The sequence below is a fragment of the Nelusetta ayraudi genome, unplaced genomic scaffold, assembly GCF_046127955.1.
Source record: "Nelusetta ayraudi isolate G7.1 ecotype Tasmania unplaced genomic scaffold, CSIRO-AGI_Nayr_v1 ptg000002l, whole genome shotgun sequence".
Taxonomy (NCBI): domain Eukaryota; kingdom Metazoa; phylum Chordata; class Actinopteri; order Tetraodontiformes; family Monacanthidae; genus Nelusetta; species Nelusetta ayraudi.
The window spans coordinates 10,973,248-11,105,000 of NW_027466052.1; the positions used below are offsets into that span (position 1 = coordinate 10,973,248).

At 47.4% G+C, this 131,753-nt stretch overlaps 3 protein-coding genes across 9 annotated transcripts; 2 read left to right on the top strand and 1 right to left on the bottom strand.

Moving 5' to 3' along the window:
* Positions 1–4,622: 4,622 nt before the first annotated feature.
* pax6b (paired box 6b) lies at positions 4,623–27,760 on the top strand. Of its 7 annotated transcripts, none has more exons than XM_076023814.1 (14): positions 4,623–4,813; positions 10,965–11,225; positions 14,409–14,462; positions 15,455–15,478; positions 18,031–18,161; positions 18,594–18,629; positions 18,715–18,930; positions 19,267–19,432; positions 23,543–23,701; positions 24,004–24,086; positions 24,209–24,359; positions 25,259–25,371; positions 25,615–25,756; positions 26,537–27,760. In XM_076023814.1, exons 2-14 carry the CDS (start codon positions 11,213–11,215, stop codon positions 26,620–26,622), a joined length of 1,374 nt encoding a protein of 457 aa, XP_075879929.1. In that variant the 5' UTR covers positions 4,623–4,813; positions 10,965–11,212; the 3' UTR covers positions 26,623–27,760. The 7 variants fall into 7 exon arrangements, with proteins under 7 accessions (XP_075879929.1, XP_075879981.1, XP_075879955.1 ...); XM_076023840.1 differs by lacking the exon at positions 4,623–4,813 and adding an exon at positions 14,061–14,135 and having other exon boundaries at positions 10,859–11,225; XM_076023857.1 differs by lacking the exons at positions 4,623–4,813; positions 15,455–15,478 and adding an exon at positions 14,061–14,135 and having other exon boundaries at positions 10,860–11,225.
* A 3,386-nt stretch (positions 27,761–31,146) lies between these two features.
* elp4 (elongator acetyltransferase complex subunit 4) lies at positions 31,147–85,227 on the bottom strand. Its single transcript, XM_076023878.1, has 10 exons — positions 84,896–85,227; positions 83,541–83,576; positions 79,521–79,642; positions 78,383–78,517; positions 76,732–76,868; positions 73,566–73,650; positions 70,797–70,985; positions 65,392–65,500; positions 62,714–62,820; positions 31,147–32,289 (listed from the first exon to the last, which is right to left on the bottom strand). Exons 1-10 carry the CDS (start codon positions 85,071–85,073, stop codon positions 32,161–32,163), a joined length of 1,227 nt encoding a protein of 408 aa, XP_075879993.1. The 5' UTR covers positions 85,074–85,227; the 3' UTR covers positions 31,147–32,160.
* On the top strand, positions 85,154–97,595 carry immp1l (inner mitochondrial membrane peptidase subunit 1). Its single transcript, XM_076023891.1, has 6 exons — positions 85,154–85,255; positions 91,237–91,347; positions 91,433–91,521; positions 91,755–91,881; positions 96,722–96,832; positions 97,442–97,595. Exons 1-6 carry the CDS (start codon positions 85,154–85,156, stop codon positions 97,526–97,528), a joined length of 627 nt encoding a protein of 208 aa, XP_075880006.1. The 3' UTR covers positions 97,529–97,595.
* The last annotated feature ends 34,158 nt before the right edge of the window (positions 97,596–131,753 follow it).

A 131,753-nucleotide genomic window follows, 5' to 3' on the forward strand; every position in this document is an offset into this window, starting at 1 on the left:
TATTACCTCTCCTCCTTCACCCGTTCTCATTTCTCCTGTGCAGCAGGTGCTGCGGGCTCCGTGACCCCGAACGAATAAAGGGACCACAGGCCAGGTGATGACATTAGTGAAATAATGTCTTGTTTTACGCGTGTCCCGTCTCCCCCTCTCCCCTCCCGCGGAGGGAAGGCACGGCACGGCGAAGGTCTTCACAAATGCCATCCCATCACCTGTCACTCGGCATCGAGTCGCGGCAAGGTGAGCCTCTTTACGCAGCAATACACTGTTACCGTCATCTCCAGACGGAAATTTACAGGCTGTAATTATGATTTTAATGAGCATTCATCAGCGCAAGAAAAGCGTTTTAGAGGGAACGGCAAGAGATTCTTCGCTGACTTGTTTTTTTTTAAGCAGATTTTTTTTTAAATAGATTTTTCTTTTTTTATTCATTTATTTTTTTCAATAAATCTGTTTAATTCCACAATTAAAATTCAAATCACACACTCCAGTCAGAGTGTAGAACACACGACTATAATTGCTGCTCACCGTGAATCGAATTTCTTTTTGGAAAAAAAAATAAACAAAACAAGAAAACATCCAAAAAAAACAGATTCTAATTCTATTCTTTTTCTCTACTGACCGTTTTTCATTCCCTCCTCTTGCAGCCCACAGCACCGTTTACCAAGGCTGGTTTTTAGCAACGCACCATTCCTACCCTGAGGATTAGGTATCATGACCATAACTACTATACCGTGTGTTGGCTGTATCGCATACCATGAATTACACAGAAGAGTGCACAACCCCGGCGCGCTCTATTCACAAAAAAAGAAAAGAAAATCAGTTGGGTCGCATGCAGCCATTGAGGGACACGGGGAACTCTCAGAGTGCAGGGCTTTGGAAAGAATCGCTTCACACCTGAACACCGAGGCATGAGAAATGAGTCAATGAGTGTTGGCATTCTTGCAAAGTCTCTGAGACATATATAACGATCATATTTATGGGGGCCTGGATGATATGGAAGCGCTATACAAACAAAGTGCGTGTGCAATCATCCGGCGTCTCCATCCACTCCCACTCCACTCACCGGCGCTTTAGTCTATACACTTAGTCTGTTTAACACTTTACGTGTTATTAAATTCTTCGAAAGTGACAAATCCGAACGTCTGGCGGCTCTGTTGACGACACGGATTGACGTTGTGTAGATAAAACCCCTTATTGGTGGGTGCACAATTCAGGCCAACACCCTTTAGACGATGCGTAATTTACCTCGCCGTGCGTAATTAACTACGCCGCGTCGCCGCCGGAGCGCCGCCTCGCCTCGCGCTTTATTTTGAACGGTGCAATACGTTTCCATTAAACGTTATTAAAGCGCAGGGAGTGACGAGCTCTCATTTGTCTTGTCAGGACATCTGACAACCTCGTTAGCTCCCATTTTCCCCTGTCAGCTCACAGCGCGACACGGACAGTGACTTCAGCCACTCCTGGCAAGCGAGTGATAAATGCGCCTACTCAGCCCCCATGCGCAAAACAGCGGCATTATTGTTGCCAACACGAAGCATCACAATCAATCACGGGCGAGTCTGCGTGGCAGGTGTCACTCTTCTTTCCCCTCCTCTTCCTCCCCCCCCCCCCTTTTTTTTTTTTTTTTTTTTTTATAAATCCAGCCCACTGTCAATCTTTAATCTAATTTAAAGGGTCATAGATTTGGGGCATAATATCCCCTCGTTTGGACCGTCTCTCCACTCCCAGCTCGCGCTAACTGACCACGTGCGCCGTGCACAGTCTGCGTTCGGCGCCGCGTGCACATTAAAGGTGTCGCAAATGGTGCGGTTAAAAATATTGCATGAGCAAATTGGGGATCTTGTTATTCTTTATTTAATAATAATAATAAAAAAAGGGGGGGTGGAGTATAGGGGCGGGGAGGAGAGAAAACAAGGAGGGGAGAAGGAGAACACTTAATGGCATGGGATCTTTCCGCTCGCTGCACTTTCAGATGCAATTGTAGATCGAAGTCAGACTTGTCACGTTGAGCCAAAGTGAATTCCTAACATCCAGGACGTGCCTGTCTACTCCGGACAAATTGCATCCAATCACCCCGGGGGAATTCGGCTAATGTCTCGATCCAGGGCCGGGGAGCATGGAGAGAAAACAAATCAAACTCTGCACACAGAGCGTGTAGGGCTTATTAAAACATTTCACACAGGGGAGAGAGAGAGCGAGAGGGAGAGAGAGAGAGGGATGAGGTGTGTGTGTGTGTGTGTGTGTGTGTGTGTGTGTGTGTGTGTGGGGGGGGGGGGGGGGGTGGAGGGGGGGGGGGTAATTATTTCATCTTCGACCACTATGTCTTGGAAAATGCAAGATGAGCAATGCAAACATCTCCACTCAGTAGTGGCTGCTGTCATATAGTATATATAGGCCCCGCTCAGTGTATTCACTCCATACACATTTGAATCCATTGACCAGCTTCGGTCTTCACACAGTGTTTCAGACCTCCGTGTTAAAAAATGTATATATGCAAAAACACATAATATGCAATTAAAATGATCATACATTTACTTGCGAAGTTCCAACCAAACGATCTGTTCCAAAGTGTGGGGGGGGAAATGAAAATCAAACTCACCTTCTCCTCCTCCTCCTCCTCCTCTCGCTTCTCCCATTGACATGTATCCTATAACTTGGCCGGATGAGACGGCGCCCTTTAAGCGCGGCATCAAGCCCTTCTCGCGCGGCACCACGCACTCTGCTCTCTCTGGTCGAGTCCCCTGGACATTTTTCTCTGTCTGCTACAGCGGCAGTAAACAATAAGCTCATGAGGCGCGCTGCAGTGGCAGCCTGATGTTCTGCATGGCTAGAGAGGGGAGGTCGATCATCGCACAATTTGTTTCAAATTTGATCAGCCATGATTGGCATTTCCCTGAAAAGCGTGGCCCACCCGCCCCTAAACCCCTCTACCCCTCCTCTCGCATGTGGGACACTGAAGAGTAACTTTTTTTTTTTTTTCCCCCGAAGTGGTGCCCACGCAGGCATGGAGTGGGCCTGCAAGTGGCAGTGACGTCACTTAGTTTTAGTGTTTTAAAAAAAGTATGCAGCGAGACGAGGGGGAATAAAACCAGACTCCATGCAAATCTGTTATTTATTGTCTTTGCGTTGCAAAATAGTTTCCATGTATCCATAAAAGATGAGAACAGTCAGCCTGTGGTTTACAGGGAGAAGGGTGGGAGGGTAGAGGTGGTGGTGGGGTGGGTGTGTGGGGGGGCAAGAGAGAGGGGTGGCGTCGTGCGGCAGCGTGGTGACGGCGGATGGGGGAAAAAAAACCGGCTTGACAGATTTGCGTTTACGCCTGATGTGCTTCTGGAGAGCGGGGGCCGTGCGGGAAGGGAAAGGCAGCACCTGGCCGCGGCCGCTGGATCCCATCTCGTTTTATTGACAGCCTGATAAGCGAGGGAGCAAAGCCGTGCGGTTTCCAGCGCGCGCGTCGAGCACCCTGCCGCGTTGCACAGTATCAAGGCCCCTTAATGGCCGTGCCTCGAAATAATGGGCCCCGAACGCAGCCGGCCCTGACCTGTCCGTATACCTGCGCTGCCCCGGTCTCTTCCTGGGAGACAGGCGGGCGGCGCGGTTGCCCATTTACTCACCGTCTTGTTCAAATTGACACAAACATCAGGTCGAGGTCGTGAAAAAAAAAAATAGGCACCCGAGGCTTTTAGTCGGGTTAAAAACAAAAAAGGGGGGTGAGGAGGAGGGGAGTCGGTTGGACGAGAGCGCCTTTACGAGTTGCGGATGAAAACTTTATAGGGCTGTAGAAATAAAATGCATTTTGTCCCCCCCCCCGCCCCCTTCCATTTAAAACAAATTGTTTCACCAGTCATATTTGAATCGCTAGGCAAGATGTGTAGATGTGTAATCTGATGCGCTCGGTGTGTCGGGGGCTCTGGGAGATGTTTCCCAGAGCTCCCTCAAACACCTCAGGGGAGCGACGCGAGAGGCGTTTTCTGTTGAGGGGGACTTGCCCGCACCTGTTCTGTGCACACACCTGTTACACACTGAGCATGCTCAGTATTTTTTTTTTTTTTTTTTTTTAAAGGAAAGACAACAACAACAAGTCGCTCGTGACATAATATCCTCATAAAGTCTTCGCATGAGAAATGCTGCCACGCTGGTTGAGTTATCCCCGTAATCCTCCCGAGCTCTGTTTGGTCGAGCGACGAAGCGTGTGCGAGTTTATCAACACACTCGGCTTTTAATTGCTGATGGTTAACGTGTATTATTGGACACTCAACACGCAAAATTTAAGAATTTTTCACCTGGTCATCAGTGGGAAAGATGTAATTATATTATTAAGGATGCACATAATAATAATAATAATAATAATAATAATAATAATAATAATAATAATAATGGAGAGTAAACTTTTTTTTTTTATTAGCTGTCACTCCCAACGCACGCCCCCCCCTTCCCCATAAGACGGTAAACAGGTCGGTGAGCCCCACGCGCAGGTTACCTCGTGCACTTCCCCATTGTGGGCGCCGCGTCCTGTCCAAGGTATGACGTGGAGCCGTCGCTCCAGCCAATCACTGCCAACTCGGCGCTGATGCTGAAGGGGAAAGTTGCTGGTAAAGAGCTGCACATTTTTTTTCCACCCACCACTCTCTCATTGACATTTCGACTCGGCGACGGATCCAAAGGTAGATAGATAGACAGATAGATAGACATTTTCTATTTGAAATCGAGGACCTATAAGTTTGTGTCGCCGTCGCCAGGAGCAAAGACCCGCGGAGGGAACAAGCCACTTTTTTTTTACGCACAGGATACCGCGACGCTGCCTTTTCATCCGGTGAGTTGCGGAGGGAATGTTCTGTATCGGTTCGGTTTGCTTTTCCATTTAGAACACTGACACTTTTAGTGCCTCACTCACTCCTCCGTCCTCTCATCAACCTCCTTTTCCACACATTATCGTTTAGTGCCTTTTTCACTTGTCCGTTTGGCCCGATTTCCCCCAGACTTTTAGAGAATAAACCTTGAGTTTGTCTTTAAGCTGATCATAAATCCGCTGCGCCAGACAGTTTAGGGACAGTTTCCAAGTCAAGTGCCTGCTACGGTTTGTGCGCAGAGCCGACAGGCGATGCAACACTCGCCCCACAGCGTGCGGAGCTCGTTTTTGTTGTCATCTATCACGGACGCTACAGCGTGTAATTAGCGATCTTTACCGAGGAATTAAGCGCGTGTCACTCTTTAAGAAGAGCCCATTATGGCGAGCGTTTCGCCGGGCAAATGAAAGGCTTGAACCTGGACTGTAGATTGAATGCGTTTGTGTTCTATTCAGCTTTGTGCTCCAACTGTTAGCGTCGGTGGGACTGGCGCTGTCCGTCAGCGGAAAGGCGCAGGTCGCGCTGCAAGCCCACGTGGGACTTGTGTGTGTGTGAGTGTGTGTGTGTGTTTGGGGGAGGGGGTGGGGGGGTTGGGGTTCTTTCTTATTTCTCTAATTTTTCTCTGACCAGATTGGATGAACATTTTCATGTGCTGTGGAATCAAAGCGATTTTCAAGCTTCAAATTCGACTTGATTTGTATGTCTGAGATGTTGTAAAAACATGAGATAACATAACATTTGAAGGAGATGACAGGACACACCGGGTTTTCACACTAATAATGGAATACAAGTAGAGCGTCTTCCCGTTTAAAAACAAAAAACATAGGCCTAAACATTTTTTTATTTAATAATCTACATATATCCTAGTTTAAACTCCCCATTTAATAGGGGCCTTCCTGTTTTATTTTTTATTTTTATTTTTTTTAACTAATATTATTTTATTTTATCCGATAAGAATAAAAAATATCCTGATTCAAACAGTAGACGTTGAAGCTCCTGTGTGTTTGGGTCCCGTGTCTCTTCTTGTCACGCTTGCCGAGCAGGGCTGTGACACCATTAGCCCCGCTGTTTATCCAGCCTTCAGCCTTTTGCCAGGAGAGGGCTTCTGTGTGCTGTTTACCTTCTGCGCGCTGCTCCACCAGCACTAGTCCTCTATCCTTTACCTATTCACATTCTCACCTGAAAAAAATGGCAATTGGTTTGAAAAATATGCAAATAATATGAATATAGTAGAGGAATGGGATTAATGTGCTATGAGCAGGTGTTTGTTTTTATTTAAGACAAGAAAAATATCCTTGCATTATTTTTTGAAAAGTCCAAAAGATGAAACAGAACTGCGGCTATTGTTGACATTTACCCCCCTCGAAAACCGTCTAATGGATTTCGTCAACATTATTAGAGTCTCTGTTGCGGAACGCACGTGTTTAAATAACAGCGGTTGAATGAAATATCCGCGCACAAGTCAGGCAGCCATGTGATTTCTTAATTATTGTTGATGGAAACAGAATTACGCATTATAAAAAGTGCAAATATGTTATGCAAATAGAGCGCGGATTTCCTCATGAATCTCTATTAGAGCGGGGGAAGATTATGAGACTGTGACTTTGATAAATGACAGGTCAGCTTGGAGAGAATGCAGCCTTTCACGTTCAGGTCGAAATCGTTGTCACAAAATTCCACTTAAATGTGAAAAAATTAAAAAAAATATTATTTTATCTTTCTAGTGCCAATATTGCGGCTAAATTATTATTATTATTAATATTATTATTATTATTATTATTATTATTATTATTATTTACGGATGAGTAAATATTATTATTGATAAAATAACTATAAATTAAGTGCTTAATTTATTGTCAGACTAAAAATAAAAAAAAATATTTTATTGCTTTTCCTGCATGTTTAGATGAAATTAGCAGTTTCTACGAAGCAAAGAATTGATGCATTGCAGTGTCTAAGATTTACTAAATTTCTTCTCTTCGATGAACAAAATGAGGTATTGCAGCTGACTTCCTTCATCCTCCTTTTCAAAATGTTAATCACGGTTATTAAGCTCAGGCATCAATATATTTCTGTGATCAAAACTGGAATATCGCCGTAATATTTTCACAAGTACACCCCCATATTATATATGAATAAAGTGTGAAAAACCCAAACCACTCCCAATTAAACAAATACAGAAGGAAAAGAACATTTCTTTTCCAACATTTTGTTGTCCAGCTGCTTGTGAGGGGTTAACTGTAGTCTCTCTCTAAATGTGGTGGCTTTGCCCTGCACCACATCTATTTTTCTCTCTACAACAATGACAATTCCTTAGTGCAGCGCCATCCCCTTGTGTTATTTTTTTTAACACTCATTTTCTCCCTTTCTTTGTATTTAAAAGTTTCTATATGGCTCCAAACACCACAGTGCCTGGGGGAAAATAGTGACCAGATTAGGCTTTCTTTTCAAGGCCTTTGGCATTAGGTGCTGCTAATCCGAATTGGGCTAATTGCTTTCCCAACATCAGCCTATCCTGTTTCTTTCGCTGACTTCCACAGTCATTGGGGGAACTTCCCTACATACCTGGAAAATATACATTCATTTTTATATTAATATAGATATATATTAGGAATAACATTTCTTACGTGCTGCTTCTTGTTGAGTCTTACTTGGAGTAAACGTGGAGAGAAAATAATTTTTAAAAGGAAAAAAGAAGCAGAAGGAATCTCCTGAAAATGGAGACAACGAATTAGCTCCTGGAGCGGATTTGCAGCTTAACCAAAGAAATCAATAACCTGGTGGTGGCATTGTTTCCAAAGAAAACTACTTGACACACTCATCGGGGAATCTGTCTTTCAGCGCAGGGCAGGTTAGTGGTGTGAATTTTTGACAGCTGCAGTCTGTGACAAGTGAGTCGCAATAACATTTGCACCACAAAGGCGCAGCCCAAGAAATAAGACTTTTTTTTCTTTTCTTTTTTTTTTTTTTTTTTTTTTACTAAACTGGGGGCGGTGACGAATGCTGTTTGGGAGGGTTTCCAGTCCAAATTCGTTGTATATCCAATTTTCTGGCTTCGAACACCAACGTCGCTTTTTGGTTCTTAAAGAACTGACCGCGTTCTAGACGGAGTAAAAGGCGCAACTCTGCAACGCCACGAATCCAAGTCGAGGGCCCTGACGTGCAACGGTTTCTCGATTTCCGGCTCCACTCCATGCGACCAACCGACACCACTTCAAGTTAATCAAGTGGAGGTGCTCTTGAGATAGAGGCATCAAGTGCGTGCGCTTCCTAAAAAAAAAAACAAAAAAAAACAATGTCCCTTCCCTCTGTGTCCACCAGGGTGAGACTCCCAATAGCTGCTTGCGCTTTACAGTCGAACCATCACCGTAAAGTGGAGGTGACTGGGAGAGGAGGAGGAGGTGGGGGAAAAAAATGTTTGGGGACCCCCACCCCACCTCACCCCCCCCCCCCCCTTCCCCACGCCCCCGTCTCTTCCTTAGCTAATATAAGCCGCGGCCATCCATTCAGGCTCGGCCTATAGGCTGAGCCACCAGTCTAAGTGAGTAGAAACAATGCAGCAAGGAGAAACAGATGAATGTGCTCGTTTAGTTTACGGCTTGTTTGATGAAGGAGTATTGGCCGAAGTGTTGTTCCTCGCCGCGGGACCCTCGGTGACAGTTTGAGCCGCTCCTCTCAGCTCATTATCTCGCCAGCCCGACCGAGGGCCCCCATTCAGGCCGGGCCCTGTGTCCTCCTCCCCCCTCCGCCTCGCTCACCCGACTCTCCCACCCACTCTCTCTCTCTCTCCCTCCTCTTCTCTCTCTCCTCTCCTCTCTCTCTCTCTCTCTCTCTCTCTCTCTCTCTCTCTCTCTCTCTCTCTCTCTCTGTGGCAGCGTCGTTTGTCTACTCATTGAAGCCACAGTCAGGAATGCGATGGTTGTTAGGGAGCCCTCTTTCACCTCCAAAGTGTTTTATTGATGAGCTCTGACTTCTCCTACTTTTTCACATGTCACCCAAAGTCAAGTGTAGGCCTCCATGACTTCATTTCACGGCCTCCCCCACTTGGGGAGGAGAGAGAGCGAGAGAGAGAGAAAATATTTTTCTCCCCTCCCCTCCCCCTGCCTGTTTTCCTCCCTCCTCTGTCTCCCACTCCTCGCTCATTTATGCGCCCCCTTTGCTTCCCCCTTCTTCTTCTTTTTTTTTTTTTGCTTTAGTTCGGGCTTCCACGGCCCATACAAGCCTCATTTCTCCTCCCTACGGGTTCTCCTCCTTTTTTTGGGACGGGGGGTGGGCTCCTCAGTGGCGAGGCTGGTGCCGCTGCCAAGGATCCGGGTGCGGGCTCAGACCGCGCAAACGGGCGCAGAGGGGTTGCTTTTGGGTGCGTTGAGGTGTGCGTTAATACGGCAGCCAGCCCATTCACTTCACCCGGCGCAGGTTTTTTTTTTTTTTTTTGCGGGGTGGGGGGCAGCGTGTGGCCATGGCTACACAGTGATTAGCGCCACTTTTATTTACGCGCGTGCTATTTGCTGTCAGGTCGCGCGGCAGTGACGTTGCTTGCGCGCCTCGCAAATGTGTCCATAAAAAGCAGCGGAGCTTGCCTTAAAGGCTCGCGCTCTTCTTTACGCATGGGGCGCTCGTGTTGACAAGAGGGAGTGGGGGGGGCAAGGAGGCCATTCATGGGAAGGTGATACCCCTCTCCCCCCCCCAAAAAAAGAATCAACAAAAGCACGTGGGAGACATTTTCCTAATTGTTTTTTTTTCTCGGCGGTGGGAGGGAAGGCGGAAGATCCGGCCCACTTTTTTTTTTTTTTTTTTTTTTTTGACTGAGTTGCGCTTCTTTTTGCGCAAAACCTGCAGTCAGTCGTTTGTTTTAAGCCAACATTCTATATTTACAGTTTTGTGGAAATGACAGCATTTATATTGTGAGTGCACGGGGGTCGTAAAGTGGGTGACGTGTTGCAGCAGCATCATCATCGTCATCATCATCAGAGGCATTTACGGCAATTTCACCGCGTCCACGGAGGAGGAGGAGGAGGGTTGACGCTTTATAAAAAGGCACCGCTCTGCTCTGCAGCTATAAATACATCTTTATACTTTATACATATATTTTGCTTTTCCAAAGGGGCCCAGCGCGCTGCTGCGTCTCCTCTCTGTCTCTGCCTCAACCCTCCACTCCACTCCACTCCTTGCAGCACTATAACGCTCAAAGCCTCAGGTTGTGGAGCCAAACGTGCCCGAGGTCTCACCCCCCCTCCCCCTCCCCTCTCCCTTCCCTCCCCGTACACGGACACAATCCAGCCCTTGGAAGAAAAGAAGCCTTTCCCCGTCCAATGGGCATTTCCGAGGCAGTTGCTTCGCAATAGGGCAACATTCAAGCAAAAGTGAGCGCCCGGCTATTTTGCATGCGTGGGCTGATTAGTGGGGTTGGGGGAGTCGAGACGAGGCGCGCGCTCGCGCACGCACGCTCACTCACTCAGACTCCAACTCTCTGGCTCTCTCTCTCTCTCTCTCTCTCTCTCTCTCTCTCTCTCTCTCCCCCCCCCCTGTCCCTCTCCCTCTCCCTCGCTGTGGCTGTCTGTGGCTCGGCCCCGTTTCCCGCTCTGGCTTGCGGTGCAGGGGGAAGTGTTTATATGAGGGGCGGGGGGGGGGGGGGGGGGGGGGGGGGTTGGTGAGGGAGTGGTGGTGGTGGTGTGTGTGTGTGTGTGGGGGGGGGGGGGGGATGATGACAGAGGTCGGGTCGCGCTAATGGGCCAGTGAAGAGCGGCGGAGGGAGGCGAGGCGAGGCGCAACCAGGAAACACATATATTATAATACACTTGTTCCATCACCAATCAGCAAAGGTGTGCTGGCTCTCTCTCTCTCTCTCTCTCTCTCTCTCTCTCTCTCTGCCCCCACCTCCCTCCATCCCTCCCTCCCTCCGCTTCTCTTCTCCCTCCCCTCCTCCCTCCCTCAACACACACCTCCCCTCCCCTCCCCTCCCTTCCCTCCCCCTCCTCTCGCTCTCTTTTTTCCTCTTCCCCACTCTCTCTCTCCCCGACTCTCTCATTCGCTCTCTCACACGCCAGCGCACATCCTCGCTAAACTCCCGTTCGTCCTGACATCTGAGTTCACTGTCAATCTCTGTCCACTTCGCAGGGATATCCCCCTCCTTCTCCGTCTCTACGCCGAAGACCTACTGGAAACTTAATTTTTTTTTTCTCCCCCTCCTTCCCGAACTTGCCGAGAGACAGACAGACACACACACAGAGCGAGAGAGCGAGCGAGAGAGAGAGGCTGATCCTGGTCGGCCTTGTGTGTTTTTTTTTCTTTTTTTGTGTTTCTTTTCTGTGGTGTGGACAACTGGCTGTGTCCTAGTTTGGTGAAGACTTTGACAACGACGCAGGATGCCACAAAAAGGTGAGTCCTGAACTAAAAGTTTGCATGAATTGAATTTTTTTTTTAAATTATTGTATTTTTTTTTTTATCACTGTTTATTTTTCTAAACCTGTTATATTAACAATATATATGATACGACCTTAGTAGCAGCGTCACTGTTTTTACCATTGTTGTTATGATTGCAACCGTGCGTATAGAGGTTGTAGGGTCAGACTCAGGGGTGAAGTTATGGCTTTATTTCCTCCTCTGGGCTGCGCACTGTGTCTCCTCGGTGGACTCAGTGGAAGTGCGAACAAGCCTCTGCGGCTCTTGTCGGTTTTATCTGCTCGCTTGTGTTGCAGTGTTTAGGCCCTCGGATAGCTTACCGCTTATTTATGACAGTAAAGAGTAAAAAGTCACGTTGGGCCAGGACAGTGATCATCGTGGAGAATGGGGCGCAATGACCCGTTGAGGAAAGGTGTCAGATTGATTCATGCAGGCGAGTCACCCAAGCGCCTTCTGGAGAAAAAAAAAAAGAAAAAAAGTTACATGGACACTGTGAGGTTGAAGTCCGTCTGAGCCCGTTTGTGTGATATAGATAACAATAATATTTATATATATATTTGAAAAAAAAATCTTTATTATTTTGTTTAAAAGTAGTCTCCCAGCACTAAATACACCGTGCATTCTAATATTCCGGTTGTTTGGTGTTTTAAAACTAGTGTAAAGAATTTCCTCGTAAATAATATTTAGATATTTTTTATTGGAAACAGCATGAAATATTGACATAACTAGTTGGAGCGTAAAATAATTTTTATTTTAAAAAATCCACAAAAGTGAAACAAATGAGCAAAAACCCTAATTAATTTAGTGTAATTTTGTATTTTTCTTTTGCTACTACAATTGTAAAATGTAAAAAACAATATTGCGCTTTGAAATTTAGTTTAGTTTTGTTTTGTTTTTAATCTCCAGATTCATCTGTCAACGGGATTATTTAAACAGGAAATAAAACCTGTCGTCGTCCTGCCTGCTAAAAACCTGCGCTGTAAAGTATATTTGACAATATGTTAAAGTTTAAAAACAACAACAACAAAAAAAACAACTAACCCTGGTGCATGCTGACCCGTACACACACAGTCCTGTACGATCTGTCAGGCAGCTTGCAACGGGACCATTGTGGGCCAGTCCAGGCCTGCGTGAATTACTCTTGCATGTGAATGTCGTGAGCGGCTAGAATAAGCATTTTGAATTAAGACATTGTTGTTACGGATTACTAAAGGAAAAGAAATGCAGATTAGATCGCAGTTAACCTCCGCAGCGACAACGTTTGAGCTCTCGACCTTAAATAAATGATTAACCACTTGGACCTTACATGACTGAAAGCCACTGACCGCCGAGTCTTTTTAGAGTCAGCTTGATTTCCGGGCTATTTTCAAATTATTGTCATTATTTATTTATTTGTTTATGAATCCAATTTAAGATCGCACCACATTATTACTCCTAACGTTTAAACACAGCATCGTTGTAGGTTGCAATCATTTAAACTAGATTTTATGTTGCGTTAAATTGGCGTACTGCAGCTATGTGTGTGTGTGTGTGATGGCATCCGAGTTTGATTAATGCGGCCTTTTTGTGGAGCCTGAAAAGAAATCCGAGCGCAACGCGCGGCCTGCACGTCTCCCAAACAAACCGTGGCTCTAAACACAGACTGTTAGACGGCGTTATTAGGCCATTTTGCTCTGCACACAACACAACCTTGCATGGAGGGAGAGAAAAAACTTCAGACATCTCCCTCGCTGGCCCCCTTTGTATTTCTCCCCCAGTCAATAGCTTCTTTACTGCATTTGTCTTTTCCAATTGAGCGCCCTACTGCGCTGTTGTGTCCCCCCAGTCCGCTTTACAAGCCGCACCAGCAGCACAAACTAACCACCACCAAATATTTAGCGCGAGAAAATTGCGCTCCTATTTTTGTGTGTGTGTAATGTTTTGCGTAAAAAAAGAGCGTAGCCAACAAAACCCACATTCACGCATGGCGACACGGGGTCACGGTCGTGTGTGTGTGTGTGTGTGTGTGTGTGTGTGTGTGTGTGTGTGTGTGTGTGTGTGTGTGTGTGTGTGTGTGTGAATGGTCCCGGAGGGGGTGGATGCGTGCCTCCGGCTCTTTGTATGAATCTGAACTTGTTGGTGTGTGTTTGCCAGGGAAGCTGTGCGTTTTCTTGTAGCGCAGGCCGAGTGTTGGAGATATACGGAGGCAGGGAAGAAGAAAAAAAAAGAGAGAGAGAGGGGTCGGAGTTGGGCTGGGTAAAGAGGAGGAGTGGGGGTGGGGGGGCATTGTGGGAGTCCAGCAGGCTTTGTACAACCTGCTTTGTACCACCTCTTGGTCTGAACTTTTTGCAGGGGCAGCGAGGCGAGACAGACACCGTGTGTCACTGTACACTTTCCACGACATAATCCATTGAAAGGGGGAGGGAAGGGATATAAAGTTTAAAAAACATCCCGCAGAGGAGACGAGGGCTGATTTTTTTTTTTTTCTTAGTGTGATTTTTTTTTTTTTTTTTTTTTCAGAGAAAAAGAAAGGAAAACACAGAGACGAATGAGTGCCGTGCAAAGGGCGCAGTGCCGATATCTGGCCAATAGGCGGTTAGTTTGAATGTATTTTGACAGGGCCTTAACAGAGATGTAGAAATAATGTCGCCGAGCGCGCCGTGCAGCTGCGATCGAGTCGCTTTGGCAGCAAAATATGGAGGTGAGCTGTGAACGTCAGGGGGCGGGGGGGCACCATGCAGCGAAGGTGCAGTGCCAGTGCAGGGCAGGTGTGAGTGCGTCGGTGTGTAGCTGCGGCTGTGCTAATGTGTGTTGTTTTGCTCTGTCCTATAGGGAGACATTAAGCTAGTGAGAACGGCAGATGATTGACTAAATTGTTAGAGAGTGGACAGTCAACTCTGTTTCCAGGCAAGTTTAATATTAAAATCCATACATACACTGAGGATGCAATTCAATGATGCAATCAGTAAATTGTTTGTATGCGCAAAGAAAAGAACGAAGATGAGATCAGAAACTTTTTCACATGTATTCATTCACTTACAAATAACTAACAAAAATAAAATGTCGCAATAAAGGAAAGAAATACCACTAATGGACATGTTTGTGCACACTGTCATGTTTCTGATTGGATGCTAACCATCAGTTTCTTTTTTTCCTCTCCTCCCCCTTGTGACGTTTTAGAATACCACAACCAAGCCACGTGGGAGTCTGGCGTAGCCTCAATGATGCAGAACAGTAAGTTGTGTATTTTCTTTTGTTTTTTCTCTTGTTTTTTTTGTTGTTTACTTTAATCCTGATTACAGCCTCGAGCTGCTCTAATGTCGGTTACACGCGGGAGAGGGACACCCACTGACACGACGCACTGGTTGTTACAGCGCAACATCCTGCAGGACACTTTTTTTTTTTACATTTGCATGACTTTGAGGTGCAGGAGGGGGGGGGGCTGCTCTCAGCCGTTTGATTTTTGATTGCTGTCATTTTAACATTATTATTTATTCCTTCCTCCCCCTCCCCCCTCATTTGTTTTTTGGTTTCCTTTGCAGCGATTGGGTAGGCAAGTTATTATTGAACAAGTTAATCACAAGTCGTCCTGGTCCAGAGAGAAAGAGAGAGAGAGGGAGGCAGAGAATAGAAAGGAGGGGAGGGAGGGAGGAGAGAGAGGGGGGGGGGGGGTCGGCAGAGAGATTTTTCTTTCTGCTTGAGTTGCTATTAAATAATTGCACAGCCGTCTGCATTAGCGTTAGAGCTGGCTGCCAGGCTGCATACGAGATGAGCTGCGTTAGAGAGGAGCCTTGCATGAAACATGAGGAATAGCAATAATGTCTTATGTAGATGAGTCCATATTCTTACACGGACAGACGGCAAGAAGTAGACGGAAAACGCTCGTATTCTAACCTGCGGGGGCCTCACTGTATGCGGGTGCAGGCTGATCTCGCAGCGGAAATAAATATTAACAAGCGTATTGTCGTGGGTGCCAATCAAAAATAACAACAATGAGAAGAAGGTACATGAAGTTTTACCTCCCCCACCCTCCCTTCAAGAATTAGGCCTCTGTGTTTAAATTGGCGTTGAATATTTGTGTTGCTGCTGCTGCTGCTGCTGCTACTGCTGCCGCTGCTGCGTGTGTGTGACTGTGTGTGTGTGAGACTGTGTGTGTGTGTGTGTGTGTGTATTAAAAAGCAAAAAAGGATAAACATGACACATTTTCTCTCTTGCTGCTGGACAAGAGGTGTATGACATCTGTGATGAAGGTGTGTGGAATAATTTCATTACATTCTTGTCCATATATATATATATATATATTTATACCTCGATGACGTGTCTGTGCTGTATATTCTGTGCCCCAAAAACACGACAGAATCCCAAGTGACCGTTGGATAGTTTGCTGTGTTGCCGTTCGATAGAAAAGACAACGGACGTGCTAGGATTTAGATGTGAAAAAAAATAAAAAAAATAAAAAAAATAAAATACTTTTGCACACTTGGTGGTTGCAGAGCGATGCGTTGGGTCCGTATTGGAACGCACTGTTACAACACTGCTGCTGCTGCTGCTCCGCTGCGGATTGACGATAATGGGATGCTCCCCTGGCTTTGGCGTGTGATGTCTGGTGTGAATTGCCGTGCAGATATCACTGGGCCCCGGCCCTTTGGGTTGTCTAAAGGTCGCGACGGCCTCGGTGGCTTTTGTGCTAATAACTCCTGGGTGTATATGGTGGGGAGCGTCCAAATTGACACCATATGTTTTCCTATTAGCCGACGAGCAATAGAATACAAGGCGCATAATCAGCGCCAGCGGGCGAGATCGACTCTGGGCACTTGAGGGAATTGGGCCATGATTAAGACTTAACCTTCTGAGAGTTTGATTTTTTTCTCTCTCTCTCTCTCCCTCCCTCGCTCTCTCGCGCGCTCTCTTTTAAATTTATATGTGATGTCCTTATCTGACGGCTTTATCGATCAGTGGGATTTATGTGATAGCTGTAAATCAGAGGCGACGGAGCGGCCCCTGCACGGAGAAGCCACAGTGCAGCGCCGCGTAATGCGCGCTAGGCCAATTTCAGCGCGTAAGAAGTCTATTAATTCCACTTAATCCTGGAATTAGCAAGGAGCAGAAGGGATGATAATGGGTTTACTATCAATCAGATCCTCCGCTGGAAGATTATTACACGTAGCGGCCAAAAGGGATACGGCGCTAAGCAGGTTTATTCCTCCCCTCCTTATCTCCACACAGGCCGTTTTGATCATTTAATAGAAAAATAATAATAATGCTGGGGGGGAAAAAAATGTGCGGCTTATAATCACACGGCCGCCTTGACGCGTTTCAGCGAGAAGACGCCCGCCGACTGCACACAACGGGGCTGCAGTGGCTGTGAGCATTTGTTGTCAAATACAAACAAGAGGAGGGGGAGAGAGAGAGAGAGGGAGAGAGAGAGAGAGAGGAGGATGAAAAAAAAAAACCGGCTTGTCACTTTTAATATGTTAAGAATCCAGGCGCGCCCTCGTTTGTGTGGCCGCGCGTAGCCCCTGGCCACCTTAAAACGAAGTCTCCCTCCGAGGGTAAACGAGTAGCGTCCAATTTTGTCTGAGTGATATCCAAATGCAGACAGAAAGGGTCGTTTTATCATGCTACTATTTGTCGTGACGATGCGATTTTCAAAAGCGGAGCGGCGTCATAAAGTGACATGCCTGCCACAAGTGCTCCAACTGATCTTTTCAATTAGCCTCCCATGCATGATCCGAGGCGACTTCCGCCTATTTCCAGAAATTAAGCTCAAACTTGACGTGCAGCTAGCTTTATTTTAAAGACAAATGTCAGGCAGGCTCATCATATTTTCCCCCTCTTCTATATTTGGAGCTTATTTATTGCTAAGGAGCCTCTGCTCCCGGAGTCAATGTAGCGGGCGGCAGCGCAGGGGAAGGCAGCGGAGGAGCAGCAGAGAGCAGCGCAGGCACTCCGGGGAGCCGCCTCTCCCATTTGGCTTCAGGTTTGCGGGCTTATTCTTTGCTTTTAGAGGAGGGACCGTGCAACAATTAATATACAATTTCCCCTATAATAAAGACACTTTTAATTTTATTTGGTATTTTTATTTTTTAATTTTTTTTTCGACAAAAGCTGCGGTGTCATTTTTGAGCTAATTTCCCAACGAGCAGCCCGTCTCGCTGCCTTGTCTTCTGGAACTAGTTTGGGATTTTCCGACAAGAATCGGTGCTTTAGTTTTGAGTGGCAGCAGTTTGTACCGGTTTTACCAGGTGGTTGTTGCGGGACAGCGATCGATGTTGTTTTAATTTGTGGACGGTTTACGCGTTGTGGTGCTGATGTTGCGCAGCTGTTCCCGCACGGGCGGATGCGTTCCGCGGGCGCGCTTTGTTTTACAGGCAAACTTTGGAGGCTTGGCTTTAGACGATGGTTTTGCTTCCGTCGGGGCTTTGCGGCGACTCATGAGTCATTTTATTTGCAAAGAGAAACAGATGTTTTTGCTTTATTGTATGTGATGCTATCTCTGTCTGTGTAGTGCATGCGTTGCCGCGCTTTGTTTTTTTTTTTTTTTTAACTCAGATGTCGATGAAGCTATTGTTTTTATTGGATTCGGCAAACGCGTGACAGTCTATTTTTCTAATATTTTATTCTATGACGCGTCAACTTAATTCTGAAATCTCATGTTTTTCCATCTTTTTTTTTCTTTTTTTTTAAACTCCCAAGCGTTCCACCTAACCATGCACTGCAATCCATTCTCCTGAATTCATGTTGTTGTCACTGGGCTTTTTAAACGCAGCGCGATGACTCTCGCGCTTTTGTCTCCATGTAGGTCACAGTGGCGTAAACCAGCTAGGCGGTGTGTTTGTTAACGGCAGACCGCTGCCGGACTCCACCAGGCAGAAAATAGTTGAACTTGCTCACAGTGGCGCTCGACCCTGCGACATCTCCAGGATACTGCAGGTGACCACCGCACTCCTCTCAAGACAGAAAACAGACGTTGTTTTCCACTGCTTTCAAAAAGTCTGTCCTCAATAAAAAATGTATTTTATGCAACACGTTAAAGAAATACTGGTATAGATATATATTCAGAATATATATTTAAAATAAAATAAAAGGCCAAGTTTCCTGTAAAACGAACTTTGTATTTTACCATATAGTAAGGTAAATATATGGCTTTTTTTTTTTTTTTTATAAATACAAGTTACACATCTTAATTTACTGGAAATGTAAGGGGCCGATAAAATAATAATAATAATAATAATAATAATAATAATAATAATAATAATAATAATAATAATAATAATAAAAAAAATCTGCTTGCTCTGATAAAGCATAGATCTATTGTAAGACATGCCTAATATACCTTTCAAGGCATATTTTTTGTGTTCATAGACCCATGATGAAGTCCAAGTGGTGGACAGTGAAAAGGTGATAATTATTTGACGCTATCTTAGACATTCCCTTACTAGTCGTAAATAATGTATGTGAATTGTGTCTTTTGTTTTCCATCCAGGTATCCAACGGCTGCGTGAGCAAGATCCTCGGCAGATACTATGAGACGGGCTCCATAAGACCGAGAGCAATTGGAGGCAGCAAACCCAGGGTCGCCACGCCGGAGGTGGTCGCCAAAATCGCGCAGTACAAGCGGGAGTGTCCGTCGATCTTTGCGTGGGAGATCCGTGACAGACTTCTTTCGGAGGGGATCTGCACCAACGACAACATACCCAGTGTAAGTGTATTGACTGCAAGTTGCGTGCATGATTTGATTTGCCACATGGAAGGACTTTTTTTTCTTCTTCTCTCTCCTCGCGCACTGGAGGAAAAGGAGATGGGCAGCCAACCATTCAGTCTTATTAAATACACTCAAAGTGTTAGGGTGGGGGTGAGGGGGGAGGAGGGTGGCACTGCGCGCGCAGAGCGCCGCACGTGCGATCACCCAAACACGCGGCGCCAGCAGACGCGCGTCGCAGCCTCGATTATTATTATGAGGCGGCGCCCGAAAAGTCAGTCTGACGCGCGTTTATTTCTTATTCTCATCATCATTATTGTGTAATTTGTCATTCAGGTGTCATCGATAAACAGAGTCCTTCGCAACCTGGCGAGTGAAAAGCAACAGATGGGCGCAGATGGCATGTATGACAAGCTGAGAATGCTCAACGGTCAGACAGGAACTTGGGGGACCCGGCCCGGCTGGTACCCCGGAACATCGGTGCCAGGGCAGCCCAACCAAGGTGAGCCTCATTATCACACGGCGGTGACAATAGAGATGCCTGGAAACACGTGAGAGAGTGAGTGAGAGAGAGAAGAGAGAGAGAGAGCGAGAGAGAGAAGTCGCCTTTTCGCGCATAAAGCCACTCTACAGTTTACTGTTGTGTTTGCATCAAGGTATTGTGACGCGATGCTTTGATGGCCCCTGAACAAGACCACCAATTAAGACTATAGTCGATTTAGAGGAAGCCAAACGGCTTGCCGGGCCGAGCCGAGCCGAGCCGAGCCGAGCTGAGCTTAGCTGAGCTCCTCGGCCTGAATGCCTCCACTGTCCCAGACGTGGATGTTGCGTGACAGCGGCTCGTCCTTTCAGCAGAGGTGTCCGTCCAACAGCCCCTCCTTCGCCCGGCTGGGCGTGCGGGTATATTAGTACAAAGGAATGTTTTCCTTCACACGCAATGATCGGCGATGGGAACGCTCCGCGCTACGTGTAATTGCTCATTAGGGAGGGCTTTGTCTGTCACTGTGGCGGCATGCAGGAGTGTGGAGATGCTGAGGTTGAAGTGGAAAATAAAATGAAATACAATTCAATTAAATAAAAATTCCACAAACCGAGCACCTTCAACAATTTATTTACACGGAAAATTAAAAACAAAAATCAAAAATACTTGGACACAGGTGACGCAGTGGTGAGCGCATCGCCTCACACAGACAAGTTCGTGGGTTCGATTCCTGGAGCCTGGAGCCTCACATGTTCTCCCTGTGTCTTCTCCTCCTCACGCAGTCCCGCAGGTGTGTGTGTGTGTGTGTGTGGGTGTGTGCGCGCGTGTGGCCCTGCGATGAACCAGGGTGCGCCCAGACCCCCGCAATCCCCTCCCGAGTGCGGGAGGAAGAAGCACGTATAGAAAATGTATGGGTGAAAATCAGTGCAGCCGAGCACGCGCTAAAGCGCGACCGATTCATACGCGTCAGAACGGCGGAAAGAAAAAGGAAGTGGTGGAATTCAGTCGTAGCAAATAATGATTTGCATATGTTTGATGACCACTTGGACACGTGGGGCCGTTATTAACGAGCAGCAAAGCGGAAACAATTATATTAGCAGCCAGAATGGATCATTCATTATCGAAGTCATTAAGTTTCAATTTTAGGCGGTTTTAATTTTTCGTCGTTGGTTAATTCTGTGATTGAATAGGCCTATTATATAACTACTTAAAACATAATAATAATAATAATAATAATAATAATAATAATAATAATAATAATAATAATAATAATAATAAGATAGCATCAAATAAAAAATAGCTACAATGTTTATAATGGATTGCTATTTCCTTTTCATTTAAAATAAATTTATGCATTCAGGGAAACAAGTTGTCTCAAGGGATAAAAAATATGTTGCCATCTGACAGCCGAGTAAGCACAAATAATGGCTTCATCGAGAGTGACAGCGCCTCAAAGAAGACAACTCAATCCGCACAGGAACGAATAATTTAAAAAAAAGTCCTCACCGATTTTGTCTTTCATCCCCTTCTCATTCTCGCTCGCTGGCTATATGGCCCTAAATCCCGTCTATAGGATTTAGTCTCTCACTTTCTCTTTCACTTCTAAGCGGTTTCTCAAGAGTGTTTTGATCCGGTCTCAGCGGCTGAAAAGTGCCGCAATTGGGTTCGGTATCTCTTTTTTTCCCCGCTGCTTTTCCGCCTCACTGGCTGAGACATCGCGATACTAAAGAATGAGTTTATTTCCCAGCGCTTTTAGAAAGAAAACAAATCCCATCCGAGCGTCAGTGGGTCTGGCAGACGGATAATAGCTGCGCATTCACTCCTTTTTTTATGGATTATCCGGAGCGGAGAAACAAATAGCGTGGATACAAACTATTGGCCTGTGGAAGAATACTTTTGCCTGTTTTATTTTTCATTATTGCGGCGCGGGGAGGAAAACAGGCCGCATAGACCCCCCCCACCACCACCCCCACCACCACACCCTCACCCCCCAGCTGGGAAATATCATTCCAGCTCTGCAAACATGACATTGTTCTGCAACATTGGTGCATCTAAACAACAACAAAAAAAATAAAAATAAAAATGTATGTATATAGTTTCTATTTATACGTTGCTGTGCCTTCTCTTGTGGCGTGCATGGCGATGCAGGCCGCCGTGCACCTGTTCCACCTCATCTTCTTTAACCCTCGGGCAAAGGCAATTAATTAGACACAAAATACATGTTTTTAAAAGGAGGTGAGGGGGGGGGCTGGGCGCTGAGGGGAGGCGGTCGCTACTCAAGAGACGCTGATTGAAATATTCCAATCTATCAACGCACCCTCTGCTTAATTTCGCATTAACTTCTCGGCGTGATAATGATGTCCAACAACAAGACAGGCATTAGGCCGATAAGCCCTCGGCCCCTGCGAGTGGAGGGGACCCGTCAATAGATTGGCCTTATTTTGGTTGTTCTGGGGAGGGTTGTGGGGGGCTTGCATGCTCTCTCTCTCTCTCTCTCTCTCTCTCTCTCTCTCTCTCTCTCTCTCTCTCTCTCTCTACTTTCTCGCTCTCTCCTCACTCATTTGTTTCCAATTGAAGACAGAAATCCTGAGTGGCGTGGAGCCGGCCGGGGGGACGTGATTAATGATGGTAGTGGATAAGGGTTAACACACTGGACTCAAAGCTCTGTTGACTGGGATCCTCGTAGCGCACAATGCAGGAGCACTGTGGCCTGCGCGCCTCCACAAGAGAGAGAGAGGATCCTTTTGTCATCTCTTGCGAGAGAGAGAGAGAGAGAGGGAGAGAGAGAGAGGGAGAAAAAAAGAGAAAAAGAGCCACCCACCCTCCTCCTCCCCCCGCCATATATTACAGCCACCGCGGGCTCGCTGCTCGTCCCTGCCTGTGTCCATAGTTTAATGGTTTCCCTTACTCCTGGAGGCTTTGTGTGGCCCTGAAAGGCGTCTTCTCCTATTCAAAAAAGTTGGTGGTCACCTCAATGGCTATACCAACGCCCATATGGGAGCGACCATTGAGGCGTTGCTCCGGCCCCCTCCTCCTCCTCCTCCTCCTCCACCTCTTCTTCTACCACCCACCCCTAAGAGGAGTTTGAGGGTTTTAATACATTTCATAGGCCTCTGAAAGGGGGTGGGGTGGGGTGGCTCGGCTCGCCACGTCTTGTCACATTTCTCTTAACCTTTTGAGAACACACGCCATTAGCTGCGTTGCCGTGACCCCCTAGAATTGCGCCAAACCTAAATATCGCAATAAAAAAAAAAACTTGTCATGGAAACGCCTAAACTCAAAAAACATCTCAAATATCGCTCAAAGCTTTCGGAGATCTCATGAGGTGGTTTTTCCAGACGTATCGACATAGAGGAAAAGCGCAAAAAGTGTAACGGAAACACTTGTTCCCATTAACGCGTCACCGGACGTGACGTATGCGGGTCACCTGACCAGTTCACTTCAAGTAAAAATGGCGCGTTATGCGTGGACAGAGGAGACGGAATATTTGTTACAAGTAATCAAAGGGGAAAATATGACAACCATTCTTGACGGCAAGCAAACGTAAACAAAACGACCGCAAACGTAATTCTCGCAGGACGAGATGTTACGAGAATTACGTCCAGCCAGTCGAGATTTTACGAGAATTACGGCATTCATGGAAACACCTGCAAATCGCAATTGTACTTTGCCGATTGTTTTTTTTTTTTATTATTATTTTAGAAATATCGCTTTAATTTTGCGAAAAACTGTAATGGAAAAGCAGCTAGAGTTGCATGGGCCGGGCCCGAGCCGGACCAAGCCGTGTCGAGCCCCCACATCACCGGTTTACGCTTCCCCCAATATTTTATAAACAGCTTCACCGCGAAGGTCTCCGTCGTGGAGGAGAAATTACAATCATTCCTCCGATTTTTTGGATTCAACCAACCATGACGGGAGGGGGAGGGGCGGCGGGGCGGGCTTTAATTAATGATGTCGCACTGCGCTCTGTACAATTAGCCGCAGGCCGATACAACACAAGAGCCGAGAATTAATTATTCAATTAGCTTAATTGAATGTATATATTTACATTGTGTCCCGTTTATATATTTATTTAGTTTTATTCATTTATTTATTTATTAATTAATTTATTTGTTTGTTTCGCCGCCGCAGATGGCTGCCAGCAGCAGGACGGTGCAGGGGAGAACACCAACTCAATCAGCTCGAACGGGGAGGATTCCGAGGAGACGCAGATGCGGCTGCAGCTCAAGAGGAAACTACAAAGAAACCGCACGTCCTTCACGCAGGAGCAGATCGAGGCTCTGGAAAAAGGTGGAGCAGCTACACTGTTAATGAAAAATGAAAAATAATAACATAAAATTAATAATCATTTTTACTCCATGTAAATATTATCAAATAATATTTAATAACAAACAACAAAGGTTCATGTTACGTGTGATAGTTTAATTAAGAGCTTTGTAAAAAAAAAAAAATATATATATATATACATATATATGTATATGTATATACATATATATGTATATATATATATATGTATATATATATATATATATGTATATGAAAAAACAAACGGAACAATTTACTTACTGACAGTGATGTTTCGTGCTTCACAGAATTTGAAAGAACTCATTACCCAGATGTTTTCGCGCGAGAAAGACTAGCAGCCAAAATCGACCTGCCAGAAGCAAGAATACAAGTGAGTGACAGTTATAGATGAATTAAAAATATTTTCATAATAATAATAATAATAATAATAATAATAACAATAATAATAATGATGACGATGATAATAATAATACTGATGTTTCTTTTTCGTAGGTCTGGTTCTCCAACAGAAGAGCAAAGTGGAGGCGGGAGGAGAAGCTGCGGAACCAGCGCCGGCAGGCCAACAACTCCTCCAGTCACATCCCCATCAGCAGCAGCTTTAGCACCAGCGTCTACCAGGCCATCCCGCAGCCCACCACACCGGGTGAGCAGCGCCGGCCCGTGAGATTTTCTAATACGATAATGTGGCGGTGACTGCGCCGCGCAAATGAGACAAACGGCGGCGACACGAATCACAGCGGCTGAAACAAAACCCCGCAATAATGCAAACAGCACGCCCGACACCGAAGGCGCAGTTGAAAACGCCGCCCAGTAATGACGCAGCGGCAGCCCCGCGGATTAATATTAAAACAAAACACAAAAAAAAGACGAGGGGGCGGGAGGGGGAAGAGGCTGCGCGCTTCAGTTGACACGGCGCCGCGCGGGTGGTTGTCTGCGTGAAGGACGGATGATTGAGCAAAAGTTCTCAGCTGACTATCCGCGCAATTACCGCATCAGGCGGGAGGGCGCAGCGGCAGCGCTCCGGCTCACGAGCCAATCACCTGGGACGCGGACGCGCACGCGCGCGCAGTCACACAAATGCGCGCTCACGCGCACGCACGCTACGTGCAGTAGCTGTCCGGGGCCCTACCGGCCCTGTCAGACGCACAGGCGTCACCGTCCAGCGGTACTGAGAGCAGCTTCCTTCTGTGGAGGAGCCGCCGTCAGATTCAGACTCGGATTCCTTTACTCGCCACACATAGGACTTTGTTTCAGTAGTTCCAAGTGCGCATTCATCAGAACACAGCACACTGAACCACCACAGCTGCCATCTTAACACTTAATCACTGCATGGGTGTTTAGTTTAGTGTAGTTTATTTCAATCATAGCTTGTATACACTTCAAAACAGCAGAAGGGGGGAAAAAACAAATTCAGAATTTGACTGAAAAAGGCCGAGGCAGAAGCAAAGCTTATCAATGCCCGCCAAAGTATGTTGTTTATGGTGTGTGTTCTTTTCATTTTTATGTTTTTAATAACCGTGTTTTTATGCGTTTATCCCACAGTGTCTTTCACCTCGGGGTCAATGCTGGGTAGACCCGACTCTGCGCTGGCAAACACCTACAGTGCGCTGCCCCCCATGCCCAGCTTCACCATGGCCAACAACCTACCTATGCAAGTAAGTGTGTCAGCGCGGAAAGTCGCATAGAAAAACACTTTGTGCCAACTTGGTGTGTGATGTTGTGCGATACGGAGTGGAATTCAGAACCTCGCCAGACCTCAATGTTTCCCGGCCAAAAAATAAATAAATCCGTATCTTGAACCTTTTTTTTTTTTTTGTTGCTTGTATTTGGATTGATGAAGTGAAAGTGCGGCAGCCACGGTCGGTGAAGCTAATGTAAAAATTCTCTCCCATCTGTAGCCCAGCCAGACCTCCTCTTATTCCTGCATGCTGCCTACCAGTCCGCCTGTGAACGGGCGGAGCTACGACACATACACGCCCCCTCATATGCAGGCACATATGAACAGCCAATCAATGACAACTTCTGGTACCACCTCAACAGGTAGGCAGAAAGTTCATTGTTTAACATGCTCGGGAATGAACTCCCCCCCCTGCCCCCCCCGCTCTCCCCCCCCCTTTAAGACCCCAACATGCCAGTGCTGTTGCTCTGCAATATCTGCCACCTCTGCTGTAATCTCTGGCGGTACTACATAGTCATCTTTGATTTATAATGCATCGCTTTCAATTTTCCATTTCCTCCCTCTGCATCTATTTGGGCGAGCGTCCCGCTTTAATGTGTCCGCAGATCAATGCCTCTACATTTCCACGCCGCTTTCCATTTGCAGTTGTATGAAAAAAAAAAAAAAAAAAAAAAAGAGAGAGAGAGAATCATTTCACCGCTGCTCCATGCCATCATGTCAGTCCCACTACTCCAGCCCATAGTTTAGTTCCACCCCATTAGGATGCTGTTACTGTGAGCCATATATACTGGTTATAGTCATGAAGAGTTAATCATGCATAGCCGCATTTCCTCTTCGCTAAATTGCTAATTAATTTGATTCATTCGCCGTTGTACTCTCTGTGTTTAAATGCCATTTCCAAAGCTGCAATTTATCGAGCTTGCAAGCCTTTCGGCTGCCGCCGCTACCTGTCTGCAAGCCTTCACCGCTACCATGCCGCCTCCTGCTATCTGCCAACGCTTAACCGTGCATGCTGCATTTGTTCATCCGTAGTAGCACGTTGCCTTTTGCTGGCATTTAAAGAAAAAAAAAAAAAAAGAAGGAAAGAAAAAGACATTTCTTTTAACTGTGTTTCTTCTTTCTCCCTAACTCCATCTCCGCAGGACTCATCTCTCCTGGAGTGTCTGTCCCTGTCCAAGTCCCAGGGAGCGAGCCTGACATGTCTCAGTACTGGTCAAGACTACAGTAGAGAGAAGAGCTACTTCACCCTATAGCCACCCACTCCACCGACCGACGCCCTCCGGCAGTGCTCCTCACACACACGCGGCACAGAAGAGTTGGGAAGGCGAGCGGCAGAGAGAGAGAGAGAGGAGGGGGGGTTTGAACGCAGGCAAAGGACAGGAGGAGGAGGAGGAAAGACGGAGAGAGACTCTGGGAGAGCCTTGGGACATCTGGGCTCCGCTTTTCCAGCGGGACTGCGTGCCGTTCTGTAGCTCGAGGCGCATTCAAAAGAGGACGTCGAAGAGAGAGAGAGATAGAAAGAGAGAGAGAGAGAGCGCGAGGATGGGGAGGATGAAAAAAAAAACACGATAAAAAAATGGACCTCTGTAAAGTGCCCGGTGTTACATTTTTATGGAACAAAAAAAAAACAACAAAAAAAAAGACTTATCTGTTTTTATTTTCTATTTCCAACTTCAGTCATTGTTTCCTTTTTTTCTCTGGTGTGTTAGTAAAATGGCCATTTGTATGTTAATATGAAAAACCAAGATCAAGTACTGATAGATGGACTGCTAGAAAACCATGTTGGTCTTGCGTTTTTGTTCTGGGGGAGAGGAGAACCCTGAGAGATTCTGCCATGACTATCTTTTAATCTGCTTATATCGAGACTTTCTACCAGCCTGTGCATGGTCTCTGGACGCTGTTGCATATCATTAAAGATGAAAAGCTGGAGGGAAGACTCTTACTGTGTTTGAAAAAAAAAAAAAAAAAATATTTATTGGTCTTATTTCTTAGGGATGGATATTTTTTTTTTTCGCGGACTAAAACTCAAACTTGATCCACCCACTGAGGCGCCGAGTCTCTCGCTCCAACCACGGGGGGGCCTGCGCTCTGCTGGCTTTAATGAACGCTGATGACCATTGACGGCTCAAAGTACGCGACAACGTGACGTGGCACGAGTGGGACCCGCCGCTTCGGTGGTTGGATTGACTCTAGAATCACTGCGGAAGAACATTCGATGTGGAACACAGGTGCAAAAGGAAACCTGTAGTCTGTAAATGGTAGACTGCGTCTTCGATATAATCCAGTTTGTTTATGTCAAAATGTAAAGTACTTGTCTTCCCTTGAAATCTTCCAGAAAGATTTCTCCAATAAAGGTTGATTTCATTTATATCCCTCCCCCCCCCTGAGAATATTCTATAAATGTTCCATGCATCATAAAATACATTTCTTTAGGGTCAGGTACAATTTGTCTCTTAGCTATAGTTGTATTATAGTGTCCTATGGTCAAAAAAAAAAAAATTGTGCAACTAGAAATATTTAATTCCTATAATTATGATTAAACATTGCTTGACAGAGTTTTAAACTTAAGTGTTTGGCAGTTGTTTACAAGTACATATCAGATTTAATCATTGTTGATTGTAAAACAGACCAAAGCCTTTGTATTTCATCTAGTACACAGTGTTTTCTTTTCTTTCTTTCTCAATTATTAGTCTTGTGTTGCAAAATATTTTGTAAACACGTTCTGTATGATTACATTGGCTTCGGGTTTGTGAGACTGCAGTCGAAACCCCGGCAGTCCTTATTTATAATTGAAGACCATGGGAAGGTTTTTCTAGCGTCATCTGTCATGCTCTTTAGACATTTCTTTCTTTTGCATTTTTATTTCGGTGTGTACGTAGAACATGGACGCACACTGGGTTTACGTCTTGAGCGATGCTTCTGAGATGAAAAAAACGTCTACACGCTGTCTCTTAAATATTTCAATTTTAATTTTATTTAAAATGGAGCTTTCTAAATGTATTTTGTGAAAACTATAAAAAACATTTTGTACAGTAAAAAAAAAAAAATCGTGTCTTAAAGAAAGTCTTTTTCCCCCCCACCCCTTTTTGGCCTGTTCAGTGCTTGCTCCATATCTCAGCGACACATTCAACACCAGTCTCGTAACGCTGTGTGTAGCATCTCTGGCAGCGAGAGAGAGAGAGAGAGAAAAAGAACAAAAAAGAATCGGCATACTGAATACAAATTCCAGAACAGGGACACGCAATGTGCGCGCCCACAACACCTCCGATTCCCACCAAACAAAAGGTGGCCGCATTAACAGACCTCTGCTGATATACGGGGCTGAACCGAGTCGACACGGACCACACAGCACAACACGGACTCACAATGGGAAAGGTCAAGCAATTCACCATCGCTGGCTCATGTTGTAGCAAAGTTACGACGGTATGAAAAATAAATAAATAAATAAATACAGCGCCAATGAGGAGGAGAGAGGGAGAGAGAGAGAGAGAGAGAAAAGTCATGGAATAAAGCAGTCAGGGCCTAGAGCGAGGCAAAGGAGCGATTGTGTGGCAGAGTGAGTTATTTTGCTTCACTTGCTGCCTCAGCAGGGGATTTTGCCTGTGTGTGTGTGTGTGTGTGTGTGTTGGAGCCAGAGAGAGCACGAGCATCTAAGAGGAAAGGATATCCGAGAGAGAGAGCGAGGTCAGGTAACATTCACACAGCTGGGAGCGGCAGGCAAATACATTTTGCATTGGAATTGAAGGAACACGTCTGACCACAGGTTTTTCCCAGACAGCCGTCCTAATTCTGAGCATTGATCACCCCCACGAATGCGCTCTCCCTATCTCTTAATGCAAGATAATGCAATTTCTCCATTCGTTTAAGACGCTTTACCTCATCACGCACGGGAGAAGGAACGCTGCTTTTTTTTTTTTTTGGAGGTGTGAGGAGGGGGAAGGAGGGTGTGGATGTGAGGGAGGGGGGCGGGGGGTGGAGGGCAGGGGAGAAACAGGTTAGGCGACTGCATCTGAGACAGAGGAGAAGCATTAATAATTACGCAGAGAGAAGGAAACAGAGATTCTACATGCGAGAAAGGCTGCAATTAGCGGCGCTCTGAATTATACACGGCTTCGGGATGAAAAGGCCGGAGCGAGTTTCCGAAACAAGTCAGGCGATGCGTGCCGGGAAGATTTAGGGGAGGAAAGTTTGGGACGAGTCTGAAGACTTTTTTTTTTTTTTGCATTTGCATTAAATAAAAACTTTTTCATTTGTTTATTATTTTTTTTAAATGTGTGTATACACATAGATCAAAGAAAGTCAATTGTACACTTTAACATAGAAACACATATTACAACTTGAAACCCACCAGCAATGTCACACACACACACACACACACCCAAAGGCCTTTTATTTTGCCAAAAGCAAAGTCAGGCGCTCACAAAGTGGCTCCTCCAAAATGTGTGAGATGTTCAGTCTGTGTGTTGCTGCTGTGTTTCTGTTGTCATCATGAAGGCAAACCAAATATACAATTCTATAATAGAAAAATGCATTATGTTTTTCTTCTAAAATCAAAAACCAATGTCGTCATATTGATGTGTAAAAGGGGGCGAGTGCGTCTGCAGTGTTTTCCATCGGACTGTGAGGTTCCACAGTGACAGTGTCTCAAACCACCCACTCAAAGTGATTACAAAGGGGCAGCAGGGCTGATGGCGACACAGTGGTGTCAAACTTAATTTTGACAAACCCATTGTTTGATTGTTATTTTTTATTTTTTTTTATTTTTTAAATATATTTTAATCAAAAGAAAAAGCAGCAAAGCAACACGTACTGCACACCAAGTAATGGACGTGCACTGGAACACACTGGTACCAGGAGCGGCTTCCATTCACAGAAAAGTGCAGCCACACTTGGTTGAAGAAGTAAATATCGGAACGAGCACACAGGTGTAGATGATGACTACTGCTCTGATCCAATGGGAATCTGATCCAGTGACAGAGATCCGTGTGGACTCGCGGGTCACGGCAGGCGTAGAAAACACGTCGTGGAAATGCGACAATTGTAAACATGTCAAAATGACTTTCTTGCTCTTTTCTAATCCACCTTAGAAGTGCACCCTGAATATGTCACATAGGAGTTGTTGTTTTTTTTAAATCTGAAAACACAAGCTTTGGCTCACCTGTGTAAGTCTGTGTGTGTGTGTGTGTCACCTCATTCCCTCCTTCGCATGACATCAGAGCTCCCCGCTCTCTCTCTCTCCCTCTCTCGCTCTCTCACACACACACACACACACTCACCAGAGTGTCAGGTGACGCCGCTCTCCCCCAGCTCCAGCTGCACTTGGTGTGCAGGAAGCCTTCGACCGGCCCTGGCAGCCGACTCGCAGCACAACAGCAATGAAACATTTAATTTTTCATCTTGTTTTTCTCCGTTTCTCCGTGTCACCGTTTGACCTAATTTGTTCTTTTGGGCTTGTCATGGCGGAGCAGCTCATCCAGCAAACATGCCTGATGAGGTGTGAAGCCTGCACCCACATCCAGCACTCCCACCCTCTGCCCACATTCCCGCACAGCACTGCAGCAGCTCACTGGAGGCGCACGTCACTCGCCGCCATTGACTCAGGGGGTCGGATGGAGGCAACCCCGCCCGCCCCCCCTCCCCACCAAACCCCCTCAAGTTCCTACCTGGAACCAGTGAGGGAGGAGACCAGGGGTCACTCGCATGGAATAATAATAGTAGTAGTAGTAATATAATAACAATGAAAAGAAGAAAGTTGCAGGTGTTCTCACTTCCTTTTATTTTGTTCAGCAAACAAAGGGGTCATTGCATTAAGTGTAAAAAGTATCATTTCAGAAATACAGGTGATTTTTTTCAAGCCAAAATCTAAAAAAAGAAACGAACAAAAAAAGTGTATTGAGTAAACACAGTGACGGTGACATTGATGAAAAAAAAATATAAAAAAACAACAACAAAAAATGTAATTGAATTGGGTTGAATTTTGACAAACCCATTGTTTTGCAGCAAAGCAACACGTACTGCACAGCAGATAATGGACGTGCACTGACACACACTGGTACCAGGAGCGGCTTCCATTCACAGAAAAGTGCAGCCACACTGGGATGAAGAAGTAAATATCAGAGCTGGCACGCAAGGTGTAAACGATGACTACTGCTCTGATCCAATGGGAGTCCGATCCAGTGACAGTGAGATAGAAAAAAAAAGAACACACGGTGACACAATGCAAAAAGAGAGCGAAGCCCCTCGTGGCGATTACAGTCCCATCACTTTTTGAGCGTGTGAAAAATGGTTTGCTGGGCGGCTTGATTTAACAGTCCCGGACGCTTGACAGCGGGTGTGTGCGGAGGCCAAGGAGCAAAGCGCTGGGAAGCAACGCAAGGTTCCATTGACAGCGAGGCAAACCCGGAGACACCGGAGCAGTAACGACACGAGTGAAGTCACCTCGTCGCACGCCACTCCCGCTGAGGATGCACAAATACTTGAAACCAAACCAGCAAAACCGAAAGCGGAGGCTTTGCTGATGACAACCAGTGAGCTGTGTGTGTATTGAGAGCAGAGCTCCTTGGGACTCGGAGATTCTTCGGCCGCCGGCGAGGACACTTGGCAGGTGGCGACGGCCGCGCGAGTTATCGCGCTTGACGTGACGTGGGCGAACCGGTGCCCCCCCCCCCCCCCCCATTGGTCGCGACCGACGCATGCTAAAAGAGGGCAACGCTCCGGCCGTCCAGGTTGCCGGCGGTTGCCCCCGTGGCGACAGTGTGGGGGCGCTCTAGAAGTCCAGGTGTTTGTTGCTGGAAGTTCCAGAGCCACAGGCTGAAGCCGCCGCGCTCGCTCCTGCCAGCTCGGCCCTGCTCACACGGCTCACCGTCTCAGACAGGTCTGGAGGCAAGTGCAGCCGCTGCGGGAGTCACGGGTGGGGGAGGTAGAGAGGGAGAGAGAGAGAGGGGGGGGGGAGGTAGCGTTAGCGACAAGAGAATGCGTGGCACAGTACAGTAGACTTCGGCCGCGTGTATTCACGAGAGAAGCCTTTTTTTCGGAAGGGGTGGGGGAGGGCTGGAAATTGCATTCGATGCTTCGACACCCCCCCCCCCCCACCCCAACCCCAACCCTGCAACCTCACCCCCCCCCACCCCACCCCACCACCACCGCATTGCTGGAGTAAAAACCTGCTAGCGCGCTGTTTAGATGCTTGAGAGAGCTTTAGGTCTGTTACAGCTCACGGGGAATGAGTGCGAGCGAGCGAGCGAGCGCGACGTTCGGCTGCTTTTGTCACACAGTGTTGAGTCCACGCTAAAGAGAAGCAATCGAGACAAAAGACACCAAAAAAAAAACAAACAAAAAAACCCTCCAAAACGAACCGACGCGACAACAATGACACAATTAATATATAAAAAACAAAACAAAACAATGTTTAGCGCGCGGCTGAAGTCGTTGGAATCGAATCCGAATCCTTTCAGCAGCCGGCGGCTCGTAAAAGCTCGTCGTGTGGAGGAGCTCGGTGCCCGGCAGAAAAGCACAAAGACCAAAGAGGTTAATGAGAGCGACTTGTGTATAGCGCCCTCCTTCACTCCCCACCACCACCACCACCACCCCATCACCCCCGCCAATACAGACTGCTGGAGAGCTTAAGAAGGGGCTGACGGACGGAGCTGGGCTCCCTCTCGGGCGAGCTGCGGCCAAACGGCCACTCAATCAAAGCCCTGAAGAGGTTGTGAAGAGGTGCGAGGGAGGGGGCGAGGGAGGGAGGGGTGGGAGGTGTCCTCCAGGAGCAGCTCCGGAGTCAAGTGTGGGTCGGACAATGGCGTGGAGGAGCGCGCTGCTCAAGTATCTCTGGAGGAGGCTTGGATGGGAGCTTGTTAAACCCTTTAATTTGCCCCCCTGAAAGAATCCAGCCTGACACCCGACACCCGCCGGTCGCAGCCCGCGTCCCCGGCCCAGCCCTCCAAATCCGCCTTCGGCCGCCCGCTTCCTCGCGCCCCTCCAGCCGTGCAGCTTTGGGAGAGCCCCTCCACTCCCGGCAGATACTTATCTTCCTCCTAATGACAAGGCGTTTTGGGTACAGGGTTTTAACGGCGTCATTACTAAGAGATTATTCAGGACAACGCGGCGAGGTTCGTCCCTGCAGGGGAGACGGCTTCCTTCCTCCTTTGGCTAAAATATATATATTTTTTTTTAAAGGAGCATCCACACGGATGAGACGTAGCGCATCACTCAAGGCACCACCGTCGTCTTCCCACTGGCTAACAGGTCGCAGCCGCGTCACGCCTCAGCTATTTGTCTGCCCTCTCTCCAACAATTGTGTGTGTGTGTGTGCGTTATTGTGCGTCGGTGCGCTACTTGTCGAGCAAGTCGACGGAACAAGGGGAGCGGCTTTTCGTGCAGCTGCAGATTATGTGGCGCAGGTGAGCGCCGAGACATTGTGAAGGGACCTATAATTTAGAGTAGGATGGCACGGCTTGGGTTACAAAAAGGAACTTCGCAGAACGGCGCAGACGGAAGATTCCCACTGTGAGAAACGGCGAGAAATTCATCATCAGCCCAAATGGACTTGAGGCGCCGCGGGAAGTTGATCAAAATTGTTCGAAATGCGCGTGATGAATGTGTTAATTTTGCCTCCTCGATGCGCGCCCCACACACACACACACACACACACACAACCACACACACACACACACACACACGCCCACGTGAAAACTCCAGCATCAGCCTAAAGGGGGCCTGCAGAAGCTCACCTGCATAACCTTTCGTGTCTGCGGCTCATTCGAGTGTGATTGAAAAAGAAAAACAATGCATTGATCAAGCCTGGACTCAGTCCTGCTTAGTGCACTGCAGCGGAAAGATGGTGGAGAGAGGGGTCGGTGAAAAATCAATCACATATACATCATCCTCAGTGGGAGAGTAACGGGGGAGGGGGAAGAGGGGGGGGGAGGGAGGGAAAAGAAAGTACACTGTCTGGCTGTCGTGCACCCAACGGGCCTGGCTTCACCGTTATCCGTTTGGCTCCGGACGCCGTAAACCCACTGAGCATGTGCGGAGCGAAGGTCAAAGCAATCCAGAAGTGCAGCACAGCTCCTCTAACCTCCGAGTTCAGGACAGATGAGAACAATCAATGGTAACATCAAAGTTGGAGGGAAGAGCAGACAAAACCAATCGATTGGTTTGACACACACAGAGGGAAGAGAGAGTCGGGTAGCAGTCAACAATCATCCAGCACATCAGCCGCGGCCGATAATAGAGGCCCTATTGGTTATTGGGGCCATAATAACCACACATTCCCCCTCTAACGCATCGTAAATTAACGCTGCTGCTAAAACTATCGCGGCGACCTAATAACTGGGTGAGGGGGGGGAGCTTTTGAATCACAGAATGGAAAAGGTGAGGCGAGCCCATGTTGGGTTGGGTCGGGCCGCCGGCGCGAACATTTTGCATTGACGCCGCCGCTTGAATGGAGGTCAGCGTGGGATTCACGCCGACACACCCAGCGAGGCTGCGAGTCGGCTTCCCTGCGAGTCGCACGCTCCGCGATGTAAACAAGGACATCCGGAAAACCCTCAGAGGCATCGCGGGGTGTATATGTGTGCAAAGTCTTTCTCCCGCTGCCTGGCAACCTTGGTGGAGGAAGTGAGAGGGGGGGGGGGGGGGCGCAGTGGAGGCAGGAGAGGTGGGGGTGGGGGTGTTGAATGGGAGTGAATGGCGGGAGGGGGGGGGGGGATATTAAAAAAAAAAAAACAAAAAAAAAACCCAGAGACCAATGGCGGCAATTCACTGGGCGGTGCAAACGGATCGGTGGCCGCAATGTCAGCGCCAGTGTGCGCCGTGTTAGCGTCAGCGTGTCCCCGACAGGCCGGGGGTGAAAGATAAGAGAGGTCGGGCGCCCGGGCCCGGGCCCGGGCCTGGGCCTGGCTCCCGCACCGCCAGAGGGGCCGGGGGTTGGGGGGGGCGGGGGGGGGGCGTGCTGGCAACAGGGTGAGGGGGTGACAAAGCTCCAAACGAGCACTAAGCACTTGAAATGAGCCCTCGGGGCCGGCCCACGGACTAGCTTTGCCTAAGAGGGTTACCAATATCAGCCCACAATGAACAATTCCCTCCGGCTTACTAAAAAACACCAAAGGGCCGCCTTCTCAAGGGAACACTGTGCTTCCCGACGCTCTCTCACCCGGCGTCGGCCCGGAGCCGCTGGACGATTATATTTGGTGCCTTTTCGCGCATCCGGAGGAATACGCAAAAATCGCACGATTTATCGGAAGGGTGCAGGGCACGACGCGGCGCTTTTGAAACGACCCCCGACGCGCGCGCAAATTTTCCTCCGAGTGAACGGGAGTTACTCACGCGGAGCGCGGCGCCATCAAAGGCATTCCGCCGCCGGTAACGGCTTCCTAATGACCGGAGTATTAGGCGCTAATTTAACGAGTCATTTCTTCCATAAGGTTTTAGCCACACTTTCAAATGGCCCGTGTCACCGTGCGGCTTAGAACTATGGGAAACCCAACACCTTGTTTGAACACATGACGACCGGTCTGGCTGTTCCAATCAGATTAGCCCCGGAGCTGGATCCTGCTCATGGAACTGACACGATATTTATGATAAACACTTACTTAACGCACAGCACCGCCGCGGCCCGGCCTCTGCGCTCTTTAAGCTGTGTCGAGTCGCTGAGATGCCAGAGGCCGAGGATCGCGCCGCCAAAATAAAATCACTCCCGTCTCAAGTCAAATCGTACACGCGGAGGAATCTTGGCACATCCTGCGCAATTTACTTTTTGGTCACTGTGCAGCCACAAAATAGCAAGTCAATTCAGTGAAAATACAGAATGTGAGTGTGAACAGTTGTCTCTCCGTGTTGGATCTGCAATGATCAGGCAAAGTGCTCAGGGTATACCCCAGCGTCCCCTGAGGTACCAGCCAGTATCTCAGGGGACGCTGGGGTATACCCAGGACAATTGAGTGCAGGTTAAGCGACGACTGGAAACGGATGGATGAATAGACGCGCGCAGTGCCAATCCTGCGGTCACATTAAAGGTGACACCTCGTGGCCAACTGGACTTTCCTGAACCTCCAGCGCAGCGACTATTAAGCGACGCGGAACGTTCGCCCCGACGCCGGGTCAGCGTCCTCCAATCGCCCTCCCATTCCTGCTACCTGTCGAGGGGTCAAATCAGTGCCAGAGAGGAAACGGTAGAATACTCCCAGACTTGCCGGTCTATTCAGGCACTAAACCAAACTAAATCACCTCCAAGTGCTATAATCCCTCACACCTCTAAAGTTACACGGCGCCGTGTGGGAAATCATTTTCTGGGCCTATAGAGGCAAGTATTAACTTCAGCCTGCCAAAATGCCACATAATGAGGTGATGCGTTTCCCCATTACTGGGAGAGCAAACAATCATCACATTTGCGGCAGAAATTTTCTAAATAATACTTCCTTTACGTGGCCTGAAAAAAATGCGGAGGCAACATAAATCTCGGCACTCTGGTAATTCTAGCCCAGTCACAGCTAACAAAAGCCGAGGAGAAGTTCTTCCTTTTTCTGTGGTTACAAAGAGTGCAATACAATCCCCAACCTTGTCCCAAGAATAGCCCGTTGACAGGGAACATTTTACAGCTCAGAACAGATGTGATTCAGGTTTTTCAACTCCCTTTATCCCCGTTTGATAATTCTAATTCGTAGTACCCTCGACATTGGTCCAAATCCTTTGCATCAGCATGTTTATGAAACTTTTCAAGGGATCCTCAAAGGATAAGCAGCTTCTGACGTCAATTGAATCAGAAGCAGCCACGACTACATCACATTAAATGTCATATTTAAAAACATCTTATTTGGTGGATAAAAACATTTGCAAAAAAATAATAAAAGGAAAAAAAAACAAAAATCCAACATGTTCTGTAAAAGGATTCCGAGAAAGAAACAACAGCGTACAACACTGGAGCTAATCCGGACTTCCTTTTGAGTAATTAGATGGTGGTCACCTGCTTGCCATGTCACCTGCCGCCTGATCCAGGATAATCTGAGAGGCAGGCATACAGCCACTCAGGGGGCTCTGACAGAAAGATAAAGACACAGGCTCCTCGTCTCTTCTGCTTCATGGCTAATGCATCTGACAGAGCAGACAGCAGCAAGGCAAAGAGATGAGTAAGCATCTTCTACGTAATTATATTCCCAAACAGTGAGAGAATGGAAAGGGCTAATAACTTAGCTGAATGTCATTTGGAAGGAGCACGTCCAAACAGGAAATTTATTACCCAACATTATTTTGAGATGTTTTTTTCACCCCCCCCCGCTTTCTTTTAATACCTAATGGAATGTTTATTGGTGTTCCGCCGAAGAGCCAGCTCCCTTTCACGCTCCACGGACTGACGCAGAAAATGCATTGATAGTATCTGTCATGTTACTAAACATGACATGCATGGGAATCAGTTCGCTCCCCGATGCTTCTGAATAACCAAATGGACAAACAAGGGGCCAAAGTGTAACTGCGCCGCGGCACAGCAACTTGACTTGTTATCTCCGTCGTCATCGTCTTCCACTGGGGCCTCCTCTGGGGGGCCCCTTCCCGGCCCTGTCAAGAGCTTTGACAGGGGAAGCAGCGTGGGGCCATTTTGTCTCTTTTCAGTTTGGTTTTGTTTCTCATCGCAGGGCAGTGTCGGTATGGACTGTGGGCATCGCAGGGCGAGGGCACATTGACCCTTGTGGTGGTGGTGGGTCGCAGGCAGAGGGGGTTAGTTGGTGTTATGGACTCGGGCGCAGCCAGAGAGAGCCGGTATACGCCCCTGGAGTGACATGACGCCTAGGGAGAGAGCGAGAGGAATATAGGGCGAAGAGTACAAACATGTCTAAGTGCTGCCTTCACTACCGATAGGCCCATAGCAAAGAGCGCGGCTGCATGGGTTATGACAGCATATCTGGGGGACCTTTTGTGCCCTCCACCCCTCAGAAACACATTTTACCCCTCGGACCATGACTCTGATGTAAATGACCTCAGGTGGAAACACCACTGACACGTTTGATAAAAGCAGGTTTTCAGTGTGGTGCAGATGCTCCACTATTGCGAGGTGGAAAATAAAAATGAGAGTGTCTTTTGAAGAGACAATAGAAAACAACTGACAGCTTTTGGCTGTGGCCACTTTTTTTGCATTGTCTTTATGCTAAGCAAGGAATTTTGTCCTTTTGGGATCATTCAGGGTTGTAACAAAAACAAAAACAAAAAAACAGGATGAATGAAAATCAAGTAATTCTTCAAACCTGGACAAAAATAGTTATAGTAGCGATTTGCTTTTTCCTCAAAGGGCTTGACAAAAAAAAAGAAAGGACACCAATTTGCTCTCATTTGATATGGAAAGCTGCAGTGATCACAGGTGTTTCTGAGGCTGAGCATACATTTCAGACACAGCTAATATGACTCAGTCTAAAGAGATAAGTGCACTTTACATAGTTTGACTCAAACATCATGTGCTCTTTTTTTTTTTAATAGAGGAGTAATTTTACTAGTTGAGACCAGGAAGTCTGAATTAACGAGTGCTCACTGCCAGATCAGATGGAGAAAACTGTAAAAAGGAAGATATTCAATATGAAGATATTTCGACCAAGTGTTAAATAATCCCTTTTAAATTACCACCCAGTCTTCTCCTCCCCACCAGTAAATAAATAAATAAAAACATTGGCGGATTGCTTCGAGATATTGTCATGCATTATTCATTTTTTTTTCTTTCTGTATTGCACTCAGTCTACAAGAGCACACACCCCTGTACAAAAACTGACAAGCGGAGACCCTCAGCCACCTCCCCTTGCACTCCCCATTCTGTTATATACACAACACGTGCGCACAAAGCCGTCTGGTACAAAAGTGTTTTCTGAACACAAACCTTCCCTCTGACATAAAAAAAAAAAAAGAAAAAGAAAGAAATAACAAGAAATAATCATTTCTTTCTCATCATGTGTGCTGTCACGGAGTTCACACAGTTTACAGGCAGGCACAACAGTTGAAAATACAAAAGGTCACTGGGAGGTTACTGTGTCAGCCTGGGTAAGTGGAGGGTGGGAGTGGGGGGAGGTGGAGGATGGCGGGGTGACCGCTCGCTCTGTGGAATAGTCTGTTATTGTGCTAGTGACGGACCAGAATGCTAAAGTACACGTGGGAGCGGGAGATAATGGGTGAGAGGCAGGGAAGGACAAGCATTGTCAATGGAAATGTTTTCTAATATAAATGTAGATGCTACAGTTGAAGAACATTCTCTGACCAGTTGACCAGACTCTAATTCGAGTAAAACAACAACTCGCAATTGAGGAATAGCACTTTGATTTACATGCATAATAATTATAAGAAGTATTTAGCGGCATCGGACAAACAGCCACAGAAGACATTCAGTCCTTCTTGCAAGTGGAATAGAAAAGACAAAAGTGTTTGCAATGTGGTTGGTGTGTAGAGAGAATTTTTTTTTTTTTTACAAAAACGCCCCCAAAACATGAATTTAACGGTAATTAAAAGCATACTTGTTTGGGGTCAGACCTTTTCAGTTTGCATCACATAAAAAGAGCCTGTCAGGCAATCTAAAGTAGGCTAAAACGACTCGTTAAGAGCAGCATGATGTAACAAATTAAGGGACAAGACGGCGAGATATGAATTAATGCTAGTGAAATCTAGGGGCTTCTTAAAAGGTTTGAAAGTTTTTTTTTTTTTTTCTTAGAAACTCAGAGTTCCCAGACAACTGGGGTGAGAGTGTTTAATACAGAGGAAGGATGGATGGACCAGTGGTGAATGTCTCCTGGAGTAACCCTCCAGCTTTCGAAAGGTAAAAGTGGCCACAGATGAACTCAAACAAAAAATCTGAACTGCACTCACTTGCAACCGATGAAGACAATGTTGCTGATTCCAGAACAGGAAAGTCACTGGGCAACAACGATTGCTTCCTTTTGTGAAGTGCTGAGTCAGAAAGAGAAGTCTTTGGAAGAATCGGGTGACTTCTGATGTACAGCTAACAGTACATTTAAAAACATAGTCCACCCAAAGTGACCAGCTGCCACAAGGTAAATGGAGGCTATGATGATTATTCCTAATCTCAATAATTCAAAGAAATTCCGCCCAGTTCCATGACAATGGAAGCCCATGGTGGCCACACCAGATCAGAGAGAACACCCATCTAACGAGAGCTTTTGAAATGTGAGTGCTAACCCGGTTGCGGCTCTAGGCTAGGAGGCGGCAGTGAATATTCCTGCGAGAAAACATTGCGTCAAAATTTTAATTTTTAGATTGCAAAGTCTTATTATGTCATCAGAGCAAAAGAAATGGGCTAAAAAGCCAGAAAGTTACAATGGACGAAGCGCACGTCTTACCAGAACATCTTCACCCTAAGAGCTCACCAATGCAACAGTTTCTGTTCAAAAACTTAACATGTGTAGCTGTTGAACAATTCAGAAAAAATAGGTGCTGTATGAATTATCTCCCCCTTAAATAATGTAACAAACACAACAAACGATTGTGTATTTTTCTTTTGAATTTCACATCTAATCAATAGCTGATGTGAAACTTTTAAATGTGACAAACAAGGAAAGACGGCGGAAATAAAGTGGAGTCAGAGGCTGGATACTTCACGCCTGGGAGGAGATACTGACTGATGGATTAGGACAATCTTTAACTTCACGAGTCTGTGAAATTAGCATGACAGTAAAATGATTAAAATGACCCAGACCCACCGAGACCCAATGCGGCAAAGCTGCGTGAATCTGAGCAATGCACAACATGCAAGTGCAATATTTGACGTCTTCGCAGTCGTGGGCACACGTGACGTGAGAGCGTGTTGTATGTTTGCATGCATCCGTGTCCGTTACTTTGCCCGGATGAATAAAGGGGGTTGGGTATAATCCATCACCAGTTGATAGTCCCCACAAAAAGGAGCCCTTTTTGCTGAGAGGACAGCCCTTGTGCGGACAAAGACCACCATACTGGGGACTTCATAGGACCCAGCTGAAAAGGTGTTGCCCAGAGTAACCCCATTCACATTAACAGGCATGCTGTCCAAAGCCAGTCATTACTGCTGACTTGGACCAGCCAGGCCACAAATAGACCAGCCCAGAGCCTCTCAGGCCATTCACTGCACATCAGCCTGCAGGCATACAGCCTGAACTCTGCCACTGGACAGCAGCGAAAATTGTTACCCTTCCCCTCGATTGTCTGTCTTGAGAACATGAATGTATGCAGGCTGTGAGTGCGACACGAAGGCGCAAGTTTGAAAAGGAGGCGCTGTGAAAAAAAAAAAAAAAAAAATGTCAAAGAGAGACGTCTGGGAGAGCAAATGTCCAGCAAAACGATGGAGCGCACGCAGCTTGTAAGTCTATAGGTATTTTTGAATTTTGCTGAGCCACAAGATACAGCGGTGGGTAGAGGAAAACTACAAACATCTGAGTATTTTTTAATCTCAGAGAAAATGTTTGTAAAATGGTCATACATGACAGAGGCAATGCAAAATGCACCATGTAAAACAGCAATGACCCTGCAGAGGCTTTAGATATGACAATGGAGATTAGGGATTCATGCATTATGCAAAACGAAAAAACCAGAACCAAAAAAAAAAAAAAACAATCAAAAATTTAGATAATTAAAACTTGATCCAATGGCGTCATTTCCTCAGAAACGCAGCAAAACCCCAAACACCTCAACAAAAGATATTCCCTCCATTCAGCAGCACTGACGAGACGCGCTGTAGACATACAAATACCAACAATTTAAACCTTTTGAATAAAAATATCAACCAACACTGAATTTTGCACGAACGGAGGTTTCTATTTGCTATTAAGATTTCTTTTCAGTCTCCTCAGTCTATTTTCCTTTGCTCTTCCCCCATTTTGTTTCCCCCGCCTCCACCCTCACGCGCCACCTCCACCTCTGCTCTCCCCGCGCCGTTCGGCTCCCTGTGGGCAGGTGGTCGTGTAAATTTAGCCGCGGCTAGGTGAGGCGCTTCCTGGGTGGACGGTTGTCAAAGCCACCTTTAGGGTGTTCGCCGTGTCAGAGGGAATGAGACATCACCTCGGCTGCCCTGTCAAAAAATTCACCACCTTCCATTCCCTCCATAACCTCTAGGTCCTCGACCCACTGCGGGTGGCGGGGACGACGCTTGCTTTGTGTTTTCTGCTTGTTTTTTTTTTTTTTCGCCCGAAAACACGGCGAGCGGCAGCCTGACCCAGAGCGCCGGCTGAGTGCTAATTGTGAGGCATTAATAAAGCCATTAAAACGGGGAGCCGCGGGCCCGTGGGGGAAAATGCAACGCGGAGGCTGGAAATCAGGGAGACAGCGCTAAACACAAGTGATACCGCCTCTGCAAATGACCCCCATCAGAGGTGGCGGAGCAGCAAACGCCCGAGTTTTCCAGCTTTTCTACGAGGAGACGTTTCTGCCGTCCCTTGATTCCCCACAGATTCCATTGAAACGGATTACGCCTCTCCTGCGGAAGCACACTTTTAGTGAGCGGCTCGTGGAGGGAAAATCAACCTTTTGCAGCGGCAACTGGAAGAAGATGCTGACTACATCATAGAATGTACGAAGAAACATGAATCGTTTTTTCCGCCCCGCTGCTATTGACAGGGCTGCGAAAGGCTGTAGAGGGCCAAACACTGTGGTGAAAGTGAAAGTATGCTTTTTTTTTTTTATTGCTAAATACAATAAGACTCTTCTATAATAAAGTTAATCATAAAATACAATTGTCAGCTTGTTTCTGATGCAATTCAGCCCTGGTATAGTAACTCATTTGCAGATGATTGAAGGTCCAGGGCCTCAATTAACACAGAGCATTGGAACAGACCAGCGAGTGTCTGCAGGAAGCCGGTTAGTTAGACAGACAGTCGTTTAATTATCATGCAAAACAAGCGTGACGCAGACTTTCAAAACACAGATCGACTTGGCGCTTTGCATCTGGCAATAAATGAGTTCGGTGGACTTCAATCCAAAACTCCCATTAAACTTTTAGCTCTGGTTATCTGTAATTACAGATGACTCATAATGTGGCTGAGTTTCTATTAATTCAGCAGTCGTTAAATAGGCAGTGAGTGAGTGGGGGAGTGCCAGGTGGTTCAGCTGTCAAAAACTTCAAAACAAAAAAACAAAAACAAAACAAGACTTGATATATGATAGATTCAGTTTGGTTTTCAAGACGTGTAATCAGCGGCAAAAAAAAAAAAAAAAGTTTTTATCAACGACTTCTCGTGAAATTAAAGAGAGTAGGTGTGAGAAGTGATACGGCAACAGAGCGCCGCCGAGTTGAAAAGAATAACAAAATTGCAAAGCGTTCCCAACAGCGACGATGGGCTTCTTCATTCTCCCTGATGTTGAGTTGGGCGTTTTTGCTGGGAAATGGGCGGCCTGCCAGATTGGGGCCAAGTCAGAGTTGTCAGGGGATTACAGTTCTGCCTTGCTCACCGCAGGGGGTGCGGAGTGGGCCTCAATTACCCTGGAGCGGCGTGTTTGATTTGGCCGGCCACTTTTGGGGACGGACCAAAAGCTGAATAATGCACCATTAGCAACTCCAAATCCTGCGCCGAAATGAGTCCACTTATGCATCACATACAGTAATTGTGTGTCTATCAAAGGCTGGCAGGTCTACACCAATTACCCCGATAACAACAAAACAATCTATGCATAATATTATGCTGCCGAACACCTGTGGCCCGCCTCAGACATCTGAGCCTCCCGTTTTTTTTTTTTGGCTTTTTTTTTTTGTTTTGTTTTTTTTAGAAAAAAACTTCTGTGTCTTGTTGAAAGCGCCCGCCGGCTAACGGGAGAGAAAGAGGGAGAGAGAGAGGGAGGGAGAGAGAGAGAGAGAGAGAGAGAGAGAGAGACAACAAACAAAAAAAAAACGTGGGAATCGGAATACGTGGGGGGGCGAGAGACAGAGAGAGAGAGAGAAGTGTAACTGGTTGTTTCTACTTAAAAATATTGGAGAGGGAGAGAGAGAACGCAGACAGAGTAAGAGTGTGTGTATGTGAGCGAGTGACAGCGCGAGCGAGCGAGCGAGCGAGAGAGGGAGATCCCCTCCGTACACTGAGCTGTGCAATTGAATTTCACAGGATATGAGGCAGCAAATGGCATGTAAAGGCTGAAGCGTCAGACGGTTGCTGCCGCACGGGCCGGACCAGATAAGGGAGGTGTAAGCGAAATCATTAGGTGGCCACTACAGGACACTGGTGTGGGTGTGGATGTGTTGGGGGGGGGGGGGGTCGTGGCAGGCGGTGGGGCTATAAGGGCCGGGGGTCCCTGCTTTAGGCTCCAGTGAACACACACACACTCAGCCTGGTGTACATGCACTTTTACAGACACACCCGCAGGAAAAAAAAGAAGAAGAAGAATCTCTTGGACAAACAACTCGGTGCCTTCCGCTCGGTGTAGCCCAATCCACGTCGCCGAAACACACACACACACACACACACACACCACTTCAAAAACCCACAGACGCCTCATTGAGGTATGAGCGCCGCCGATTGTGTTTGTCCACCTGGGTATGAAAGAGCCTTTCTGTCCTGAGCGCAGGGGACGGCGGCGCAGCACGGCGCCCGGCCTGGCCCGGCCTGGCCCGGCTCGGCCCGGCCTCGCTCTGCCTGCCTGCCTCTCTGTCCGCGGCACTCTGGGAGAGAGGGGGGGGCGGGCGGCGGGGGAGGAGGGGTGCAGCCAAGTGTGGATGCACCTCATTACCTCACTCATCCACACACCAATTACCCCTAAATAAATACACCCAGCCCACAGGCAGCAACAATGACATCCAGCCTGAAAGGGAAGAAAGGCGGCCCCCGTTCAGGGAGCATTTGCACGCACAGAAAAAAAAAAGTGCTGTTGGATGACGATGAAAAAAGTGAGGAGAAAGGGACGGAAAAAGGGAAGAACACGCAGGGGTGTTGGTGGTGCTGGGTGGGGTGGGGGTGGGGGGGGTGGTTGAGTGAGTGGGTCGGCGGGGGGGCTTTTTTCAAAGAGCTCAAAGAACGAGCCGGAGAAAAGGGGGAAAGAATGAAACAAACACCGAGCAAGCGGAGTGAAGTGATTCAGAAAATGATAATTTCTTGCTAAATTTCACCCAACACATCCGAAAAATGATTGTTGCGGCGGGGCGTGCGTGGGTGGGTGGGTGGGAGGGTGGGGGAGGGGGCGGAGGCGGGGGAGGGGCAAGGCTTAATTGTTTTAATGCACGCAGCCATGAGATAGCTGCGCCGCCGACTAGAATGGTGATCGCTGCGGAGCTGACACACACACACACACACACACACACACACACACACACGGTTGCTTCGAGAGCGCTCGCTCGGGGTTACGGTTAGCAGCAGCTTTGTCCGACGGCTACACAACGTGGCCAAGAAAAGGGGGCAAAAAAAAAAGAGAGAGAATGGAATCAGCCAAAGAGTGTAATGTCTCGAGTGTTAAACAAAATATGGCAGGTGGCAGCAACGATACCAGAGAAACGTTTTAGGTTGCTTGCAGCGGGAAAAAAGAAGGAAAAAAGAAAAAAAAAAGAAAAGTCTCTCCACTGGAGAGCAGCGGTGGCCGAAGGACGCGGGAGAGGGTGTGTGTGGTGGAGAGAGAGAGAGAGGGGTGGCGGGGGGACAGATGTGTTTTTCAGGGAAGTGGGTGGGTTGGGGAGGGAGTGGGGAGGGAGTGGGGAGGGAGTGGGGGCTTCTGAGGAGAGGAAGCCAAGAGTTTGTCGATGCCTCCCCAATCCTCCCACACCTTCCTCCATGTGGGATCTTTCTGCATGAGCGACTTCAGTCACACCTGGGGGACAAGATGGTGTCTCCTCCCCGTCTTCCTCCAGGAATAATAGCAGGAATAATATTAATAATTATATTAATATTAATGACAATAAATGATAGTAATGAACTGGGGACTTGTCCAGAGTGTCAACCTGCCTTTGCACGATCACAGCTGGGATAGACTGCAGCAAAAACTACTACTACTAATACTACTACTACTACTACTAATAAAATAATGATGACGTATCTTCATCAGTGGTGTCCGATATTGACTTTTTTTTAACTCCTAATTTCCGATACCGATATCAACCAATACCGATATGTGCGGTCGTGGAATTAACACATTGTGGCTAATTTGTATTGTGGTGTCACGCTGGATGTCCCACATGATGTCGTTAGTTACGAACGAGGTATTTTGTTAGCAGCCAGCCACCACTGAAACCACACTGCTGAAACACACGCATCGCTTGCTGTTATGCTTCGATGCGATTTGATGACATCATCAAGCTTAGTAGAGACGAGTACAGTATTGTTATCTACTGTTTAGTAATACAGGAAATTCCAGGAATAAAGGAAATAAAGGAAATTCCAGGAATTCATTCTTTGGCATGACTACGAAATTAAAAAAAAAAAGTCATATTTTTATAATATTTTTTTCCCGATACCGATATTTTCCGATATTCATTTTTAATAACTTTATTGGCTGATATTATCGGACTTCCCTAATCTTCATCAAAAACCAAATGAACATCTCAGTAAAGCAACTAAACTAAAGCACTTCTGAGGTGATTCACTTCCTGGCCCGACACCTTGAGGAAGCAGAAATAAAGAATATCGCGGGAGGGTTAGCGTGCAAGCAAGGTGCAGCCACGGGCACGTTCCTGCCGGGCGGCGCCGGGAGCACGTCCCAAACGCTGAGAACAACCCCGGCGAGGGGAGTCGGCTGCCGCTCGTGTCTGAGGGGCAGATTCCTGCTCGTCAGAAGCGCCGGCATGAGAAAACGTGCCGGCTGCTTCTGCACCGTCGACTCGGGTGTCGCTGGCGGGAGGTGACGGCTGGAATGGCGGCGAGAGGAGGCAGGTTTATTGGGATTCCTTCCTGACGGCGAAAGCTGACGGAGGCGCTGGCTGGTCCGGTGCCACAGGTGGGCGGAGCCGCGTCCGGATTCCTGGCAGCTCCAGGAGGACTCGGGCCTTTCGTCGCTAGCATCGGAGGCGGGCGGGGGAGGGGTGAGAGGGTGGGAATGCATGGACCCCCCCCCCCCCCGCCTCCCGAAAAACAAAACAAACCCACGCCGCCTGCAAACAAACTCTCAACGACTTTAAACAACTTATTTGGCTTCAGTTTCTCGGCTTCCTCGCTGCCTTTGCGTGACCCGTTTCGAAATCACCAGCTACCTCCGCCCGAGGGGAATGTTGGAGCACACGCCCAAATATGCCTGATGAGCTGTACAGCTCGCAAACATATGACAGAAATCGTGTCCCATTGATCTCCTCATGCCTCAGAATGTTCTTTTAAAAACGTGTACGGCGAACGGCACGCCAGCAGGTTTGACTGAGCTGTGTAATTACTCTGCATATTTTTTCCCACCATATCGCAAGGGGAGTGGCACGGAAGTGCTGCGGACTCTTTGCATGAGAGCCACGTAGTCGGATGGCAGCGAAGGTCAACAAATAATGTGCCAGGGTGCATTTCTTGGGGGTTGAACGGATGTAAAACTACCTTCAACTCTTTGCTGCAGGGGGACGTTAAGCTGGGAGAGCCTCCTGAGATGCCTCATCTTACAGTTCCTCAGCCAGGGAACTGGTGTCTATGGACCAACTACAAGCCATTGTGCTTTATTTTTTTTTACTCCCAATGCCAATAGAACTTCTTCACTGCAGACATTTCAATCACTTTTTCAATTTTGCAAAGTCCTTGACTAACGACGCTGATGGGGAAAGGCATCTCCTTGCAAAAACATGTATGGAAAATGCCCCAATTTGCTTCCTTGGGTTTGACAATATCAGGTGTTTCAAGAGTGGGCTTTTATTTTGGGTTTTTGGAACATTTGCCATTGGAAGACAGCAAAAAAGTAGGTCCATTAGCATTAAATTTGGACTTTCAGCCAAAAATCAATGATTTTTGTGATAAACTAAAAACAGATAAGTACTTAAGATACTCAAATAGGATGCACTGCTCTACCCTGAAACATAGTAATATATCAATTGTGTTTGTCCCAGTCAGTAAGAAAAAAAACTGATTGGGTTTGGATTAACTTCGCACAGAAAATGTATCCCTATTAGCTGTAAACACACGTCAGCTGTCCATCAGCACGCTGTGCTGAGCCCCTCTGAGAGGGTGCAGCGGCCGTCACGGCTCAGCAAAGACTTACTGTAACATTTGCTTTTGTGTGGGCTCAATTAAACGCGACCGCGTCTCGCCGCGGCACAATCTTGGAATTAGCGGGACGACGCGAGCCGACGCGCTCCATTTTCGTGGGCCATACACGTTGGCAAACACACTTACCTCATCTGCCAAATCCCTAAATTAACACCTTTTTTGGTGAGGAGCCTCCATTTGGAACGCATCACACCAACACCACAGCTGGCATTCAAGGGTAAAATTAATTACTTCAGATACATGTGCTTCCTCTCAAAGTGGCAGACTTATTTGCATTGAGGGACATTCAGCAGAAGTAATCGATGCACACACAAAATACGGCCACCCAATGACCCCCCGTAGACCCCACCCCCGTCTCAAAGCCCCCCCCACCCTCCCCGCCACGGTCCCTAAAGCCCTGACGGCTCAGCCATGCATGGAGGAACAAACACAGGTAGTGAGAGCGAATCAGACCGCAACAAAACACAGAAACATGAATGGGAAGCAACACAATGACGGGCTTGATGCGGGACAATGGGCCCGACATTAAACAAACGGCAAATCCCAGGACGGGCTGTGGGAGTATGATACAGATTACAGGCACCTACTCCCTGCCTGGGGAACAGGGGAGAGGCGGAAAGAAAAAAAAAATAAATAAAGGGGGGGGGGAAGGAGGCACACACAATATTGCAATCTGACAGCTGACGTCTTCATATAAATGTATGAATTTACATTCCAATTAGAGGAAATTTACATCTTAATCACAGAGAGCAGTGCGTCGGTCCCTGGGTTGGTGCGTGGCTGCGGTAATGAGGTGGGATGCTGCTGTGCTCTCTCATCCAGACAGCGATCTGTCAGCGGAGACGCCTCCCCCGTTCGGGGCGAGCTACACCCTCAGCCGCCAGCCGCCAGCCGCCGCAATTGGGCGACATCCACCGAAATCTGTCTTAAATACCAACGAGGTGCGAGCCGCCACCCGAGGATAATACGCCAAATGTGGAGTTTTGAAAAACATCAAACGTGTCTTAAACACAGCGCGCTGAACCGGCAGCGCCTTCACCTGTCACTCAAGTGACAGGCTATCGCTAATGCCGTGGCAGCTCATTTCTAATTTCCATGCTAATAATGGCAGTATTATCCGTGATGGTTTGACTTGTTTTTTAAGGCGTTCGGGAGGGTGGGTGGGGTGGGGGTGGAGTTTGGGGGGGAGGAAGCATTAGCACAAACACGACGCGTCATCAGATCTCCCGCTGCTGACATAAGGCAAAGTGAGCGGATGAGACGGAAGAGGCCGTGAACGCATGGCCGATATCCTCCTGGTCATCGGTTAGGTTAATGTGCGCCATCGACCCCCCCCCCCCCTGCCCCGCCCCCAGGAGGAAACCAAGCCACGCTTTGCTTCCGCCAGTGGAGAAGAGCTGGTGAGGAAAACTGAGCGGAAAATCCAAGCAGCGGTCTGGTGAAAGTAAGAACTCTTTTCCAAGTTAGGGGGAAGTCTATTTCAGGACACCTCTTGCAGTTTAGTTCAGTTAGCTGACAAGAGCGGCCGGGCTGCGGTTTAGGGAGTGAAACCGCACAAACAAGCCCGAGGCGGGGGCAGAGTCTGTTTATAAGCTCACAACAGAGAAGGGAAAGAAAACCCACCCAAACAAGTCACAATGCCTTAGCGATATAAATTTTTAAGCATGCACGGGGAAAAAAAAAGGCAGCATTTGCAATGAAAACTTAATCGGTGCTGAAAATAAAGAAAAGGGGTTTAAAAGAACTAATATAAACTTCCAGCCAGCAGAGTCATTTACTCCTCGCCGATTGCTGACAATGCGGGAGCAGATTAGACAGGAGCGAGCGAGGACAGCACATAAATCAGTTTATCACAGTCCTCGGCCATCTTCACACTCGACTTTAATACAGGGATGTGTGCGGTTGGGGGGGGGGGGGGGGGCGCAGGTTGGAGGGGGGCGGAGGGGTTTGGCGGTAAATGAGGCATGGCTTCTTTATCACCTCCGTCTCGCAGCCAATCAGGCCTCTCCCGTCAGGGACGGCGCTCTAATGGCTGATATCTGTGGAAGCAGCCTATTACCGGATACTGCCGGTAATTAAGACCAGTCAGATTACGCTCAGCCAGCGCCGACCTGTCTGATATGTGTCGCCGCCATTAAGGTGAGGAGCGGCGGAACACTGGCAGCGGCCGTGCCCCCATGACAAAGGAAAGACAGAGAGAAAGAAAGAAAGAAAGAAAGAAAGAAAGAAAGAAAGAAAGAAAGCTTCATGTGGTAAAATAAAGATATTACAAAAGTGGTTGCAAGTCCCATGAAGCTAACCAACCAATGTTGCGCCTTCCTTAGAAAATGGCATAAGATGACAGCTAACTGGAAGACCCTTATTGCTCTATGTATATTTTTAAAGATGAGAACCGTTCCAAGGGTGGGAAAAACTGTGACTATACACTTTTATTTATGTATTAATGGGCAGTACGTTAAGCTTTTACCAATATAAAAGTCATAAGTCGAGCCAAATTTTGCACACTGGACCTTTAAACATCCCATAGGGCAGTGGTTCTCAAACTTTCTCTGTCACGCCCCACCTTGGAGGAAGAAAGTTTTTCATGCTAGAAGCCCCAAATTTGACGTGGCTGTGTCTTGACGGATCCCGATGAACCTGCAAGTGGTCCCATGTCTCTAGGACAAAGTTGACTTTTGACCCCATAGACTTGCATGGCATTACGGCAGTGGTTCTCAAACTTTCTCTGTCACGCCCCACCTTGGAGAAAGAAAATTTTTCATGCCCCCCCCCAAAAAAAAAAGCCAAAATAGTGACAAAATAGGTTTATAGAGCAGACGCCGAAACGATCGCTGCGCGGTGCGAGCCGGCCACGGAGGTGCACCCCGCTTAAAGTCTGGCGTGAACGACACCGTCGTTCCGCAGCTACTCGCGGAACCATTCTACAGACAAAAGTGCCCAACAACAACAAAGAACACTGGCCACCGCCGGACTCCTGAATTCGTATTTTCGTCCATGTCAAATATTTGTCCATCCTGTGTACCTGAGCAGCGTTTTTCTTAGCTACAACCTACTGAACACTTTTTGTTAATTGTTCCGCCGTGGAAACATTAGCTTCACCCCCCACACCCCCCCACCCCCCCAGACGTGGGAGCAGGCTACCCACTTTGAGAAACACTGCCATAGGGTAACATGTATCACGCCAACCCTCAGTGTTTGGAAAGCAATGTCAGAGGGGGTGAGGGGAATAAGGCTCATCTCACATAGCCCAACACAGCAGGTTGCAGGAAGGGGCCGGATGAGGTTTTCAGCCATGGGGTTTTGGCCTTAACGTTGGGCCGTGATTACAGCATCCTTAAAAAAAAAAAACACAGGACGCCAGGGCGACTTTGCGTCTGCCGGCAAATGAGGTGAGCGGGGCGAGCGTGAGGGCTGTTAAAGTTGGGCGGCGCGTCGGGAGAGCAACACTCTCTAAAAAGCTCGCCGTGATTTCTGGAAAGAGGGGCGGAGGAGGGCGGAGGAGGGCGGCGGCGGCAGCCTCCGACAAAAGAAGGTTGGAGAGAGAGTGGGGAGCGGGCAGAGCACTTCTCGGCGTACACGGAGTGACCTTGCTAACACGCTGCCTGCTCTAATATTCACCACTACACATGCTTCTGTGAGCCGTTTCTCGCCCGTCCAGGCACGCGAAGCCCACGCTAAAATACGCCCGGCGCTCATTACACAACTTCGCCGAGGCCTGTTAGCCGAGACCTGCGCAGGCAACAACACTCCTCGGAGGATTCAGACTCACGCCCACGTTTTATATATTAAGGAGGTGTGAGAAATTCACTGCGCTGATTTAATTATGATGCCGTTCATTATGTCTCCTCCTTCCTGGTTCAGGCAGAGCGCTCAGAGGATGACGGCTGAACTTGGCTGGCTTTTTTTTGTGTTGTTTCTTTTTTTTTTTTGAGGACGGAGATCAGAGCGGGATGTTGACTTTTATGTTCTGCAAGGTTATTTTTAGGATGGGATGTTCAGCTGGATCTTTCCTGCGGCTGCGGTCAATTAATAAGTGAAAATGTGACTGACGGAAAACATTCCTATCACACCTTTAGGCAAACAAACCGACGCAACTTTTTCTTAAAAGTTTGGAACTTGTCTGAAGAAGAGGATGCGTGTTTTCCCCTTGAATGGCATTCATTACAGCAAAGACAAAGAGTAATGCAAAAATAGGCACAATTACCATTAAGGAGCAGACCAAGGACCGTCTCACTAATGGAAACTGATAAACACACAATAATAATAATAAGAGAAGAATAATAACACTGAAAGCTTACAAAGAGATGTATATTCTTCGATTGGGACAAATCAGAGTGAAAAAAAGCAGATTCATAAGAAACCTCAGACTAACATATGGAGTAACCTTTGTGGCCTTCTGGGACTTGGGGTGATGGTGGTGAGCTTTTGTTGGAGGGGTTGGGGGTGTGTGGGGGGGTCTAACGCTCCGAGGACCGTAGGCACGCTAGGGAGAGGTGAGCTGTCACCCCCCATTACGATCACTGGCTGAACTCAGAAAGGGGGAGGGGCAGCAGGAGGAGAGCAGGCACAAAAAAAAAAGAAAGAAATGAAATACTGGTTCCTCGCTAACCGCCATCTCGAGCCATCTCGAGCCATCGCCGGGCCTCGGAACCCTCGGTCTGCAAGCGCCTCCTGGGAAACACTTGCACGCAAGTCGGCATCCCGAGCTAGCAGTGGGGCATAACGTACAGTGTGCGTGTGTGTTTGTGTGTGTGTGAGTGTGTGTGTGGTTGGGCTGCGTAAGCAAAATGTTTGGACAAATCTGCATCTTTTTTCTCCAGAGTGTGGGGGATATGCTGATATGCAGCTTGATTGGATTAATAAAGTCAAGTGATGCAGAAAGAAATACCCTCCCCCCCCTTCCCCTTCCCCTTTCTCTCTCTCTCTCTCTCACTCTCTCTCTCTCTCTCTCTCTGCAATGTTGCTGCAAAAAAAAAAGATGCTGGCAGGGCTTTTATTTTTTTACGCACCGCATGGAGCGACACCACGCTAATGTTTTCAAGTAGAAAAGGACGGAAATGTGCGACAACAGCAGGGCGCGACTTGTGCGATATATATATGACCATTTCTTTTGCATTAGTTGCAATGAAAACGGGGCAATGGGACGCCTAAAAAAAAAATAACTAAAAAAAACATAGACGACAAAAGGCCGCATCTCAAGGCGAGGTGAAGCCAGGGGGAGTGTTCCTCTGGTGGTTTCAACCAGACTCCCAGCAGAAGCGTTATTGGTAATCAATGGCGGGCAGAAGCGGTGCCCTTCAAAAGTCATTGCGAGTGTCCTCGGCGCCGAGAGAGAACGCGACGTGCAAACGGCGACGTAGCATGTAGCACTGGCGCAATGTTGTGTGCCTGCCACTGGGTAAGAAGCTTGCCTCAGATTTGACCTTTTGCTGCCTTTTGTGTGAGTTTGGGTGAACACACTGCTTAGGCGCATTCTGTTCCCCAGATCCCACTCCTAACACCCCTGTCACTCATCATCACTCATCATTGTTGGGGACAAAAGGAAAGTTTGGTTAAGCCACACACTGGAGTATTCTCCCACCCAGTGCCTTCCCCCACCTTCACACATTCACGTCTGCGCACACACACACACACACACACACATGCACGTGCGTGCACACACATTCACACAAAAAGAAGAAAAAAATCATTGTGTTTTTGCTGCATAAACAGAAGAGCTTCGCACAGGCACCATAATCTATAATCGACGGCCCGGGTGGTGAAATCTCTGACCGGTGCCGTCACCTTGCCCTCTAACTTGCCTTTTGAAGCGCCCGCCTGTCCTCCCAATGGCCCTGTGACTCATCTACCGAGTGCAATTAAAGTCTATTCAGGGCTCTATATATGCCCTAACTGTCCTCCATCATCTGGTCCGAGCCTTTCAATGGCCACCTGTGAACCCCGAAGGACGGGGGTGGGACGGCGGGGGGACCACTTGCGCTAATAAAATTCATGAGCGCCGCCACATTCAGCGGCTGGCGGACAGCACTTTAAACAACTCTTGTGTTGACTGTTGGGTGAATCCTTTTTAAATACGGCCATATTCAGAGTAGCAGGGGTTAAGTAGCTCCTGTGATTAGCTGAAACAAATGCCTTTATGGTGCGGTGGAGATAAAGAAAAAGAAAAAAGAGGATCTAGGGACCCGCTTGGGTTTTTTTTTTTGTTGCCCTCAAGGGTTCAATGAGGAATAGGCAATAGAGAAAGCATTTGGAAAAAGGCCAAGTCGATTAAGCAGGTTGAACATATTTGGAATGCTGGAGCACATGTTTGTGTGATGTTAGCAAAACATTCACAAATAAGAAAAAAAAAAGTGCTGTAATGCGGCTGAAGTAAAATGTAGAGGAGGCCACAGACTAGAACCAGAACAGAACTCACCCCTGGCAACACGCAACTTGGTTCACTGACATTAGGGGATTATTCTGGTCTCCTGAATATGGTTATTGTGAAAAGCCATGTTGCTGCTTGTCATGGGGGAAATTGGAAAGGTGGCATCAAGAGTTGGCGCACGAGTTCAATGTGTGTTAGATCACAATTCATTCAGTGTTTTTGTTTCATAGTGTTTTTATTTTTATTTTTAATAACAGGGAGAAGGAAAGCCAGCCAGAGATGAGGGGTTCAACACAGCACAACAGACTGTTTATGTGGATGTGATATCCCTGCAGTCTCACATTTTGCAAAGGCATCCAGCTTGGATGGCATTGCATTCGAATAAACGTTAGCTTTCCTCTAAAACGCAGCCATGACAAAATCAGCATTGAAAACATAAACACTCAACAGGCACACTGACCAATATATACATATGCCTACACCCACCTACTCCTCCTCCTCCTGACTCCGCCTCTCCTTGCCCTCCCCCACTTCACCCCCACCCAGGACACAGAGCGGTGAGAGTGTGGGAAAGTTATTTTTAGGACCCAAGCAGAGAGCCTTCCTGAGTTTGATGCTCTTGCTCCGGATCAACATTCCACCTTTGAACCAGTCCGACCGTGGGGCTGTTTGTGCCCGTGATGGCAATTTTTTAAAACTCTCTCCTGTGGTTGGAATAGCAGCGAGGGCTAGTTTAGTTTCTCTTGTTTTCAGTATTCCAGCGACAATGTAAATAATAAACTGATTGTGTTGGCTGAAGTCATGCTTTAAGTATAGAGCACATTTAAAACTACGTTGACCAAAGTTCTGTTGAAGTCATGGCCAATCTGCTCTCTGTCCTATCTATCTATCTATCTATCTATCTATCTATCTATCTATCTGAATATATTAAATGCACCACAATGCATTAAAGTAACGTATTAATTGACATAACAGTACCATATCTTTCAAATCAAACAAACACTTCCAACATGCACTACCAGTCAAAAGTTTGGACACACCGGTTTCTTCTTTATCGTTACTACTTTCTAGACTGTAGCAACACATTGAAGACATCAAACATATGAACAATATATATTCTTCACTGCAGCGCTAACAGCCAACCAATTCTGGCACATTGGACCTGAGGAGAGAGTGATGACTTCAGGCCAAATGACACTTCTTCCCTCCAACAACTGAGAGTGAGTACCAGAGTCCAAAGATATGGGGAAGACCCAGTTTCAAAGCACCGGGGGAGGTCTATGATTTTCCAGTCACTACCATTATGTTGATGCGGAGCCCTTTCCTGAACTTCCTAACACATAAAAAAAACCCACGGATGTCGGGTGGCTTGCAAGTAGCTGCCTCCTTCCCTCCTCCTACTGCATCTAATGGGAGCTGAAGACAACTCGGGCTACTTTAATCAGGTCTGAGTCCAATGTGGCCAGTCTAGTCTGATGGGGGCTGAATGGTGCATGGACTATGTTAAGGGTTCACTGCTCACTGACGAAACGGCTTCACTTCCAGGGCCGGTTCAGGCCGACCGCACTGTTACTCGGTGTGGCAGGAGGGGCGCACATGCCCCGTTTTGTTTGCCTTCCTTACTGTCCGCCCGCAAGAAATGTTTCGGCAACGTCTTGATATCGTAGAGGGGGCAGCAGGCAGCACATCTGGCAAAGTCCCAGAAATTCTCTGACTGAGCTTTAACCCGGCCACAACAAACACAACCGCTGTGAACCCTGATCCCAACCCACCCAAAGTCTCTCTGTGAAAATACTCGGTTTAACTTTTTTTTAAACCAAGTGTTCTTCCTTTATGATTTGTGAAGTTAAATCTTGGATCTTAGGCTGTGAGATAAATAATTTAAAACAGATTGCTTTTTAAAGGCAAAAGCTGCACTTCATTACCCCTAGAATTGCTAGCCTAAATATTGAAATAAAAAAAGTGGTAAATGCCAAAACTTTGCAAAACCTCTCAAATATCGCTAAAAAGTTTTGATGCTCTCATCAGGTGTTTTTTTAAAAAAAATACGTATCGACATAGAGGTATATCGCAAAAGTGTCAATGGAACACTTTTTTTGCATTTACACGTCACCGGACGTGACGCACGTGGTCATGTGACCAATTCACTTCAAGTAAAAACGACGCGTTATTTTTGGACGGAAGAAGGAAACGGAATATTCTTTACAAGTAATCAAAGAGAAAAACAACCATTCTTGACAGGAGTCAAATATTAAACAAACAAAAACAACTGTAATTCTCGTAAATCTCGTGGGAGAATTACGAGATTTCTTGCGGGACGAGAGTTGACGAGAATTACGGCTTATGCGCTTCACACCATTCAATGGAAACACCTGCCAACTGCAAATGCTCTTTGTCGAAATCTTAGAAATATCGCTTTTATTTTGCGCAAACCTGTCATGGAAACGAAGCTAGAGTTTGGTTTCCTTAATCATAGACGTATCTAATATTTACGAAGTTTGGCTAAAAAGAAACAAATAAACAAAAAATAAAACCCTGCACATTTACACCACTATACCCCTCCCCCATCCCAACACACACACGGACCTAAAGACTTACAAGCTGGCCCTTTTCAAACACACAAGCACATTTGCAGAATAGATAAAATGGCCCTTGAATAATTGATGCAAATCTGATGTATGTAGTGAATATTGTTCGGCTGAGGGGTCCGATCGCGTGCCACCGACTGGCCTGCCCGGGCTCTCTACCTCTTTCTTCCCCCCCGTACACGCACAGGCCATAAGCACACCTCATTCCAAAATGCAACGCCGGCTGGTGTTCGCCAAGAGAGGGAGCATAAATTATTCAATTGGAGTATTATTCCGACGGTCCATTCCCATCTGATTGCGACTCCCAAGGCGGACAGCGGGGACACGGGGAGGACGTATGGAGAGCGCTAATAGGTTCAGGACTTTGGTACTTAGTTTACTCCTACACTGAGAAATGCCAATATAAAACACACCGGCGGAAGACGATGGAGACGACCCGGCTCAAATGTAAAAGTTAGCTGTCGCCGGCGCCGGCTGACCTGCACCATCCGACATTATTTGAGACGTGGAAGAAGACACACATAGCGGGAAGCGGAATATAAACACAAACATATACGAACACAGCCCGAGGACTGCGTCTCTGTCTGGTTTATTCTGCGTTCTACGACTCCTTCTCCCCCCCCAACATTTTTATTTCTCCCTCTCAATAAGACTGTTTGGTGCCTCTGAGGAAAAGCCCTCATTTTAATTAGACCTGACCTGAGAATCACTTAACTACTCCTCTCTGCTTACGCCTCCCCGTCGTCTCCGCGAGCCTTCGCTCTGCTCCTCTCATAGGTCCATTAACACCCTTCCCTCGGCACCCACAGGCTTCGGGGGCGGGGAGGGGGGAGACGCAGGCGTTGTCTTAAAGACGTTTTGAGGACATGCCAGGAAACATTAACCTACTCCACACACCTCCCTCCAACTCTTCAGTTGGGCTTCCTCTCCTCCTCGAGTTTATCTCGTCTTTCTTCCCTTTTCGTGCTTCTCCGGCGATCAAATACCGACGGCCGTGCGTTTCGGAGTTTACGACCTGCAGGAGGAAACGGTCATCAGACCCTGAGGTGCACTGGCTGACCCAATGTGTTAAAAATACTGCGCATATTGAATCGAGCACACAAAATGAGTCATTTTATTGCAGGAAAAACCGATGGGCAAAATGTTGTTCATTCAGATAAACAGAATATAGATCATTTTTAGCTGTATTTTGTCATATGTGAATTAATCTGACCCATTTGTCATTATCTGCAGCGAGACTGAGGGGCTGACAGTGATGTGCGGAGACATCTGTCCTCGAATGAGCCTTGAATAAGAATCAGCGCTGATTCCTCATGAGGTGTTTTTTTTTTTCATCTAAGCCTAAAGTGTCTCTCAAAAACACATGCAACAACTGCAACAGACAAAGAAAATATATATATATATAAAAAAAAAAGATAGATCAATAGAAAAAGACAATATTTTCTGACGCACAACCTGTTCGCCAAAGCTTTTGGAGTCTGTTCAGTAAATACGGACATGCGAAAAGCGATTTTAAAAAAAGTGGCTGTTTGAAAGCAGCCTCCTCGGGTATTACCTCTGGCTTTCTCTCTCTGCCACGCCTCCTTTGTCATGGCTGCGACTCGGCCTAATAGTGTCAATGATAAGGGGGAGAAGTAACAATGGAGCGGCGACTTGAGGATCTCGCAATTGACGACAAACCATCCAAAAACGTTCAAAACTGAAAAAGCTGGCTGGGTTTCTTCACGCTGGCGTGTGCACGGACTATGCAGCCATCAAAGTGACAGAACGCGTCAGTGCGACAGACACCTCCAAGCAGGCTCACTAAGAGAAGACTAATTTGACACAAATCCCTCTCTTATACTATATTTGACCCCATGACCCCCTGCTGGCACCCCTGTACCCCACAGGCACATAGCCTGTCAGTTTAAAGGGTCAAACAAAGGTAAGGAGAATGTAATTGCATGTCATACGCATTCTTTAGAGACTCATCCCAAAAGCATCTTTGCATTGTGAAACTGGTGACAGGGGCCGGGGTCAGCTTAGTGAGTGCGAGTGTGGAAATTTCTCTACCTCACTCTCTCTCTCTCACACACACACCAAGTGACACATATTATGTGCGTTTGCTAATAATACTAATACGGCTGCATTGCGGCATGATAGTGTCAATAGTTCTTCACGTGGGTGGAAAGAAGTGTTTGTGGATGTGTCAATGGGTGCGTGTTATTCTTGGCCAAACAGCCAGCAACACTCCTCTGCCTGCTCAGACAAGGGCCACTGGTTAATTTGGGCTTCAGGTGTCATGACTAATAACGGCTCATCAACCGAGGCTTGAACCCTGGATCCAGCGTCGGAGCGCTAACCTCATCACGCATCCAAAATCACCTCGGCAACGTCGCAGCTGAACGTGGGCTCACAGGTGGATGGGCGGAAACTTTTACCGTCGCCGCCAGCTGAACGGATGATGAACTTCTGTCGCTGCAAAAACGCGATGCCCTGCGAGCGGGTCAAACAGACCCATCCTTCCCGATGTCCTCCTGGTGATTAAAAGACGATCGGGCCTTGAACCAAAATGCAGCTCTTTAGCGGTGAGCTGATGAAGACTCCCAGCGGGGTTGGAGGTGACGTGACTCAACTCGCGAGGAGCCGGAGCTGTCAATCAACCGGGCCCTCACCTCTGTGCCAGACAAGAAGATAGATTGCTGGATTTAGAAAACAGAGAAGGAGTCAAAAGTTGAGAGAATGCTAGCAGCAGCTGCTAGAGGTGCAGCGGCACTGGCCGAATGCACGCACATGCACGCACGCACGCATGCACGCAGAGGCTGTGAGCAATGCGGAGAAGCCTCAGTATGAGAATGCGGCGCTGCGTGGCCCCGGGGCGGAGGAGTCCTGTTGCTTGAGTAAATGAGGTGATTAGCAGGGATGGTGTGAGCTGTCACACTTTAAGGCGCTCGGGATCGGAGCGCGATCGCCATCTCGCGTGTCAATCAGACGCCCGCCGAGGCAGTTTACCGGCAGGTCAGACGCGGCGTGCGATGAGCCGCTGGGAGAGCAGCACAACAGTAGTTGCGCGTGCAAACCGACGATGAACGTCAGCGCCGCCCGGCCCATACCTGCGTGACAGCCTTCCTCTTCCCGGCCCATCACGGGTTGCTGGCAAAGACAGAACGCACATGCCTAAAAGCGCAGAACAATTGCTAATCTGTGTTTTGGGTGATTTGATGCATGACTGGTGACACGCCGCGTTCCCTGGGAAATTCCCTGCCGCCGCGTGTCAACGTGCAATGACGTGATTGACGCCTTTTATTGCGAGCTCTCTTCCTTGAGAGGCGAAAAGCTGTGGGATGTTTTTGGAAAGTCAGTGCTTGATATCGCTTCTTCTTCTTTTTACTGTCTTTTTTTCTTGAATTGATACAACATTGCGTGTTGAGCATGAAGGCAGTTTCAGAGGCGGCTCACCATTCAGGTCCAATGAAGGATCCATGAATGGGGCTGGCGGACAAAGCTTGATCTTTACAATGACGGCTTGTGAGACCCCATGCAGCGAGAGAGATGCTGCAGCTTTCGCTCCCCCGGACGGCATAATTAAAAGAGCAGCGAGGATAACCACCTTGACTTTTACGGACCTTATAAATCCATACTAGGGTGGCCTATTCGGTGGGTGAGAGTGAGGGAGGGGGGGCGGGGGGCACAGGAGGATGTTGAGGGCTGGCAGAAAATAAGAATAGACTGCTAACGTGGGTTACAGAGAAGACTGGTGATAGCGGCGGTGGTTTCCTCCCCCTGCCCCCTCCCACCTCAACCTCCTGCCTGAGACAATGGGACTCGCTAAGAGCCGCGGACCAGAGGGTGTGATAAGGTAATGATAATGTAATGAGGACCAATCATGAGCCCGAGCTAAGAGGAGGGCCCCTTAATTTGTCTCCAGAGTGGTAGTTCGGTGACAGATTGATTGCTCAGAGTGAGAGCGATGATGTGACACGCGCAAAATGGGAGCGTCTGCTGACAGGAGGAGAAAAGACGGCGAGGAGCCGTAAATCAAAACCGAACGGAGCGGGGACGGGCTGCGCAAGGGCTCACGGCAGACAAACGAAGCAGCCACGGGAGATAATTACGGCAAATAATTATCACAGGACGGCTGTAGGTAGCAACATCCGGTCCTGAGGTGGGAAAAACCCTCTGCCGGCTTCTCTCCAGCCACACACTACACTCGAGCAACTCGAGTCGACGGTGCAGCTAACGATGCTCATTGATGTCGAGACTCCGACCTGACTGCGATCACAGTTGGATTTACCCCACCTGAATGAGCCCCAAAAACTTTAAGGAAACAAAAATTGGCACCGAGGTTTGACGTCCGTCCGCACAGCGAGGGAAACGAAATGTCGTCATAGTTCCAGAAAACTTCAGCAGGGCTGTGTGACTCATTGGTGCGGGAGCCCAGTGACTCACACACTGTCAATAACAGATCTTTGACCATTTGATTATGAACAAGCTGGAGGTGAGAGGATCCACAACCCACGACCTCTTTTACCGAGTGTCATTCTACTGTTTGAGAGGGAGAGGGATGATCGACCTGTAATTTCTCTCCATTTTACCCAGAAATACATCTAATATAGGGGGTCTAAAATACATTTATTATCAGAGGATCTGCATCAAGTCAAACCACCATATTTTATTTACCCATAACGTCGCAGGTCTGAAATATGAAGTATTCACTCGTTCGACCAGCTAAAAGGGTGTAGCAGCCCAGCAGGAAGCAGAAGGAAAAAAAATCTGCTGTAAAATGCTTCTCTCTCTCTCTCTCTCTCTCGCTCTCCTTTTTTTTTTTTTTCAGTACGAAATGGCATCAAACACATCATGTTCCATTTAGTGATATTGTGGCTTAACTGCCACCTGTCCTTTTAATTGCATATTCATCAATATAGATGGATTTTATTCACACTCTGTTGCATCTTGACATCCCACTAAAGCAAGTGTGGCAGCAGCAGTGTGTAATCAATAATTTCACCTTTTGATTTTGACACCCAATAACAGACAAAAGTAAAACTCGGCCGGGGCTGAACTCAGCCAATATGAGCCGCTCTGAACATAAATGTGCTGGCTTCCTTGGCATGAAGTATTACATTCTAATGTGTCGTTCTATTGTCATTAAGAAAATAGTGGGCAAAATAAAACAGGGATGGAAACAAGCAGACTCAGCAGCTGCGTTAGAACACGGTCGCGCTGCCAAGCACGGTGATTTGTCTGTGGGTAAAAGTTCAGCTCTAGTGAGTAACCTTGACAAAGTACCTCGATGGTGAACTGTTTCCTCTTCAGCTTGAAGGCCAGGTCCTTGTGATCAGGGAGGTTACTTGCCAGACAGTTCAGGTGGGGAACTTGGCGAACGTGGAGCAGGCCTGCAAAGAACCGCCAGAGCCAATTGTGGGGATGAATGTACAGGCCAGATATTTAAAAGGTGCAAAAGTGAAGGCAGAGAAAAACAACACAAGCATCTCTTAATCCTGTTTAATTTACAGTGCGAGAGATGTAATTTTTCTCAACAGTGTGACAAATCTAAACAATTTTCCCCCAACTAAAAAGCAGCAGGAGCAACATAATACTGTACCAGAAACAAGTTTCTGAGACACTTTGCATTTTGATTTGTTTCACACTTGATGGTTTCTATTTTAATGTGAAAATTACAGGAGGAAAATTTAGACGTGAGTATTTCTTTGTTAGGTGGCTTTTATTTCAGTAAATCAGACGAGACATTCAACGCAATGATAAGGAAAACTAATGGAGGGCATGAAGGCAACATCAAGGAATCCACCAGTGTGATTTGTTTTCTTGATAATTTCTCCCCGAAGGTGAGCCATGTCGCGAATCTGAAAGGGTGCGTGTGCGTGAAAATGTAAATGTGAGTTTAGTCAGAAGATAGGAATGAAAATTCCCTACCGGCGGTGGGAGGGGGGAACACGGCAGCTCTTAAGTTTAAATGAAATGTATCACTTATTATTATGAAATAAATCATCCAAGAGGGCATTTTATTTTCCTTTCCTTTGTTCCTTCCGGCTTGAATTTCCTACTGCGAGGACATTTTCCCGTTTCATGAACTAACCCGAGCGGTGAGGGACAAAAAGCAACAGACGGCAGGAGAACGTTTAAAGTCGTTCCTCAAGCCCGCAATGCCAAATTTCCTAACAACTGTAAAAAAAAAACTACAGTAGAAGTGGGGCTTCATAAATGAGTGCGAGACGGAGGAGAAGAGATGGAGGGAGCAATGGGGAAAGGAAGACAGACAGACAAAGTGGGGGATGGTGGGCTCTCTCCTCTGTGCACTTGGGTGATTTTCCCTTGCCTGATTTGCAGTGACAGGCTTCCCAGCATGCTTTGAGCAGCCCTGAACTGCTGCCGCAAACACACACACAACCACACACACACACACACACACACACACACACACACACGCAGGCACGCACGCACACGCACGAGCATGCGCCCACACGCGCTCTCACGCTCGCACCAGATGCGTTTGCGCTCATGAACACACATCAAAACAATCATGCACATAAATGTATTTCATAACCTGACCAGAATCTGACTGGCTGGTTAAACAGAGGACAAATCAAGATGATGATATTAATAAAGACATTGAAACAATCTTGATTCCAAAATTCAAAGCGTTTGGCTTAACACAAAACAGTGACTACGATGAAGAAAAGAGGAGCGCGGCGCTGCGAGTTGCCGCATTTACAATGCTGAGGTGTGTTGTCACTGGGAGACGTGTTTTCTGAATAAAACATGTTGCCCGGTGAAACCAAAAACTGGCGCCGAATGTTTTTAACCCATTACGCCCCCCAACCTCCAAACCAGCGCTGTTCAATCGGTGGAGGGGAGAGAGAGGGGTAAAAAAAAAAAAAAAAAACACAGAGAAAAGAATAGAAAAGAAAAAAAAAAAAAACGGGGGGGGGGGGGGGGGGGGGAAGCAAGAGCGAGCGGCGTGGAGTCGGAGCGGCGTGGCTAAAAATACCCGTCTCACTTAAATTGACCTTTTGCGTGAGGAGTGGGATAGAGTGATGCAAGCAAATAAGAAAGAAAAAAATGAGGGAAGCGGCGAAAGGAAGGAGGGAAGGAAAAGGGGGAAGAACGAGGGGGGGGGGGGTGGGGGGGGGGGGGTGGACGGTAAAACTGCTGCGGAGAAGTGACGGTGACGACCGGGAGACTCGTGGCCGAGCTGCGGCCGTCTCTCCTGTCCGGCCGGCCGGGCCGCCACTTCATCTCCACCCCCCCCCATGCTGAAAGCCTCGCCCTTCCATTTATTAGCGGGGGCACGCTGGCCTCGGAGACATTGAGCGAGGGAGAGGGAGATGGAGGCAGAGGGGAGGAGAGAGTGATGGTGAGAATATCGATTCCCCTGCGCTGTGCTGTGCTGTGCCGCGCCGCGCTGCCCTGGCTCCAGGGCCTCGGGGGTATGGGGATGGGACCGGGGATGGTGAGTGGGGGAGGAGAGGTGGGAGGGAGGGAGGGATGGGCAGAGGGGGGGAGGCAAGAGGAGCGAGAGAGAGGACGAGAGAGAGAGAGAGAGAGAGAGAGAGAAAAAGAGGGAGAGGCTCTGCTGGAGGGAGGTGGGGGTGGGGGGTGCGGAGGCAGGGATGGAGGGTGAGAGGGAGAAAAGGGGAGGTGGTGGTGGGAGGGGGGGGGTACGGCGTGGCAGCTGAATCCCCCCCGGCCTGTCTACTGAGGAGCACGTCTGATTGAGCAGCAGCACACTAACGTGCACTGACAGCCTGGCCTGCGAGGGGGCTGCCCTGCCTCCATCCACGGCCCGGCCCAGCCTTAATGCACTGCCTGGGTGTACGTCTGTGCGTGCGTGTGTGCGCGCGCGTGTGCGTTTGTTGGAGAGGAGAAGACAGGGAGATTGCAGAGGCGCGCGCACGTGTGTGTGTGTGTGTGTGTGTGTGTGTTTGCGCGCATGTGCACGTTCTCACCGTGGTAATCTTTGTAGAGTGGGTTGGTCTCCCTCTCGGAGCCCTTGAATGATTCCAGGGCGACGGCGCTGTCGCACAGCCTGGTTATGCCGCCCATTAGGGCTCTGTCCTGCAAGGGCCGAGACAGAGAGAGAGAGCGAGAGAGGGAGAGAGAGAGAGAGAGAGAGAGAGAGAGAGAGAGAGAGAGAGAGAGAGAGAGAGAGGGGTGAGAGTGAGCCAGAGGTGGGGCGGGAAGGAGGGAGGCATAAAAAAAAAAAAAAGAAACACGCGCAGGTAATTAAAAGCCTCCTGACGGGCTATCAGTGTTAGCGATTAAATGAGGTCATCGCTTCCTGCGGCCGAGGTCGCCTCCGCCCACGGCTGAGGTGAGGCAGAGAAGGAGCCCAGAGGTCGGGGCGCGGGAGGCCACAGGTGCTGCGAGAGGGGCGGAGGCGTGCGGAGGGGCGGAACGGACCTGCACGCACGGGTGTGGACCAACGTGCGTGAGCCGCTCCGCCTCGCCCTCCACCACTGCTCCCGTCCGGGGGGGCGGCTGCCCCTCTCCTCTCCCTCGCAGCCGCTCTCCCAGCAGGAAAACTCAGGGAGAGAGAGGCAGCAGAGGCTCGTTGGTAAGAGCTCCCCCTACTGGATAGGCCGGACGCCTGGGACGAGCGGTGAGGTGCGAGCTGCGACGGGAGGGGGGAGGGGGGGGGGGGGGCGACGACGGAGGAATATACAAAGAGGGCGAGAGCGTCGGAGGGAGTGCGGGTGAGGAAAGAGGGAGAGAGAGAGAGAGCGGGGGACACTGGGGTGGAGGGAAAGAGGGAGTGCTGCATTATTAATCCCTCCGCCTCCTGAATCATTCACGGCCTTCTCTCTGTGTTGGCTGCCACCGCCTAATGCAGTTTTCATGCCTCCATGTCTTTTTCCCCACTCTTTCTTCTTCCTTTTCCTTTTTGTCCTACTTTTAAAGTATGCACGTCCCAGCAGCCGAGGCCACCGCCACTCGCGGGGTATCTCAGGTCACCCCGACGCAGCGATCAAAGTCGGCGCGAGAGAGAGGACGAGGGGGAGGGTGGTGGGGGGTCCTGGAGTGGCCAGTGGCAGTGAGAGGAAAAGGATCAACCTCTCGGCTGCCGTCGTTCAGCTCCTATTGATTCTTACTCGACGCGCTGAGCGCAAAAGCTGCGGCTCCGGGCAGACGAGGGAAAGTTTCAAAGTCAGGCTGCTCCAGGTGGAGTTGCCCAGTGTGGTGCCGTATACATAGAAAGAACACGCACGTGTTCCACGGCTCATCCAGCAGTGAGGCTGCGAGGGGAGCGTCCACGTTAACTCTGCATTCGAAAAAAAAAAAACTGACTTGAAAGTTACATTAAAGATAAAAAGGATTGACTGAGAAGTCGCTTTCCTTGAATAAACTGTCGCCCACGTGCGAAACAAACACTCAGATGATCATCACTGCGTGACAAGACAACCAACCAAGAGCTTGTCTAGAAAATAAATAAATAATAAATGTAAATACGATAAAATGCCATAAAACCATTCATACACTACATCTTTGTTTTTCTTTAATATCCAAATGATGATTTTTGCCAAATAATCTGCCCTAAATTTAAACTTGATTTAAATGAGTCAAAATCTTGGGATAAAATAGATACAAATTGGGATAAAATAGACAAAAGCTTGCGTTCCACTTTTCCTATCAAACACTCCCTGGAGTGGACAATGATGACTGTTGCTCCAGCCTTTAGCAGCGATATGGTCGGAGCTGGAGGTGTTGCTGCTCGCAGGCTGCCAGCCTGACTGGAGGATTTGGCTGAGAGGGCCTCAGCACAGGTTGCAGGCAAAATGACAGGGTGACAGCGAGGAGTGCAGGGAAGCGATCTAAATGCAGATGGTTTCATTAATTCATAGGGACAAAACTTCAGTTAACACCAAACCATGATTTTGAGCAAAAACAACATTTTCCTTTTCTTAAAAAAGACAATGAAATGAACACACTAAAGTGATACATAAAGTGGAAATAAAAGATTTTTTTAAATTTCTTAAAAAAAACAACCTCTACAACACAATAATAATCAAGATCTTTGCTTTTAAATAATTAAATATGCTTCGATCAATTGGTTTAAGACTTATAAAAATTAAATTTAAAGGTTTGAAAATTGAAATAATAATTATTTACCTAAATAATCCTATAATTATTTAGTCGACCATCTGAGAAAAAATATGTCCAGATTCATTTTTTAAACAATGCTTTGAGGATTACGTTAATATTTGTTGGCAACATTTTAAGGTTTTTATCGAAGAAAGAAACTTATCAAAGAGCCATTGTGTCACATGAAGACGTGTGCATCGTCTGCTTCATCAGAATTGCTGCAAACTTAATAAGCTTTAATTTCAGAGTCGCTGAAGTTCCTGAGGACTCTGAATAAATACTAATGGATTTATAGAAAACAAAAATACAGACATGAAAAAACCTGTTGAAAAACGGAGCCCAGAACAAAACAACAATAAAGTTCCTAAAATATAGTAGGGAAAGACCTCTGATAACACCAACCACACATGCTAACCACACTCGTACATATCCTCGCTGCATGGCTTCTGCATTAAAAAAAAAAAGCAAACAATAGATTTATTTTTATTCTAGCTGGAAAGCATTGATTGATTTCTACTGATGACAATAAAGAAGATTTTTCATTTTTATTCCAGAAGTCACATCACTGCCAGCTTGTGGTCTGGTGTGGGGGCCACCAAAGATCTACACACACACGTTCTACTTTTTTACACTGGAGGGCGCATACAAACTCCAACACCTTGACACGCAACAAAAATGTTTTCTCATGTTTAAATAAAGCCAGAGTGTCTTGTTCCGAACAAAGAGAAATTCATAACTGATGCCCCCTTTGCTCAGATTCAAAGTCGGATCCTTTGCCATACTAGACCAGACAAACCGGAAAAAAGAATGTGCCACATTTCCATGTTCCTCATTTTTTAAGAGCGAAAACAAGAAAACAAGAACATGCATTTTCAGCTTTGAAAAATAATGTAATAACAATAACGACGCACGTATGCGCGTGCACGCACACACGCAGGCACACACACAGACACACACACACACACACACACACACACACACACACACACACACACACACACACACACACACACAACTCCAATGATTGAACAGGCAGCACAAACAAAGCAGCCAAACTTCCCATTAAAATGTCAAGACCCACTTCAGAGGAGCAGACGCAACTGGATGCCAACGTTGTGAGGACGGCAGTTCCACCACGTCAGCTCTCCACCAATTCCAGTGGCAGTTTGAGAAGCTGCAGTGATCCTGCAGTGACAACACTAAACATTTAATTCTCGCATTCTGTGGCACGAGGGAAGGCGTTTCTCTGCATTTACATCTGCATTGCTTCTTGGTTTTTCCTTGAGAAGAAATTCTTTTACTTGCGGGTAGCAGGTGATAGTATGACGGAGGAGAACCACAAAAGCCTAATTAATGTTTCAGATGGACTGTGACACTGGGCTGCTGTGGGAAGGCTTTCAGTGAGTTGCCCGACTTCCCAAGCTGCTCAATAATGGATGGAGTGTCCAGTGTGGTCTTGGCTTGCTGCTCCGCCCGCTACAAGTCTAGACGCCGCAAACGAGCGAGCGGCTCCAAACTAAGCTAATTATCGCGGCAAAGACACTGGCAGCAAAAGGGGGCAACGCTAGCATGTCAATTTTTTAAATGAGCTGCCCGCAAACAATGCTGACCTCCTTTCTTACAATGGCGACATCAAGAGGGACTAAACTCATCATTAGGTCATTTCCTTGATGCCCCTCTTAACAGCCTCTCATTACCTCCGTGTTGGCGCCGCCAACCAACACCTGATTCGGTCCAAAATCTCTCCCCTCTCCTCGTCTTCCCCGCCTCATTCACTCCGCTCCCCAGGGTGGAGTGGAGGGGGAGGGCGTCGGGGGGGTGGGGGCGCGAGGGGAGGAGGAGATTAAAGGTTTGGAGGACGGGCCAGAGAGGGACAGGGGGACGGCTCCCACCACAGCTGACATCTGCTAGTTAGCCACTCTACCTTTTTAGACGAAGCCAAGGCCTCGGCGGCACCGAGCACACAGGCTTGGAGCCAGCTTGTATTGTGACAACACAGCTGTTCTGAAACTTAACCATCCATCTACATCTTTGTAATAAGGAATTTTTTTACATGGCGCCGCCACCGCGGTCCTCGGGCGGATGGCGGCGTTAGGTGAGCGGGGCGCTTTTTTAAAAAAGTGAAAGCGAGAGTTGAAGGAAAACACAGCGAGGGGGCGCAAGAGAGAGAGAGGAAGAGAAAAAAAAAACAAGGTCGTAAGTCTCAGATGGCTTTTCTTGCAAGTGTGCGTCTATGGTCAACTGTCTGGGGGAGGGCTGTGGTTTGCCATATGCCTCAGCAGATGACTCCACCTTCACACTGAGAGGCCAGACTGTACACAGACGCATGCACGCAGACTTATTACCCCCCCTCTCCCCCGCCCTTAAATGCACAAATATAAGCGCACACTCATTACCGAACGAGAACAAGCGACGCAGGGCGGGCGCTACACACACACACACACACATGCACGCATACACACACACACACACACGCACGCACGCGCATGCACGCGGGCAGAAGGAGGGATGCATGCACGGGCTCACGCTCACACTGTGTGCAGCTTCGACGTAATTAAGAGCCCCAAACAAACAAACAAACATAGATTAAGAGGCTTGTGAATGAGGTGTGCACTCAACTGGGTCTGTTGGGCCGAGCGATGCGTGGAGGGGAGAGGAGGCCCCTCGCAGGCCTGAGTCAGACCAGGGTGACTCTGAACCGCCGGGTCAAGAGGAGGCCCCGCCACAAAGGCACTTCAAACTTTGTTTTGTGGCCCATTATCGGGCGACACAAAGCAAAAGTATGCGAGCCAAATATCAAGTCACGCACAAAAGACCTGTCACGTATCTTTAAATTCAAAGGTTCTCCGACAGCCCTCAAGCTCGCGGAAATTCAAGGTTGGGTTTTAAGGGCACTGACAGAGGAGAGGCTGAAGAACACTGAGCTGCTTTAATTTGAAGGTGTTCTTACGAGGGACAGACTTATCCTGAAAAATTGGTACAATGTTGCCCATAAAGTTGGAATAAAATGTTGTTTGCTCATTTTTCAGTGCCAAAAATGTTGCATGGATTCATCTCACCTGCATAATTGGGACACAAAATGTAATGACTGCACCTGGTAAATAGACCCTGCTGATGCATTTCAACAGGAGCAAGCAGAGTCCAAATAAATACTGACTTTAGGGGAAACAGAGTAGATGCAGCTACAAATGAAAGCAGAAATCAAAACGTTCAGGTTTACTCCGAGCTACTGGGCTCATTGTGCTCCTCTCAGGCTCCAGCACTTTCTTACCTGGATGAGGTGCGAAGGCACGGTGACGACTGCGACGGCCAGCGACGAACGCAGCAGCGCTCGGAGGCCGTAGAGAAAGGTGGTGAGCGCGTGGCCACTTTTAGGGTTGTCATGGCAACACAGGTCGTCCCCCCACAGAGCGGCGCCAAGGGAGTGGAGCCCGATGCGCAGGATGTTGCGGGAGTTTGACTATGAAGGAAAACCAAAGGGGGGGAGGGGGGGGACAAAAACAGGAAGTCGGGATTAATAACGACGGTGAGTAAAATCAGAGAAAAATATCATTTCAAAAGCCAGGGCCATCACTTTTTGAATATAAAGTGCACTCGTGATTAACACATTGCTGTTTTTCGTTTACATTTTTTCCTGCCGCTCTGTTTCTGGTTGCCCGGCTCTGGGAAAAGACGGGCTGGAAGATCTGCTCACCAACACAGACGATCGGAACACGGTGCCCAAACGTGAGTGGACACAACTGCCCAATCACAGAGGCCATCTGACACACGCACAATGGACCTGTCAGACAGGCTTCCAATATGGCCGCCACCCAGAAACCCCAGCACATTCTTGGCACGACAGCGGTGCTCTGCAGCCAAAGGGGGCCTGGGTAAAGGGTGGAGCGCCGTCCCTTGAACGCCTCCCCCCACTCGTCCCACCAAGAGAGATCAACAGTAAAACCACGAACACTAAGATGGGAAAAGTGTCCAAACACTAGTAGCATATATATCACCGGGACGGAGAGAATGAGGCGGCCTGTCCGCGCTGTGAGAGGTTTTTCCAGCCCTTTTGGCACGACTGCCTTTTTATTTGGGCTTTCTTCAGGATGCCTCCTGATTAGTGAGGTGAGAGCCAAGAGTGAGAAACAAAGCTCTGGCCTCAAATCTGCTCACTTTTTCTTTCCGCGCGCCCTCCCCCCCACGCCCTCCCTCTCCTCCCCCAACAACCTACTTCTCCTCAAGGCCTCTCCCTCTGTCACCTCCTGCGCTCTGCTCACTGCTGCTTCCTCTCCACCAACGGTGTGACCTAAGCCTGGTTTGGATGCAGGGAGGAATCGCGGGCATCTAAGAAAAATAAACCCCATTGTGTCTTGTTTTGCGCGCAGGCCTCACAGTTTCCAAAAGTAGTCCCGCGCTGCAGTCATCCCTCCGTGCGACGGGAACGACTTCAGCGCTGCATCCCTGCACCTCGTCTTGTGCAAGAGTTGCCCTTCCTTTGTTTGGCGGCCATAGCCGACACAGATCTCCGGGAAGGGTATGTGTGTGTGTGTGTGTGTGCGTGTCTGAATTAGAAATTTATTTCTATGTCTGCCGCCCAGCATGGGGTGTTTGTGGTAACAAGACGTGCTGCGGGCATCAAGAGAGGCCAAACTTAACTCCTATAGCTAAGCCTATAGAAAAACTAGGGAAAATTGCCAGCAGAGCTCAGCCAAAGAGCCGGGAACAGCCGTCGTATAGGCCACGGCTCGGCCGGGACCGCAGCGGATTTATCCTACTGGGTTCCCCTCCCGACCCATCAAGACTTCAGACAATGTGCTGCTGCTGGAAATGCACATTTATTGGGGTTTAAAGGAAACTGCATCCCACGGTCCTTGAAGTGGACAGACAGACAGACAGACAGACTATGGTCCATACTGGGCCTTGCCTGTGCCAGAACCATGTCGCTCTGCGGCGGGCCTGCATTCCTGGACTGTGCCAACAGCGTGTCATTCGGCCACGCCGCTTTAATGATGTCAGCAGTTAATCCGGCATGTGAGCGACAGCGCTCGGGGGAGAGGAGGGTGGGTGGGGGAGGGGAGAGGGGACGTTGCGGGGCGACTGGAGGTAAATCCTGTGCGCGAGTTGACGGAGAGGAGAGGTGGCTCCAGGTGACGAGCAGAGGGGGCCGAGTGAGATGCGCGGACGCTCGTACTGTACACAACGTGGCCGAGCGTCCGTCACTCGCAGACGCGCACGCGGCCGTCGGCGTGGTCGCATCCGGCCCCCCCGGTGGGAGACAGACGGGGCCACGGCTGTTTGTGGCGTTCAGCAAGGGTCTGACGATTATTAAAACGATGCGTGTCAAAGGTAAGAGACGTGCAGCTGGGGCACACAGGTGAGGCTGACCCCAGCAGGTGAAAGAGGGAGAGAGAGAGAAAAAGCGGAAACGCTCCGGAGAAGCAGCGCGAAGGAGGACGTCTTTTTATTTTTCCTACCAGACTTCAACCATGCATGATTCACTATACCACCCGGGAATAAAAATCGCCTGAGCAAAAAGAATACTTAGCCGTCTGTGCAGCCTTCTACAAAACCTTATATTGGATCCTTCTTTGCACTTTCCACATATTTGAAAAGAGACAGAAACAAGGCCGTCATGAAGCAGTTTTGGGGGCCAAACAAACACGTGGCTCAAGGTGAATTTCGGTTCCCAACAAGCTGATTTCCAGAAGCGTGTATTTCAGGCCACACTTTCAGAAAAGTGGAGCAAGCACAAGTAGTAAGGGGTGGTTGTTGTCGGGCATCAGGCGTCATTTCTGGGAAGTGCAGTGACAGGCGGGAGACACGAGGAAACACTGCTGGAGTGAATTTTGCATAATATGGGACCATAAATGTGAACACAAGGATTGGAGGTAAATCATTAAAAAGGTTTGCTGTAGAAAGTGTGTGTGTGTGTGTGTGTGTGTGTGTGTGTGTGTGTGTGTGTGTGTGTGAGTGTGTGTCTGTGTCTGTGTCTGTGGTGGGGAGTGTTGATCTGAATTATCCATCTGAATTAAATCTGAAACAGTCGTTGCTTTCTTACCATGGGAACTGTTAGGTCGAAGCCTTGGCTGCTTATGACTTCTTGGATGGACTTGAGCAGCGCGGCGTAAGGCCCGAGCAAGGTGCTGTGGACAGAGTGACAGCGGAGAACAGAGAGAGCAGAGACAGAACGCCATGCGGCTACTTCAGAAACATGCAAACTGTAATTGAGGCCGCGTTTCGCTAAAACTGGGCCAGGCCTTTCACCGCGGTGGCTTAATCCTCTATGACTGCGCCGCGTTTCCTCCTGACTGTGCTTTTCTGGGGCCACTGAAGCAGACAGACGATCCATATCAAGAGATCCAATTAATTTATGTGCTTGATTAAATTACATCGCGACTGGTTCTCTGTCAGCTCCCCGAAGATCTGATCGTGCAGGGACAGACAGATGGATGAGAAGGCGCCTGTATGGACAAACATTTGCGCAAAAACAAAGACGACGCATGAGAGGAGAGGAAGGGGGTGGGGGGGGGCACAATTAATGGGGCCGATATCTTAAATTAACACGGAGCGGCACTCTGGTGTTTAATCAGCGGTGAGATGTGCACCACTGACAAAAGGCCATGAGCCACGTTTAGCAGCAGTTAAGGGCCGGGCCGCCCGCCGCCGCTGAGCTCGCTCCTTGCGCACGGCAGAGCCAGTGGGAGTTTTTTTTTTTTTAAACCCCCAGTGCTTTTACACAGGTTCCTCCTCCCCTGGCCCGCACTTAAGAACGCGGCCCGAACTGTAATGACCGGTCTGCGGCGATTCGCAGTGGGCCGCCGGTGCCACTCGTCAATTTGAGCGGCGCTCCGAGGCCGACGCGGCGCGGGATTGGTCGCACGCCAACGGTCCTGCATAAAGAGCGGTACGACACCCGCGCACTCGTGTTGATTACACTTGCGCAAGAGTATGGCCATGTACTCTATTTCAGTTATTCAGCCCAACAATGGTGCCTCCTGACCCCGCTGGGGCTAATGATAGAGCTGCTTCGCTGAAAAAAAAGGGGACACTTACCCTTCATGGCCTCTCTGCCCATGCCCCTGCTCATGGTAGTTTTGGTGATGGGGGAGGAGGGTCTGATGTGCAGTTGAGCAGGGGGCTGCCTCCGGTTGGCAGCCATTGTGCGGCGCAGCATTGTGCTTTAGCCACCCCTACCGAGCGGCCCTCATTCAGGTACCAAAAAAAAAAAGGAGGGGGGTCTAGGTGCTTAGCTACAGGGGCTAGCGCGTCAGCTAATTAGTATCATACACGGGGAGGCTTCTTTATCTCAGCGTTCTTCTTTCAATGAGGGGGTGTGAAGCAGGAGAGGAGGTGGGGGGGGGGCTCGGCGGGGCCGGGAGGGGAGGGCGCTTGATCTTAAACAACAGGATCTGTATCACCTAGAGAGCAATTTGTGCCAATTATGCCTTCAAGTGAAACTGAGCAATTTAACAGCTAGGGTATCAACATGGGGCTGCGGACACGTGCAAGGGGGCGTCGCCCGCCTCGGGGTCGGTGCTGGCGACGCGCTGGGTGTGTGCGGGCGCTCGTGCGTTCGTGTGTGCGTGCGCGCACGCGCGTGTTTGGGCACAATGGTTGCGATGCAGGTGTAGGTTCCTGCTGTCAAAAATGTCGGCTCTGCAAGCCCGTCCAGATGGCACGGCGCTATCGACCGTGTCACTCTCACTCAGGACTGCTGCACATTACTGCCAGCGTCAGAAGGAAAAAAAAACAAAAAAAACATTGTGTATTTTATCTAATTATACACAATTAATAGTTGTTAGCAGTTTTCGGAGCAGCAGTGTCCAACTCGCAGACCCCACCTGGCTAATTTCATCAGTGTGAACTTTATTGATATTATCCTCCTGTTACGTACCAACGCATAGCATGTTAGATAAAAACACATAAAAATACAACTTTGAATTGTGATCTACATGGAATGTGATGGTTAATTTTCATAACTCAACAATAAAAGGTATTTAAAGCAGCAACACAGATAAAGATATTGTTCTATGAATAAATGTGTGTCATTTTTGTCCATCATGAGGTTCTAGGAGCAACACTGATCAGATGAAAACGTACACAGAGATAAAAACCACCAATCAAGCAGCAAGTAACCGACACGGATACTACTAGGACCAGTCGTATAAAATCCAGTACCATCACTAATGAGACTAACGAACGTCTGCAGCGCTCAGCGTGTTTGCATGGGTGCTCCGCTGAGCCCGTCTCTGTTTGCCGAAATCAAGGAAGAGGGATTGTGCAAAGCCTCCTCCACATCCTCTGGTCTCCAGATTGCTGTATTTACTCAGAGTGTGTGCGCGAGTGCGCCTTCGTGTGCCCTTGTGTGTTCAGCAGCACTCTCAAAGTAAAGAGCCCGCCTGACCTCTGAACCCTAAGTACACTCAACGTAGGAGAAATCAAACAGACGCTCAGCAAACAGGACCCTTATTTGAATGGACTTATACAACGTTTGCAAAGAGGCCGAATGTTTGGAGCGAAAGGCAAACTATCAGGAGGAGAAGATGGACCTGGTTGTTTTATTTAAGGGGGATAATGCGGCTCATTTAGGGGGGGAAACTAAGACAAACAGCGTTCTGCTTCACACTCCTTTAAACCCTAATAGTCTTAGTATAGTTTTCATTTCTAGCTTGTTGAATATTTTTCAATCAATCAGTTGTTTTTTTCCAGAATTTTCAGAAAAATGTAAAAAAAAAAAAAAAAAAGTGAAAAAAATGGAAAACAACTATTTTTTTTTTTTTTTTTTTTTAAAGTAATACTGCTTTCATTCTGTTTTGAATCCAAGTTTGGTAATGTGGGCTGTAGTAAAAATGACATGCATAAAGAAAAGGTTAAGGATTATAAAAACAAACAAACATATGCACACACTGTTCTTATGAATGAGAATCTCAGCAGCAGAGCGTCAGGTGTATCTGTAGTGATGCTGCTCTTGAGTTTGGTCCTTTCTCCAGCTTTGGCTATTTTGCATTGTGCAATCTTTACAGTAAATCACGTTGAACCGCCCTGTACTGTTGGTTTACCTGTATTCTGCCAACAACGCCACGTTGGCTTACCTGCTCTGCGCGCTCCACGTCTCGTTTGTGTAAGCGCGTTTTGAGGATGGTGTCGGCTTTGCGAGCCTGCGCTCTGCAGACGGTGTCTCATTGGTTTCTGTGCATGCTGTGGATGATGTCTTGTCGTTTTACCTGCGTGTGGCTGATGCCGCGGCGGGATGTTCTGGGAGGTAGAAGCGGTGACACTTGGCTGCCTGGCGAATTTCTGGCTCCATCGTCTTGGAGACGTCGTAGTAGTGGCCGAACCGGGAGGAGGAGGCCAGAGCGGTCTGGAGGAGTCAACAAGTCACATGAATATTCAAACACACGTGTGCTAACTAAACAAAAAAAAACAAACACAAACCACAAGGGGCCTTAAACTAATATTAAATTGTTCGGGTCTGAAATTACTGCTCGCTTAAACGGTTTCACAACAAATGAATGAATTCCCAAATGTGAATGAAATGAGTGGTCGAGGAAAAAAAAAAATCTTGTTTGTCTTTCTGAAATGTTAATTGAGTGTGCTTCACGATACTGTGGTCGAGCAATTGCATTTTTTATGGGTCATTCCTCTACATTTCTGTGGCGAGAGAAGTTAAATAACCACTGGCACCACATTCTTCATCGTTCCTTCACAAAAAGAAATGTCCACTTCTCACCGTGAAAGCAAACGTGTCGGGGACGCAAGGGGAAGGCGGATGTTTTCCTGCAGCTGAAAGAGAGAGTGTGAGCTCCTCTCCCTCAGTCGAACCAGGGATTCCATTGTTAGGAGGGCCCTTAATCTACTCCTAATCTGGATTAGGGCCCCCAGTGTGTCCCTCTCCTGGCGGGACGAGGGGGTCAGCGGGCCGGCAGAGTGGGGGGGGTCAGGGGCTCATCTTCTCTTTGTGAGCTGGGCAACCCGCTTAGCGTTCCATCCCCGCCCTGATGGCCTCACCTTTTGATCTGATGTCTTCATCATGAGAGCGACACAGTGGGCGATGCCAGCAGAGGTGTGTGTAAGGGGAGAGTAAGCGTTGACTCTGGGGTTGAATTTGGGATGCAAATCCTCTGTCGGGGCTTTACTTGTGGTTTGTAAAGACGATTTTACAGGGGAGGGAGGGGGGAGCCGAGAGAGGTGAGAAAGGGACACAGATATAAAGAAGTTTCCAGGGGGAGAGAAAGAGGGAGAGGATCCCCAGGGATACACTCTGTGCTGTTAATCCACATAGCGATATGGATTATAGACAGAGCGGGCAGGGGGGAGACTGCAGAGAGGGAGAAGGGGAGGGTCACCTCTCAAAAGCGGAAGAAAGAGTGTAGGGCTGCCGACCCTCGCAGGGGGAAAGGCAGGGATTTGGGGGAAGACAGAGGCGCAGGTCTGGGTCACAGGGTTGAGCGAGCAGACATGTCAATGCACAGACTGCAAAGTACTCTTGTTTCCCAGGCTAAGCAGGGGAGCAGGCGTGTGTGTATGTGTGTATATGTGAGTTTGGGGTTGGGGGGGCGTCGGGAGGGGGGAGGCCAGTGAAAAGCCTACCTATCGCCAGCTAAGTGTGAGTAATCTGGTCCAACACTGAAAGGAAAGGCCGAGGCCTCATTCACTCCTCAAAGTAGTTGAGAAGCTCATGGATTTAGTGGTGGAGACAATTGCCAAAGCACTGAGACCAGAGAGCAGGGGCACTGCTTTCACATACCATTGTGACTGGAGACACGGGCTGGTTTTATTAAAAATGGATCAAAGAGTCACCCACACATAGCTCTATATTTTAAACCGTTACATATATTTTGTCCCTCGTTTCAAAGCCTCAAGTCATGTGACTACCTGCACTTTTGGAAGGTTCTGGTAGCGCCAGGCGATCTTCATAGAGTCCAAACTGTCTGGGGCTTCGCTGGACAACTTGGGCTGCTCTGCCGGTTTGTGAACGGCGACGTCATCCAAAATGGGAGCTGGGAGTTCCTGCACAGGTGATTGACATCATCAGATGACAATAAAGAAAAGGCAGGAAAGATATTGAGGTGCCACAAGTAAATTCAGTAATTTTTACAAATAGGTATTATGATGAATTTGATGCTTTCATTAAAAAATACACTTTTTTGTTTTATTATTTTCTATTTTTAATTGATTTATTCATGTTGAAAATAGTTTCTTAACTGAACTGAGTTAAATTGAGTCAATTCATAACCTCAATGTTGTCTCTGTGTGGCAGCATCAAATGTAAAAGGACAAACAATATTTTTTAATGGGAGTAAATGTGGATAAACAATTGCAGAACAGAAAAGGGAAAACATTTGAATAAAACTGACGACAAAGCAAGAAGAACTGTGTTTTTTTGTATACATATGTGTGTGTGTGTGTGTGTGTGTGTGTGTGTATTTACAGATACTAAATAGCTTTTGCAAGACTAACATCCATTTACAGAAAAGACACAAAATAGCCATTCATACCATGAATGTTGCGGGGAAAACACTAAATTATGGGATATATCCCCATTGGGAGTCCTCGCTGTCTTAATGAGCCTTTGATATGTAAAGAGAGGGTGAGGATGTGACCCCTCCCACTATCAATCAGCGGGAAAGCGGCCCTCCTCCTGTATGATGGCTGACAGTCGGCTTCTGGGACTCCACTCCTCTTCACTGAGTCATGCATCGGGAAACATTTCAACAATGCGACAACCGTGCCACCCCCGACCTCTCCGACACCCCCGCAGGCTGACACATCTTGGGGAAAGCTGTTCCAACCCACAACGCTTGGTAAATAATGGACAGAAGCAGGATGAAGGCTGTTCAACACTGAGTTGTTTTGTCCCTGCGGTCAAAAAGTAGCCACAACATCTGATTGTGATCGGTAGACAATGTGTGGCCAGGTTAGCACCTGTGCGTATGGTTTGCGTAGGAAATTGAGCACTTGTCACGCATAGTGACAGATTTCCCTCTGATGAAGAGATTAAATGCATTCATACTTGCAGGATCTCATCTGGGTCGTCCTGGGCTGCCGCCACAAAAAGTTCATGTCGACAGACGACTCCTTCTGCCAGGAAGTACTTCAGGATCATGCGAGAGTAGCTATCATATCGGTCCTCCTCTGAAAAAGAAGCACGAGACAAAAACAACAACTTGAGTGTGAACACAAGATGCGCGCACCAAAGCAACCGTCGCTGTCAAAACTGTAACGTTGACGTTACCGACGAAAGAATCCAGAGGTGCAGCCGCGCAAGTACGTCCGTTACATGAGAACCTCAAGTCTGTCATTGGATTGTGCCACATCCCGACATCTGCTCAGTTTGTGACATCTCACACTGGCCGGCTGTAATTGACTTAAGGGCCTGGAGTCGGGCCACCTTAAACCGAGGAGCAGATGCAAGGACGCCAAAGCACCGGCGATCTGACTCTCTGGGCAGGGGTGACATCCACGGTACTCTCGTTAGGGTCTAAGACAGAGATCGTTTCCACATCCACCTATCATGTCCCCAAGCAGCAGCGGAGGTGAGAGGGAGACACCTGTCGTAAGCATTCACCTGACCCCTCCCTGCAAGGAGCCCCAGCTGGCAGGACATGTGACAGGAAGAGGCAGACATAGTAGAGGACGGTACCGCTGTTGAAAAAATCTCTCTTGGCATGTGGTAAATTTGTATCTCACTGCTTTTGGAGAGATTCCCAGCAGCAGCTGCACTCTATCATCATTACATCTCCCGCGTCATCAGGTGTATGGACGATCGCAGTGATGGCTGAGGCCTTGAAAACCACCGTAATCCGCATCAGTCTCGTCAGAAACGGCAATAAGCTGATGGGCATACTTTCCCCGTGGTGGCCTTTATGGGCGCGCACAAAGTGGCCACCCGCCAATTCAAAAACACAAACCCCACAAAACAACCCGCATCATTACCATGAAAGGACGGCACATAACTTCACCCAGCATGCGGCCGCTGCTTCCTGTCACAATCATCGTTTTGTAAAGATTTCATAGGCCTCTTCCCGACAAAGACCATCAGTGGGCGCGGGGACAAAGACGCCGGTGCTGACAGTTAAAGGTAACGGGGGCCTACAGCTGACAGTCGGGGAATGGCATCCTGACGTGTCATCCTCAAACATCCAGAGAATCCCGCGCCCCCCCCCCCCCCTGAACCCCCCATGTTCCCGGTCCATGTCCTCACCTACAGACTGAGGATGTGCCCAGGAAATTCCATGGCTCTTCAATTTGTTGTCGGTGGGGCTCCCTGTTCTCTTATTGATGGGTTTCTAGGTCAGCAGGCCTTTGTGGCTTTCAGCAGGCCCCACAAAGACTCCCAGATGGGCCCTCTCAAGATGTGGCCTATTGTGGTTGTGTTTCTATGGGAGCCTTACAAATGGAACCTCCAGGAGTCATTAGGCTGTTGAGGCGGGGGGTAAGGGAGGGGATGGGAGGTGGCGGGCTATACGAGCAACAGGGGGTGGGGGACGGTCATATCTTTGAGGTAGATCAGTCACTCCGGACAGTCATGGGATGATTTTCTTTTTTTTTGTCCCTCCCTCTTGTTTTTTTTCACTTTGCGAAGGTTTGGTAAAGGCAACAAACGTCTCTCGTGTCATTTGCCTTTGAACAGTGCAGTGGGACTGCGAGAGTGCAGAATCATATTTGCTGCAGCTGCAGGGGGAGGAGGCACAATATCTAGGTCAGTGCCCCCCCCAACCCTCCCATGAGGCTTTGGTTTATGAAGGAGAATCATTTCTATTGAGGGGCTTTAATTAATTTGAAATCTTTTGCCGGCAAAGTGAAAAAAAAAATACCCCAACACATTTGATGAAAGAGGTGTTAAATTAATTGACTGGGAAAAAGGGACACTGAAACAAGACTGGGTGTACTTGGATTTAATTACTGTCGGAAGCTATTTCTAATCTAATATACAGTGACATATATCAACTTTGGAGATGGGTGAAATTGGGGATGTTGTGGTATGATTTTTCTTGATCCTCGCACATTTCAAGATGATGCAGCTGGCAGATACAGAACAGGTGATTTGACCTTTTGCCTAGATAAACATTATTGTTCTCCGTATAGCATGTACAGTAGAAGAACTTTTTATTTATTCATGATTTCACTGTCTTTTAATTGCTTGAGTGCTTTGCTATTCTATGTTGCAAAAGGGGTTTTCTCTTGTGGGGCAAACTGGCTTTTAAACGCTTCATAGGAATGCTTGTTACAAATGAGCTTAGCATGTTGCTTGCATTCTGAAAGCATCTTCTGTAATCACACAGTTTCACTTGTGCCGAGGCTGCAGATTATACAAAATATCTTAAAACAGTGACTTTGAAATAAATCAGCTTGTTGATTGATTTGCTTTAATTTGCTAAAGCAATATGCACAGCAAAATAATGTGACATGACATAACCTGTGAAAAGTGCACAGTCAAGGATTTACATAATAATGATAATAATAATAATGATAATAATAATAATAATAATAATAATAATAATAATAACAATAATAATAATAATAATAATAATAATAATAATAATAATAATACTATGTCTTATTCATAAAGAACTATTTAAGAGGTCAATGACACCATACAATAGTTGAATCACTCGACATATTTTAAAAATTAACTCCCTCATTAATCATGATTATCATGAGCGGATTAAAAAAAGAGAGCGAGAGAGTGAGAGTGAGAGAGACAGAGAGCGAGAGACAGACAGAGAGAGAGAGAGAGAGAGAGAGAGAGAGAGAGAGAGAGAGAGAGAGAGAGAGAAATGTGCTTAAAGTAATTGAGCCCAGGCGGGCCTTCGTGGTGAGCACAATGAGAGCTGTGAGCTTTGTTGCTTGTGTTACCAAACACAAGAGATGAGAGATCTTCAGACAGCAGCCATACTGGGCTGATCCCCCCTCTGGTTGACAAATCAGGACGGACAGCTCAAGACACTTCAAAGGCGGACAGCGACCAGTCTGATAATTTTATGTCTGAGTCTCACAAACAGGCCATCACGACTAAAGGGGGCAGACTGTAGGAGACGACTGCCTGAAACAAACACAAACAAACACACGCTCCAAACTGCCCCCGTCCCACCCTCTCTCGCTCTCTCTCTCTCTCTCACACACACACGCACAACGCGCGCGCAAACACGGCACTCCCAGAGACAAACACAAGCGCTCACACACGCATTTCACCTTTACTGCGTCTCTCATTACCAGATGAAACCAACCGTATGTTGATTCACAAAATGGAAGGGAAGAACGCATTAGTGTATAATCACTGACTCCTGCATCGATTGGGGGGGTGAATTAAAGGGCAAAGCAATATCATCAGTTGGTATAGGCCTCTGCAACACACAAATTACAGCTTCAAGGGGAAACAAGGCTGCCTTAACCTCACTGTCTACCAGTGCATATAGCCCAGCCTATGATGAATGATAATAACAATAATAATACAGTCGAGGACGTTTATGTCCTGAAAAATAGAAAAAAAAAAAGAGAAAAGAAATACAACAACTGCACACCTGCTTTGAGCAAACGCCCGGCAACTTCTCAAACACATCTGCCGAAGAGCATTTTTATTAAAAATGACTGCGAGAGTGTGAACACCTGGGTTTCTAACGAGAGGCTCTCAGGTCACAGGTCTACTTGTCATTCTGTTAAATAGCGCCACCCCGACCTCGCAGATCCAGGGAAAAGACTGATGTAGTTTAAGCATTTCGAAATTGTGAAGCTTTGGTGTGGTGGTTACCGTCACATGAATATAAACACTATGCTAAGGATGCATTACATGCACAGGCTAATGCAGTGGCATTTCAAGTCCATGCAGTGTAGCATTTCACATAATATACTATTACATATATATATATATTGTAGATCATTCTGTTTTAAACTAGCGATACAAGCCTTGAAAAATGAAAAAAAAAAAAACAACTTAATTTCTAGAAAAATAAACCTTTAATTTGGACTCTTCACTGAATCCTTTGTTGTTGTTGTTTTCGGTTTCTGGTTTTTCAACAATAAAGTCACTCACCTATGAGCAGAACCGTTCCAACGGCCAAGCCACCACCTGTAAACAAAATAACAACAAAAAATATTACTTTTAACACGTCTAGCTCAGGGATATTGGTTTACTTAATGAATACTTGGAGTGTCAGACACTTGCGGAAAGTACATCATTTCCCGTGAGAGGCATAATTTGAACGATAAACTTAATGATAATAAATACTTCTTCTCTTCAGTTGTTGCTGCACACCACAAGTGTGTAGAAAAACAGCTTGATGTGAAACTGATGCGTCTTGATGCAAATTTTTAATTCTGTTTTATTATATAAACCTCTAAATTTCTCTGCGATCGCATAGTTACAATTAAAGACAATCAAGAATACAAAAAAGGCAACTTTGACACGTGGATATGTGAAGAGACACAGCAATTAGACTACCTTGATGATGATCATGAAAGTATCAATTAAAAAAAATTTCCCCAGCCATTTGGATAGTTTACCTGCATAATTCCTGCATTAATTTAACTACTAACTAATACATGTATCTCAACGTCACAAAAGACAAATAAGTCAATCAGACTTGGGGACGTGTATATGTGTGTGTGTGTCTGTGTATTCATTTTGTGTGACATATAGGCACCATATTTTGAAAACAGCATTATTAGTGTATTTTGCTTGCTTAATTGCCTAGAAAATGTGTGCCAAATCAGATGTTCTGAAAAACCAAGCCTATGTGGTCTAACATAGGCACTCCAAGATGAAACAAATTAGTGTTTCTATGGGAGGCTGTAAACAGAGGGCTAAATCTACCGGCTTCTCGAGGTTAACAGTATTCAGTCCTTTATGAAAAAATGCTCCGCTCCGCTTGAGGATGGAAAATGAAAAACCTGAAAATGGCTACAGTTTGTATAGTTTATAGTTAATACTTCAATATACTGAAAACATATCCAATTCTTTCTAAATCTAACCAAATAGATAATTATAACAATACTACATAATTAATGTCGTTCCAGACATGTTTTCTAAACTAACGTGTTTCAGAGGCAATTTAGCAGCTGTTTCACAAGCAAGTGGCAAAGAACTGAGGCTGTACTGAGGCAATAATTTAGCTGCGTTTGGTACATGTAATGTACAAGAGAACTCTTAGCAACAATGTATTGACTCCACTATTGCAGGAGTCCGTCGACATCCTAAATACATTCAGTCACTCCACTTTAATGTACAGTCCTGTCATTCGCGGAACGTCCGTTGCTGCGCTGACTTTCAACTGAAGTGTAAGAATAGAACGTGTCCAATGTTTGCTACTCCGGTCCTAAAACACTGAGCAGCATCCCCTGGCTGTGTTGGCAGCGTTAGTGCCGGGTGGCGAACTACAGCAAACTGACCGAGCAAGTAGTCGAGCGACGTGACACCCGTCGAAACCAGGAGCTGGCCATTTTGAACCGAAGGTCTGGAACCGGGTATAGAGATTAACTTGCTCCTTGATTTTTTCTGAAAGCTGGTGGTATTAAGCGACGCTCTCTCAGCCGAAGGTTTACCCACACCGCTCATGGAGGCTGCCATACTGCTTCTGAGGCAATGACGCTTAGCAATGTTTTGGACCACAGCGTCCAATCAGCGAAGAGCTTGGTCACTATCTACCAATGAGAATGGGTGTTATTAGTGGGCCGGGAGGGGAAGCAGTAAAACGGAAGTTCTCCTGGAGACAAGTGCATGGTCGGTCCTCTGAATCATTCTGTTCGCAGGTAAATTAATCTCCATTATTCACTTTGTCACTTGTTTTATCTGGACGGTGAGTTTGTGAACATGTAACGACTCCAGACTGCTGTTGAGTTCGCGGACGCTCATCTTGATTTAGTCCTTACCGTGACCTTGTTGGTTCATTGAATAACATTTACAGTCGCGTTTACATTAACATATGAAGGAGGTTGCAGTGTTGCAGAAGTAATCCGGTGTGATAAGTGTATTGATCTCCTAATAAGAAGCATAAATGCGTGGATTTCCAGTTGATACCCGCTCTACATTCCTAAATAATATAAACAGTAAGGAGTGGTTACGTGTTTTGATTAATTATCAGAATCTCCCACAAATACAATATTTAACTAATTTGGAAATTAATTGAATTGTGGCGAAGTTACAAAAATGACATTTTGTTCAAGTCAATCAATAAAAACTGATTTTGTTTTTTTTCTGGAAGGTGGTAGTCACAGAGAGATGTGCTGAATAATTTTATGCTTCCACTGTGGACGGTGTTGATAGCCATATCAAGGCCACACCTTTTCTGCTAGATGAGCAATGTCATGTATTATAGCATCTAATCTAAACAAAAACAGACCGTAAAATATGGTTCTGTACACCAAACTACACAACAACTAACTGCAGTCTGTACTATCTCAAATAAGTTGCTGTCAACAGTTATACTTAACAAAATCAGAGCAATTGCAGGTTCAATCAGTAGATACCTGAAATCACTACATGACCTTTTTTTAATATTTTAATTGTTTCTGTAGTTTTTTGTATTTATTAAAAGTTTCTGGCACCATTTCTATGAATCAGAGGACAGCAAATCTTCGCCAAAGTTAGGATAAATGATAAGCTTTTACCAGCTTGTTTCTACTGTTCTAGGATTCGGGTTAGTGGTGCATTAAATTTCTGTGAGTGTCTTGTTTCCACCAAGATCAAATTCAGGCCAATCATCAAGTCAGAAATATCTAATACATATTAAATACATGCACATATTAATACATTTTTTCTGAAAATATAACTGTACATCGATCAACAAAAATATGACTTGAGATGTTGTAGCGTGGAAGTGTCAGGTCTTTTGCCAAATTATTCACCTGCTGTGGATTGACCACATTCTCCACATGGCTCTGCCCCTGCAGAAAACCAGTGTGTGCTGCAAATGCTGCAACAAAAGCTTTTTGAGGACGGAAATATGATACATTTAAGAATTCCAACTCCGCCAAGAGACGGAACAAACAAAAGGGACATTTTCTGTCCATCTCTCTTGTATAACTTGTACTGTTGATACTGGCTGACTGATGAGAGATCAGTGTAATTCTTAAGACAGCTGTAAAAAAGAAAAGAAAACAACCTCCCCACCCTCCCTCTCACAAAAAAAAGAAAACCTTTGCATGGCAGACGGGGGCCAGAGGCAGCGCAAGATCACAGGATACTGTATGGCTCGAGAGGAAGCAATCGTCCAACTGCTCACTTTACAAATGCTCTCAGCAGAAGCAGTCCTGCTGTTTTGACAGCACGGTTGAGACTTATCCATGCTGACAGGAGACCAAGGGAAATGCATCATGACTGACAACCCTGGACACCACTGAGGACCTATATAAGACAAATAAAGATGCATCCACTGACTTGGATTCCTATAAGGAGGAGAGCACCATGCAGAAGAGTGGAGAACACCGCTGTGGAAACTTCTTCACTCCCTCTGTGCCTCTTTTACACGTCACCTAAATCCCATTTCCATCCTCTGGGTTCTCTCCGGCGCAAGTCACTTTGTGGTTGCGTAAACACCAACTGCCGAATCTTACAGAAACGAGGGTAACCCGTTTCCAGCATGTCATCTGTGCACGTGTGTTTTTCCCCACAGTGTTTTTGTCAGCATTTTATCAGCTCCAGTATCTGATGGAGCTGTATAATAGCAGCAGTCATAACATGTCAGCCCCTTCCTGGTTAGGCTGTTTGGGTTCCTACTGTCTAATTCTGCCATGGGTGTGGAGTTTGCATGAAGTGGTGACGCATGCTGTCCGGGGGACGCAAGATTGTCATCAACGTGCAGCTGTGTTTGTTTTGTTATGTTGGAGGTAAAGCCATATTCAAATGGTGGGAGTACAATAAGCGCAAGATGGGTTTTTCGCACACAGCTAATTTTATCCACAGACTGGAATTTTTCAGTGGTGAGGTTTACACTTTTCCACATCTGTATAAAGTGTAATATTTTGTAAAGAAGATAAAACAAAAAAAAGTTTAAGTGAAATTACTTTTTTTCTTTAACATTTGCTCTCGGTTTGAGGTGTCTGTCATTAGCCAGCGTTAAAATATGTCAAAACTGTGTCATCAGCTGCTGAGTACAAAGCACAAACCCCTTTGTCAGTGTAATACAGCAACAGATAAGATCTCTGAATTCCCTTGGCTGCAGACCAGCAGCAGACACTCGCTGGCGTCCAATAGCGGCTGACTTTTTTTCCTTTTCTCTTTTCTTTTCCGTGTAATTGGCTGGGGACTCTGTCAAACCACACTTCCTTTCAGTCCACGGCAGTTGTATTCATATCACTTGGCTATTATTTGCTCTGGCTGACCCATTGATTGGAGGCCTTAAATCCGCGGCCTCTCAAACAGTAAACTTGCTCAGCTGTTTTGCGGCTGTGTTGCTGTGAGCAACAATGAAAGGAGCAATATGGAGATCAGTGGCCCGAATTAAGCTTCTGAGAGCAAATGGACCTGAAGAGAGACTGGGGCGAGACGCACTGCTCTGTGACTGGGACGTCTGCATCTGTCACCTTCCATCTAGCCAGGTGCCTGTGTCTAAATCAGCAGGATTATCTCTGATTGGAGCGATAGATGAAGCAGAGCCCCCGGGGTGTTCCCCCTCCTCCTTTTTTATAGCTGATATTAAGATCAAATCAAGCTCTGCACAACGGGACAAATGCCCCATCCTCCCTTGCCTTCTGCTGCCCAGAGGAGGACATCAGAGGTGGGATCCGTCCCCTCTCCGAAGCTGCCTGCTCCTCCAGACTCCCTTCCATCTGGGATCCTCAGGGAGAAGAAGAATATCTGACAAGGGGCTTGTAAGCCTCTTAGCCCCCCTGTAGCCCAGTTCCCTCTCAGCCCATGTTTTCCTAATTTAGTTGTGTAAGGAGTCCACTGCAAGGCCCCTGTGTGCTGTTTGGATTGAGATTCTCTTTGTGGCCCTAATAGACTGGCCATGTATATCAATTAACACCACTCAGCCAATGGCAGGTTCAAATCTCTCGAGACAAGCAGCGGTGAATCTTTATTGAATGTTTCCTCGCGGCCTCTATAATGTGGATTTAATTAGGTGTCAGTTTTGATATTTTCAGTTTAATTAAAGTTGTTTTGCGCATTAGCTAATTAATCAGTACAAAGGTGGGTTAATTATTTGGCGAAACTCTGTGGAACTGACTGAAATAAATTAATTAGAAAGTAATTTGAGTAAAGCATCTCATTCGTTTATAAATGGAGGATTTACACACTGGCAATTCTGTTAGCAGATGGTAACTTTAAATAACACTTTTAAGTCCGTTCAAATGAGGAATCGCTGGTCGTCAGTCCTCTGGCCTGACCTGTCAGTGTATCATCACACATCGCATAATAAAGCAGAAACGACAAACAAACACTTTGCCGACTCAAACAAAGCTCCCACTCTAGAAGAAAGTCAAACATGCAGTGATGTGTTTGCACCAGCAGCTATATGTTTATTCAGGTTCCCCCCTCAATCCCCCCACTGTCAGCCCTTTCTGAGACCACAGGAGGCTGGTGGCCACAGATGGTTCTGCAAAGAGGCCTGCACTCACTTTCTTTGTCTCCCAATGAACATGTTTTGGTGTGTAATCCTGGATTAGCAGAAAGACTCTGTGTTAATTTACAGCTGTAAGACAACGCTCAATTATTGTGGGTGCCCCCCCGCCCACTATCCCTTAAAAAAAAAATCACTGGGGTCTGAGGGTATTAGAAGCAAGGGACAGTGACTGTCCCTCAGCTTGTTGCTCTGGGGAATTCAGATGTAATAGATATCTGATCGGAGTCCTCTGAGGATGTCCACCTTATCTTGACTCCCAAAGGAGTCTCTGCAGCACACATATATAGTCTCTCAATGAAACCTATAGGTCACGGCATTGTCGGCACACACCACATGCACATGCACACACACTTGCGCGCAATATCAATGACAGAGGGTGCCTCAGAAAACCAGGCGGCTGCATATGGACTCTCTTGATTTCGGTCACTGGCTGTGTGATCTTGTTATGCAAAGACCCTTAATCCCCACCTATGATGAATGCATGCTGGAGAGGAGGAGGGGATGTGGTGGGGCCTAAAACAGAGATATGGGGTCCAGCTGTACCACAGTCCGTCCACTGCGCACTTTGCGAGCAAAGAGAATCCTGACATCACCCCCCAAACCCAGCAGATAGGAGGACACATGTGATTTCTTGCCAGCACACCGGCGACATGAGATGCTTGCAGAGGCGGCTGAAAGCAAGACAAATAGAGATGACCTGAGATTCACATTAACCTTTAGACCACTTGCTTCCCAACAGAGGAATTACAGAGCCAGAGGTGTTATTGTACCAGCTGAGGGAGGATAGTTCCTGAGCAAGACACGGGTGCAGAACGCCGCTGCAAAAGGTGCCACTTCGTTTGGCCGCCGTCGTCTGCAGTGACGACAGAGAGCGAGAGGTTGCCAAGGGTGCTCATGGAGCGGTGTGGGAAAAAATGAGCATCATCACCCGAGGAGCAAAAGACGGGAGTTTGACTTTTCCAGTTCAGAAAACGACCAGATAGAGGGTTTTTAAATAGGTGGAATATACTTGGCATGAATACGACAGTGTGTTTGTGTCTGTGTGTGAGAAGAGTGGTGAAGGAGGGGGGTAATGGGATTAGGGGTAACACCTTTGGCAGGGGTGGGAGAGCCACCTGACACTCGGTCTGTTGGGGACCCGGGGAGAAAGTGGGGTGGAGGTGGAGGGGAAAAGGGAGAAACCGGGGGTCTAATCCTTGTCCATCTTTGGAAAGTCATTCCCAGAGCTCCGAGGATTTGGGGCTTTGATTTCTGCTCTGCTTGCTTTAGTTAATAATACCCTGGGAGGGAGAGAAGACATGGAGTGAGAGAAAAATACAGAGCGAGGAAGATGGCTGCTAGCCTGTGGCGGGCTAGCAGGAGAGCAGGAAGAGCCAAAAGCGTTTGAAGTGTACACGAACCTCTTAGCCTGGCATTATGTATTCTGTCCTAAGCGCACAGCTTCAGTCCGTTTGCATGCACGCGTGTGCGCGCAGGTGTGATGGCGCACACACACACATGCCGGGCATGACGGTGTGTAAAGATTGACTTGCTTTCTCCTGTACCATCCAACAGGTTGCGGCTTGAGTAAAAGTCAATAAGCTGAGTGTGCCGTGGATGTTTGCTCAGAAGACACGCGGCGTGTTTGCAGGCTGGGCGGGTGGATGCGCCGATCGGGAGGTGGTGGTGGTGGTGGTGGTGGTGGGGGGTACCTTTGGGTTGCCATGGAGCCGACAGAAGTTGATAAGCGCTCTAATGACTGCGGCGACGTAGCACGAGGCGGTGCGGCGCCGGCCAAGCGAGTGGCAGGCGTCTTTGGCTGCAAGTGTCGCAGCTTCGGTGTTTGTCCGTCACCTGGGCGCGAGGTGTTGATTGGTCCGTCCCGTACGGCGGTCAGAGTTCAGGGCACTTTTCAGCTGTGAACCGGCCGCTCAGCCGCCGCGAATGAAACACCAGGGAATGTGCCATCGTGGCGGTAGGCCAACTGTGACAACCTTGTTCACACCTTCAAGAATTAAACCGCAAAGACCCGCTTTTGTTTTCAGCAGCCGCGCGGCGGACGTAAGCCTACCATAAATGGATCAGACCCTGTGCCGCTGTCTCACCACTGTGTACACACACACACACCCACACACACACACACAGCAATAAGCATTCAGCCCACGTGCTTTGCTCTTATTTCCGTTGTAGGTGGAGATGCTTCGCGGTGTGCTGGGGAAGACCCTGGGATTTGTGGGTTACGCGGTCCAGTATGGCTGCGTTGCGCACTGTGCCTTTGAGTACATTGGCGAAGTTGTAGTGGTTGGTATCACTCTTATCTCCTCTCGTCTTCTGCAACGTCCATTTAATCACAACGAAACAGTTCAACTTCTTTTTGTTGTTCCAGTGTTCTGGCCCTTCCATGGAGCCCACCATCGTCAACCAAGATGTCGTCTTCTCTGAACGCATGAGCCGTCATCTTTACTCCATACAAAAGTGGGTTCTAGCCAGCGCTTTCAGAATGGGGGCACGTGTTGAAATAAGTTTGAATAATTCACGTCTTTCATATTCACCTTCAATTCGCCAAAATTGAATCATCCCATTGTTCCATTGGTAAATGAATGAATAATTGTTTATAAACGTACGTCTCAGATGAAGTGATCAGTACCAGTGACTGAATGCGCCCTGAGCCGTGGAAAGTAAAGCTGTGCCCCTTTCTTTATTTTCAGGGGTGATATCGTTATTGCCAAGAGTCCGTTTGACCCAGATATGAACCTTTGTAAAAGAGTCATTGGACTGGAGGGTGACAAGGTGTGCACCAGCGATCCATCAGACCTTTTCAAGACCCACACATATGTGAGTACGGGAACTCCCTGACTGTCCACACGCCTTCCTGCTTGTTATCCCCATTTCTTCGCAAAATGTATAAAATATTCCCGCTTTGCCAAGTGCAGCAGCCTCTAGCAGTTTCACTAATTTGCCTCTCAGACGTCTGGTTGGGGAAGAAACAAAACGTAAATAATGCAGCTAAGTAGCAACCGAATGAAGAAAGCTCGAAACCAAAAGGCTTCTGCCTCCGTGCCGGCGCTCCCTCGGCGCTTTTGACAGTTCTTTGTGTCGGCGGCAGTCCATATACTGTCACTGCTGTTTACGTTTTAGACCGCACACGTCCATTTTGTGTCATTGGTCAAAATATAAGCTTTTGACAACACCTATATTTCCTCAGAACAGTGATAAAACCAGAGAGTGAGCAGGGGTTCTGCCGCTGAAACCACTGTCATTGCTTTTCTATTACTACTCTCCCCGACGCCCACAGCTCAGGCCTGCAATCTCTCTGAAGCCTGTTAGAGTTAGTGCCACCCGAATGGACAGACTGATGGGTGGGCGGAGGTGTCTGCGCGAGAAGTGTGTGTGTGTGTGTGTGTGTGTGTGTGTGTGTGTGTGTGTGTGTGTGTGTGTGTGTGTGTGTGTGTGTGTGTGTGTGTGTGTGTGTGTGTGTGTGTGTGTGTGTGTGTGTGTGTGTGTTTACATTTATGTGTGTGCGTGCACATACGTTTCACAAAGCAACGGTCGCATTTATGTTGCATGTTTTCTGAATTTCTGGAGATGCTTTAGAGACTTCCGGCAGGCTGTTAAATGAGATCAGCCGAATATCGCGTGGGGCCGAGTCCACGGACGTCGCTCAGCAAACGGGGAAACAAAAAGATTATTTCTTTGACTACTGGTTTTACAGGATTGGACCCGCATGAGGAGTGACAAAGGGCGCAAAGGGCCCAGTTTCACACGTTTTCCTTTTTTGTGTTTACAATGATTCTTTTATTACACTATACTTCTTCTAAAAATTCTTTGGTCGATACTTCAGTCAGTTATTTTTGTTAACACCGTTAATGTTACACAAAACACTGTCTTATAGAAAATATAAGTGATGAAACGACCATTGGACAGGAACATATACACAACTTAATTCATTGCTCGCCGGTCGGGTTGATTGTTACCTCGTATCCATGCGGCTGAGCATGTTGTGATTGTTCCACTTCCTCTGGTGTAGTCCTTGATGCTTTAGCAGTCAGTCACTCCTTAGTTCTAATATTTTCTTCCTGCACCACTGTTTTGCTGTGCGGTCGGTCGCCATGAGCAGCGGCCATCAGCTCCGAAACCTGGAAGACTTTTTTCATCGCGCGTCGGTCCGTCCAGCTCCCTTTCAACTTTGTCTTTGGCCACGGAGCACAAAAACATCCGCAGCTCTTGCTTCGTGTTTTGAGTTTTCAATTTCTGAAAATGTAAAATTCTATAAGCAGGGCATTTAAAAATGGCGGTTTTATTTTAGTTTTTTTCTGAAAGATTCGCTCTCATGTTTTGTCAAACCCAAACCCAAATCAGTGCCCTTGCTCTCTGTTAACGTCACATTTTGCTCATCTGTGGTCAACTTTAACCCTGCTTTATGTGAAACTTGCTTTATAGAACAGATTTCACAGCAACACAAAATGCTCACTTCTAATAAAAATAGCAGGGCTTCCACTGGGTGCCCTTCTCCTCTTCTCCCCCCCCCCATCAGAGGGCGATTTTGTTTGCGTGTGAGACTATTAAAGCTACATTTTTGAAGGTGGCATTAGACCCTGTCACCACCCCCCATTTTAGTGGTGACAGACAGACAGACAGACAGACAGACAGACAGACGGACGAGGCAGGCAGGTCTTCTCCACCCTCACAGATCCAGCTGCAGACTAATTGCCCTGTCACCTTTTTAGGAGTCATTTCTGTGCCTGAGCTATTGTGTCAAAACAATGACACTTGATCCCTAATATTACAGGGAGGCAGAGTGCAGAGGAGGAGGAGGAGTACGACCGAAATGTCCCCGTGTACGTGCCGCTCATCGCGGTAAACACACGGAGGTCGACCACGAACCGTTTTTCGATCCCGTATGGATTTTGCAGCCGAAACGTAATTCACCGGCTCTCGCTCACGTTTACCTGAATGAGGGGGGAGGGAGGCGACGGCGACGGCGGGGCTGTTAAACAAAACCGCTCGGTGATGAGGTGGAGGCTCTCGTTTCAGCGCCCCTTGACACCTCGCTGACAGGAACACAATGCCTGGCGTCGGCCCAGCACGCCGCGGCAGGACGGGCGCGGCGCCTGCCATCCGTCACGCCGACAAAGGAGTCGCTCCACGTGGACGTAATAAGTCTGTCAGGACCCGAGGCCAATATTGGAAATCTGTGGCCGACGGCCCCCCCGGGGTCGATGCCGATGCTTGTATGCTAAAATGACAAAGACGGCGTGCGCAGGAAGATGGCGCCGCCTCAAAGTCCATTTTTCACGTTGGTCTTGCAGCGCTTTACATCGTTTCCTGAACACCTTCCTCCCTGCGCCGCTTCCTTCACATCCCAGCAGATCTCCTCGTTTTTAGTTAGTTTTTTTTTAATCAGGCACGGAATGGAGAGACCTAAACTCTTGATTTTCGCTTCCATTGGTGTCTTCTTCTCGTTTTTCTCCCTCTGCCTCTGTTATTGTTACTCTACTACCTTCCTCTCTTCCCCGTTTCCTCCACAACCTCCTTTGCTTTCTCCTTCTACTCCGTATCCATCCGCTTGCACTGACCACCTCCTCCTTCTACCTTTAAAACACCCTTCTTCTCTTCTGCCAACACATTCTGTTTCCACTGGCTGTTCCTCTGACCACTTGTCCGATCACTTCTTCTCCCATCGTTTCTCTCCTTTTCTAGCCCCATCATCTCGCTTCTCCTCCTCCTCCTCCTCCTCCTCCTCTTACTTCTACCACATCCTTCTACCTGTATGGCCACATTATTTTTCTACTTCTTTGCTATTTCTCCCCATCATTTTTTCTTCTTTCACTGCCTCTTCCCTCTTCCCCCCCCCCCCCGCCCCCCCCCCCCCCCAACCTGTGTCCAGCTTTTGCAACCAGCATGGTAACAAGATTCTGCCAACAGAACTGCCATTGCAAATGCAATTGAGACGTTGTCGCTTTAAAAATACCTGCGACGGGGGAAACTTTTGGTAACACTACTGTTGCATCAGTTCAATCCATAGGTTTGCTGTCATAATGATGATAGTAATGATAATTGTTGTTGTTCACACATCTTCAGCTCTTTTCACGTCTTTCTAACTCATGTGCCACTTCACTTCATCTGACCCTCATTGTCGCCGCCCTGCTGAAGTTTTTTTTTTTTTTTTCCCTCTGACACGCAGTTAAAGTGCTTTCTTCTGTTGTCATTTTATATGGGTCAATTCTGATCCTCCACATCCTCCACGGAACTGAATGTTAAAGCAAACAAGACGGAGAACTTTTGTAAAAATGAAGTTCTTGATCACGCTTCCACCTCCACCTCCTCGTCCTCCTCCCCCCGCCATCGCCATGACGCCTTTGTGTTGTCGCACTTGAGACGACGAGCCGCGGGTTCCGGCTTTGGCAGCTGACGGACGGCGGCGTTTGGATTTTCTTGTGCTTGGGAGCCGGCATATGTTCCCATGTTAATGAGGTGTAATGGTGGGAATCCAGCATGCTGACATATGGTTCTCAGATGACTCCTTTAATGATATTCATTTGTGCCGTCGTTATTCAGCGAGTTGTTTACCTCGTGTTAGGTCAGCGTGTCACCGGCTCGCGATTATGTCACATCATCCGTCTCAATTATGGAATATGAAGCAAAGCGCGGCGTCTCGCCGGCCCCACTGAAGACTCCAATCAAAGAGTTGGCTGATGGGAAGCAACGCGGGCGTCGGTCGAGACGTGACGCCACCGCGGCGGAGATGGATTCATTTTTTTTCCTTCATGTATGTCCCCCCCCACCCCACCCCACTACCACCACCTCCACCCCCACTCCTCCTCCTCCTCCTCCAGAGGACTTTTGCCGTTAAAAAGTTAGGCAACACAAAAATAGACTCGTGGATTGTGATGCCCATTATGACAATATAATGTGTTGTTGATCCTGTCTGCACATATAGGGGGGACAGCGCACTTAATTAGGGCCTTGACAAGCCTACTCTCCTAAAGTGATGAGATTAATCATAATTGGTGTCACTGTGAATTAGAGGCTGCTTGGATGACCGCCCCACTGGCAGGTCGGACTGTGGTGGAGACCCTTGGACGCTGCTGCTAGCCGCAGCTTAGCCCTCCGCCGCTTCCTCTGTGCCCCTCTCTCTCTCCCTCTCTCTCTCTCACTCCCTCTCTCTCTCTCTCTCTCTCTCTCGCGCTCTCTCTCTCTCTCCCTCTTCTGTCTCGCCCGCTGCCCGGCTATGCGCAGACCCTCTCTCGCCCCGGCCCTCCCTGGTTAAAGAGGGCCACAGATCTCAGCCAACAGCCTAATGACCCCGTTTGAAGTTCTGCTAAATCCCCACCGACCCTGCCCGTTACCCATGACCCCTCTCCTAAGACGGTCCGGGGTTACAGAGGGACAGGCAGGTTGACGTTAAGAGAGGCTGAGGAGGGGCGTTTGAGGGGGTTGGGGGGAGGTTTAGTGTGTGTGTGGGGGGCTTAGGCAGCTTGTCGTGGGGGGGGGGGGAGGAGTTGGGGGTTAAGGTGGATTTTCACCACATTGTTAAGCAACTTGGTTGTAAATGTTTGAATCAAGTGCTGTTGTTGTCATTTTTACCCCCCTCTTGGTTTGTAGGGCAACACCACATGCATGTTAATATATATATTTCTGTCTTTTTTTCTCCCGCATGTGCTGATGTTTTTAGGTTCCAAAAGGCCATGTATGGCTAGAAGGGGATAACCTTAGGAATTCCAATGACTCAAGGAGCTATGGCCCAGTTCCCTATGCCCTCATTCGAGGGCGAGTTTGCCTAAAGGTAACAGAAGAGGTGCACTGTGTGTTGTCATCCTTTATGCAAAACAAATGCATTTCAAATATATATATGTATATATTTTTTTTTCCCCAAAATCGGAAGAAGCTGAGGCTGGATCTCTCCTGCTCTTGGCTGTTGAGCCTCCTTTCAATAGAAGAGTTTTTCTTCAGTCAGTCTGTTTTTAAATATTCCACCATGGCGACATTTGAAAACTATTCGGAGAAGCAAGTCAGTTAGAAGTTCAAAGCAAGTGTGTCCGATTGACCAAAGCCTGGATAACATATTGTCTAGCTTTCCATTCTGCTGTGTTGTCATGTCACTGGACGTCATAGCAGCCATGACCCTGGAAACGGGTCAGCCAACCTTCTGTCCATCTGATTGGACAGCGACACTCCACTGGAGGCTCTGCTACAACAGCTGACAAAATAACAAGATCTGCTATTAAGTTTAGCATATATATATTTTTTTTTTAAGTTGTCAAAAAATAAAACCCAACACACGAGCAGTGATGTGCGGTTAATTCTTCAGATGGTGGTTGTGAGTCCTGTATTTTGTTCCTGTGCGAGTCTTACCTCTTGGTTTGAACTCTTTTTGTTTGTCTTCTTTGTACAGATCTGGCCGCCACATCGCATGGGGAGCCTCGATGAAAGCCCAAGCAGAGAGATCATTCAAACCCGCCGGGACTCAGACTCAGATTGACTGAGGTTTCGCTTTGTTTGTTGTGTATTTTCATTTTTAATAATAAAGATGATATTTATTTAAAATAACTTTTTTCGATTGGGTTTCTTTCAATCCAAGCCTGGATTGCTTTTGTTTTTATCTATATGCTCTGTTAATTATTAATATATTTGAAGGGGGTGGGGGGGTAGACATTATTCATGAGTCATCACTTATTTTGCTGCTCTATTGCATGTCATTTTCGCCTGGCAGTGTGTTGACCGGTGCTGGTGTAGGACCAGCTTTGCGTGAGCGGAGCATAAAGCTGCGTCCCCGCGGGACGGCTAATGGCAGAGAAAGGGCAGATGCAAAGATTAGATGCACATGGTTTCTGCTGGGGATTGAGCTCACTTGGTAGTGAAATACACATTCATCCATTCATTCATCTTCTATACCCGCTTATTCCTATTCAGGGTGACGGGGGTCTGCTGGAGCCTATCCCAGCTGTCTTAGGGCGAAGGCAGGGTAGTGAAATACACAATTAATTACATTTTAAATGAGCAAATGAAAAACCAGCCATTCACGCGCTCGGCACATTCTGTCTATCGTCAACGGGAAGCCACTTCTGCTGCAGATTTAAAAAAACCCAAAAAACTCTTCAGTTATTTTCTGTGTTTCTGTGTCTTGAAGAGAAACAAACTATCGGCTCGGTAAAGGCAGTCCTTTTAATCTGTTAAAATGTCATTAATTTCATGTTTACCCTTTCTTCCTATTGTGGTTAAACAAAAGCTCTCTCATTGTTTAATATTTCATCAAGCTGCCAAGGCAATTGAAGAAATGTTAACATTTCCGATTTAAGCATACAATATTAATAAGCACTTAGTAAAGGCCGTGTGCGCGTGTGCGTGTGTGTGTGTGTGTGTGTGTGTGTGTGTGTGTGTGTGTGTGTGTGTGTGTGTGTGTGTGTGTGTGTGTGTGTGTGTGTGTGTGACCAGCCTGAGTCTCGCGCTTAGTGTGTTATATCACTCAGGATTTTATTTTCAGCTTCCTGCAGGAGTCAATCTGTAAACCTGGACTGCGGGTAAATAGATAGTAAACACGCAACAGCACATTCCCACTCGGTATGCCTTCTTACTTGTTTCATACCACATTCTTCTTTTTGGATTTTTAGTTGTCTGAAAATAATAACAAGAAGTGATGGGGTTTAGGGTTAAGGTTTGGCACACGTGTCTAAAGAGAACATGCAGTATTAAAAACAAAGCACTTGCAGTTTTACCCTACTTACATTTTCAGAAAATTCTGGAGCTATGATGTCACATTTTGAGAAGCACCCACACGAACCTGCTTTTTGATGCACAGATGAAGTTCTGGGTTGATGTGAGGGTTAACAGTTTGATTGACCGCTCTTTGTTTTGCCTTTGCTTGTTTTATTTCTACATTTGTGTCGAGGCAGCTATGAAAGTCAATTGTATTATTTTCTTTAACTGAGTGCACCTTCAGTCTTGTGTGACACTTATCATTTTGGTCCACAGTAAATCAGCATTACACAGGTGAGAACTTCTTGTCCTCCATGTGCAGTGAGTGCTCTTAACTCTGCAAAGTGGTCAATACTACTGATGATGATATAAGATGACAAGACCTGTCTATACAAGTTGCTTTTAGTAGCTTTTTCCTCATGATGGTATTCAGTCCCATGTATTTCCAGTCTAGTACATCATAACATTTGCTCTGTTCTATTGAAAACATGGTCATCCGTTGGTTATTGCCCGTAATTTCCTTAACAATTAAATTCCTCAGTTTTTGCGATTATTTTCACGTCAGTTTGTTAGAAAATATACAAATGTTGGTTGATTCATTGATGTATTTTTCATACATTGTGGACAAAACATCTATAAATTATCAAAGTAAAACCACAATGCATTTCTTGACGTGACAGGAAAGATTCAAACAGAAATGATGCACAATAGTGACTTTGTGGAGGCAGTGACTGTACAGTCATCTGGCAGAGGAGGGGGGAAAAAATGCAGCTGGTTGAGATAAAATGTTGCTTAATCTGCCTGCTGACTGCCGGGGAAAAAGCAGAGCGATGAGGGTCCTGCTGCACTTTTCGTCTTCGTTTTGCGCTTGCCGTTGGAACCTTTGCGGGCACACTCGCACACCAAGCTGTGGAAGCTCAGCTGGTCATTCTCGGAGGGAGGCAGAGAGAAGGGTCTCCTCTCCTCGCGGCTCCCCGGGGGGGGAAGCGAGTCGCAGGCAGCCGTGGGTCCCCGTCCAGCTGCTTCCACTGTCTGGAGGAGGCCAGAGGGCCGGAGTCGAGGCTCCCTGTGACACAGAATTATCTGCCCGAGTGTGACTGTGCCTGCTGGGAGGGAACACTCAAGACTGTTACGCCACTGCTTATGTGTGCAATATATTCATGTAGGCTTTTGCTCCGAGCGCGTCTTTGTTTCTCAAGGTTTAATATTCATCTGCTGCGTGTCAACACGGTGGCGACGTTCAGCCGAGAAGCTGACACGAGAAATCTCAGCGTGTCCCTTTAAAGAGACAGGCCTGAAGAGGAGACTCTGTTTGTTACAGTGACACAAGCTGTTGCAGAAAAAAACGTTCTCTTACTTTACCTGTAGTGACTTCACGAACCATAAAAAATGAAAGAGTCACACCAGCAATTTCTTTTCTGTTTTTTTGAAACCGTGATGTCAATTTAACCTTCATAATTCTCCATACAAACGCGTAAAAATCCTCACATTTTCTGTATTTTATTCATTCTCGCTCTTGCTGCCCACTTCAAGTTGTGACAGAGGACTTCCAGAGAGATGTCCGGCCAGAGGTATATCACTATCATGCTGAGCCGACACAAAGCTTGGAAGGGACCGAGGCAGGAGGAGATCCAGATGGGAAGAAGCGGACAACAGACAGCTGTGCTGAGCTGTGCAGCGCCGCGGTGTCAGGCTCCGTGCTGTCAGCACCGCTGAGGTGTGTCTGCTGCCTCTGCTCCGGTAGAGAGGGTCGCCTGCTGCCGCGGTGCCGTCCCCCCAACCCCAAGTGGCATGCTCAGTGTGGTAGGAGTCCACTCTTTACCTTCCTATCTGATGCTGATTTTTTGTAATTTGTTGGTGAAAGGAAACTGGCGGTGCTGAGCTTCAATGACTTAGATTTTGCCAAAACAAAAAGCCTTTTGATGACCCTCTCGTTGTTGATGTGTTCTACTTTATCGCAACCCGTGTCACACCACATTTCCCACAATGCAACTCAATCACACACAGTGGAGTGTGGCAATTTATGTGCTTGCAGAGGCTGACGTGGCTCCAGCCCAGAAGTCAGGAGCAGAGGTCAGTTTTCCTTTTAAAAAAACAAAAAAAAACAAAAAACAACTTGCTGTCTTCAGTCCTGTCAGAAGCCGACCTCCATCAGAGCCATATGTGTTTTTGACAAGACCGCGCTGCCATCTCAAAAGACTTTCTTTACCATTAAGAACATAAAGACAGTTGTTGTCCCGGGTATTGACAGGAGTCATCCCGCCAAATCCATCAACGACTGTTTGTTCGGTCGATGGCACTTGGTAACAAAGATGCTTAATGTAGAGGTTTTTTCTACTCAACTGTAATCACATCAATCCACAATAACAGACAGTCTGCATGTTAAATAACCCCCCCAAAAGGTCAATTACAACTTGATCTTGACGAAAAAGTGTAGAAGTAATTTCAACACTGTCTGGTCCCAATTCCGCTAAACTGATGCATGGAAACAAAAATAAAAGTTCTGAGAGATCAAGATGAGCTTAAGCAGAGAAAGTCAGACGGGACGAAAGTGGAGTGGCCAGTCGTTAAATATGGGACGGAGAGATGGGAAGACTGCGTGCGATGCGATCTCTTTGATTCTTTGGTTCAGTCCGGGTTAATTGAATCCTTTAAAAGTGCAGAGACACGTGAAAGAGGCAGAGCGGGAAGCGCCTGCCGCTAGCAGCGGCCCCGTTTGTTTGTTTACACTGGAGCGCCACGGCTAGAAATCTTTTTCCCTTCAAATTTTTTTTTTTTTTATTAAATTACACTTCTCGGCAGGATGCCGCTTATGAAAAAGTGAGCGGGCTCAATGAAGGTTTTAAGTGATTCGAAAGTGTGTCTATCAACCGCGCGGCTGCATGGATTCAATCGCGTTCCTCGTCCCTCCCGTCTCCCTCTGAATATTTTGGTTGTGTTGACGCGTCCTCTTTTCCTCCCCCTTTCTCTGTAACACCTCCTCACCGCCACCGCCGTGCGCCCCCCCCCGACTCCACTCGTGTTGGCCGATAAGGGAATTGCCTCCTTTCATTGACGGATCCTTTCATTCCCTCCTTTTAATCAAGCCCTGTTAGTACTTCTTAATTAAGACATCACAGTTGCATTTGATCACACTTGCTTTTCTGTGCGAGTGAATGAGAGGCGGGCGGGGGTCGTTTGGGAGGGGTTGCATGAGAACGAGCGAGCGGCGGCTCTCCGGTTTTGTCCGTGTGAAGATGACTGAGCAGCTTCAATTGGGGCGCATCCACCTCCTCCGGCTCCGCTTGCAGGGCCCTTGAGGCCAACCGGCGTCAACCTCCTGAGATCCATACCAGACAGATGGTATCGGAGGCTGCGTAGGACGGCTATCGAGCTCCCTACTGTCAAGCTTGTTGTGATGATCACACACACACACACCAGCCTGTCAATACTTACAGTCCACTAATCAAAGAGATGAGAGAAGGGGGGAGGGGGAGATGAGGGGGAAACAACAACAGCAGCAGCAGCAGCAGCAGCACAAAGACAGTTTGGAAGGCCAAACTAAACTTTTCCCTTTCATTAAAGGGAGAGTTTATCCAGAATTGGAATTTGTGTGTTGATGGGGGCTATTTAGGAGCTTCAACAAAACAATAGAGGGAGAACGAAACTTATCGTCTGAGTCCAGAAGACGCGATGGTCCAATTGATGTTGGAACGCTGGTTTATCAGGTCCATGTTGAAATTCTTGGTCTCAGATAGTCTCTGAGGTCCATCCATTTGAAATGTACTGCAACCCGGGCTGCTGTGCACTCACATGCACTCACTCCTCACTTGGAGGTGGATATATTGGCTAAAAACATCTCCGATTTCTATTCTTCTATTAGTTATTCATCGTCGGTCCATGGCCCTGTGGTTGTTGACCACCAGACGCCACACAAACTGTAGATATGGAGACCTGTCCTGCTTTCCCTTTTTATTTTCAGTTGGTTTTGTCTTCTCTTTTTTTTCAAAGGCATACCTTGAGTGGAATTGCTTCCATTAGAAAATCTCACCAAAGCCTCCAACGACAGAATTGGCGAGCGGCGAACGTGTGAAATTTCAGCTGGGGGGGGGGGGGGTGAAGTCTCCCTTTAAAGAAAAAAACGAGGGCTGGGAACTTTGAATCAGCAGGAGTAACACTTTTTTTCCCCCCCGCCCGTAATATGTCGTGTGAATGGAATCAATAGGACGGTGTGGCTTTGGCCTCTCCCCCCCACCACCCTCCACCCTCCACCACACACACACACACACACACAGGCCGCCAACACTATTAGTGCCTCCCTCCTCTAATGGTGCGGGTGGAGGGGATTATGTGTGTTTGCGTGCGTGTGTGTGTGTGTGTGTGTGTTTGGAGGCTTGGGAGGGTCAACTGCTGTACATATAGTACTCTTATAGAGGGTCCTAATGTCATGCTATGGGACCTCTGTCCTCAGGCAAGGAGCGGTGCACAGAGAGGAGAGGGTGTGGGGGGTGGAGGGGGTGACAGAAGCCTCACAGTCTGACAGGCCTGACCTATTTCCCCTCCCCTCTTGCTTAATAGACACAGGGAGAGGGTAATTGGCAGTTCAGAGCGCTCTCTTTCTTGATGCCGTTCTCTGCGGCCGCGCAGTAGGAAGAAAAAAGAAAAAAAAAGAAAGCGAGGGCGTGGAGATTCCCCCGGCTCGTCATTCCCTCTGGGGAATTTCTTTGTCACCTTTGCGGCAGACATATGCTAATCTTACATTGCAAGTCTCAGCGAAACGTGGATGACATGGATGTTTGTGTGTGTGTGTGTGGTCAGGAGGATGTTTTTTTTTTTTTTTTTTTTTTTTTTCTTGTTGTTGTTGTTTGTTTGTTTTGCTCCCACGCCGGGATGTCCTGGATGTTGTCGCGGAACATGTGACCCTTTTCTGCCCGCTTTGCTGACGGCGACGGGCCGCTCGGGCTTCCACACAATTTAGCAAAGGAAACTCTGCGCATTAACAAACATAAACAGAGGCGGGCCGATCCAGGCAATAACGGAGGAGGGAGAGAGGAGGGAGCAAACAAAAAGACACAGGAACACACACACACACACACACACACACACACACACACACACACAGACCAAAACAGAGGGAACGACGCACATGTGGTTGTTCAAACAAAATAAAAAGTAATTAAGGGGGACGGGGACATGCCGCCGTCGCCCCACACGTGCACTCGCTCCTCCTGCTCTCTGCTCCCTTATATTGTCTGGCTACGAGCTAAAGGTTCTCTCTTCTTCTGATTAGAGCCCGCGGCCTCCCTTTTCTCTCTGCCAGCCGAGTCCATTTGCCCCCGAGGTAGCGCGGAGCAGAGGGGGAAGAAAAGGAGGAGAGAAAGAGGGAGAGGTCAGGACGGAAAACAACTTAGATCCTTAAAGCGGAGTGGAGTGGAGGAGTGGGGGGTGTGGGGAGGGGGGGGGGGTGGACAGGGGTCCGAGTGGCGGCGCTGGGGAGAGCTGCTGGCACGGGGAAGCAGAGCATTGCGTGCGTGTGTGTTTGTGTTCCTCTTTGGTCACCGTGGTTCAAAACCTGAACTGCATCCAAGCCCATGGTAATGATGCAGCCGGCTACAACAGACTACAATAACCGACAGTCTATGGCCGGCCAATTACTGTCCGTCGCAATTATATTTCCAATTCAGAGGTAACGGGGGAAAGTGGCCCAGCTCAACTAATCATTTCGAGCAATTACTTTTAAAACTAATTAGAATGTCAGGTTGGCCTGTGCGTGCCTGAGCTCGCTCTCGCTTTTTTTGTCTGTTTTTTTTTGTTGTTGTTGCTGTTGTCAAACTGGGAGGGTGGGGAGGAGGGGAGGGGAGGAGGGGGGTTTGAAAGAACAGAGCTGGATGCAGGAGGGCTGGTTATCAGCAGCAGGGTGAGCCAAACGTCAACCATGGGCCACGAATACAGAGACTTGGTCATTGTGGGATGTTGAAGAGGATTCGGGGAAGTCTGTTGTGTAAGGAACGGAGGACGCTGTGCTCATTCTGATGATGCCAGGCAGTTTGCTAGAACGGAACAAAAAAAAAAAAAAAATCTCAGTGATGTCAGCTGAAAGTTTGTGTGAGAGCAAAATCCTGCTGTATCCGAGCCAGGAGAGGAGGTGATGGAGACCATTTGTCAGGAGACTGCTGGAGAACCATGTAAATTAATATGATGTAGTCTTCAAGTGATGATTCCAAATGTTTTATCTCATGTTTTGTCCAATGAGAATTTCTTGAGAGTTGTGTCTTCCATTACAAAGCTTCTGTGCTTAAAACAAGAGGTGCTACAAAATAAAGTCTCTTAAAACATAATAGTTGTACAAAGAGCTGTACAGCTTATTGCATTTTCTACTTTCTCTTTGGGTTTTTATACAAACTTTTCAGAGATGCACCGCACAGTGTGTCTGAATGAGCCACATCATGTCAGCAGAGAGAGGGAGAGAGAGAGAGAGAGAGAGAGAGAGAGAGGGTTCCTCCGTGTGTGGCTGATGGCCACAGTTTAAAGGCATGTTTCTAAAAAGCTGTGCTTGGATGTATTATATCAGTGTGTGCGTGTGCGTGATAAATGTGTGTGCGGTTGCGTGCGTGCGTGCGTGCGCGCGCCAATGTTTCCAATCGGAAAATCTGCAAGATGGGCTGCATTCCATATTTTATGAGTCTTGGGGGTTCCTTTTTATACCATACCACCTTTAGACACGCGAATACTTGCCGTAAGGGTATACATTCAGCTGTTGGTTAACACACGCACACACACACACACACACACACACACACACACACACACACACACACACACACAGTGTAAATGCAAAAAGCTATGACCGTTGTTATGATCATGCCAGTATTTTGCACACATTGTAATTTGTTGAAAGTCCTCCATAAGTTTAGTTTCTGTGATAATAATAATAATAATAATAATACTGGTACTACAACCACTACTACTACTTCTAATAATGATAATAGTAATAATGATAATCTGGGAATATTTGCGCCATAATCTATGTGATGGCATATAATTACTTACGAATGTATTCACTTTTATATCTTTAGTAATTTGCTTTTGTTTTGTAATAGCATTTTCATTGTCATGTGCTGTGGGTGTTTTCATTTCATTTGGAGAAAAATCATTTTTGCATTGGTGAGCATTTGCTTTGGGCTAAATACTGGAAAAAAGCGAAAACACACACCCATGCACTAGTGGCACACACAAACAAACAAACACGCAGGGATGCCTCTGGTAATTGTCATAACAGACCATCTCTGGTCAGAGTGATGTCTTATTAATAGATGGCTCGTGGCTACAGAGTGACGCTACCTCTCACACTTGTGCTCGGGCTCAGTGACACTTTGGCTCTTATGAATGAAATGCTTTTTCTCCTGGTCTGATTCCAGCGCTCGAATGCAGAACAGGGTCACCGCCTGTTTGAATCGAGCGTGATATTTTTGTGCAGGCCGTCCGCAAAGTCAGTCTGTGGGAAGACAAAGCAGGATTAATCTGAATTCATCTCTCCAATTGGAGCACTGGCAGGTGCTGCAGAGTTGTGCGCACTTCCTCAAGCTAACTTAGACACCTCGAGGAAGGAAGTTAAGAGACATTATGATGAAAATACATCAAGAAAAAAATAACATCAATTCTATTGTCTACAAATGTGCAATGCACGTGAGTACGTTGTACATTTGTTATAGCAGGATTGACTTCCTGGATTGTCCTCCTTCGACTTTAGCTACATGTAATCACAGGTCAATCATCTCACAGCATACATCCTCTCCACAGAGCTCATGAGCAAAACAGTTTCCTCCATCAATTCATCATCCGTCAGTTTGTTGTGTCAAAGTGTTTTCTTTTAATCTCTAATTTAATTAGATATATACCAGATTGGAGGGGAAGTGGGGGGTGGGAGGGTGTACTTCTCCCCCCCCTCATGTCAATTAGTTCCATGCCATTGCGCAGTCATGTAATTATCATTGTGGTAATTGCAAATTAGATAAAAGGAATCCAACGCTGCTTGATTGTTATTTGGCGCCACGCAACAAGAAATGATGTTTGCTTGAACTAGTGTTGCCGCGCTCGCCTCGCTCGGCGAGCTGTGATTAGCAGGCCGTAGCGACAGTTACATCTCTCATTGATGTACGCCGCCGCCGCTGCCGCCACCGCCCCCACCACCAAGTTCAATCCTTGTGAGATGGCGACGGCCATTATGTTCACCGCGAGGTCTCGCCGGGGCCGGAGGTTTGGCGGAGTGGGCACGCTGCGAAGGAGAGGAGTGGAAATGGAAGACGGCGCGGCGCACAGAGAGCAGAAGGGAGCAGCAGCAGCAGCAGCAGCAGCAGCAGCAGCCGCAAGTGGAAATGGAGGAGAGGTGCTTTGATTGACAGTTGTCTGGCCTGGTGCCTGCTGAGGTTGTTCCCCCCGTCGACTGCTATTATCAACAGAAGGACTTCCCCATCGCCTTGGCAGGGACTGTGTCACCCCTCTCCCCTGGAGGATGCTATCCCATTTGGGAGGAGATGAATAGGGGTCCCCTCGCTCCCTATGAGGTCTGTGTGGACAGAATCTTTACAGAGGGAGCACAGTGGAGTAAACAGGCTTAATGTCAACAACAGCATCTTCGACATTAAAAAAAAGGGAGGAAAAAAAAAGAAATGCAGCTCCTGCTGCAGCGCCACCGTGGCAGCCTGTCAGAGAAGATGGTTGTTGAAGAGAAAAGCTTTGATAAGTTGGAGGAAACATCAATTTAAGTTTTGCCTCACATGAATTACCAGACTGATGATCAGTACTTGAAGATACACAGGTACAAGATTTTTTTTTTTTTTTTTTTGTCAGGACATTTGGACCATGTTTTCCTTCAAGAATCTTGAAGAGTACTGTTGTATACAAGCATTTTATTCATTCTCAATTGAATTGATCTTTAAAAATTTTGTTTGTGTTTGTTTGTGTAAATTTAAAGTGCAAAGTTCAGTTGGGGTCGTAGCAGCAGGTCAAGTACAAATACTGGATGTGTATGTAAAGTTTGGCCAAGGTGAGTTATGAGTTTTCGCATTATATTCACCTGTGGATTGGAAACGCCCAGGATTATAAACTGAGGTTAAGTTTCAGCAGTTTCCAGTAACTGAAAGTTTAAAAGAATTTAAGACTTCCAATAGTTAATTTAGCTCTATTAATATATTACCGCTCGGCTGTGGTGAGTTTAGAATACAAGATTGTCAATTTTAGTCATTTGGTAGCAGTAATTAAAAGCTATTTGAGCTTCACTACTCCACTGATGGAGCAGCTTGTCACGACATTTGTGACCCTCTCCCCCCTTCAAACACACACACACACACACACACGCACGCACACGCACACACACACACACACGCACTTTGGTGTTTTAAAGCCTCGTCTCTTGGAGCATTCAAGGTGCAACGCTTAATTTCTAGAAGAATGCAGACAGCTCGCAGACAGGACACAGACAGCTGCTCTCCCACCTGATTGGCATGTTCAATGTGGCGTGTGTAACGTGAGTAAATCCTTCACTTAGCCAGGTGTGAATGTGTTTGTGAGAGAAGGAGAAGAGAACGAGTGTGTGCATTTGTCTCAAGAAAGGTTTATTAAATTTGGTCCTGTGTGTGTGTGTGTGTGTGTGTGTGTGTGTGTGTGTGTGTGTGTGTGTGTGTGTGTGTGTGTGTGTGTGGAGAGAGAGGGAGCGAGCCTGTTGACTTGCTCCCTGCACTGCCTGTGTTGTTGTCCTGGTGTCAACTGCAATCGGGCCACCAGGAGGGAAGATCCCAGGCAGGACACACATGTTGAGCGCTATACGCCCACGGTTTTGATGTCCAATATTGTCACATGTGATTTCCAGTATTGAGGAGCCATCTGGGTGAAACGCTCTGGCTTTTATCTGCGCCATTGTGGCCCTAATGTGCTTAGTGAGTGTGATAAACGCAGAGGACAGTCTCCCCGGTGAGAAACTATAGACGCGTGTTGTGCACTTCATGTATATGAGGACACCTGAACCCACTCACCTATATTGTCACCCAGCTTGCGGCCCAAAGCGTTGAACATATTTGGTTCTTCCTGCAACCCCGCCTGCCCTCCCCACCAACTAACCACGCACACATGCAGGCACACTTCACTTCTTCACTTTCAATTTAACCGTGGCTTGTGTGTGTGCGTGTGTGTGTGCGTGTGTGTGTGTGTGTGTGTGTGTGTGTGTCTTAGGGAGTGGGGTCTCCTTGTAGGTCTTAATGGCCAATGGAGCAGACATGCTAATGAGTGATCAATCCAGTCGCTGCAACATTAGCCATTCATACAGATCCAGTCCACTTGCTGAAGCAGAAGATCTGGATGCATATTCAATGTTTCATCACCAACAGATCTCGTTTAAAGGGGACCTGAAGTCTTTGATACTGCAGGCAAAGCCCATGTGGCAACCGGTGGCAGCGTGACAAGAATCACGCGGGCCCCACTTTGGATCCCCGGAAAAATCTTTTCTGCGCGACGCCGCCTTCCGTTTATTAGCGAAGCCGCGAGGCGTGCTGCGCTGTTTCAGCAGGATCGGGTGAAGAGACAAACATGGCGGCAAATGAGAGAGCTGATGCGCTTAATGCCAGTAATAGAATCACGGCGACCGTGGGAGACGAGCGGCGGGGGGCAGAGTCGCTGAGAGTGTCTGCTCTTAAGTACCTCAATCATGCACCTGTCACTCTGCTTCCTCACGTAGACGTCAGTGTTTACCAAAATGAGGGCTGACAGAAGACATCAGCGCCGGCTTGTGTGCAAACAGCTTTGCAAGGGACGGTCTCGTGGAGCCAGGCGTGCTGATGCATTTTTTACAATCGCACGGGATCGCATTTAAAGGGCCATTCGAAGCGGCAGCAACTTTAGCGCGCCGGGGAGTCGGTCTTGTGTCAGTTTCTGACTTGTGAGACACTGCGAGTGCGCCAGGCTAATTGTAATTAGCACCGTGTCCATCTCCGGCCAGTGAACTGCGGCCGCAGACACGAGATATGTTAAAATAACCCCTGAATACATCTGCAATGGAACCCCCATTTCCGAAAGCCGAACAATTGCGGCATCATGCATCCCAAGTCACCCGTACAACGTCTGAAAGCAGGTTTCAGGCAAGGATGGTTCCAATTCAACTGTGATAAATGGGCAGATAAGACAATCAGTGCACACCGTGACATTGCGCTGCGCTAGCTGTCAGGCCCGCGCTCTGCTCGGGGAGTCCAGGTGCATCCGCGACGGAGGGAAAGGCAAGGGCACGAGGAGGCGTCTCGCAGCCGGAGCGTATAAATGCCCAAACTGCAGGATTAAAGGGGTGACTGTCATGCCGAGGCCAGTTGTTTTTTTTTTGTTTGTTTTTTTGTTTTAAATATAATTTTTTTTGCTGTTTTTACTGTGTTATCCAGGCAACAGAGGTTGGGGGGGGAGGGGGGGGGGGGGGGAGATCAAAGCTATTTTTGGAGAGCCGAAAAAAAAAAAAAAACAAAAAAAAAAACAACGTCCTGTCAGGGATCCTGGAAGGAAACCGCGGCCTGCGGTTGGGAAAACGGCTACCTGCGCGAAATGGGTGAGTTTGCCAGAAGCCTGAATGCCGTCCGCCAAAAGGGAGACAAATGTTAAACTGTGTGTGCTTGGCTGGCTGAGCAGCGCATGAATGGCGCAGGCTGTTTGAAGCCATTCCTGCTGCATTGTTGTGCGGAAGGCTGTACATGTGTACATGATTCACTCTCTCTAAAGGGTGCCAAGTCACAGCGGGGGGGAATGCCCACGTTGCACTTCTCTCATCCCGGGGATACAGTAATGAGTCTAATTGTGTTTTGTGTTTGTTTTTGTTTTTTTTTTCCCCCCACCTCTCCTTGCGCTCGTGCACGCGGCGGTGCACCTCTTATTTGCTTCCAACCCTCCCGCTCGGGCCCAGAGTCGCGGCGAGTGGAAGGTCCTCCGCACGCAACGCTCCCCACTGCAATCTCCGACCAAAACACTTTAACCTAAGAGGGATGTTCGCTTTAGAGGACGACAGAAATACACGAATGTGGATGACTTCACGCCGGCCGCCGCTGTTGTTGCCTTCAGCGCCGGGATGACCTCACCTTTGTGTCGAGTACAGTAACTGTGCCGTTCGCGTAATTGTTTGTTTTGTTGAGATTTTTTCTTTCTTTCTTTCACCCCCCCCCACCCCCCCCTCTCCACCCCCTCGCTCCTTTCCCAGGTCAGCTGTAGTCATTGTCATTTCATATCAACTGTCAATTTCGCCCTGTGAAAACAGGAGCGTGTGCTTTGCCCGAGTTGTGAACATTTGAACAGATGTTAAATTTAGGGTTCGTGCTTTTTTCTTTTTTTTTTTTTGCTCCCCTCCTAAACAGATGACTGCAACCAGTTCCGCTTCCCAGGCTGAGAAAACCTACCTGAGAACATATTCAGCAGCTGAAGGTTGCCTATCGGTTTTTTTTAGCAGTAGTCACACTTTACTTGGGGCTTGAGGTCTGTGCAAGGACGAGCCCGGGTTGCCAGGTTGATATGGCAATACTGCCACCTAGAGGCTGACGGAGGAACGACAGGCAACCGGAAGAGTTGGCTGAAGTCCTCACTCCCTGCTGTTGGTGATAAATCCACATTTTACCCTGAGCGCGTGTGCAGCCTCCTTTTCCTCAGTGGTTCGCCAACAAAGTCCCACTAGCCTGAAATTAGAGCTTTACATGTGAGTCTGTGCATTTATGTGCACGTGCAGGTGGACGCGGCCGCCAAATCCGTGGCTGCATTGCGCTTGCATCAGGTGGGTCTCCTCCGATGAACGCCGTCCATGCCGAATCCCATCTGGCCTGCAGAAGTAGCCCGGCACATGCTGACCTGCTCTCATTCGCCGCGGCCGCGGCAGTGGCACGGCTGTGGAGGAAAATGGGGAAAGTGGAGGAAGAGGAAGAGGGAGGCCTCACCTGTGAGTCGGAGCTGACCCGTTCAGGTGGGACCTGTTTTGACCTGTTGCCACTGGGACCCTAGCGGAGGGGGAGGGGAGTGGCCATCTGGTGAGTGTGTGCATGTGTACGCGCGCGCACGTCTGCATTTGCTTTTGTTTGTGTCGCAAATCTAAAGGCGTTGACGGGGCGACAGCGATTTTCAGCAGCTGTTGCTCTAAAGGCAACACCCCCCCCCCCCCCCAAAAAAAAAAAAAAAAAAAAAATCACTTCACCAACGGTGATATTCTGCATTTCGGTCCCGCCAGTGACCTCTGTCCTTTACTTCCTGTGCTCACTCCACTTTCCTGAAAGTGTGTGCGAAAGCAATTTGGGGGGGGAGGGGGGGAGCCCTTTGTGATGTCACAAAGAGTGCCAATATCTCTCCCAGGTGACAAAACACTTTTGTTTGCCTTGTTCTTGCCCCCCCCATCAATCCCATGAACTACCCACGAGGAAGACCTTAAACACAGGGCTAAATGGACACTTCTGATTCTTCAGCATAATCCATTGGAAGAACTTCCAGGAGGAAAAGTAAAGTCACGACAGTCGGTATCATTATCAGCGTTGAAAATGTTGTTGATGCCCAACTGGCACAGTTCCATTCAGCACAAGTCTAACAGTGATGTGGCCTCCTTTGCCGCTATTCTTCACATGACATTTATTTTGGTGGTTTTAATAGCAACACTTTTCTGTTTTGTCCCTTCCACTCTGCTCTCCTTCAATCTACACACACAGGAAGAGAGGCCACCGTCGCCGCCCTGCGACTGCGCATCACACCAGCATTGCTGAGCTCCGTCATGATGACGGACGTTTTTGCAAAATGACAACGGCGATAACTCGATCCGCTGTTTGGTTACAGTCAAAGGTCAGCTACTTCCACCACTCCGACGACGACAGTCAAAACAAAAATTGCGCGCTCTATAATCGCGGCCGTGACGTGCACCGACTCAGACTGGGTGGGTGGGGGTTGGGGGTCGTGGGGGTGGGTATTGGAGGGGGTGACCTTTGCTGTTTACACGGAGGGAGCTGGTTGTCTGGCGGCTCGCACGCGTACGTGCAAGCGCGCGCGCAGGAGTACAAAGGGGTCAACGCTCACCTCGCGAGAGTATGTGGGAAATCTAATTGGGATTAAATTGGTTGGAGGCCCCCGGGCCACCCCCCACCCCATCCCCCCACCCCACCGTTTGGCCGTGTGGTTTCGTCTGTCTCCTGTTTCTTTCTCTCTAAGGTCATTTGGAAAGTGCTTATGCAGGGATGAGTGATTAGCAGAGATGTCCAGGGGCTTCCGACTCATCTGGGGCTTCCTGGAAAGGCAGAGTGGACCTGCTACAGTAGCACGGCCGAGGCTCCGGGGGTGGGTGGTGTGCGCGCATGCGTGTGCGTGTGCGTGTGTGTGTGTGTGTGTGTGTGTGTGTCCATCCATGGCAGCGGGATTCTGCCAGGGTCATCACCTTGTATCATTGCGTAGTTAGATATTAAAGTGGATTACCCAGGTTGCACTGCGGCCTCGGTGGCGCTTCATTTACTGACCCCCCCCCACCCCCCTTCCACCCCCTAATGCCAAGAGACAGTACGTTACCACGTCTAAACGGTGGCGGCGGCGGCGGCGGGCGCACGCTCACTCACATCGGTTCCCGTGCACGCCGGCCCGCTCTAACACATGCACGCAAACAGACAAGCATTGGATGTAACAAAGTCCTCCGTTGACCCTGACGTCCAATTTAACAAACACCAGTTTAAAGTCCTGTTGACAAGAAGCGGGGAGCGAGAAGAGAAAGAGGATATGACATGAGGAGAAATCGGCTCCTTCTGTTCCTTGTCACTCCATATTATTGAAGACTTACCCAACATGCACCTGGGGGAATCAGTGTCTGTCCACCCGAGTCTCTCTGTCTCATGTTGTTCTGCCTCACGCACACACGCACACACACACGCACACGCACACACACACGCACGCACGCCCACACAGATGCACATACACACACACACAGGCATTCTTCTCCTTTTCTTCTTTCTTTTTCTTTATTTTCCTCCTGTCTTCATCAAATTGTTACCTACTGTACAATCTCTCATATTCCTTTGTTTCCCCTGTTTTCTTTTTTTTTTTTATGTATATATGTTTCACCCCTCCTCTCCCACTCCCCCCTCCCTCCCCCCACCCTCCTCCCTCTCTTTAAGCCCAAGTGTTCTGTCTCCGGCGGGTCTGGCTCGGGCATGTACGTCAGCCTGTGTATGTTTTTGCATATGCGTACATGTGTGAGCAGATGTTTGCTCGGGGCACTCTCACATGTCCGTCCCTGATAGCTCAATGGAAATGTGGGACAAACTGAAAATCACAAAGGAACTTTTTTCTCCCCCTCTGCCCCCCCGCCCCCCTCCCCCCCTCACATCGAGATGCATTCGGCACGCGCGCCCGTATTACCACCAATGTGAGCGCAGTGGCCTCGCCCTCGCGCCGCGCCGTCCCCCTTTTTCTCTGACCTGATGGACCATTCGTTAGGCGGCAAATTCATTATAATATCCATTATTTCTACATGTTCAAGGAGGAGGAAAAATACATCTGTTAATTGTGCAAATCCCTTGATACCGTCGCTGCCGGATCAGGCTGCTCCTCGCCATCTGATATTAATAAGTCTTAGAAACACTGCAATAGTTATCACCGTTATTTATATATTTTACTTCACAAAGCCGGCATACCTCAGTGAGCACCAAATATATTTTGTCAAAGTCTTTAATGGTAATTTAATGAACCGTGACCTTTGGATGACAATTAATGCCGGATGTATTTCCACGGTGTTCATTTATTACGGGCTAATTTTACCTTCCCTGCCTTTTCCCCTGCGCGGATATTCATGCAAGTCTTGTCTAAATGAGCTCTCCATCATTAGTGCGCCTCGCCGGGACAAAGAGATCCACGTCCACTTCCTGGAACGGTCTTTGGGAATGCGGCGATCAATTGTTAATGAATATGTTTATGGGGGGGGGGGGGGAACAAGCAGGGGCAGATGTATTAGCTGCTAACTGGGTGATTTTAGATGAAGAAGGTTAAATTCAGACGGATGCATTTATTACAATTTAACTTCAGACTTTGAAGGCTGCGAGACGCGTTGTCAAATCGCAAAGCCAGGTTTTACGGACAAACCTGGTGCCATCGATCGTTACGCCGGGGTCACCGTGAGCGCTGGGCATCCTCATGAGGCGCGGTCGATTTTTTAAGCCTTATCATAAGTTTTTCTTCTTATTTTGGCTCAAGTGAGACAGTCATCACAAGACCTTCAGAAATATCTTGTTTCCTCTTGTTCTCTTTTTTTCCTTCATCCCCCCACCCGCTCTCACTGTGTTTCCAGTCTATCATACATCCCCCCCTTACTGGGATCAGTGGGGCCATCACGCGCGCACCTTTGATGTCTCCCAGAGTTAAGCTGGTTTTGAAGTCAGATTAGTGAATTGTAAACACCCTTTTAGACCTTCAGACTCTCTCCGGAGAACGAGGGAGAGCGAAAGAGGGAGAGAAAGTGAAAGAGTTGTGGGATTAACCCGTACACTACGGCTCAAAGGTCAGTCGACGTGAGACCCTCGGCTACCCTCGTTGCCAAGCGCAAAAATCATAAAGTGAGCCACTCGACTCGTTTAGAATGTGTCTTTCTGCCCGTCTTTCATCCTCTCTCATTTCACCTTCATTCCGAGGGATGCTGCGGATGTGCCCGGATTGAAGCAGACAGTAGATATGTGTGGGAGCAAGAGTGCCCTCTCCGCTAAGACACACACACACACACACACACACACACACACACACACACACGTGGGCACGTACGCATACATGCAGGAGCGCACATATATACACGTGTACGGGGAGAGGGCAGTGTTTTTCAGACGAGAAGCCCGTCTGTCTCTTTCACATTCCATTAGTTCCTGGAGCTACATCAGAGGGCAGAGAGAGCGCACAGACATTCCTGCAAGACGCAGATGTCAGGATCAAAAGTCAGACTGACTCCTGTACGCAGCGGGGGAGAAAGACAGAGCAAGAAAAGAGGGAAAGAGAGAGAGAGAGAGAGAGAGAGAGAGAGAGCGAGAGCAAAGGAAGAGAAAGAAGCCATGCTCGGAGCGGCGAGGGACGGACGCTTGGTTTGGTCTCTCTGACGATCCGCCCACAGAACAGTCGCCAAAAGTCAACCTCCAGTATTCTGCCAGCAAGAAAAAAAAAGAAAGGGCCCTGTCTTAATCCTGATCTGCACGGTAACAGTGGCTGTATTTCCTGTTCTCAGGGCCATTGTTGCTACTCGCTGCTCCCTCGCTGCCAGGCTGATGGGAAACCGTGCACCATGCTGCCTACATCTTGTGCCTTGTTTCAGTTATTAAAAGGCACGGGACCAGATGGCGAGTGTGTGTGTGTGTGTGTGTGTGTGTGTGTGTGTGTGTGTGTGTGTGTGTGTGTGTGTGTGTCTCCAGGTCTCCACTTTGGCTCCAGGCTCCTCCAGAACTGGCACAAGCCCAACTGGGTCATCCATGCAAAGACTGACTCTCTTTCTCTCTCTCTCCCTCTCTCTCTCTCTCTCTCTCACTCTCTCCCTCTCCTCCTTCTCACCAAGACCGCATCTGTGTCGGCTCTTACACTGGGACTGTGCGTTTGTGTGTGTATGTGTGTGTGTGTGTCATTAGAAAAGAGATACTGTATGTTATTCAAAGGATGGGGGGGTGGGAAAAGTGCGGCCGCTCCTCGACAAAACATGAATTCTGCTCTGCATATGTCCGTCTCTCCTCCTGCGTCCCTCATTTTAACTCCTCCCTCTGTTTATTTTCCATCCCATTTGTTTTTTTTGTTTTTTTAGTTTAATCTCTTCGCTCCTCTCATCTCCAGCCAGCAGAGCAGCCAGGTGAACACACAGTTAAGTGATGGACTGATGCTATTTTTTTCCCCCTTCTCTCACTGTTTCCTCAAGAGAATGACAGAATGAGACTAAAATAATAATAATTATTATAAAAAAAAACAGGAGGATTGTAACAGTGGATGGAGTTGGCAACATTTTATTTTATTTTATTTTTTTAAATCAGTGGTCCTAAATTTTAAAAAGAGAGGTGATTAAAAGCCAAGTGTTGGGATGTTTCAATGGATCTGGTGGGATTAAGTGGAATAAAAATAAACAAGCAATGTATTAAAAGTTAAAGCTAAATGCTTGCTATTGATTTAATCACCCCAAGACCAGGTTCGGTGATAAGGTTTCGGCCTACAGCTGGGATGGGATGAAAAGAAAGAGCAGGAAGACAAACACACAGTGCTTGATGCTATTTTGCATGGAACGCCCAGGGAAGAGTCAAGAAAGACGCTTTGAGAGCCAGAAGACCTCGAACAAACTAAACTTCTCTAAACTCAACACATACTTATTTTCAGGCCTGTTGGTGCTTGAGGTGAGAAGCAGAGGACGAGGACGCAGCCAGGCGACTCGCTGCAGCTTATCACACCCGCAAGACATACGTGAGTATTTTACTGAACTGCGACAGAGTCGCGACAAACGCAACGAGCCGTTTGCTCTGAACTGGAGATTTCACTTTGAGCCTCCAGCTAAACAAATAAAATAGTCCTTTTTTTTCCAGGATGATCAATGCAGTCGATGTGTGAACTGTAAACACTGAGTGCTCCTCGCTGTGCGACTGCTGCCTGTCAGGACCCACCTGTCCCGCTGCTAATCCCGCCCGCACCTGCCTCTGAGTCACAGAGGCAGAGGGCACTGATTACATTAGTCCTCCGAGGGCTGACCCGATCAATACTGAGTCACTGTTCAATCCAATGCAATCACAGTCACTTGCTAATGAGAGGAAGAAAAGGGCAGCCATGGGAGGACGGAGACTAGAAAACTGGTTAAAGTCTCTTCTTGGCCCCCCACCTACCCCCACCCCCACCCCCACCCGGACCCCCAGCGGCCCCCTCAAAACCAAACTGGAATTATACCATAGATTTGTTTTGGAAGATCGCGGGAGATCGGGCTTTCCTCCGATCGATACTGCATTCTGATTGTGGCATTTAGTGTGACGGTGCCGCCGATCAGTCGCGTTCCTTTCATCCTACCTGTTTCATCCGAGGCGTCCTCGCCGCTTCCCGTCCCCGTCCGTCCTGCTGTCTGTCCCTTCGCTGCCTCTCTTTCAGGCCCCTGCTCTCCCCAACCCCCCCCCCCCCACACACACCCCTACACCCTCTTTTTCTCCCTTGCACATTGCTGTTTAATGACGGTACTTTTCTACCCGGGTCCGAGAGTGAGCTGATGTGGTGAGGCTCTCGGACCCCCTGCTGTTCCTGATGAGGCATGATGGGAAATTACCCAGAGCTCGCTGTTGTCGGATTGTTACTCACTGTTTGGTTGTAATAAGCAGGCGAACCCCTGCACGAGCGCTCAGGCAGGCGCACGCACGCACGCACGCACGCACACACACACACACACACACTGACACGGACATATTCACAAGCGCCTCTTATTGTGTGCATTAATTGCACTGTGTGAGATCACGGCGGTGACCACAGCTGCGTAGGCCACGTCCTGCTTCCCAGGTCACTTTGGTCATCAGCGAGCAGTAACAGCCATCCCTGCTAGACACCTCATAATGAGAGCACTCCCTTCTCTGAAAGACCAAAACCATCCATCCATCACTTCCTGTCTTTCCCTCACCAACCCTCTCTGTCATGCTGTTCCTCTCTGTCATGCTGCCCTGGAGTCTTTTGACTGACGTGGTCGAGGTAAAAGGGCCCGCTGGGGCTCCACTGTTGGGTGACTGTATGATGATTGGGGAGGGTGTGAGTGTGTGAGTGTGTGTGTGTGTGTGTGTCTTGGATTGGGGGTGGCCCCTGTCAGCGCGGTGTGTCACCTCCGCGGCGGCGCTGTCACCAGCTAATGGAGCTCTAGTGGAACCCCGTAAAGAGAGTCCTGCTGAGGCCCTGTTGTTGCTCCTGATGTTGGATCAACATCAGCGGAAGTCAGGAAGGATGACCACTGTGGGACCGCCATCCACACGGTGGCTGTGTTTCGCGGTCGGGGTCACCGAGAGAAGTAGCATTTAAACGGAGAAGAGAATCACTGTTGCAAATTTAGTGTCGCATGACCAAAGGCCAAAATATTGTAATGAGATCTAAAGATGAGGATGAGTGGCAGACAGTATATTTAATAGAAGGGAGAAGAACTTTTTTTTTGCCTTGTTTCTGCCTTCTACAGTCAATAATGACTGTAAAATTGTCTGCATCTGCCTTTGGAATAACATTTCTATAATGATTCATTCAAATATTCAAACTTTTGAATTTTACCAGCCCGTCCGAAATCGTATTCTTCATGTTTAGTTAACAGGACCATTATTTAAGGGTATTTTTGCTTAATAATTTCAAACAAATCAAGAAATCAAGAAATGATCGGTTAGCTACACAAACACGTTTCACGTCTGATGACAAGATGAGGATTTCTGCTAACAGTAGGCGTGCTGAAGCTTCCCAGTTTACAGAGAGCTTATACACACGTCCTAAATTCTCCCCTATATCCATATAAGAAGAGCTTTGTGAAGATGTCTCCGCAGATCATTCTGCACAACAACAGTCAGACACTAAAGTGAAGCAACTAAATGTAGTTGCCTATAGGCAACGTGCCGGTTGTAATAACTCTTAGAATAACAGCCTGCGCCGCGAGAGTTAAGATGTCTTGTTCTTCCTTTGTTTTGGTTTTTTGCTCGCTGGAACATGCACTTTTCTCGCAGGTGTTTGTCGTTTTGTCACTATCGAACTGTAGCATGTTGCTCAGAATATGCGCATTACTGAAGACATCAGACTTTTTGATGGTACTCAACTTTCTGCACAACAGAGCACAGAGTTTTAATTGATTTTTTTTTTTAAGAGAGTGCACTCAAGATTAAATTAAGTTGATGACAGACGTGAATATTTCCAAGCACATTGAAGACGCTTCAACATGGGACAGTGCAGGAAGTTTCAACTATGCCTCCAATGGAAATCTAGAATAAAACACATTACGTAATCCTAGAAATAAAAATACATAAAACCATCCCCAATAAAGTGCTCCAGACATGTGCCACTTAAAAACATATTACACACACTTCAATAAGTCCCCTGATGAGGCTCGTGAGGACATCTTACCCCCCCCACCACCACCACCCCTAATTGTGGTAAAACTATGAATGATAAATGACGTGACGCAGACAAAAAAAAAAAAATCTGACGGTGTTCAATAATTAAAAGGCAGCGCGCGGGGAGCGGAGGGAGACTGTTTAGCAGACGGAGGGAATGTGCCTCTGTGCCTTCATTCAATCCAAAAGTTCCAAAAGAGGACGTCGAGCTAAAGGGTTCCTTCCGTCAGCTTTCTGCTGTCGTGTCGTGCGAAGTGATATGGCTGTGATTATCCGCTTTATATGTGGAGGACGCGGTAATTACATTTCTCCCCGTGGTGCCGGCAGCCGGCGGTGGCCGGTGGGCACCTCCCCGCACCGCCGAGGAGAGAAGAGAAGTTTCGGTCTGACGGAGGGCGGAGAGCCGCCGGCAGGGCTGCGGGAGGCCCGGCGGAACTGGTGCGACTGGGAAGCGTCTCAGATAGGGAGGAGTTGCTCTTGTTACGACGACACACACACACACACACACACACACACACACACACACACACACACACACGCGCGCGCGCGGGGGGGCCAGGGGCTGACAGTAAATAAAACCAGAGTCCCTTCTTAATTAGCCCTCAGCCTCGGGGTGGAAACGCAGAGAGGCTAAAAGTGTGTCAGTCTCCCTCCGTGTTGGACACTACAAGCCGCCGCCACCGCATTATTATTGCTCTGACCGCAGAAAGAAAGCTGGGGAGGAGGAGGAGGAGGAGGAGGAGGAAGAGAAGGAGGAGGGAAGGAGCGCGTTCAGTGCAGATGTGACTGGGGCTGCATCTGCATCTGCTCTGCCCCCCCCCCCCCCGAAAAGTCGCCCTTTCTTGCCCCCCTGCTCGTTTGAATTGGCGCTACGCTGCGAATTCTGCGTGATAAAGTATTTGGAAGAGGCCAAAAACAATTTGCTCTGTTAATTTCCAGTTTAGGCCGAGAACCCACTGATTCGGATATTAGCAATGTTATTTATGTTTTAATTAGACATTATATATATATATATATATATATATGTATATATATATATATGTATATATATATATATATATATATATATATATATATATATATATATATATATATATATATATATATATATATATATATGTATATATATATATATATATATATATATATATATATATATATATATACATATATATATATATATATATATATATATATATATATATATATATATATACATATACATATATATATATATATATATATATATATATATATATATATGTATATATATATATATATATATATATATATATATATATATATATAAAGAACAATCCGCTCTTTGTAATTATTAAAATGAGATCTTTCCAATCGACCACAAATGACTGACCCGTGCACGCCGCCTCCTCTCAATAACATTTTAGGCATTTAAAAGCTTAAGCGTCGTCCACGTGGGTTTATTTGCTGATGAACAGTTCTAGCGAATCAACACCGTAGTCCACAAGGCCAACGAAAAGTTATTTATCATACATTTCGAATAACCGTATATAGAAGTTTGGTGCAGTAGATTCGAAAGAGGGAGCCTAGAAGGAGCGCTGAGAGTGGTGCACTACTGACCCCTGCTGGTCAGATGTGGCTCATAAAACAGTGGCCTGTGAAACCCAGGTCTGCGCCTCGCGCGCCCCTGTTTATGTGTACGATGTGAATTACGTCGCGTGTGGTCGAGGCGGGAGACAAGAAGAAGAAGGCCTTTATTTATCCCACATTGGTACAACAGCATAAACAGTGTGAAGAGAATAATTAAAAAGAGTGAATTAAAAATAAATAAATAAAATAAAAATATATATACAAGTCAAATTTTCGTTATTTCGGCCCGTCTCCTCGTAAATGATTCAATTACGATGGGATGAACCCTCTGATGATTCCTGTATAGTAACCAGTGCTTTACAGTGCAGGTGCTGTGGCCTGTGACTGTACAGACTGTACAGAAACTACCCGTCCACACTGGGGATAAAGTTGACCCGGGATAATTCACGTATCATTCACCCCTTTTTTTGGCCTTTTTGCCAACCTTTACTTGCACGACTGCTCGCACACGCACGCTCGCACGCACGCACGCACGCACACACACACACACACACACACACACACACACACACACACACACACACGCATTCTCTTTGTGGCCGCGCGTCCCTCTCGACTGAACCGTGGCAGCCGTCTGTGAGGGCGACTGATTTACACCTCGCTGCCCATCTGATGTCACCGGTGCACAAGTCAAACAGGGAGGAGGAGAGTCCTTGTCAGTAAAAAGCTCAGGGGGAGAGACAGAGAGAAAGAGAGAGGGAGGGGCGGGGGGGCAGAGGTCCAGGAGGTTAAATCCATCTCATGGCTGACGGTGGCTCAATCAGAGGGGCCCCGTTTCGGAGGAGTCTCGTCATGACACACACAATATTTGGGCTCGGCGGCCCTTTACCTTAAACTGTGAGCGGCCGGTTCCAAGAAAAATTAAAAGACGGGTGAGCTGCAAGCGAGGCGCCTGCTGATCCCAGCCTGGCAGAGGCCGGGCAGAATGTATGAGATCAGACAGGCACAGGACACAGTTCATTTAACGGTGCCTCGCGATGGCAGTGGGCCCCGGAGCCATGGCTGGCTATGAGTGGCCGATCAAGTCGCCACTGTAAGGAAAGGCCCAATTAAGAACATTAATTATGCTTCCTTGCTAGTGACTCTATCACTCTCTCTTTTAGCCCCGAGAGCATGCGTGCTTACTCCCTCTCTCTCTCTCTCTCTCTCTCTCTCTCTCTCTCTCTCTCTCTCTCTCTCTCTCTCTCTCTCTCTCTCTCTCTCTCGCTGTAATTCCATCCAGTTCAGTTGAGGAAGTTTGTCATGTTTGGCAGGAGCGGACTCTCCGGGATGTGCCGGGATATCCAGACGGACAGAGCGGCGGAGCGGAGCTGGACCACGGGCTAAAGATGTGAAGTTGCACAGAAAATGCGGGGGGAATTGCACGAGGCTCCGCCCTAATTCGCTGTGAAAAACCTGTGAGGGAGGCAGAGGCAACATGTTTGGCGTCGGGCGCGCCTCGTCACAGCTCCCGTGCCGCGACACGTACGGGAGCCGGCGAGGCACCGATTCGGGCCCAGTGTCAATTTGAATTTTTGGAGTACAGTTACGAGGGGGAACGTGTCGGCTGTTTTTACGCGTTTACGTCAGCTGCTGATCGCAGCAGCAGCAGCAGAAATGTGCTCCGCTGCTGACCGCCTGGGGCGCGCTGCATTCACGTGCACGGCTTTTATTCGTTCTACTCTCCTGTTCCACAGGCTAATTAAGAAGCAGTATTGGAGCCATAGTATGATTTTTGTTCTTTTTTTTTTAATTTTGTTTCCTCATCATGTTTAAAACCATATCTGTGTATATGCCATTTTGTGTTAATCTGTTTTATTTACCTTGTCAGTGTGACTGATTGTCCACAGATATGGTTTTAAATATAATAAAGAAACAAACGGTAGACACAAACATTCAATTAAACAGCATTAACTGATTGAAGGATGGTCATTTATTGTCGCTCAGAACAATTTTCACCCCAGAAGCTAAATATATCAGTCTCGATTGTCAGACTCTGCGAGCAGCCTTATCAAACGTGCTGAACGGCAAAGGGTCACATTAGAGAGAGTTGGGCTTGAATCCTCCCGCCTGTCGATTTCTCGGAAGCCGCGGAGACGGTACGGAGTGAAGTGATACAGCTGGGCCGCACGTGTTCCACCGTGGCACAGCGGCGCGGCAGTTAGCCGCACAGCAAGAACATCCGGGCTTCGATTGAGCCTCGCTGCGCAGCATTTGCATGTTCTTCTCGCTCGCGCCCATCTCCTCGCGCTTCCCGCGCGCCTTCCTCTCGCTGGTAGTGATAGCGAGGCTAATTGGTGACTCTCAAATTGCCCCTGATTTGAATGTGAACAGGAACGTTACATGATGAACTGTGGGGTGCATCCAGCCTCTGGCAGCTCCATCCACTGCAAAGGTCATGTCTAATAATGGTTGTAACATCAGGTGGTTTCACGCAGGGACAATGGTTTCAAAGCAGGCAGAAGTTGCCTTTAGCCATTTTTCACCGCACATATTTGAATCCTTTTTTTTTTTTTTTGCTACAGAACAGCTGGAAACACAATGTTCATGCGCTATGTTTTCTTTTGAGTTTACTGCCACAGCATAAGAAGCAAATTTCAAAGGGTTCAAAGATAAGCAGCACCTCTGGTGTGACATCATCATTTTTTTTTTTTAAGTTTGAAAAGAAGTTCACATGTCTATTTTTTTGGGCAATTCTTTCAATGTACTTAGGTAAATGCAGTGATTGTTTTTTTTTTTTTTTTTTTTTAACAGAGCAGGTCTGCAGAATCACAGCCTTCATAGATGTAAAGCTTAACAGCTTAAAGTGACAAAATGCTGCAAAACCTACAGCACCAGAACTTAAATCACTTGCAAGAGGTGCAGAAAAGGCCCATCAACTTTATAAGTGCAATTTTTATTGAGCAGCAAAAAAAAAAAAAAAAAAAAAACCTCAAACAGTGACTTAATCAGAGCCCTGTGTCCATCCCAGACCTGCTCCAAAGAACAACTCTGTCATGATGGCACTTTCATGTTGTGTACTACTGAGACCACGGTTTTCATGGCCAAAGGAACATTTGCATGCTTATTGCTCCTGCCGATTATCCTCACTATGTACGCTACATTAGCAAACTGTACGATTGGCCAACCCCCCGCCTGTGCAATCAACGGAGAGCGTGAATGAATGATCAGCCATTAGCAGGTCGGACGTGAACTGTGAAAATGGGCTCTCACACCAATGACTGCAGGAGGCCTTGATTCGCTTGAGCCTAGCCTCACACCCTGCTAGCAAGGCCCTGCACTTGTTACACGGTGGCGAGTGCATCGGCTAGCATTAGCCCCGCTCTGCCCAATGTAATGCAGTGGAATACGGACTAGTGTAGCGTGCTGAAGCCCAGTCTAGTGGAGTGCTGTGTGCAAGATCATAGCAAGACTTCTTGCTAGCATATGCTTGTGTTTAATGCAGCGACCTGCTTCTGCATGGTGAGTTTACACAGACCCTGCAGTGAAGGTACGGCTTGTGTGTGTGTGTGTGGGTGTGTGTGTGGGTGTGTGTGTGTGTGTGTGTGTGTGTGTGTGTGCAATATCAGTAATCAGTGTACCTCAAACAAGCAGACTATAACTAGGCCTGGTGTGTTGAGAGGGCTGTAGACCTGCTCTGAGCCGGGCCGACTGCTGCAGAGGCAGTGTGTTCTTCTGTGTGTGTGTGTGTGTGTGTGTGTGTGTGTGTGTGTGTGTGTGTGTGTGTGTGTGTGTGTGTGTGTGTGTGTGGGTGGCCATGGACAAACACTGTGGATTCCACTTTTTAGGTGACACCAAGACAGCGGGAATCCAAAAGGTCAAGGTAACGCAGGTAGGTGTGAGCTTGCACATGTTGTTTGTTCTTCACAGTGTGATATTTTTCTTAAGGAGGAAGAAGGATGTTTTTTTTTTCAAGCCAATTTTGTTTTTCGATACACCTTTGCCCTCTGCTTCTCACCTTACACCTCTTCTCTCTGCTCTTGCTGTGTGCGTGTGTGTGTGTGCGTGTGTGTGTGTGTGTGTGTGTGTGTGTGTGTGTGTGCGTGTGTGTGCGTGTGTGTGTGATGTCATGTCATGGAGCCGCTGCTACTGAGTAGTCAGCTCTCTGTGGATGTGATGCTTCATGAGGTGCCAGCACGAAGGCAACAGGACGTCACCGGTCGCAGGGTGACGCCTGATAGGTTGGTACAAGAAAAGCTGCAGGAACTCCGCCACCGTGTCCTCCGGGTGTTTTACGTGCAAGTGAATTAAAGACAAAAAAAAATGTAAGATAAGTAATTCAACAAATGTGACAAAGTTTTGGCACTGCAGGTCCTTTAAAACAGGCCGTTGATTTGAATGGATCACGACATCTTTTCAGGTTATCAAACTCTGGACCAATCTGCTCTAATGGTTGGTGATCGCTATGAGAGATGCCTTTGAATGGAAGGCCTAATGGGTGACCCTTAGAGGTTCTACTGGTGTTGCATCACCATGTAGCTACAGCAGCCCAGAATGCTGATCTGGACTCTTCTGGCACAGCTGGTGTAAGACAGAAAATATTCATTCTTACTATTAGATGCTGATGAGTTGTTGTTGTTGTTGTTTTTTTGACACTTTAAAAGTGGTTGTAAAAACAAAACAAAAAAAAAACAACAAAAAAAGGAAAACCAAAACTTGAGTCAGAGCCTCCAAACCTCCAACACTTCTGTTGGTGAACAATTGTTTTCTCCTTTATCAAGTTTGACAGTGTACAGTCGGGGCGAGGGGAACTTGCCATTCTCCGCTCCGACCTCATGCTTGTTTGATTCTTCCACTTTCACACCCCGGCCCAATTTCACAGTCCACAATCCCGGCTCGGTGTGGACCCACGAGCCACTGACTTTCTGCGCTAACGGCTCGCTGACATCACGCCGACGGCTGCCTGCGTGTGCATGCTTAATTTGGTCGTTACCGCCGCTCGTATCCGTGCGCGCACGCAGCCGAGGCGCGTCGGTTTTCGCAGGCCAGGTTTTTAGTTCCACTCACTAGTCTGAATGTGCACACGGGGGGCTGATGCGAGGTCCCTGTGGGCTGCTCGCCACTGTCCGCGCAGTAAACCTGATGCTCCAGTTACACTCGCATACATTAGCTTGTTTTTTGACTGTTAGCGATGTTGAGGCCCGAGCGTGAAAAACTTTTTCGAGTAGCCTTGCTCACATGCACTCATGGCTTATTGGCACATAAATAACGCGGCGGGTCAACGCACGAGCTGCACTTTAAACATGAATTGATCGACCTCTCTGGGACATAAACTTTCTGGATTTTTCTAATTGATAGCTGTCAAATGCGCTAAAAAAAAAAGTCCTTTAAAAAGTGTTTTTGAAGTGATCAAACAAATCAGAACCCTGCTAAATAGTAATTCAGTAGCAACAAAGAATGAAATTGCATACGTCTCTGTAAATTTTATACACTTGAGTGCCTCTTGCTCCTTCAAGTACTATGACCCTTGTGTTTCCAGCCCAAGGACCGGATCAAATCCTTATCCCACGCTGTCATAATCACATCACAGTGCTTCTCCAGCCACGACCCCGCCTCCTTTTTTTTTTTTGTTAGCGCTAACAAACATTTTTCATCAAACCGCCGGCGGATCGCTAATCGCGCACTCGATTCCTGCCGCTTGCCTCCCCAAAATAAACAGCGCCTAAAGTTCTTCCGTTTTGTTGGCATCTGACTTTCTGCTTCCTTAAGCCCCCGATCAGCCCGTCTCCGGGACGCGCTCAGCGGCTGTGTGATACGGACCATTGTGCGCCAGTTCCTCAAATAATGAGTGAGCTTTAAAGCAAAAAATAATGGCTGAGCTTTACTATTAAACTCTCACACACAAGGGATTTGTGGATTAGTGTCGCCTTTCACTCTCGGCACCCGACCCGCTGATGCGTCGTGGCCGGCGCCCTCATCTGCATGCGGGGGCTGCGAGCCGAGGTAACGAGCAACAGGATGCGCTCCGTCGTGCCGCAAAGTGTAAAGACTCGTAACTGGATTCACCTGATTTGTGCCGGTTTATGCCTCAGTGTGCCGAGGCGGGCTGCTTTTTGATATTCTTCACCCGGCCTCGTTATAAGTCCTAATTCAATTGACCCGGAGATGTAAACACATGTGTATATGGATATAAGAGGGCCAATTAGGGGCGCCGCCAGGCTGAACCGCAGTGACTTACTGTACCGTGAGGGGAATCTCCCGCAAAGTAATCAGTGAGGAGTCGAGGGAACCGTCTGAAGGAAGTGCGGCTTCCAGCTCGAAGGGGGTGAGGGGGAGACGGAGAGGGAGATGTTGGGGGAGACGTGTGTGTGTGTGTGTGTGTGTGTGTGTGTGTGAGGGGGGGGTGGGTGGGTGGGGGGTGTCAGCTAGCTAGTGTCCCGGGCTCACTTGGGTGTAATGACCCATCAGCGGTGACATCTTGTTGCATCAACTTCTGCTTCTCTTCACTCGTCTGTCTGGACCTGGTCTCTCCTCTCCTGGAATCCACCTCCTTCACTCCTTCACTCCTTCACTCCAGGCAGCTGTAACTGCAGCTTTAGTGCAGCATTGAGCTCTTTGCCCTTACGTTGCCCTCAACTAAACCAACCAGCCTCCACCATTTTAACGTAGTGCAATGTGATTCCATACAGCTCTCCTCACTCGTACAGTGGCACTCGTACAGTGGCTTATTCGCAGAGGAAAAAACCTCAACAACTAACAAACAAAAAAAGCAAAAGCAAGATGTCAACTTGTTAGCTGCCAACAGCTGCATGTGCAATTGCAAAATGCTGCGTAAACAGCCGGGAAGCCGTTGACAGCTGGTGTTGGCTGCCACAAGTGATGCTGCTGTGAGTGAAGCCTGCACCAAACTGACAAATTTACTGAGAAGCTTTGCAAAATTACTTAAATATATACAAAAAAAAGAAAAAGATATGTGTAAATGTATATATATTTATGCCAGGAGTTGTTTTTTTTTAAATATATAAAAATATATTTAAAGGTAATACAAATATAGAAGTAGACAGGTATAGATAGGTATAGACCATAGACTATGATTCAAACAAATCACTCAGTGGGCAAATACTGCATTTTGTGTGTTTGAATAGAAAGGGATTTCCTCTCATCATTTTATGGGTCTCAGGTTGCTGTGTATTAAACAACCTTTGAGTGTCGATGGACTGACTTTGTTCTGTAAATCTAAGAGCCAATTTTGATTTGAGAGCGCGATATGAATTATACTATACCAATGAGCCCTGTTTTTCTGTATCATCTGAAATAATGAAATCACATTTTATATTTTGACACGTGTCAAGATCAGTTTTGTCAGTGAACTTCAAACGTGTTTTATTCCGGTACAAGAAAAAAAACAACAAAAAAAAACAATGAAAGGGTCTTTAAAGGGACGTATATTCGTATCCCAAAGTGTCACATGAAAATGTCATCACTGGGTACCCTGCACTCTCATTTTCCTCTTCTGAATGTGTGTGTGTGTGTGTGTGTGTGTGTGTGTGTGTGTGTGTGTGTGTGTGTGTGTGTGCGTGGCCCAGCTGACGAGGCTTCTCACTGGGACACTGGCAGGCCCAACTTGCCGCAGGCCCTGCTCTCAGCTCTACCTCTGACAGGCTTCATACTTATTGCTCAATGACATTCGATGTTTTCCTTCAGTTTGCTGTAAGATTGATTTCCCAGATACGTTTGAAATATCTCCACAGCCCTTGAGCAGGGTGACTGGCACAGTGGCACCGAGGGAGAGGGAGAGAAGGAGGTAGAGTAGGGGGGCGGAGAGGGGGTAGGGGGAGGGGGCTGCTGTGTCCAGGGCAAAATGTGAAAAGAAATAATTAAATAAATGGAAGAACTCAAAGATGAACAGACCAGGAAACTGATACCTGCAGAATAATTCAGCATGCGAGTGCTGTCCGCAACATGGTTTGTTGCTTACTTTTGCCTTTCAAGAAAATAGTCACATTTTGGACATTTCTGAAGTGAAAGAAACAGAAAAAAAAAGATTATTCCAAAATTGAAATACCCGTCCGATAATTTAATATAACGAAAGGCCTCAATACTCAAACAATTACAAACATGAGGAATCATGACTGAACCTGTCTCTGTCTTTACGTTTCCAGGATTCAAGGCGTCAATTATTGTGGTGTCTCAGAAGAAAACACTGTTGGCTCGCAGTGCACCGTCTCTGTCCAGCATGCACTTGCTCACAGATGGAGCTTCAGACTGTTTGAAGTAAAGCAGGAACACCTTAAAATGACCACTTTCTCAACTAAGAAAGAACATAAAAAGTAAGAATGTGCAGTAAGTGTTCTAAGGCCACACTTGCCAAATCCTCTCAGGCAAGTCGAGCCTATCACAATTCTGTTTGCGAACACGACCACAACAAAACAAGTTGGTTCCTCCCTGCTTGCTTTTCTCCCCAGAAACAATATGAGCGCAGTTAGTGCAGAGTAAACTGAGAGATGTTGGTGAGTGGTCTCGTTGGCCATGACTCTCGATGATCGAGGTCAAAACCTGAATGAGGATTAGTGGGGGCCTTGTGTTGAAAACCATCCCATAGTGCGAGTCCCTCCTCAGTGCGGATCTCATCACGTCATGACTTGTCACTGAGCATTTGAGCGCGTTTATTGCCTGTTTTCTTGGGATTGCGAGGGGCCTCGGTGTCCCCCAGTGTGTGTGCACGTACCCCCCCCCCCCCCCCTTGGCCCCCTCCTCGTTTTAAACCCTTTAATGCAATTTAGCAATGCCACGTATTCTTTTCACGTTTCATTGGAGGGTCTTTACGTGTGAAATTGCAAAGGCCTGCCTCGCCCGGGCGACACGGCGCAGCGGAGGCGGGGTCACGCCGAAGCGCCAGATGTGGGAGGGAGAGCGAGATTAATTGCTAGACATTGTTCAGTGGGTGTGTGCGCACCTTTGGCGAATTAAGCGCTCTCGGGGCGTGAGGGTTCTGAGTAACGTGAATTAGGTGCGAGGCCCCTCGCTCGCAGCTGAAGCCAGCGGCAGGCGTTCGATTCAATTAGCCGACGCTGGCCCGAATTCACACGCTCAACTTATGATATGTTAGCACGTAAAGGCAGACACGGCTACTGCGAACAGCTTGAAAGTGTTGCATTGTTATGGCTGCTAGTAAACTCCCTGCAAACTGTTAAACAAATGATAACAACATTTTTTGTTGTTGCATTTTGTACAAACTTCTGTGGCATATTTTGAAAGTTGCTTTTTTGGCATTGTGGCAAGCAAATGTGTTTGGACGTTCCCTTCACTGGTCAGTAAATTGACCTGGAGGCTTAGTGGCGATGTCCTAAAAGCTTTTCTTTGTCAATTTAATCCAGTTAGAGAGCATTTTCGTTTGAATCATAGTGTTGTCTAGTCAGCGTTGCGTTGCTGTCCAATTGACACAGGACTTCACAAGTTGATATTTGGACTTCAGGAGGAGTGTGGGTCTCCTTAGTTCTTAGCGCTCTTACATCTGTTATGGACCTTTTAAAATGGTGCAAATTCAAACCTCCTTCGTATTTATATCATAGACACAGACATGGACAAACCTTATTTATCACTGAGATTTGCATGGAAATGAAGTTACGATGCAATTACTCACACAACAGTGCGCAACAGGAACAATGACAGTATTATATACAGAAAGATAAATACACATAATTAAAAATAAAAAAAGGAATACTTTCTGATTAGAAGACAAATAAGGATAAATACATTGCACACAGAAGACAATGGCACACGGAATAAGGCCCAGAGGTCGTAGTGCAGCAGTGTAGGTGCGAGTGGTAAGGACAGGGTATTGTTCTGCTCTGTAGGCTGCGGAACCTGCGGAAGCATCAAGAACAGTCCACGCTGGAGGTGAGAGGGGTCTGTAATAATGTTTTTGGTCCTTGTCACGCTTTATGATAATAATAATAATATAAACAATATTCATAATAATAATAATGGTATTATAATAATAATAATAATAATAATAATAATAATAATAATAATAATAATAATAATAATAATAATCCTCTATTTTATATATTATAATTCTAATTAGTTTCAGTGTGTGTGTATTTCTGGGCTACTTTCGTTACACTTGAGTCTATTACAATAGGGTGGCAGAGTGGCATCTCATTCCTAAGAAGACAAACGATCACCACTCAAGCAGCTCACACCGGGTCTCTCTGACCTCTCGGCCTCCACTTTCACCTCAACCTCCACCTCCTTTCCAGAGGAACCGCAGCTCCCCCGCGTCCAGTCCGCCACGATGGGCCACCTCTCCTCTCGCCTCCACCTGTCCTCCATCTTTCCTGGGGACAGAGAAGTGGTGGTGGTGGTGGTGTTAGGGGTGGGTGTGGGAGGTGGGGGTGGGGG

Coding starts and splice junctions, on each gene's coding strand:
- pax6b (XM_076023814.1), top strand. Junction 14,463..15,454: donor AGCCTCAATGATGCAGAACA/GTAAGTTGTGTA, acceptor CTGCTGGACAAG/AGGTGTATGACATCTGTGAT. Junction 24,087..24,208: donor TGCCAGAAGCAAGAATACAA/GTGAGTGACAGT, acceptor TCTTTTTCGTAG/GTCTGGTTCTCCAACAGAAG.
- elp4 (XM_076023878.1), bottom strand. CDS start 85,073: ATGGCAGCCTCCATGAGCGGTGTGGGTAAACCTTCGGCTGAGAGAGCG. Junction 73,651..76,731: donor GCGGCATCAGCCACACGCAG/GTAAAACGACAA, acceptor CTCTGTCCACAG/CACCTTGCTCGGGCCTTACG. Junction 70,986..73,565: donor TCGACCTAACAGTTCCCATG/GTAAGAAAGCAA, acceptor TTTCCTTCATAG/TCAAACTCCCGCAACATCCT.
- immp1l (XM_076023891.1), top strand. CDS start 85,154: ATGAGAATGGGTGTTATTAGTGGGCCGGGAGGGGAAGCAGTAAAACGG. Junction 91,348..91,432: donor ACATTGGCGAAGTTGTAGTG/GTTGGTATCACT, acceptor TTGTTGTTCCAG/TGTTCTGGCCCTTCCATGGA. Junction 91,882..96,721: donor TTTTCAAGACCCACACATAT/GTGAGTACGGGA, acceptor TGATGTTTTTAG/GTTCCAAAAGGCCATGTATG.